This window comes from Cnephaeus nilssonii (assembly GCF_951640355.1).
Source record: "Cnephaeus nilssonii genome assembly, chromosome: 18".
Lineage (NCBI taxonomy): Eukaryota > Metazoa > Chordata > Mammalia > Chiroptera > Vespertilionidae > Cnephaeus > Cnephaeus nilssonii.
In genome coordinates, this window is record NC_137089.1 from 34220482 (window position 1) to 34364660 (window position 144179).

General features: G+C 39.4%; 1 protein-coding gene across 8 annotated transcripts; it reads left to right on the forward strand.

Moving 5' to 3' along the window:
* The first annotated feature begins 15189 nt into the window (after positions 1-15189).
* YTHDF3 (YTH N6-methyladenosine RNA binding protein F3) lies at positions 15190-52248 on the forward strand. Of its 8 annotated transcripts, none has more exons than XM_079795951.1 (7): positions 15190-15502; positions 15975-15999; positions 19456-19600; positions 21896-21981; positions 23604-23648; positions 33004-34602; positions 49159-52248. In XM_079795951.1, the coding sequence occupies exons 3-7, from the start codon at positions 19543-19545 to the stop codon at positions 49180-49182; spliced, it is 1812 nt and encodes a 603-aa protein (XP_079652077.1). In that variant the 5' UTR covers positions 15190-15502; positions 15975-15999; positions 19456-19542; the 3' UTR covers positions 49183-52248. The 8 variants fall into 8 exon arrangements, with proteins under 8 accessions (XP_079652077.1, XP_079652078.1, XP_079652080.1 ...); XM_079795952.1 differs by having other exon boundaries at positions 15190-15422; XM_079795954.1 differs by lacking the exon at positions 23604-23648.
* The last annotated feature ends 91931 nt before the right edge of the window (positions 52249-144179 follow it).

Consider the following 144179-nt stretch of genomic DNA (forward strand, 5'->3'; position numbering starts at 1 on the left):
ATTTCCGGACTCTCAATTCTATTCCATTGATCTCTGTGTCTAGTATCACACTGTCTTGACTATTGTAGCTCTGTAGTACATTTTAAAATTTGGAAGCATAAATTCTCCAACTTTGTCCTTCTTTTCCCAGATTGTTTTGACTATTCTGGATCCCTTACACTTCCATATGAATTTTAAGATTATTTTTTAATTTCTACAAAAAATGCTGTTAAGATTTTCATAAGGATTGTATTGACTCTGTAAACCAATTTAGAGAATATTGCCCTCTTTACAATGCTAAGTCTTTGGATCCATAATTATAGGATGTTTCTCCATTTACTTAGTTCCTTTCAAAGATGTTTTGTGGTTTTTAAAAAATCAACTTTATTGAATTATAATTGATAAAATTGTAAGATATTTAAAATGTATGTTGTGATGATTTGGTACACATATACGTTGTGAAAGGATTCCTCCCATCTAGTGAATTAACACATTCATCGTTATTTTATTCATGAAAAAAGGTATTTTGTTTATTTTCTCTTTTGTTTTTCTGTTTTATTAATATCTCCTCTAATCTTTATTATTTTCTTGTAATGCCCATTCTTGTATTGAGGTCTTGAACATATGAATTATGGTTATTTCCCTAGATACCTAGCATTACTGGGTCAAAAGTAAGAATATTTTTATTTTTAAACATTTTTAATTTTTATTTATTGATTTTAGAGAGAGGGAGAGAGAAAGGGGAGGGAAGGAGGGAGAGAGGGAGGGAGAGAGAGAGAGAGAGGTAATGTTCCACTTATTTTTGCACTGATTGGTTGATTCCTTTATGTTCCCTGACAGGTGATTGAACCCACAACCTTGGCATATTGGGATGATGCTCTAACCAACTGAGCTACCTGGCCAGGGCAAGTATGAACATTTATAAATATCTTGATACATGTTACTAAACCTTACTGCAGAAAAACTGAACAAGTTAAACCCACCAGAAGTAGCACATATTTTTCCAATGGATTACAATTTTTATATTACAATAAAATAGGTTAAAATTCCAAAATAGATGCAGCAATGAGCACTAGGTTGATAGGAATAGATAACTTAGCAAGAATCAGATATGGGACTATCTTAATTTTCTATTGCCATTGTAACAAATTGCCCCAAATTTAGTGGCATAAAACAAAACAAATTTATTCACTTACATTTGGAGGCCAGATGTTCCAAATCAGTTTTACTGGGCTAAAGTCAAAGTCAAAGGGCTGCTTCATTCTGGAGGCTCTTAAAGAGGATTCACTTCCTTGCATTTTTATCAGCTTTTAGCCCGTGTTCTTTGGTTTGTGACCTCTTCCTTAACTTCAAAGCACATCACTGTAATCTCAGCTTCCATCTACACACTGCCTTCTCCCCTGACTTTGACTCCTCCTGTGTCCCTCTTACAATCACTGTTGTTATTACCTCAAGCCTTTCCAGATAACCCAGCACAGTCTCCCCATGTCAAAGTCTCTAATTTAATCACACCTGCAAAGTCCCTTTTGCCATATTAGATAACATTCGCAGATTCCAGAGATTGGAACATTGATGTTCGAAGGTCATTATTCAGCCTACTGTCTCAAACTTTTATACACCCTACATAAATTTATTCACAGGTAATAAACTCTGACATGTTTTTTTTTTAGTTGCTTAATCTACCTCAAGGCACAAGTACAATTAATGGAATTAAAGTTCACGTCTACGTATTGACAACATTACCAGGAAAAATGCTGAAGGACATATATTAGAATGAGATAATTTTGTGATGTTGGAAGTCGTGAGCCAGAGAGGTGACTGGGGACAAATGTGTAGCAAAGGAGGAAACATACTGAGCCTCTTCGATAAAGGGTCACTGGGCAAGAACAGTGATGATTTTTACACAAGCTGCTCTAAAAATGTCATACATAATAACATGACTGAAATCACTAGGGTGCCATAATTTTGGATTACTGTAGCTGAATATCTGAATGTCGAGAATTTCTGATGATTGGAAAATTACTAAACCAATTTTTTTTTAAAGTACTATATGGTAAATCAGTGGTTCACAAAGTATGGTCCAGATACCTCCAGTTATCTCTAAGGATCTCATGGTTGTCAGGGCTGGATATATGTCTGTTTCATGTTTACAATAGATCATTGCTTATATTATCACTTAGCATAAATCAATTAATTTTCTATCAATTAATAGATGTCATCTTTTAAATAGTGCATTAAATCAGCACTAGAGTTGCAGTGAGGTAATTTGTTTTTGTTAGTTGGTAGTGACACAATGAAGAGATTGATTGGGGGGAAAGAATTACACCTTGAACTTGAAAACAGGATCAAAAGTTTGAGAATTAGCCCTAGCTGGTTTGGTTCAGTGGAGAGAGCATCAGCCTGTGGACTGAAGGGTCCCAGGTTCCATTCCAGTCAAGGACACATGCCCGGTTTGTGGGCTCCATCCCCAGTGTGGGGCGTGCAGGAGGCAACCAATCAATGATTCTCTCTCATCATTGATGTTTCTATCTCTCTCTCCCTCTCCCTTCCTCTGTGAAATCAATAAAAATATATATTAAAAAAAAGTTTGAGAATTAGTGGGTGTTAAAAAAAAGTGCAATTAATTAATTCCACTGTAACACCACCTAGTGGAACTTGAGAAAAAATTAGTTCGTTTTTTTTGGTCTTAAAAACAAGAAAATATGTAAAGTAAATCAGGATTCATTAAAAAGTAAGCTCAAGCCCTAGCAGGTTTTGCTCAGTGGATAGAGCATCGGCCCACAGACTGAAGGGTCCTGGGTTTGATTCCGGTCAGGGCCACATGCCTGGGTTGCGGGTTCCATCCCCGATGTGGGGCGTGTAGGAGGCAGCTGACTGATGATTCTCTCCATCATCAGTGTTTCTCTTTCTCTTTCCCTTCCTCTCTGAAATCAATAAAAATATATTTTGTAAAAAGTAAGCTCAATATAAATTGCATTTTCCAAAGTGATCAAGAAGACTGATATGCTCCATTTAAAAGTAAGAAGCAACTTTACATTTGTAAAAACAAAATTATTTTTTCCAGTTATATATTGAGACATACTCATTTTATGTATCTTACAAAATAATAAAAGGTATACTAGGATAAAAGTCATTCATAATGCTACCATTCAAGAATATATTTCATTTTAAACATTTTTTTTCTATGTTCATGTGCATACATTTATATTTTATAGTGTAGTTTATGTTGCAGTCCTGTTTTTGCTTAACATTTCTTTGGTAGTACCAAGCTATTACATATTTATATTTATAATTCTGGTCACCAATTCCAATGTGTGAGATTTCCCCCACACCAGTTGCGTGTCCCTACAATTCAACTCAATTCTGACTTCAACTACGGGGACATAGGATCAGGTGCCACAGGTTATGGGCTCAGTCAAACAAGACTGTCCCCAGTTCAGATGCTAATTGCAAGCCCAACAACGGTAAACAAAACTAAATACATATTTACTGTAAATCACAGCATCACAACCTATAACAATGCTTCATGAATGAATCCATTAAAACTACATGTAAATGGAACATATACTTTGCAAAATTAGCGAGAGCAAAAATATTGAACAAGGCAACCTCGAGTTTGAGTCTGAACAATTCCATGAACTAGTTATTCAACTTCATGCTAGTACTAAAATTTGAATATTTTTTTCTCAATAAATCGAGAATAAAGTTAACTTCATAAGGTTGATAGGAATAAATGACACATAGTGCAAATAAAATGACTAGTACAGAGAGATGATCGGTAAATAGTGACTATGTAACTGCAGAACCAGCTCAAAATGGTCCTATTCTGCTTAATAGGATACTGAGTCGCTTTTCAGTGACAACAGACCAAATCTGTAAGTCATGCAGCAAAAACATGCTCAGAGGAGAGAACTTTGACCTCCAGCTGCACCCAGAACCAAAGTCTCAACCCCTCATGGAACCAAAGGACTAGGACATAACCAGAACTGAAACAGCAAAATCCTTCCAGAAGCCAAAGTTTCCTTGTCCAGAAAGATTCAGTGTTGACATCCCTTTACCATAAATGGTCTAGTTCCAAAGTCCTCCAATTAAAACTATCCTCTAGGACTTCCGAATATTCTCCCCCCACAACCCTTTAAAAACCCTCACCTAGGCCAGTGAACAAGATGGTTTTGAGGCTCTATTATTAGGTCTCCCATTTTCTCAATCAATAAACCTTTCCTTACTCCAAACACTGATGTTATGAGTTTTTGCCTTGCAAAGCATCAGGCATACAAACTTGGGTTTGGTAACCATTATAACCTTGTCGATGCAAACTAAATAGATATAAAAATCATGGAGTTATGCTGGAAATTCATTTGATGGTTATTAGAATTAACTTGGCTATCACAGTTAAGCCTTAAAACTCTTTATTACAAATAACATGAGTAGAATGTTTAAAGTTTAAATTATATAAACTCAAATTGTTAAGTTTTATATTCATTTTGTTTGAATCTGCCTGAAATTGAATTTTAAAAAGTATATATAATTTTATGGCATTGTAGAATGATGTGGCTTCAACTTTTACCTCTATGCAAGTAATTACTATTGTTAAATACAAAACCACAGGCCCCAAATGGTGTCACTCATGCTGCAAGTCCATGATACCAAACCTAGACTTAATACCTGATCTAACTGCAGTTTCAACCTCTCCCAGAAATGTTATTCTTAATCAACCAGTCTGGAATCTTCTGGTCAAGCCCCAGTAAAGTAACCTATCACGTGGGTCCTCTCCATCCCCAAAGAGAGATAGGGCAACCTGCATGATGAAAACCCTTCCCAATCTCTTCTCCCCAAAGAAAATGTGTTCTGCCCCGCCCCCCGCAAATCCTCTTTTCTTTCACTAGTAGCTTCCTTGCCCCATCCTGCTTCCTATAAAACCTTCCTGAGAAGACTCCCTGAGGGCCTAAGGCAGTGATGGCGAACCTGTGACACGCGTAGCCATTTCTGATGACACGCGGCCGCATGCCGAGGATGAAACATTTGCTGCTCCTGAGGATGAAACATTTGCGACTAGAGTCTTGGAGTTAGTTTTTTCATCAAAGTGACACACTACCCGAGTTATGCTCAGTTTTTTGGCGAAGTTTGACACACCAAGCTCAAAAGGTTGCCCATCACTGGCCTAAGGGAAGGTGACCTGGTGAAATAATTCACTCTTTTAACTTCTTAGTCCCACCCTTTTTCTGCCTATAAAAACCTTCCATATGTACAACTCCTAGATTGGATGATGCCTGATTCATGAATTGCTTAATTAAAGCCAAGTAGATCTTCAAATTTACTCAGCTGAATTTTGTTTTTTAACACTACATAGTAGTCCCCCCTATCCACAATTTCCCTTTTTGCCGTTTCAATGACCTACAGTCAACCACCATCATAATGCAAACTAAATAGATATAAAAATCTATTTGTAAACTCTGAAAATATTGGAACATTCCAGGAATAAACAATCCTACATAATAAAATGGTAATATGTAAATTACCATCACTCCGCTACGCCCACGATTGGGCCAGCAGGAGGCGCAGGGGGCGGGACTCAGGGTGGCCGGGGTAGCTGATTGGGCCAGCAGGACGCTGAGCTCGCGGCGCTCAGCGTCTGTGTCATGGCTGCGCCGGAGGCTTTCGGAAGGCCTGGTGCACCGGCGGACAGACAGCCAGCGGGCTCCCCCCGCGATCAAAAGCCAAAGCGGGGGAGCTGTCTGTCTGTCTGCGCCGGCACAAGGCCTTTCGAAAGCCTCCGCCGCGCCGGAGGCTTTCGGAAGGCCTGGGGCACCAGCGGACAGACAGCCAGCTGGTGCACCAAGTGCATGATTAAATCATGCACTGGGCCTCTAGTTATCTATAAGTTCTTAATTGCTTGCCATTCTGAGTAGGGTGATGAAGTCCCCTCTATCCCGCTAGAAACGTGAATCCATACTGTACATGCTCCCCACCATTTTCCCATTTCCCCCTTAGTTCTTCTAAGGTTAACAAGGGAAAATCCAGTTTTAATATGTGTGCATGGGGAATTCAAATGAGCAAAGAATTCCAAAGACAGTAAGGCAAAATGAGGTATATGTTGTTTTTCAGAACTACGGAGGAGGAAGTAAAGGAAATCACATGAAAATTAAAAGACTTAATGTTTAGCCTGGCAGGCATGGCTCAGTTGTTGAACATTGAACTATGAACCAGGAGGTCACGGTTTGATTCTCGGTCAGGGCATATTCCTGGGTTGCGTTGAGGGCTTGATCCCCAGTGTGGGGCGTGCAGGAGGCAGCCAATCAATGCTTCTTTCTCATCATTGATGTTTCTATTTCTTTCTTTCTCTCCTTTCCTCTTTGAAATCAATAAAAACATTTTTTTAAATAAAAAGACTTAATGTTTAGTAAACAAATGTACATTGGACCACTTTGAAACAATGGGACACAGAGAGGACTTTGATCAAATGGGCTTTCCTAGGTTCCTCCCTGTCTATCACACTTAGTTCAGATTAAAGTATAGTCATCTATGATGATGTCCAATATTAACTTACCAAGAAAGCTACCTGTCTATGACCTAACTAGACCCAAGAATTGATTTGTCAATATCTAAAAGATTATTGTCAATATCTAAAGAATAGTTGGAGAATGTCTTAGTCCAGATTCCCCGAAATGGTAATCTGCATGCTGGAGGTTTATGAAGGATTGCACTAAGTAGCAGCACATCCAGGGGCGCTGGAGAAATAAAATTGGGCAGAAGTTGAACTGCAAAGCAGCTGTAGGAGAGACATCCATCACTCTCAGAGCCAGTTCTGGAGCTGAATCATAACTCAATGATTTTTAAATCTATTTAGTTTGCATCAAAATAAATTCCTCTGTCATTCCCACATGTTTTTCCCCCCACTGTCTTAACTAAATTCCTCTTCTCATTCCTCAATCTTAGTGATGTTTGTCATTCCTCAACTATTTTTCATACTGGTCTCCAGTTTGAAAAAAAAAACAGTTTTTATCTCAAATGATACCTGCATAACTTTGGGATTGACTTTAGGCAGGGGCTGTCTGAATATGAGCTTTCTGAATTCTAAAGAAAACTCAAGTTTTACATGGTTTTTAAAACATGTGACAAAAATATCAGTGATAGTATCTGTAAAAAAATGTAGAAGTACAGGCCAAAAAAAGATCTCTAGGCATTGAGTTACAAAATCAAAGAATTTTCAAGCAAGTTGAGATTACATAACCAAAACCATTCATTTAAAAGATGAGAATACAGGAATCCAGAAAGATTAAGTAATATGTTCAAGGATATATTTAATTATTATACATTTATATACTTATAAATTCTGTGTATTATAAAATATAGACAAGCATTTATATATAGAAAAAATAAATAATTAAAACAATATTTTATTTTATTAATGGTACAAAAATCCTTTTTGCTTTTACTATTAATAATACTTGGGATGAATGCTAAGTGAATATATATAATTATTTTTTAAAATCTAAGGTTATCACTTTTTGATACAGCAAACCAAAAGTTGAGTTTTAAGTTTAACTTATTTTGAAATTTGGTTAAAAACAACAACAAAGATATGTGGGTCCAATATTCATTTTTCAATTCCACCCACTTATTCAAAAGTTTTTGTTGAAAATTAGTTAGTAAATTTCCTCTTTTGTCTACTGTGGATTAACTGTTCTTGACAAGTGGAAGGTGCTATACCGGTACTTTCAAACTTTAAAAAAGTGATTGAATCCTACAGAAGTGCCTCATTTTAAAGGGATGACTTTAAAATAAGTTAGAAAAAATCTGTCTCTAAATGTGGAGATATGAATTTTTATAGATGACATACTTATATTCATTTCAAATATAAAATTAATTATTTACAAACTTTTATATATATTTATATATATATATGTCTTTTTAAAATGCTTTTGTATTTATTGTTAAAATATTCTATGAACTGACAGATTAAATGTGTGAGTGTTTGTAAGTATCCACTAGGTGGAGTAATTCTAATAGTCACATCAAAATAAAGGTCTGCATAGTTGGAACTTTTGTAAAAACTTTTATTAAAGATTAATATTTATACATTTTACAAATAATTCACTCCAAAAGGATAATATATCTAATTGTTAGAGCTAAAGCTATAAAACTTCTAAGAGAAAACATAGGAGAAAATATTTGTGACCTTGGTTTAGGTAAAGATTTCTTAGGACATAATAAGCATGAACCATAAAAGGCAAAATTAATAAATAAGACAATAAAAATTTGGAACTTCTGGTCTCTGAAAGATACTACGATGAAAAGTAAAAGCCACAGACTAGGAAAGAGTGTTTCCAAACCCCGTATCTGATAAAATCCTTGTATGCTGAATGCACAAAAGAACTCTAGTCAATAATAAGGAGGCAAACAATCTAAAGGGGAGAGGGGTGGACACACCACTAAAGGAGAAAGATGGATGGCAAATAAGCACATGTAAAGATGCTCACCACCTGTCCATACTGACATAAGGAATAGATAATCTGAAATTCATTGCCTTCTATGACATGTAAAGACAGGGAAAATCCTTCTGGTGGCACCATACAACAAGACCTGACCTGCTATTCCAAAGTGCAGGGATCTGAACGGTGCCACTCCAAGGACCAGTGTCTGCACTTCTACTTTGGGTAGCTCTGCTTGTGTCCTAAGGGAATCATAGGAGGCCTTACCTCTAACCACAGATGAGTGCCTCACCTATGCCAAGCAGATTTGTACACGGCTCCAAGCCAAGGAAAATTCCTCATTATCTACTCATCAAAGAGTAGTAGTATGCCTGGAAGTAAACAATTTTACATACCAACACCTTGTAAACTCAATGGGAAGATGCATATTTTAACTTCTTCTATGAAACAGCGCAGAGGCTTTGCAAAATTTTTGGATAATAGGTTAATAAAGACAAGAAACGTTTCTTTAAGACCAGTGGCCACCCCAGAAGAATCAATACAAGGGAAAACAGAAAAGAATTACTATATGCCATTTAACAAATATTTATTAAGTAACCATGTGCTGGGTAACATGTTAGACAATGGGGACAAAAAGTTGAATAAAATATTAGTCTCTGCCCTGAAGGAGCTTAAAAATCTATTTCTGAGGATGAGAACAATAACATCATACATTTGTACAATACTTTACAGTTTACAAAGTATTGTCACATGTTGCAAATTCACTGCTCTATTATTGAATATAGAGACAATTAACAAATACAAAGAGGTTTAAAAGGAAGGGGTTTCTTGTAGTTGGATGGTAAGGGTGGGATGAGAAGCAAAGACTTCATGGAGAAGGAAGCAAGCATTTCAAGTGAGCTTTGAAAGGTGGACATAGTTCAACAGACAATGCTTTGGAAGCATTTGTTATAATAACTTGTGCATAAAGTCAAGAGAGTGTTAGAAACATTTAGGGAAAATATGAGGAGCATAGTTTGGCTGCAAGAAAGCAGTAAAAGAAAATAAAGCTGGAAATAAAGTTTTAGGAATATATGCTTAATTTATTCAGATTTTGCACTAGCAAATTAAATGAACTGTACCTTAATCTGAGTTTAGCTTCTTCAAAAGAATTCCTATTGCCTTAGCTGGTTTTGCTCAGTGGATAGAGCGTTGGCCTAGAGACTGAAGAATCCCCGGTCCCAGGTTCAATTCCAGTCAAGGGCACACACCCAGGTTGCGGGCTTGATCCCCAGTGGGGGGTGTGCAGGAGGTAGTGGATCAATGATTCTCTTTCATCGTTGATGTTTCTATCTCTCTCTCCTTCTCCCTTCCTCTCTGAAATCAATAAAAATACATTAAAAAATAAAAAAGAATTCCTCATTTATTTCAAGTGATCCCTGTTAGGTTTCCATCAAATTCATTTGATCTTCTATGTCTTCCTCCAAAAATTTTATTAAGACTATCCTTTTCCTAATCACTCACTAGTCAATTCATATACATTTCTCCTCTCCCACACAGAAGTTGTCTCTAGAATGGTGAAACTTATTTCCTTCTTTGTGGTTCCTGGTTTTCTGTAATGAGAAGAAAGTGTTTAAATAATACAAACCTATTTGTGTAATAAAATCTTTATTGATACCTTAGATTAAATTTTCTAAGATTATTTTTATACTAGAGGCCCGGTGCATGAAATTCCTGCACAGGTAGGGTTCCTAGGCCTGGCGGGCAATCAGGGCCTATCAGGGCCTTCTGGCTGCTGGCAGGGGCCTTCCTTTGCTCTGCACTGCCCTCTGGTGGTCAGTGCATGTCATAGCGAGCGATTGAACTCTCAATGTCCTGGTTGAACTCCTGAGGGGACACTTTGCTTGTTATTAGCCTTTTATATACATAGATAAAGCTTATGTTATTTTTCTACAATCTAATATCATGCATATTCTTTTGCAATTTACCAATTATTGGACATATAGATTATACCAAATTTTTGAAATGATACATATTGAAGACCAGTTAAAATTAGATGAAAATATAACTCAGTTGGTTAGAGCATTGCCCCGAAACACCAAGGTTGCAGGTTTGATCCCCAGTCAGGGCGCATACAAGAATCAACCAATGAATGCATAAATGAGTGGAACAACAAATTGATGTTTCTCTTTCTCTCTCCTTCCTCTCTCTCTAAAATCAACTAAAGCTTAATCTATATTTTTTCAAAAAGTTAGATGAAAATAAATTAGTATAAAACAAGTATAATCCTGTCCCAGGGGTCAGGGGCGGGGGGTGGGGGGAGCGGGAGAGCAGTGCTGGGGATGGACAACAATTTTTAAAGATGCATAAAACATTACAAACCCACCCACATAACCAAAATGACATGTTGTCTGGCTTGCTGTCCACCAAACTACCTTTGGTCAAGTTATTTTCAGTTGAATAGTAATGTTACACTATGTGCTGAGTACTATGCTAGGCAATGATTGTCAGAAAAATGAAATACCTGATCCTTATCCTCAAGGAGCTAAGACTAGTAAAGGCCCTAGGCAACATAAATGGCACCCACTATCTGACCCTACCTGGGAGGAGCCAGGAAGGTATCCTTGAGGATAGTAATCTAAGTGAGCCCTGAAGGGTGAATGAGTTACTCAAAAGGAGGACTCAGGGGAATGGGAGTGTAAAAAGATTTCCAGGCAGAAGCAACAACCTGTGCAAAGATACAGAGTTAAGAATGAGTTTGGTATGTTGAGAAAATTCTAAGTGATACATTGCAGCTAGAAAGTAGGGGCATATGTGTATGGGATTTGGAGGGGAGAACATGAGAAGTTATAGAAGTCTACAAAGTGAGTGTGCTCAATACAGTACTCTAGAGTGTAAGAAAAATTGTAATTTTAGGTTTAGTTTATTTTATATTTTAATTTTTCTTATGATGTAATTTACAATGCAAACCATAAATTATAAAATATAAAATTTGCTGTAATGGGAATGATGCTCAAAATTGCTTTTCTGTTTCAGGGTATGAGTTGAATGACATTTGGAGACAACTGCTCTAGTTGAAGGGCAACTGAAGGGTTTTAAGGAGGGAAGTATGGCAACAAGATCTAACCAGTGGCAGCAGGGTGGAGGATGGTTGATGGGAGAGCATGCAAGCAGTTCAGGGGCAATAGTCAAGATGAGAAATGATGAGGCTGCATTAGGAAGTTGCCATGTCTTTGTAAATTTCTTGGACAAAACATGAGAATGAATGAAATGAGCTCCAAAGTGGGAGGCTGAAAAAAAAAAAAAAGAATGGGGGCATGTCAAAAGGACACAAAAAAAGCCTTTTCTCCTGATAGCCAAAGCTTGGAACAATTTAAACAACAAAATAATGACAATACTGGGTTATATAACCTAAATAATAATATAAATCTGGGAGAAAGTGTTACCGGAGAATCAAATTTCCCCATCACTCGTGAGAATGGGGTTCTTGGGGTTCTTATTTCTGAAATAAGTTTTCAGAAACCCCCACGGGAGAATGAGATGTGGAAAAAGGCTTTATTTGCATAAAGTTACATTCCTTGGGTTCCAAAGTGCCTTTCCAAAATCCATAAGCCCAGTCTAAGTTGTGAGAAAACGAAGTTTAATATTGATCTCTCATCATATTGTTCCAGTCTTCTTTAGTGGTAAACATTCTGATTTTTACCTGAGCACATGGCAACCTAGAACATACCAGGATATAATTTTCACGTTTCCTTCAACTAGGTATTTTCTTACGGCTGTGTTCTAGTTAGCAGGAGGTAGGCAGAAATAGGAAATGCGATTTCTATAAAATGTCCTTAAAGGGAAGTGATGTGCCTTTCTTCATCTTTCTTTTTTTAATATATTTTATTGATTTTTTTACAGATAGGAAAGGAGAAGGATAGAGTTAGAAATATCGATCAGCTGCCTCCTGCACACATCCTACTGGGGATGTGCCCGCAACCAAGGTACATGCCCTTGACTAGAATCGAACCTGGGACCTTTCAGTCCGCAGGCCGATGCTCTATCCATTGAGCCAAACCGGTTAGGGCTCTTCATCTTTCTTTTCCCAGGTAGGAATGTGATTATGAGGGCTGGAGATTGGGCAACCATCTTGTACTGGGGGAAATGTTATCATGAGGATGGCGGGGCAAGAGGCTGGAAGCCCAATACCTGATACTATGGCAGCAGCCCAAGCCTTGGACTGACGACCTGCAGTGAACCCAATTTGATCTGATACATGGAGTCATGCAGAAGCACAGGGCCACTGTGTAGAGGTGTACAGAAGGAAAACTCACTGGATAAAGGCACAAAGCGACTGAAGGGTAAACGCAGTCTGCTCTCTCCTTTCCAAGCTCGGAGCAGTGCTGTGTTCATCAGGGGGCTGATATACCAGTGGCCTGTGAAAGAGTGAAATTTTGTCTAATCTCTAGATCAGCCTTTTCCAAAATATCACCTGCATATTAGACCTAACATGAGAACAATGTGGTGGAGATGATGTTAGGTAGTTCCCAGATGTACTGTGAAAAAGTATTTAATATTAAATTAAATGGGTTTATATCTCATGGCAATCAGCGCTCCATTGTGCAAGTTGCAGAACTCACAAGAAGAAAGGACAAGAAAGGAGTTTGAGGGGCAAGAATGAAAGGGAACAGAAACTCACCAGAACATCATGCCATTAGGCAGCATTATGTGGTGGCTAGAGGGCAAGCTCTGAAGCCAAATTGCCTGTGTTCAAATCCTGGTTCTCACAGTGACTAGCTGTGCTATTTTGAGCATGTTCCTTAACCTCAATGTGTGTCAGTTTTCTATAATAGCACTTAACACACAAGGATGCTATGAGGACTTAATCTATATATATAAAAGGCTAATACGCAAAGTGTCAGGAGTTCGGCTGGCAGACAGGGAGTTCGATCGCTCGCTGTGATGTGCGCTGACCACCAGGGGGCGGTGCGGAATGAAGGAAGGCCCTGGCCAGCTAGGGACCCTACCCATGCACGAATTTCGTGCACTGGGCCTCTAGTTGATTATTATAGTGCCTAACATAATGAACACTGAATGAATGCAAGCTATACCACCATTCTGGAATTATTTAGCAATGGAGCCAGAAACTAGTCCTGTATAACTTCTACTGGTTGAAAGCTTACTCTATGCCAGAAATTATACATATCTGACCTTTGTTTTACTCATTGGCAAACTAAGGCTTAGAAAATTTCAATGCCTTTCCCAAGGTTTTATAATTAAGTCTAGCCCAGCCAGAATTCTGATTGGCTGGATTCCAAAGCCATGCTTTTTTAACTTAGATAATTAAGGATCAAAGATACGGCCTGAAAAATTTCACAAACTTCCTTTTATATGACATCAATTCCCCCCACTCATAACATGTCCTGTAGTAGCCAATTCTCTCAAACTAAACAGGTCTGTAGGGGCCCAGCCAGACTGGCTCAGTCCGTGGATTCCTCTAAGCATGTCCTCAGGTGAGGAAAACCAGTCCATCAACCAAAGGTCTGTATGGGAATGAAACAGGGTAGACTGGAAAGATTAAGATCAACAACTGGAAGGGTGGGGAAGTCTTGGGAAATGGCAAGAGCGCGCGGCCAGAATTGAAAATTAGTGAGTCCCTGGGACATGTGGCAAAATGGGACTGCATGGGAAGCTGACCAGACCTCAAAGTGCCTCTTGGTGACTGATATGAAATAGCTGATTCCCAAAGTTCCGGTATTATTATTATTCAGTGCTTCCAAAATCTTGTTGCGTTGTAAACCACAAAATTAATCCTATAACTCGGCAACTTTATACTTTCTAAACTACCGCCTATTTGATGGCTTTGGGAGAATTTAGTCATTTATATAGAGTCCACACCACGCCTGTTAGGCAAGGAACCTTTGCCTTGATTGCAAAGACGTTATTTTCAACAGATTTCAAAATGGTGCATATCGGTGCTTTGGTTTTTGCCAATTTCCAGAAAAGTAAACTTTACCCGTTACTTTAAACATATCTCCTTTTAGGGACGGAAAACAACGTCCGGCAACGATACTTATCTTTACCAAAGTTGACTTTTATTCATCAAAATCAACCTAACATCTCAGGAGGGGAACACAAGTCCATGAATTGGGTGGCAAAGTCTGCTCCGCAGATTCCGGGTGAATTGTGAGATATTCCTATCCTGTGGCTGGGGTTTGGCGAGCACGAACACCTGCCGGCTCACTCCTACCGGCTTTTAGCTGTCAAGAGCCCGGAGCTCCAACCCAGCCACTTCGCTGCACGTGCCGGCTCGTGCCCACGGCCCAGCAAGGGCGTCCTGAGGGCGGCTGACTCACCCGGCCCCGCACGTGGCTTCGGAGTCTCCGAAGGTTCCCGGGGAGGCCCGGCTACCGCTGTTCGCTCAGCCCGACGGGCGCCCCTGCGGCGCTCCAACCAGCCAAAGCTCCCTCCGCCGCCGGCCCGGCTCTACTACCGTCCCCGGCGGCCGCGCCTCCCGCCCGGGCCCGCTTCCTGCCAGAGACACCCGGCATCCGGCGGTGGCCCGGTGTCCCGCTGCCGCCGCCCCACGCGCAGCCCTGCACTCTCGGGGCAGCGCGGAAGGAAGCGATGGAAGCACCTAGGGAAGGGGGCGCACGCAGCCGCGCAGGCGCGCTCGCTCCGTGGCGCATGCGCGCGGGGGCCGGCGCGCGGCTCCGGTCTCCGGTGACGTGGCGTGCGGAGGCGGAGCCCAGGCCGGTGGCGGGAGGCGGGGGAGGAAGCGCGAGGTGAGCGCGGACGTCAGAGTGGAGAGCGGAAGGTCAGGGAGGATCGGAGCGGAAGTGAGACCAGGGAGCCTGTCCGCCATTGTGGCCCCGAGAAGCGGAGAGCGAGAGGGGAAGACGAGCGTGCAAGCGGAAGAGACGGGCCCCTGCCACCGACTCCCGAGCGCCAGGCCCTCGTTCCGGCTTTTCTGCGAGCGGCGGCGGCGGCAGCGGCAGCGGCGGCGGCGGCTGGCACGGTCCACTCGGCGGAGGGCGGCTTCCAACTGCTGTGAGTGCACGGGGAGAGGCCCAGGCGGCGGCGGCGGCTCGCGGGTGCGGTGAAGAATGTCAGCCACTAGCGTGGATCAGGTGAGGGAGCCGAGGCCGCAGGCTCGGCGAAGGCCCGAGCTCGGAGCTCCACCCTCGCGTGGGGCTTCGGCTCCTCCCCGTCGCCGCCGCTGCCGGCCCCATAACGGTGCCCCGGGCGCAAGTTGCTGCGGTGCTGCCGCCCGGGCCGGGCGTGCGCCCTCGCGCCGAGTCTGCGGTGGAGGCGGGCGGCCGCGGGCCGCGGGGCGGGGGAAGGACTGACTGCTCTCCGGGCCTTAGGACGCCTCCCGAGGGCGGCCGACGGGGCTGGGCCCGGCGAGCTCGGGAGAAGGACCCCGAGGGGCGGGAGTAGGTGGGGAAACCGGGGGCCTTGGAGGATAGGGTGGCTTCCACTCCTCCGCGGATTGTTGAAAATAACTTGTCTTTGATAGCGCCTTGGATTAAGACACTTTCCCTCTTTTTCTTTCTCCCCCCCCCCCCCCTTCACATTACGACACCTTTCGTCTTGCTACAGAGACCTAAAGGGCAAGGAAATAAAGGTGAGTTTGGATATTTCTTATCTTAACTCATCAATGTTGGTTCGATGTTATTTTTTTTTTAACGGCGTGAGGGTCTTTCTGTTTGTCCCCCCCTCCCCTTTTTTTTTGAAATGTAGGATTGGAGAAACCATGGCTAAGGCAGCCCAATGCTCTCCAAAACTTCTGTAGTTCCTTGCTTTGAGGCCAGTTTTATAGAAAGCAAAGTGGTATAAGAAACAGTGTTCTCCTTAGTGGTATATCAGTTCAGGTGGTAGTGTTTTGAACATAGTAACATTTAAAAATTTTTTTTTCAATTTGCCTGTATTGGGTAACTTCTTTATATATGTAGAGAAGTGGAGATTTTGTTTGTCATGTCTAGGTTACTTTGGAACATGCAACCCCATAGCATTCCATGTCACATTAGTGCAAATTGTACTGTTAATCATTGATTCTATTGAAGTCAGTTATGTTAGAGATCAAAGCTGAGCAGGCATGTTATCTCTCTGTGTCGTCCTGATTGCAAGGTGGGACTCAATTTGGCGTGTTAGAAAGGACTGACTGTGAAGGAGATATGTGATTATGTGATCTGCTATTTAGTTTTTAAAGAAGAAAGTACTACTGAAAGTAAAGCATTTTTAAAAATAAGTGTGTTCAGTCAGCTGACTGAAACATGACATTGATCATGTGACATGAGTGAGTATGGAACAGTAACTGCTTTCTTGGGACAGTGCCAATTAAATAACACTACAGTGAGTGACATATTTATTGACAGTTTGTAATAGGACTTGAAATTAGACTAAACATGATGATGCTTCCTGTTTTTTTATTTTAGAAGTATTACCTAGGAAATAAGATCTATGATAGCTTTTAGATGCACTTCAATCTCTTTATGATGCTCTTTAGATTCAGGTTATTTGCTATAGCAAATTTGAAAGGAATAGGTACTGTATACACAGCTTAGTTAATTTTCTTGATTTGTACAATTTATTTGAGAATTTATGCATTCCAGATAATATGGCACTGTATTAAGTAACAATTTATTGTTTTGTTTTGATTAAGATAAATTTTCTTGGAGTATATACACATTTAGAAATTTTAAATTCTAGAATTTAATTTTTAGAGTTCAATTTTTAATTTTAGAATTTTTTTATGTTGTGAGTATAAACCTCAGAATTTGATATAGTTGATTTATTTTAAGTGAGTTTTAAAAAACTTTTTGTAAATTTAAAAAGAATGATCTAATGTTTTGGCTAGTCTTCCCATTAGGAGGTATGTAGACTTGGAGATATGTGAAATTTGTTCCCATTATTGCCTAGAGTAAGCTATTTTATCCTAGATCTTTGGGGAGGTGGCACTTTGCAAGGCTATTTGAAATGCTAAGTGTTTTGTGTTAATCTGCTGTAAGGTAAGTATGCAAGTTCTATGAAGTACTTGTTTGACAAAACAAAATAGAAAATCTATTGAATAAGCCATTACTATAAACTTGATTTATAACATAGTCATTTCACTTAAGTATGTCCTAGTGACATTTTTTATATTATAGATATAAATTATATATAAGTAATATTGTATATTGATCATAAATATTTTTGTTATTAACATTGTTTTAATCTATTAGTATCACCTTTGTTAGGTGTATTTAGATACATGCACAAAATATTTATTTGGATAGTTCTTTATGCCAAGAAATTTTCTTTCTCCTTTATTGTTCAGTTCATAATCTCATTCATGATAGAAGGATGGACTGGGTTACCTAGGAGATCTGTGTTCTAATACTGCTTGTGGCCACTGACTTGCCAAGTGAGCTTGAACACAGTGCATCTTTTAACCAGAATTTCCCCTCTATAAAAAAGAATGAATAATTCCAGTCATAAAACCTATACTATATTAGGATTGTGTAATTAACAGTAGTCCACTACTCTAGCAGTTATATCTGCTGAGTTTCTTTTCACCTTCCTCACCTATTTTTTAAATGTGTTTTTTATTAATTTTAGAGAGGAAGGGAGGGAGGGAGGGAGGGAGGGAGGGAGAGAGAGAGAGAGAGAGAGAGAGAGAGAGAGAGAGAGAGAGAGAGAGAGAGAAAGAGAAATAACCTCCTATGATTTCTCCTCCTGTACACACCTGGACCTGGAATCCAACCGGCAACCCCGGTGCATGTGCACAGATGACAATCAGTTGAGCCACACTGGCCAGGGCCTCAATTCATTTTACTGATATTTTTAAGATGCAGGAAGACTATTGCCTAAGATATGGCAGGAGAGAAAAATGCTACTCTCCTAAAAGTATTGGTAGTCACTTAAGATGCCTTAAAATGGTAGATACTACAAGGGCAAAAATACACATATACATTACTTGTATTTTTATGCTTCTGCATAAAAATTACAAGGAGAAGGCACCCCCAAGTGAGCTTATACAAGTAGTATATGTGTGAGAAAAACTACTCTGCCTTAGCTACTTGGTTTTCAAGCTAGTGAAATTGTTTTACAGTTACTCTGTTTATTTTTATGAAGCAGAAAGCAAAGTTATTTTTCTTGAACTTAGAGCCTCAGTATTCAAAGAACATGAGTATTAAACTTGAATTTAGAACTTATGAAAAATACATGTCCTGAGGAGGTGTCAGAGTTTTGAAAGCAGGATCCTTTTCAGTTCATATGATTTCAGAGATGCTGTGTTTCTCCTCTGAATTATTGTTAGTCGACAGCGTTGGCTTTATACCTGGCCTTAGTGTCTTTGATTTTCTGCTAATTGATTTTCTATATATCTTTAATGACATAAATGCACTAAAGGAACTAAAATTAAAATTTTAAGGGAATTTTATAGCAATGTCTTTGTAAGGCAAAATGCTTTTGTTGTCTAAATTCTAGGTTTATTTGTTTATAAGTGAATCCTTTTAAATTCATCTATCGTATACTCTATGTTAAATATTAGAATTGTTTTTATTATTATTGGCCATGGTGAAGGGAAGTAGAAATTTAAAGATGATTATTTACCTATTGGTCCATAATTTAAAACTTACTTTAAATCGCTTTTATTTATTAACAAGAAGGATTTTGCTTGCTGGAATCAAAGTGTATTACTCCTTTTCCTGCAGGCACCACAGAGAAAGTGGCAGATCCCATGCTCCTAGTAGCCCTCAGACCTTACTGCTTGCTTCTTCCTATTCCTTAAGTTTATAAATAGATAGATAGATTGAAAGTAATTTGTCTTTTTACTTCTCTCTCTTCCCCTCCCAACATTGTTTGGTACAACTGCAATGTCAAATGTCAAAGACGTAGGTTAAATTGGGCTATTTTTTAGCGTTTCAGAAAAGTAGTTGAAAATGCCTTGTATTTTGGCAATATTCTTTTGTAACCTCTCCAATATCCCCTCTGGAAATGATTGCAAAGCACTTAACTGTCATTTTAGGCTTTATTATTAATCCTCAAAACATTCCTATAAGGAGATAGAGGGTATATGGTATTGTCACTGTTTTTGTAGGTGGGAAAACATGATGCACAGATCTGTTGACTTTCCTAACTTGATGTAGTCAGACCAGAGCAAAGAATCACCTGGCTCCTAAGGCCCATGTTCTATCTTGATTTGACTCTGCTTCATAGAGCAGAGGAAACAAGCGAAGAATCATGTAAGTCATCTGTTCTTTTTTCCCTGAAGAACTTGTACAGACTATGGAACTAGCTTAGATTTCATTACTATTTAATGGCTCTCAGTCTCCAAGACATTAAATTGTGATTAAGTAATGTTCAAAAACCAAAGTCTTTAAGAAAGTGGAATTTCTTAAATGTATGCTTATGAAACTCAAAGGCTCGCTTCTTATTCAGACTTTAATTGAATGTAAATTACTTGTCAGTATGCATAAAATACGTTTAATTAAACATTTCCTTTGACAAACTCCTTGAGTAGTCTTTTGAAATTTCTTAGACATTTATGCATCACTTATAAATGATTGTAGACTATTTGCTTATTGTGTATGAATGTTTTGTTCTTAGTCTCAGCCTCTTACAAGAAGAGAAAGGATAGAACAGAGGAAATAAGAATAGCAGTGTCTCAGCTTCTTGTACAAGAAGAGAAAGGATAGAACAGAGGAAATAAGAATAGCAGTGTAATATGTATTTAGATAAAGTTTAAGCAGGCACTTTTTACCACATTAGCAGTGTGGGTTAAATTTGTGAGAATCTTAACAAATACAAGAAATAGATGGTTGTGATTTGAAATGGGAGGCTGTTTCAAATAGTCCAAAAGTGTAGTTAAGAATTATTTTTCAAGAGGTAATGCATTATGCATAGCTATCTTTGATAAAGGAGTGGTAAAGACAAACAGGTATGTTAGAATCTCTTGGGCTGACATGATTAGCCCACCAGAAATAGCCTAAGGTACCCATCTCTTTATTTTCATTTCTAGTAGCTGTTAACCTGTTTAAAATCTGGGGAGCACATTTAGCTCATCCTTGGCTATTGTGCTATCTTTATTATATAGAGTTAAACCACCTCAGTGGATCAAGTTGACCATCAGGTTTCTCTTGTAGTCTTTAAGGGGCAATGTATGTTTACTTTGGAGGCTTCACAATATAGCATTGTTTCTTTGAGTTGTCATTGCTACTTAGTGGGAGGCAAAGAACCAAGGGATATCGCCTATTTTTGTTCCCATGTCATTGTCAATTTGCTATTACATTATAGGTGATTTAAACTCAAATTAAGAAAAATTAAAATGGTATGCTGTTATAAAGGAACACACCTTAAATCCATTGCCCCTGACATCAATTTATAATATTTTGTGACACTATTTTTAAGTAAAAAATACCCAGATATTGAGGGTGTTTTTGTTGTTTCTATAACAGATCAGTCAATATCCACCAGAAAGGTTCAACTGTTTATATCTAAGTAGTATAGAATAGTATATTTTCATAGACCACACAGCAGGTTTTAGCCTGGTAAACTTCTGTGGTCCTAAAGTAAATTGTAATCCTAACTGGATCTTGTAGTATTTTATGTAATATTGAAGATTATTGCATACTGTTATTGAATACTCTGAGGTGAGGTAGATAGGTACTATTAACATCCTCTTTGAACAGAGAAGTAGAGTTACAAAAACTAAGTCACTAACTAGAGATCGATCACCCAACTTCTCAGTGTTGGACTTAGGATTCAAACCCAGGATCTTCTTAACTCAAGTTTGCTCAAAAGCACTCTGAGACAGTGTCAAGAGAATAACTATAGAGCATTTATGGAAATGTTCTCTGGACAAATATGGCATTATAAATTCTTCTGATTGGTTTTCCTGTGTGTTGTAAGAGTAATCATGGCTGTCTTTAGTGTCTGAATTTTATTTGTATTTTCATGTGAAAGTCTTCGTAATTTTAATTTCGAATTTTTTCATAATTCATTCATTGTGATATTGCTTCAAGTTAATTTTAGTCACTTTTTTTTTTAACTGGAGACATTTAAGATATTTATTGTAACTTTAGTTATCAAAAAAGTTCTTTTCCTTTTTTGGACAAAGTAATAGATTTAATTTAACAAAGTTAGAGAACATTCAGAAATCTGCAACAGTATTTGAAGTGGTATTTTAGATTCAAATATAGCATTAGCGAACCCTTCCAACATTTTTTAATTTAACTGTTTGCTTACTACAGTGTTGAAATTGGGATATTTACTTTATGGTTTTGGTAATCGAAAGTGTATATATAATTTGTATTTCTCTAATCTTAGGCATATCAATATAAGATTTGTAACTTTTTGGTAGCACAAATATTTGTGTCCAAAATTAAATTAATCTTAAGAGAGTGTTTAGGTGAAAAAAAGAAAGAACTCAGGATAACTTTTTGTGACTTGATTTGAAAAATACTGAAAGTGTTAGTTAGGTTGTTCTGTGATTCTCATAATGATGATTACAACACATCTAATACAAATATATTTTTTAGTTTCAGTACAAAACGGTTCCATTCATCAAAAAGATGCTGTAAATGATGATGATTTTGAGCCATACTTAAGTAGCCAGACAAATCAGGTAAGTCTGATAGTTCCATATTTAGGGAATTAAACTTATATTACTATAAATTGATTTTTCAAATAGATATTTAGTTGAATGAGACTAACAATAACATGAATTAATCTAGTGTACCTGAATAGCAGTTGCAGGTTTATGACACAGAAGAGTTCTTTAAAAATTATAGACAGCTGAAACTAGATTATGAAATACAAAGATTTGAACATGGAACATTACTAGTATATGTTGTAGTGTGGTTTTTTTGAATGTTGAATGAATTTAATCTTTTAATGTCACTGTCATATCTTTGTAGCCAAAGCAAATTACAAGGTTTAATTAGCTAGAAATTTGTGGGAGAGGACTACTTTGTGCCTGAAATTTTTGGTTAAATGTAGTGTTTTCTTCTTTATAAGACATTCCTATTTGAATTTTACTGATAGTTAAAGTTTTAATTTAACCTGGTAATGGAGGGAATATATAAATATAAATAAATAAAATAATTAAGACTTTATAAACACTTGCTTCTATATTGTAGGCATGGAGAATTTCAACAAATCAAATAATTGTTGGCTTTTGAGATTCTTGTGTGTTTGAATTATTCACAAATGTGAATTTGTATATAGGAATAATTTAGATTTAAACATTAAAAATCTGGTATTCTTTGGTCTCTGTACCATTTCTGTCTGCATCCACTTGTTAATAAAAATATTGCTACTAGAAATAAATTTAAAAATTTTTCATTATTAATCATTTTCTTTAGGGAGAACATTCTGGAATGAAGTTGCTTTTGTTTTGCTTAAAAAGAAAGATATGTGAAAAAAATGTACCTTGAAATCTTAACCTCTAGTTTTTTAAAACTATGAAAGAACAAGGAACCAAATGTTATTACACAACTTTATAGTTTTAAAGCAAATTTGAACAAAAAGTAGTTCCCATTTTGTGGGATGTAGAATTGTTTTTAGGACTGTGGAGAGCCATGGTTATGTTTAACCTCTTAATAATTTCTTTAACCACTCTCTTCTGTCTGTTGATCTGCAGTCCTAGCATATGTTGGGAGAGAATAAATAAATGAGAAAGAAGAAAAATGGGTGATAAAATCTATGGAAGTTTGGCTACCCTTATGAATGAAAAATTTCATTTCATATTTATGTAATCTACTTTATAATCTCAATAAATTTACTTTCCACCTAAATGTTGTGAAAGAATATATAATTGGAGAACAGGGGAAGATCATTTATTGTACAATTGTAGTGCAAGTTTTAAAAGAAACATACAGTATTCTATTTGGGGCCATACAGTGGCCTCAATTAATATCCCTTATGGCAGTGTTTTCCAACCTTTTCGAGAAATTCTGATATGAGGTGTAGTAGATATTACCCCCTCAGTGTCTTTATGATCAGATAAGTTTGAGAAGTTTATTTGGTCTAAATAATTGAATTGTGGGTTTTTTGCTGCTTGATTTTATACTTGATTAAAATGTAAAATGAATTTCTAATATAAGGATATATTATGCAGATCCACTGTCTTCATTGTTCAAAGTCTGTTTTCAAGAAATTTTAATGGATTTTAAATGTTTGAAAATTGCTACCATAAGAATCCTCGCTTTACTTGGTAACAGATATTTTATAATTCATTTGTCACAGGGGCTTAGAAGATTGGTTATTTGGCATTCCACAGAGGTGCTTCAGGTCTGCCTAGGGGAGACTGGGGGAGGGTATCCTTGATCCCACCCTTGTGGCAACCAGAGCTCTGCTTTGCTTTTTATCTGTTCTTTTTATATTGGAATTTTGCATAAAATTTCACTTGTAAAAAATTTTAAAGTGTTGGAAAATTAATTTTTAAGACTATAAATGCATTTATCTTAATCCAATTTTTAAATTGTATCATAAAAGCTTCCTTGTTAATATTGGCAAAACATCTATAAAAGACTTGTTTTAATGTGATGTTTAAATGGAAGATCTTATGCTTTATAGTAATTAAATCATTTTAATTCATGATATTTGAATCACTATAGTCATGTGCTATTTCAAGAGAGGTTTTAAAGTTTAATACCAGTAAGGCTGTACTTTACTTCCCTCTTCTTGCCAGTATTAGTGAATACATTTTCAGCAGTTATCTTTCTGTAATACTAAATAATTATATGTAGTCAAGGTACATATTTACTTTTTTTCTTTTAATATGTTTTATTGATTTTATAGGGAGAAATGGAGAGGGAGATAGAAATATCATTGAAACATCAATCAGCTGCCTCCTGCACGCCCCCTACTGGGGATAGAGCCCAAAACCCAGGCATGTGCCCTGACCTGGAATCAAACCAGTGACCTTTGGTACCTGGGATGATATGCTCCAACAACAGAGCCATACTGTCCAAGGCCATATTTACCTTTTAAAGAGCACTATAATTATTGAATATTGAATACTGGGTCTATTGAAGAGAAAAATGGAAAATTATCTGAAATAAGTTGTAAGAATTTAACTTACTTATAATTACTTAACTGAAATTTTAAAAACTTAAAAAAATTGACCTTTTAGAACAGATTAGTGAATACTGGATTTATTGGTGAAATATGTCAGGTAATTATTTGCAGATTTAAAGTTCTGCAAGTATTTGTAGGTCCTTGTACTGACCTACCTGAAGTAATTATTTAATTTTTAAAATTTTCAATTATAAATATGCAATATGACTTTAAAATTAAATCCCATCATTTGATTTTAATGTTACAAATAAAATAAATGAATCATTCATCTGGAAAGGTATTTAATATTTTTGGTTAATTTAAATTGTTTTATATACTTAGATCTAATACACATCAAACCCAGGGATACTTTAAACCAGGCTGTTGGTCTTCTGTGGCAGCATATTTCTTCTATTTTCTAGTGTTCACTTTGCATAGGGAATAATTTTTATATTAATTTACAAGTGAATGAATGTCCTTCTGGTTTTAAAATTAGTTCTCTGTTATATGGATATATATTAGGTATAGTCAAATTGGAGGTTTCTGTTTGACAAGGAAGGTAGGGTTTTTTCAAAATGCAGGCTTTAACCAGTCGGTTGGGAGACAAGACCAACTGAAGCTTGATGAAATGTGTGTTTTCGTTGCTTCTGTTAATTCTGTTTTGTGTTTATTGTCTTATTTTTTAATGATTTAAAAAAATTTTATGCTTAAAAGTTTATTTTGCTTAATTATGAAGTGGATGTGCATGTAACATTTATGTAAAATAATTGCTGTGTAGAGTTTTTTTTTGTTTCTTCTCTTAAAAGATCACTATATTTAAGTAAAAATGAAGATCATCCAAAAAATAGTTCTCCATAATTCCTCAGAATAATTGGACAATTATGTTGGTCACAAAATTCATGTTTACTTGGTACTATTAAAGTACCAAGTATATTCTGCCATATACATTGGAAGAATAAGTTGGAAAAATGAAGTTTGAATTTGTCTGTTTGTATATATGAGGAAATAAATTCCTAGTCATGTTTATCAGGAAAGAGATAAAGAGAACTAAGAGAATAATACTTTGAATTTTGTTATTTTCTGTCCCTGCCCTTAGTTAAGGTTTTAATTATCTTTGCCTGTTTGAATGATTTCCTAACTGGTAATTCTGTATTGCCACTCAGGAGTCTTAAAGTTGAAGTTTGTGCCATTGACATATTAAAGAATTTACCTCAACTTCACAACACATCCCTCCTGCCTCATCTTTGGTCAGCTTTCTCTATCTAACTTACTCAGGGAAATAGGGCTTATTATTATTTTCAGAAAACATAAATATTTTCTTTCATAATCTTAATGTGTACTATTTGCACACACCCACACACAGAATCCTGTGTCTGTTGCTTCTGAAGTCTTTTCTGATTCCCCCAGTTATTTGCACCCTTCCTTCTCTTTGTGCTAGAGTGTTTGTTTTGCTTTGTTTGTACTTCCATTATAGTACTTACCAAATTGTAGGGTAAATATGTCTTCCCCCTAGACCTGTGAAGTCCTTTAGGTCAGAAACCATGTTTTTCATCTTGTCTCCAGTAACTGGCACTTTAATCTGTTACATAGTAGGCATTCATTAAATACTTAGTGAATGTGAATTAGGCTATCTTCTAGAATTAAGGAATGAAATATTATGGTTGAAATGTCAAGTTAATTGAGTATGACATAGAGTACATTTTCTTATGACATTTTTATTAATGTGCATAAATTATATATTAAAGTACAATAATATTTTTTAAATATTTGAGGAAAATACAGGTAAACATTAAAAGTAGACTAACCTTCACTTTTTGTTAATTCAGAAGTGAGTTCAGGAGATTGAAGTACCTCAGGTTCTTAAGGGAAAGCAGTTTTGTTTTTCTCTGTGCATATGTGCTGACATTGGAGCATAATGCCTCAAGTCTTTTTTATTGAACTTCTGAAACATTGTACAGTGTTCTCCCTTGGAAATTTGGGTGTTTATGAAGCAAAAATGGATATTAAGTTACCTTAACTAAAACAAAACACACACACACACACACAAAATAAAAGACTCAGTTATAATTGAGTTGTATTAAAATGTCTTCAGGTCAGAACAGTGATCATAAACTTTTTCTTACTGTTCAGATGTTCTTTGAGATAATAGAAAAACAATTGGCCTGCGGGCTAAGGGATAATAATTATAAATGATTTCAAAATTCTAATGAAGAATTTTTAATCTTCTATATTTTAGTTTTCAAATTTAAAAAGGTAAAGGCTTAATTTATATTTTAATACAGCACTTTGTAATTAAAGATTTAAAAAAATCTTTACAATTGATTAGAGCAGCAGGTATTATCCCCATTTTACCAATGAAGTAACAAGGTTAGAGAAATTAATGATCAATGAGATCACTGACATAGAAAGTGGAACTGTACAGAATTGACCCCCATCCTTGCCTACTACATCACATCTTGACTCTACCTTCTTTTGGTTTTTGGTTTTGTTTTTTTAAAATTCTTACCCGAGTATATGTTTTTATTGATGAGATAGGAGAGAGAAGAGAGAGAGAGAGAGAGAGAGAGGGAGAGAGAGAGAGGGAGAGAGAGAAAGAGAGAAAGAAACATCAGAGTGAGAGAGAAACATCAATCAGTTGTCTCCCAAGCACACCCAACCAGGGATTGAAACCGCAGCTCTGGGCATGTGCCTTGACTGGGAATCGAACCCACAACCTGTTGCTGTAATGGACCATGCTCCAACCAACTTAGCCACCTGGCGAGGGCTAGGACTTTATACTCTTAAGAACTGGACTAGCTTTGAAACTATACACAGGTGCTTGATGGTTAAATTACATTTTAGAGGCAGGTTGAGTTGTATTAATAAATGTAACTATTGACTACTTACTGTGTCGTAGGCACAGATCTTTATTTCCTTTGAATAGAAAAAAAATTCAGAGTTGTATTTTGGCTACTTTTACTTAGCTGATAAGTGCCTACGCTGGGATTAGAATTTGGTTGCCTTATGGTTTCACTTCAACCTTATATTAAACTAGAGGCCCAATGCATGGATTTGTGCACTGGTGAGGTCCCTCCGTGTGGACTGCAGGGATCAGGCCATGGCAGGCAGCCTGGGAGGAGCCCGAGCCTGGGCCGGGCGCTGCGCCACCACTTGGTTAGGTCACCAGCCATGAGGCTGGTGTCTGGCGCCCATTGGTCAGCTGAGTGGTGCTGCCGCTGTGGGAGCGCACTGACCACCAAGGGGCAGCCCCTGCGTGGAGCGTCTGCCCCCTGGTCAGTGTGCGTCATAGCTACCAGTCGACCGGTCCACAGCCGGTCGCTTAGGCTTTTTTTTTTAAATATATTTTCTTGATTTTTTTACAGAGAGGAAGGGAGAGGGATAGAGAGCTAGAAACATCGATGAGAGAGAAACATCAACCAGCTGCCTCTTGCACACCTCCTACTGGGGATGTGCCTGCAACCAATGTACATGCCCTTGACCAGAATCGAACCTGGGACCTTTCAGTCTGCAGACCGACGCTCTATCCACTGAGCCAAACCGGTTTCGGCCACTTAGGCTTTTATAGAGATAGATAGATGACTTCTCAGGGAGTGTTTCTAAGCTCATGCTGTGGGTAAAGGATTTATGCATCTGTTATCAATTATCTATTGGTAATTATATCACTTTTTATATGTACATATTATTATTTTCCCCTTTCAATTAGTTTTTTAAATATAAGGGAAATCTCAAAAGTTTTACATCACTTTATTTAAAGGTGGTAGATTTTAAAGAATGTGGTAGCTCAGGCCAGTGTGGCTCAGTTAGTTGAGTGTTGTCCCATGTACCAAAAGGTCCCTGGTCAGAGCATATGCCCAGGGTTGTGGACTTGATTCCCAGTAGGGGGCCTGCAGGAGGCAGCTGATTGATGTTTCTCTCTCCAGTTGATATTTCTCTCCTCTCTTAACCTCTCTCTAAAATCAATAAAAACATTAAAAAAAGAATAGTAAAATTTCACTATTGGTCACTTTCTGAAATACGAATAAACTTAAACTATTTTAAAGCTATTAGTTTACATAAACTGAAATTGATCATGTCTCATTATAATCACGTTTTAAGTAAAAGGTGAAAAAAGTAAGTGTTGAGTTATTTTCCATTATCAGGAAGTAGAAATTTTGTTTTCTCCACTACCAAGGTACATTCCTCTAATTGATATTCCACTTAGCTAGCAATTAGAAATTAATTTTAAATTTAGCAAAACATTAAAAAATATTTCCAATTATTATCAAAGCTCTAGTTACTCAAAATGTGTTGGCCATATCTTTTTTTTTCAGACTTTAGTTTCCTACAATTTTGTTTCTACTAGAATCCAAACTGAAGCCTTGCCTTTTGAAAGGAGATTGCTTAAGTTACTTTCATAGAGCTAGGAAAAAACATCTCATTCAACTAAAACTACTGAGAGAACTGGAAAATAAATGGTTAGCATTTGATAAACTGGAGAAAGCAAGCCATTTATCCAGTATTAAAGGCCCGGTGCACAAAAACCCCTCGGGGAGGTTGTCCCTGAGTCTGGCTTTCACCCTCTCGCAGTCTGGAACCCTTGGGGGATGTCCGACTGCCGGCTTAGGGCATCCCTTTCACAGTCTGGGACCCCTTGCTTCTTCTTACCGCCCACCTGCAGTGGAGGCGGGAGAGGCTACCGCCACCACCTCTGGGCTCGCCAGCCATGAGCCCGGCTTCTGGCTGAGCGGCGCTCCCCCTGTGGGAGTGCACTGACCACCAAGGGTAGCTCCTGCGTTGAGCGTCTGCCCCCTGGTGGTCAGTGCACGTCATAGCAACCGGTAGTTCCACCTTTTGGTCGATTTGCGTATTACAGTTTTATTATATAGGATTCTCAACAACTGTAGGTGATAGTAATAGCACTGCAGACAGCTTTCTCTGCTTATTTAGCCTGAGCTGTTTGTTTGATAGGCAGGTATGACTAATGGGACACATTTTAAAGTAATTTAAACTTGTTAGTTTGGCCAAATCACTAATTTAGGAAGTAGAAAAAAAATCATGATTTTAAAAATAATTGACAAGATATCTAATCAAAGCCTTCAAAGGGTTTGTGTCTATTCCAGCCCGAGAGGTAACAATTGGCAAACATTTGTTCCACATTAATTTAGTAATTGAGGTTGGAGACTTTTTTTTTTTAGGAATCTATACAGGTTACAGAATCATTTAAAACTGAGTTGACAAAAAACTGTGCCCAGGGACCAAATTCAGTCCATGCTGCTGCGTTGAGAAAGCCCTTGAGTTAGCAGCCTTTGTCAAAAGTTGAATATGTGGCATCAACCAGAGACTATTTGGCTTGCAAAGCTTAAAATACAAATTTGTTCTTTGACCTTTTGTTGGCTGACCCCTGAGTTATACTTTAGGTATAGGTAAATTAGGAACTTGATGTGTAACTGTTGTGCAAAATTCAGCATTTCTGAAGGTGAAATAAGAATATTCAAAATAAGTTATAAGTATAATTTTGCAAACATTTTATTATGAAAATAATAAAAACTTAAAAACTTTCTACCTGGTCTGCTTTTCCATTCCCACATCCAGATAAGAACTTACTAAATATTGGTTTCAGTGCCAACATTCTAAATTAAAACTTTGAAACTGATTACCTCCATATTTAGCCCAGCTCTCCTACTCTTCCCTCATGGGGAATTTATTCACTTCCCTGTGTTATGTGTCTTTAGCTGTAGGTTTTCTTTTACAATGAGTATCTTATATCACAGTTTAGGCATTTAATAAGTGTTTGGTTAAAATTAATCCTCCTATCTAATAAAGAGGGAATATGCTAATTGACCATCAAACCCTCACAAATATGGTGGAGCCCACAGCCAGTAAGGAGGGAATATGCCAATTGGCTGCCACGCCCTCAAAGATGGTGACGCCCACAGCCACAAGATGGCGGCGCCCAGTCCCCTCAGCTCCTTCAGGGTGGCAGGCATGCGGCATGGCTGGGCCCACCCCCAGGTGGTTCCAGCCGCTCCGCGTGCCTGCCTCCAGAGTCCTTCAGTCCCCTCAGTCCTGTCCATCCCCCCCCCCCCAACTGCCCAAGGCTGGCCCGAGGCACAGGCAAGCCTCGGATGGCGGCTGCCCAGCTGCCCAGGGCTGCCCAAGGCTCAGGTAACCAGGGCCAGCCGAGGCTTGCGCTGCCAGCAGTGGCAGCAGCAGAGGTGTGATGGGGGCGTCACCTTCCCGTGATCTCCGGGTCGCCTCCCGCCCCAAGGGCTCCCAGACTGTGAGAGGGGGCAGGCCGGGCTGAGGGACCCACCCCCCCCCCCAGTGCATGAATTTTCATGCATCGGGCCTCTAGTAATAAATAAATAACTGTAGTAACTTTAAATTTTAAAATATAATTTAAAAAAATCTTTTTTAAAATACATATACGTAAATATATTTTTATTGATTTCAGAGAGGAAGGAAGAGGGAGAGAGAGGAACATCAATGATGAGAGAGAATCATTGATCGGCTGCCTCCTGCACACCCCCTACTGGGGATCGAGCCGCAACCTGGGCATGTGCCCTTGACCGGAATCGAACCTGGGACCCTTCAGTCCGCAGGCCAATGCGCTCTATCCACTGATCCAAACCAGCTAGGGCTAAAAAATCTTTTATATAGATTATTCTGGCTGAACTTTTGATCATTTTTATTAAGCTTTTTAGAGTTTTATATCACAGTGGGTTCCTTGTCAGTATGAAACACGATTATTTTATTTTTAGCAAATAATTTAGTGATTGGTTGGGTATACTGTGTGTGTGTGTGTGTGTGTGTGTGTGTGTGTGTGTGTGTGAACTTCATTGGCTGGTAAAGTTTACTTAATAATTCAAGAATTTTTTCATTGAAAACCATTGTTAGTGATTTTGAACTTTTCCTCAAGAAGCTCTCATTTTTGTCTTTAAATATAGCAGTCAGTATTTCCACTGTTAATTTCGGTAACGATGGCACTACTGTGGTGGTTCCAAAGATGCTCTTCATTTCTTTTATATGCTAATATTGTGAACATTGTTGGAATATATTTTCAAATACAGTTAGTAACTAACCTATGTATAGTTAATGAATATGTTCAACTAAATTAGTAAATAGTAACACGTGTATTTCCAGTTATGAATACAGTAAAATGTACTTCATATCAAGTGTATGAAGTCATTTTTTTTCTTTAAATAGTATGAATTGAGAGTTGTTTTTTTAAGTGCAATCTTTACTGGAAATAGTAATATTATGTCATAATTATTATTTTAAATACAACCTTTATTTGAAACTTAATAGTAACAATAAAGCATCTCAGTTTTTAATGATTGGGCTTTACACAAATAATTTAAAGTGAATTCCAGGCAGTATGATGTTTGTTTCCCATTTATATTGATGTACTTTCTTGAGTGAAAAAGCAGCATTTTAGAATAGTCCCAAGAGACGAATGGCAAAAAAGGGGGGGAGGGGAGTTACATCCTTTGCTCTGGGAAACTTAGAATATTTGTAAAAATAAAGTGAGTAAGTAGCCTTCACAATTTGACCCTTGCAAAAGGAATACTAGTTCTTCTTACTGGATATTAGCTTAATTTTTTTCACCTTGCTTATTCTACAAATCCTCTAAATCTGTTCGAGGCTTTAAAATCACACCTACATCAAATTATGAAAATCTGTTATTAGGCCTGTTTGGGGCATAAGAAACACATATTCAAAAGAAATCCTTAAATATTTTATTTTTTACATTGTGTAATAACAAATTTGAGTTTTTAAAAATAGAATTTACTACCTTGGTTTTTGGCAAATCACTGATTGATTAGTTAATATTCAAAATAAAAGTTGATGTAATTGCAGTAATTCTGGGGGGAAATTGCAGGAACTCAATTTCTAAATGAAAATTCTGATCAGGAAGGTGATGTTTATTGTATAAAATTTGGAAAATCTAATACAAAGAAAAGAGGCCCCTGTTATCCTACCATTAAGAAACCATACAAAGGATTTGGTTTTGTTTCTTTTTAAATTGAGTTAGGCAAAACAAAAACAAATTTGGATCATGCTATAAGTATAATCTTGAATCTTTGCTTCTCAGAGTGTATTTCTCTTAATTTTTTCATAATGAAATTTCAAAATTTAACTGCTGAACTGGATTCCGTAATACAGATATGCTATAATTTCTCTATTATTGGCATAGTTTTCAGGCTTGTTTAATTCTTGATATACCTGTTTGTATACATCATTTGCTTAAAATAAAGCTGGCTATAAATGATCTATTTGTGTGGGCAAATTTAGAAATCAATCTTTTGTAGAAAGTACTGTATTTTTAAATTGTTGTAGAGGACCAGATTCTTTAAACAAAAGTAATTATCTCCCACTCCTAGCTCTGTAACAAAAAATTTGCAATTTTATAAACATTTTAAAGTAAAAATACTCATCAGCAAATTTTTCTGTTGATAAAATTAGGTTTGAAACTTTAATTTTGCTTATGTGGAACAGGTGGATTTGTTTTTCATTTACCTAAATTTATTTAATTTTCATCTTTCAGATTTCCCCCCCTACACTTCAGAGGAACTTTCGCTCTTGATTATGATCTTTTGTTTTCCAGAGTAACAGCTATCCACCAATGTCAGATCCATACATGCCTAGTTACTATGCTCCATCCATTGGATTTCCATATTCTCTTGGGGAAGCAGCATGGTCCACGGCTGGAGACCAACCTATGCCATATCTGACAACCTATGGACAAATGAGTAATGGAGAACATCATTATATACCAGATGGTGTGTTTAGTCAACCTGGGGCATTAGGAAATACCCCTCCATTTCTTGGTCAGCATGGATTTAACTTTTTTCCTGGTAATGCTGATTTCTCTACGTGGGGGACAAGTGGATCTCAGGGACAATCAACGCAAAGTTCTGCTTATAGTAGCAGTTATGGCTATCCACCTAGTTCTCTTGGGAGAGCTATTACTGATGGACAGGCTGGATTTGGCAATGATACTTTGAGTAAGGTGCCCGGCATTAGCAGTATTGAGCAAGGCATGACTGGACTGAAAATTGGTGGTGACCTGACAGCTGCAGTGACAAAAACTGTAGGTACAGCCTTGAGCAGCAGTGGTATGACTAGCATTGCAACCAATAGTGTGCCCCCAGTTAGCAGTGCAGCACCTAAACCAACCTCCTGGGCCGCCATTGCCAGAAAGCCTGCCAAACCTCAACCGAAACTTAAACCCAAGGGCAATGTAGGAATTGGGGGTTCTGCTGTGCCACCACCTCCTATAAAACACAATATGAATATTGGAACTTGGGATGAAAAGGGGTCCGTGGTAAAGGCACCACCAACCCAACCAGTTCTGCCTCCTCAAACTATAATCCAGCAGCCTCAGCCATTAATTCAACCACCACCATTGGTGCAAAGCCAACTGCCTCAACAGCAGCCTCAGCCACCACAACCACAGCAGCAACAAGGACCTCAGCCACAGGCTCAGCCTCACCAAGTGCAGCCCCAACAGCAACAGCTGCAGAACCGTTGGGTAGCTCCTCGGAATAGAGGAGGTGGCTTCAACCAGAACAATGGAGCGGGCGGTGAAAACTTTGGTTTAGGTGTTGTTCCTATCAGTGCTTCACCTTCTAGTGTAGAAGTGCATCCAGTGCTGGAAAAGCTAAAGGCCATAAACAACTATAATCCCAAAGACTTTGACTGGAACCTGAAAAATGGACGTGTGTTTATAATTAAAAGCTATTCTGAGGATGACATTCACCGTTCCATTAAGTACTCTATCTGGTGTAGTACTGAACATGGTAATAAGCGTTTGGATGCAGCTTACCGTTCCCTGAATGGGAAAGGCCCACTCTATTTACTCTTCAGTGTGAATGGCAGTGGACATTTTTGTGGAGTGGCTGAAATGAAGTCTGTTGTGGACTATAATGCATATGCTGGTGTCTGGTCTCAGGATAAGTGGAAGGGCAAATTTGAAGTTAAGTGGATCTTTGTCAAAGATGTTCCCAATAACCAATTACGGCATATTCGCTTAGAAAATAATGACAACAAACCGGTTACCAATTCAAGGGACACTCAAGAGGTACCCCTAGAAAAAGCTAAGCAAGTGCTTAAAATAATTGCTACCTTCAAGCATACCACCTCAATCTTTGATGACTTTGCACATTATGAAAAGCGTCAAGAAGAGGAGGAAGCCATGCGTAGGGTAAGAGTACAGTAATTTTTGTGTGTAGGGTCTTTTTATTGGGGTACTGTGCATGGATGGGTATTTAATGCCTTTTAATATTACATTTTGAGTTTAAGAACTTTACTCTGAAGGAAAACAATCACTTAGTTTTAAGAAACAACTTTACAAAGATCCTTGAAAACCTTTGATGCCATATTTGAAATATTTCCTTTTTCCTTTCCAAGGGTAACCCTTACTCAGAATTTGCTTCTTGCCTATTCATACTCCTCAGGTGATAAAGGTCATTGAGTCGTGTTTATCACAGCTCAGTGAATTCTGCATTTATAATTAATCAGGCTTGAGAACTAGCAAGAGACTCTAATCTTAAACATTATTTTTATGGGAATAACGCGTCTGGAGTTTGAAACAGTTTTTAAATAAATGTTTGAATATTATTTATTTTGTATTTATGAGAAATAAAATATTTTTCCCTAAAACTCCTGAAGCTTTTTTATAATTATGCAGTTAGAGCACTTGTACAAAATGTAGTAAGAATTTGACTTTAGGAAGGCAGCTAAGAGTTGGGACGACATGGGGCTTTAGATGCAGATTGCAGAATTTTATTTCTTCAGTTATTTACCTGCGTTGAGACGCTAAAGGAGGTTTCTCAAGAAGTTACTCACTGTTTATGTTGTATCATATTGGCCAGATTTGATCAGAGGGCACATAGCAAGATAGGCTGGGGAATGTTTTCTGTTTCAGACTACAAAAGAAAATTGGTGTGGGGGAGGGTGCTAATTTTAGGAGAAAAGGGATGGATGGAGTAAGAAAATAACAGATTTTCCCATAGACAGTACATTTAAAGTTATTTTCAAGTGAATCAGGGATAAAGTTAGAAGCTTCTCCAATAAATTTTGATGGTTGCTATGGAAAGCTTGCATGTAGAAATTAAGAATAAACAGGAACTAAAGTTGATTCCTATCTGTGTGTGAACATAAGCATCTTGTGGCTTCTTGATAATTTGCAAAAGAGGGAACTATTTCAGTTAACATTTCTTACTGGTAAAGCATGTGAAATGATCCTAGAGCAGTAGTTCCCATACATTTTAGGACACATAAATGTCAATTACAGTGCTTCTTGAAAATGCAGACTCTTGAGACCACCTCGGGCAATCTGATATATTTGATAAGGGACCTGGTAAGAGTACATTTTTAATCAAGCACCTCCATAATTTTGCTGCTAGTGATTCCTGAACTGAATTGTTAGAAACTTTGCTTCGGAATAGTACAAATGACTATTTAATACTTAAGGTCCTGCTTAACCTTTTGTAACTGCCCTTACAAATAATGGACCAGGAGAAATGATTTGGGGTATGAAAGGTGGGATGCAAGTGAAGATTTTGTTTTAGGATTTGCTGCTATTAAGATGCTTTTGAGAAATATAGACAGTGAAATCTCTTCGATTAGACAGTTAGATGTGGGAGTCACAGATTGGGACCTTCTTGTTCTTAAACAGATAATTCCACGGAATTGGGATGAGATTACTCTGGGAGAAAGATGCAAGGCAAGGAAAATAGTTACCAACTGTTCTGCTGCTAAGGAGAGGCCACCCTTTTATGTCTTTCCACAATTATTCTCTACCTGGTCTGAAAATTTAATTCTAGGGTGTTTTTTAATGATTATATAACTATCTCAGGAATTATGACCATTACATACTGTTTTGTAATTATACATTTAACAGTTATTTGAACTTTAAAATTTTACATTTTAATTGTTTTATTGTTTACAGCCAGTCTTTTTATGTCTAACTTACCTTTGGCATATTTGCTTTGGATCTTATTTAGCTTATTTTATTATTTTTTAGGAAGAGTAGTTGATAATATTTTTATTAAGCCCTTCTAAATGCAAGAAAATGCCTTACTTTGACCATAATAGATGAACAACAGTTTACATGGATATAGAATTTTTGGGTCACAGTCTTTTCTTTCAGGCTTTGTTTTATAGCTTTATATTTCTATTACATATAAAAGATGTCTGAGGCCAGCCTAAATTTTCTTTCTTTGGAAATAACTATTTCTGTGTGCATAAAAGTTTTTTTTTCTTTCAATATGGACCTCTATGTAGAATGTGTCCAATATGGGTCTCTATAATAATTTTTCTTAATTCTTTGTCCAGAAGCCAGGTTTTCATTTTCCTTTTTCTAATAATGTCAAAGAATGCTGAATCTTTCAACATTCTTTCAGTGCCATTGGTTCTTACCATTTTTTCCCCCCTGCATTTGGAGAATTTCTCAAATTTGAATTTCCATGACATTGATATGATATGCTCTGTGTTGATTTTGTGACTTGTGAGGTTCTGAATTCTTCAGTGACATGTTTGCTTATATTATCACATCTAGCTCCCATTTACTTCAGTTGATTAATTGCTTACCTGAATTTCTTGATGCCTAGTCGATTTAATTCACAATCTATCTTTGCTTCCTATAATGATTATTTTTAGGAACTTCTTCCTCTTCTATATCCTTTTTAACTTGTTTATTAAATTTACATACAGTAAAATTGTAAATTCCCCTTTGCTGCTGCTTTCTAGTCAAGCACTCTCCTTTACATTAACTCTGATTCACTAATTTTGTCTTTAGGAAGCATTTTCCATAATGTCAGAAATTACAGTGTGTAATCTTTTAAGACTGGCTTCTTTCACTCAGCATGCTATCTTTGCAGTTTGTTGTTTTGTATATCAATTCTTTGTTCTTTTTAATTATTACTAAGTACTATTTCATTGTATGAATTTACCAGTTTATCCAGCTGTTCTTTCTTTGAAGGACATCTGATTATTTCCAGTGTTTGAAGAATGTAAATAAAGCTTCTATAAATACTTGTATATAGCCCTAGCTGGTTTGGCTCAGTGGATAGAGCATTGGCCTGTTGACTGAAGGGTCCCGGGTTTGATTCTGGTCAAGGGCACATGCCTGGATTGCGGGTTCAATCCCCAGTAGTGGGTGTGAAGGAGGCAGCCAATCAATGACTCTGTCATCATTGATGTTTCTATCTCTCCCTCTTCCTCTCTGAAATCAATAAAAATATATTTTAAAAAAATTAATAAATACTTGTATACAAATCCTTTAAAAACATTTTTAAATCATACAGTAAAATTCACCTTTTTGGTGTGGACAGTTCTATAAATTTTAAATATATATATATATTTTTTTTTTTATTGATTTTTTTACAGAGAGGAAGAGAGAGGGATAGAGAGTTAGAAACATCGATCAACACATTTGTAGATTTGTGTAACCACCACAATCGGGATACAGAATAATTCCGTTATCCCTCCAAAACTATCTTGTACTATTATTCCTTTGTATTTATAGTCCCCCAAATCTAACCTCTGGCAGCCATTGCCTGGATTCATTATAGTTTTGTTAGTATCTTTTTTTGTGAGAAAATAGTTTGATTCTTTTTGGCTTTTTTTCCTGTCATCATTAAACAAGGAAGGGGATTGATCATCCAGGTCAGGTATTTGTCCCTAAATAGCATGGTTTTTGTTGTTATTGGTCTTGGTGTTTCTTTGTTTTGTACTTGAATGCTTGGTATTAGTTGCATATTTTCTTCCCATTGCTAATTGGAAATGGGAAAGGCATGGTGTAAGTTGACTTTACCAATTAAGCAATTCATCAGTCTGTGAAGAATAAGAAGGGAGAGCTACTACAGTGGATATGCAGGTGAAATTTTTGAAACCACCATGTCAAGAAAGTTTTTCCTGCATATTAACTGTTTAACACTTGGGGTATCCTGTGTCCTAACCCAGTTTTCTTCCTGGTGCTGTTAACTCTTGTCCAGGCAGAATTTGTAGATTTTTCATGTGTAGATTTTCTCTTAGATGTACTTGTACTTGCACTTTGGCTCTCCAGCAAAACTGCTTTCAAAATATTCTTGATATCCTAGTGATGAAGGAAGGATGCATATATATTCTAGGTCCTTCTTTGCTCTATCCAAAAAGACACATTAGTGGTGTTTTGGTAGGATTCTCTTTACTTGTTATGCTTTTTAAATTTTTAAATAAAAGTAGTTGCAAGTCATTAGTTAAACTTCTCCTTTAACATGACCCCCTCTGTCTTCTATTTAGCTGAAGTTCCTCAAAGCATCTGATAATGTGAAGATTACATTTTCCCAGGTGCATGTCCTTCCAACCATCGGTAAAGAAGGGTTTCTTAAGACACAAAACAGCACTAATTATAAAAGAAAATATTGATAAAATTTGACTATATTAAAATCTCATGAAAAGATGCTTTAAAGAAAGTAAAAAGACATATTAGGAGCTGGGTGAAATTTGAACATAACTGACCAAAGATTAGTATCAAGAATAAAGAACATGAATCAATTTAAGAAAAAGATAATCTAGTAGAAAAGTGCGCAAAATATGGATGGGTAGTCATTTCATGGGAGGAAACAGTAATGGTTAATAAGTACATAAAAAGATAATCAGCCCTAACTGGTTTGGCTCAGTGGATAGAGCATCGGCCTGCGGACTGAAAGGTCTCAGGTTCGATTCCTGTCAAGGGCATGTACCCTGGTTGCGGGCACATCCCCAGTGGGAGGTGTGCAGGAGGCGGCTGATCGATGTTTCTCTCTCATTGATGTTTCTAGCTCTCTATCCCTCTCCCTTCCTCTCTGTAAAAAATCAAAATATATTTTTTAAAAGATAATCGTAATAGGAAAATGATAATGAGAAAGTATTTTATATCCATTTATTTGGCAAATTAAGAAATTTAATAATATCAAGTATTGGAAGACTGCAGATCAACAAAATCTCATAAAATTACAGATGGGAACCTTAAGTTGATAAAGCCATGTGGAGAAGCAGTTTTGTATTGTATTATAAAGCTGAATATTCCATATACCTTATAGTTAGCAGTTTTCCTTCAGGATAGATACATAAGAGAAACTTCCCACATACCCCATAAAACATATAAGAATGTTCTTAGTGGAAACAAGTGATAACAGTAAAAACAAAACAAAAAGACCAAGGACTAATCCAAATGTCCATCAGCAAGAATATGGCCAAAACATGTTGGTGCAATAGTAATATGGTGGAATGATTGAACTATATATATAGCTACTTACAACAATATGAGGGAATCTCTTTTTTTCTTCATCTTTTTATTTGGAAATAATTTGTAATTTATTTGGAAATATAAGAATAGTATGTAGAACATTCAGGCCTGTTAACATTCTTTCCTGTTTGCTTTGTTGTTGTTTTTAACAATTTGAGAGTAAGTTCCATATATCGTGTTTCTTTCCCCCCAAAAAGTATAGTGTATATTTCCTAAGAATAATATTCTCTTATATAACTGCAATATTCTGTTAGTTGATCCATAGTATCCTTCAAGCCTTTTTGTGTGTTTTTTTCCTTTAGTGAAAGATCCAGGCTAAGATCAGGCAAAGGTCCTTTAGCCAAAACAATTTTGAGGAAGAACAATTTTAGAAGGCTTATATTAATCTGACTTCAAATCTTTGCATTCTCCAAATTCGTGATTTTTTTCTTTACTTTTTCATAGAAGTTTAGTGCTTTAAAATTACACAGTTATGTCTATAGTGACTGTAGCTTTCTCACATTTCTCTTCTTACTGTGTTCATGTTTTTCTTTAAATTCTTGAGTCTACTTGTGATAGACAAGGGCTTCCAAAAGCTAATTCTATCTTGTCATTGCTGGATCTTTGTTATTGTTTTCAAAACATGTTTATTCTGGTTATTTTGGCAATGGAGGAATTCCCCAGCTTGCCTTGCCAGGAAAGCACCCTATGGAGGAGCTGACCAGACATCCTGTCTTGTTATATAAAACTTGCAAGTCAGGCTATTTTAGAATGAGGGGTATTGGTGAAACTTAAAACAGTAGGAGAACTCCATACCAGTTACTGTAGTATTTGTATAGTTCTTCATTCTTAAATTTGAACACAGAATTTTGTTATGTTTGATAAAAGAAGATATCAAGCTTGTTGAAAGAACAACCACAACAAACCCATTAAAAGAAATATTTAATACAGAGAGCAAAAGGTAATTTAAAATATAAAACAAAATTTGATTTGTTATTAGGGAGGATTTATGTGTAAAAAGAAAAGAAAGCCAGAAAATGTTATTGGAAATAAGAAATGTGATTCTCATAATAAAAAAGCAGTGAGTAAGCAGATTAATAAAACGTTCATATTTTAGATCCAGTTGATGATCTGGAATTTCGAATCAAAGAAATTTCCAAATGTGGAGCAATAGAGGTGAAAAGTATAAAGTGTGAAAGATGTGGTGGAAAAGGGGGTTCACTATCTCAAAGAGAACAGGAAAAAACAATAGGAAGAATGATTAAAGAAAAGTTTCCAGACTCAAAGACATATGTTTTCAGAAGGATGGACTCGCTGAGTGAACAACAGGATAATTTAAAAAAAAAAAAAAAAGACAGGATAAAGATGTTTTAAAAGCTCTCCAAGCAAGAACAAATTACTAAGAAAAGAGATTATCATGGGAATTCTCATCTACAACTCTGGATTCTCACATGTAAAATCTATTTGGGAGTAGAGAGGAATGGTGTATATTGTTTTTAAAGATGAGTCTTGAATTCTGTCAGAGAAGGGGGAGTGCAAAATAAAGATTTCAGGTGTAAAAGAGCTTAGCCAAATGCTCTTTATGAGAAAGTTACTTGAGCTATTTCAGCAGAGTGAAAAAGGAATTCAAGAAAAATAATAAGACCTGATAGCTGGTTATACCAGAACAATATCTTTCTCTCAAAAGCAACTCTATAGGCATTTTGAATAAGACTGGTATTCATTGTATATAATGTGTATCAGGGCTATATGCATCTCTCCACTTTCTGTTAAATGGCACTATGGTCTTTGAAGCCCGACAAATGAAATGAGCCCTCCCTTGGAAACCACTGACCTTGATGATGGATGTGAAGGAAGTTAAAAAAAAAAAATCTAGCTAATGTTAGTTCTCATTGGACCATAAGCTAACTCCATGAGAGCAGAACTTGATTTGTTCTCTCCTGAAGCCCTACCACATAATAGTTGGCACATGGTATTTAGTAAACATTTGTTAAATGAGTAGATGCTTTAAAAAAATTTTTTTGAAAGTTTGAATGTCATAGAATTTTTCTTTTTATTGTTTTAATTACTGTACTTTTATTTGGGAACTAAGTACTTGATCATTCAAGTTCTGTAATGTTGCCTATTGATTTTTCCATTTGTAGAAATGGATAATAGTATATAAAAGATTTAATTATAGTTAGACAAAATGTTATGAGATGGATCAAGAAGAAAAGGTTTGAGGAAGATGCACTTTCTCATCTTTCTGAAGGTAAAATAATTGTTTATAGAGATGATTTATCACACAATTGTGCTTTAAGCGTGTTAAAGTTATAAGCACAATCATTAGAACTAAAAAATAGTGTGACTTCTAATGTAGAGAGGGGGAAGAGGAGAGGGTAGCATTCAACTATGGTAAGTTACCATATACATTGGGAATTGATAGTGTCTGAATGCTAAATTGAGAAAATTATGTACTAAAAGTTAGTGGCAACCCATCAGAGGAAATTAAAATATAAAGGACTAGAGGAGGGTAGAGGGGCTTTATTCAACTTCTAATGATAAAGCTGGTTAATTGGAAAATAGAAGAAGGAAAAACAAAAAACTGATATGTCATGCGTATATTTGTACAGTAGAAATTCAAGTAATCTACATAGCATTAGAGTCTACTTCTGACTAATAATCCTTTTATTGAAATTTTACTTTTTATTGTACTGAATGTGAGTTGTTTAAATACTACTATGTTCTTTGATTTTCATGAATCCTTATTAATCAGAAAACAAAATCTGAGGTGAGATTTTTAGCTCTTTATACTCCTATAGAAATAATTAGAGTTTTTAATTGCCTGTAACTTTGAGATGAACTTTCAAACTATGGCATTTACTTATTCCATCAGAAAGAGGAAGCCCTGCAATTTATACAGAAACAAGAAAGGCATAATTATAATAAAATCCCAATTAAATAGTTTTAAATCTAGAATCTTCTATGTATTTTAGTCATGTATGCTATTTTATATTGTTGGATATTTCCAAAGAGTAAATTTTAGTATCTGATAAAATTTTTTTCACATTTGTAATAACTTTGATTCTGAGATGAGATGATGTTAGGTCTTCCTCAAAGTAACCAAGCTTGTTTTGATATACAAGAAGTTACTTCAACAATAATTATATCTGTGACAACAGTAAGCATTTTTCTGACAGTTCTGTATGTACAGAAGCTCCTCAACTTACATTGGGGTTTCTCATCCCAGTAAACCTATTTATTGCAAGTTGAAAAAACCATGTTGCAAATGCATTTAATATAGCTAACCTACTGAACATCATAGCCTAGTCTAGCCTACCTTAAACATGCTCAGAAAACTTAACATCAGCCTAGGGTTAAGCAAAATCATCTAACACAAAGCCTATTTTATAATAAATACTTAGTGCAATTTAGTATGCATATTGTTTTTCACCATTCTAAAGTCAAAAATTTTAAGTCAAATCATTGTAACTTGGATACCATTTGTACTTTTTTTCAAGTAGAACTTGTGGTTTAATGTTTCCCTGTTAATCAAGTTACAGTTCTTAGGATTAAGAATAGGTTGAATTCTCTATTCAATTGCCTTTTGGTAAACTTTTCTATGACTGTAGTTCTCTATTAATGAATTGATCATTTTTTACAGAAATAAATTTAGTATATAAAGTCTTCCTTTTTCTTTCATCTTTACTGTAAACTTTGAAGAACATTTCTCTGAAAAATAGGTTTTGGCCCAGGGTGTATCACTCACACTTGATACCATAAACTGTTACATTACATTTAAGTGAGTAATTATTTGATGAAACATTGAGTGATATTTTGAATAGTCAAGATTATTCAGTTTTTTGCTGCAGTAATACTCTATTCTAACTTAGTAAATATTCTTGATGTGGGAAAAAGGAGGTGCTTCAGTTAACACTTTATATTGTTTTTTTTCTCATTGATTTTGTTGCCCTATATGAGAGGTAATGGTGTCTTGAGTTATGTTCCAATAGTGATAAAAAATTTTACGAGTTTTTAGTAATTGAACTACTGATAGTCTCTTGGGTTAATTATATATATTTGGGAGATACTTTTTTTCCATAACTATTATGAACAGTCATTATTAAAATGAAGGCATTTCAATTTCATTTATTTTTCTTCAGCAGCAAATATATGATTACTTCAGGAACATATTTAACTGTAAGTTTCAGGAAGTAACTTAAATTATTGAATTATCTTGCCTGTTTACTTATTAATTTTAGAAGTTTGACATGCAATTCTTTATCTAGGAATTTACTAAGTACAGTCAACAGAATAACAATGTTTTGGTCAACAGCTGGCCACATATATAATGGTGACATAATCTATATATATAAAAAGCCAGTGACCGGAATGCTGGAACGACTGGTCACTATGACGCCCACTGCGGCCAGCAAAGTGGCCCAATCTTGGGGTGGGGCCAGCTGGCCAACCTCCTGCACCCCTCCCCCCGCCCATCCCCACCCCAGATCAGCCCCACCACTCTGATTGGGGTCAGAGCCAGCCAGTCAATCACCTGTGGCCCCTCCCCCAAGCCAGCCCCGCCCATGATGGGCCCCCCACCACCCCGATCAGCCCACGGCTCCTCCCCCAACCAGTTCTGTCCCCAATGGGCCCCCACAACCCCAATCAGGGGCAGGCCCAGCCAACTGCTCACAGTCCCCCCAGCTGGTCCCATCCCCACTTGGCCCCACACACACCAATCGGGGTTGGGGCTGGCTAGCCAACCTCCCATGTATCCTATAACCCCTGGCCGCTGACCCCGATTAGCCCCCCACCCCACCCCAATTGGGGGCAGGGCCCACCGGGCCCCAATTAGGGCAGGCTGGCTGGCCAACCTTCCACCATCTCCTCCTCCTGACAGGCCCAGCCCTGATCCACCCAGATTGGGGCCGGGCCAGCTGGACCCCACCCGTGCACGAATTTGTGCACTGGGCCTCTAGTAGTAGTATAATGGAGCTGATTTTCCTGTAGGTAGTGTGGAGCCAGCCTGTCTTTGTACTTTAGAAGTATTTTTAAGTTGTAATGATAAAAAGCATATATAAGTTGTTGTTTTTCCCCATCCATTCAGTTCTAGAGAAACCTTTTGTGCCAGAAAGGGTCAATGGGACCAAAAACAAATTTCCAAAGTAAGAATATTGAAGTATCAGTTCTACACCTTCTCCATGTTAGAAATCCTCTTTTTTCTTCTTCTTTTTTTCTTTTTTTAATGAATAACACGAAGTTCCTTAATATGACCACTGCTCCAACATGCAATACCCAAAACCAAATTGCCATGGCAATCCCTGTGTTCCTTTAGCTTTCCATTTTGATTTCTTATTAATCCTCAGGCAAGCTTTCACTCCCTCCTGATGGTCACTATTATGGTGATGTATGCTTCAGCTGATTCCTTGATATTGCCCATCAGTCCAGTTCATATCCATGTTCACGGAGTAGCTTTGGCAGCTTCAATGTTTTATTTCTGACCCTGTCAGAAGGAAGCAGAGGCAAGGCTTATGGGACTGTGTTTATAGTGTCTACAGTAGTGTATAGTAATGTGCTAGGCCTTCACATTCAGTCACCACTCCCAGAGCAATTTTCTGTCCTGCAAGGTCCATTCATAGTAAGTGCCCTATACCATTTTTTATCTTTTATACCATATATTTACTGTATCTTTTTATGTTTAGATAAATACATGCCATCATGTAATAATTGCCTGCAGTATTCAGTACAGTAACATGCTGGACAGGTTTGTAGTGTATGAACAGTAGGCTATACCACATAGCTAGCCTATGTGTGTAGTAAGCTATACCATTTACGTTTGTGTTAATGCAGTCGTGATGACAAAATCATATTGTGTTAATGGCACATTTCTCAAAAAAACATTTCCATCATTAAGTGATGTGTGATTATATATTACACTCTTAATTTTGAGTGAAACAGACTTTGTCTCTTGGCAGAACACTTGAAAGGTGTTTTAATCTAGTGTCTTACACATTTGATTATCAATATTAATGGTGCTCTCTTTTGCGTTTGAAATAACATTAAGGAATCTATACTAATAAAAGGGTAATATGCTAATTAGACAGGAGACCTTCCAGACGTCCTTCCAGACAAAGCCATGGTGGTGGGGCCGAGGCAGAGGCGGTTAGGGGTGATCAGGCCAGGAGGGGAGGGCAGTTGGGGGTGATCAGGCCGGCAAGGGGGGGGTTGGCATTTGGGGGCGAGCAGGCCGGCGGGGGCCAGTTGGGGGTGAGCAGCCCGCAGGGGGGGCAGTTGGGGGCAATTAGGCCGGCAAGTGGGGGCAGTTGGGGGCGGTCAGGCTGGCAAGGGAGGCAGTTGGGGGTGAGCAGGCTGGCGGGAGGGAACAGTTGGGGGTGAGCAGGCCGGCAGGCAGAGTGGTTAGGGGCAATCAGGCAGGCTGGCAAGCAGAGCAGTTAGGAACCAGTGGTCCCAGATTGCGAGAGGGATGTCTGACTGCCGGTTTAGGCCCGATCCCTGTGGATTCCCAGATTGGAGAGGGTACAGTCCGGGCTGAGGGACACCCCCCCTCCCTCGTGCATGAATTTCATGCACCGGGCCACTAGTGCAATAATAAAAGAACTAGGCTATAAAAGGCTACTTGTTGGCAATTTCACTTGTGAACGACAATCTGGAAAGTAATCATTTTATCATGTTTATCTTACTGTAAAGCAGTGGTTTCCAACCTTTTTTTGGCCATGCCCCACCTAAGCATCTCTAAAATCCTGATGCCCCGCCCCCCCGTGACATATCATTTTTATTCAAAAAGTAAACTCCTATTCAGGTAGGGAAGCCTAAAAGGCCATTAACTTAGTCTAAACAAGCTTCAAAAGAACAGTTGAAGTACTGAGGAAGAAATCACTAAGAAATTGTTTGCCCCTAGAACCATAAGAAATGCAAAAAATTCACTGTTAATAACTCATTCTCGAATTGCCCTCCTTAAAAATCAAATTGCCCCCTTGGGGGGGGCGTGTGCCCCACATTGAGAACCACTGCTGTAAAGAGTCCAAAATCTGACTTTAAAATAGAATTGCATGTGAATTCCTTTGCTTTGGCTCTAAGTGCCTCTTTCACCGTGTCCCAGTTTAATTTTTTTCCCTGAGAATTCCAGCACATATCTAGTCAACCTTTATCTCCGTGTGTGTGTGTGTGTGTGTGTGTGTGTGTGTGTGTGTGTGTGTGTGTGTTTAATCGTTCCCTTATTCATTCAACAGATAAATACGAAAGGTTACCAGTAAGCCACTATAGCCCAGTCTTTTTTTTTTTAAGCCCGGCTGCCTGGAAAGGCAAATATAATTTCTCTGTTTTGTGATTTTCAGTGTTCAGGGCCATCATGTCTCTTGCTGAATTTATTGCTAAGTATTTTATATTTTTATTGTTATTGTAATTGCCTTTTCAGTTTTACTTCCCAGTTGGTTTATAGAAATGTCCTGTATCCTGTGATTTCACTCATTTCACCTATTAGTTCTAGTAGTCCTATATAACATCCTTAAGAATTTCTGCCTAACAATCATGTCAACTGTGAATAGAGACCATTTTACTTCTTTTTGATCTTTGTGCTTTTTCATTTTTCTTGAAATAATATTTTTAAGATAGTATTACTTAAATATGAAATTAAGTGAAAACTCTAAAACTAAAATAAGACTACACATAAAAATAATAACTTAGTGTGTTGGGTAATACTATTTTGTGGAAACTAAATCACAACTCAAAACATGAATTAGTCCTAAGTCTTAGAACTGCATTCTTACTCTCATTTGGACCATTTTGGACCATGACTGTTCACCATTTTTTACCATTTCAACTTTTTCCAACTCTCTCATTTTGTGGTACATTTTGAGGTTATTTGATCTTTAGTTGATACTATATATTAGACTGAATCTATTTTCTCAAACCTGAAATACTACTTTATTTTATAAATGCACACTTGGGCACTAGAGTCTTTTAAAGCAGTTCTTTATTATAGTGTGCTCATACGGAGGATCAAGAATGTGACAGTCTCAATTAAATGGAAGCATAAGTTTAAAGTTTGAAGAGTTGATTTCCAAAAACAGAACCTCCAAAGCATAGTTATTGATTGTCCTTTCCCCTGATGATATATATTTTTTTAATTTTACAGTGCAGAATCGGTCTGTTTTCTTTACATTTTTTGTCTTTTGCTCTCTTAATGCTAAAGGACCCATCATGTTGTTGGGACAGTGCATGTCAAACATGTCTCAGTATTATAGCACTTTAATGGCTCTGGACAAATGTATAGGCTTTTGAACAGCTGGGAGTTTTATCCATCTGTTACTGTCCTTGTTCTGCTCTCTAGCATGAATTTTTCCAGTCCTGTCAGCCAACCTATGCAGATTTCGTTTCTGGTAAGGCATCCTGAAGAATTGAATTTATTATATATTTTAAGTCCAATCATTTGTTCATCTATAAACTGTCTTTTCTTGAAATATGCACACCTTTTTCTTTTAAACTTGAATATGATAAATATGGGGGTTGTATTTTTCTATCTTTTTATTAATGGTTTTTTAAAACTTTATTAAATTATTTTGTTGCAAAAATAATGTAGCGAGTTTTTGTATGTTCTTTATTTAGTTTTAGATTATATTACATAATCATAGTACATTTATCCAAACTAAGAAATTAACATTGGTACAACAATGTTAAACTACAGACTAATTTTTAAAAATGTTTAAATTATAGTTGACATACATTTGTGTAACTTATGTAAATGTTCAAGATTTGTTAGAACTGCAAGCTCATGGGTTTGTTCACCTTCTGAGTTTGGGGACTCAGTACTGTTTCCACAAGCCATCCGGGTAATTCTGGTGTTGCTGAAGTTTGAGAATCTCTGAGTTGCACATTAAAATAAGTTGGTACAAACATACTGATGCATTTAATTGAAAGAAGTTTTATAGGTAAATATATTTGGTTAATAAACATGAAAACATCACATAGTTTAACTTTTGTTCAAGGGGATTCTGCTTTATTAGAAGAAATTAATAATCAGTATTAATGTTTCCTGATGTGGAAAGTTATACTGAACGTGAAAATATGATATGGAAGAAGTTTGTGATTCAAAGTATTTTTATTAACTGAAAATTTAATAGGACTCTTTTCCTTTTCTACTAACCCTACCTTTTCAAATAGTTTTGAAATTGCTACAGACTCCTTTTAGTCTCTTTGGTACCTCATTATCAAAAACTCTTTGAAAAGGCTAGAAAGACATTATTGTAATGTCTTCACCTTAACCAAAATGCTGTGGGAAATAGGGATGTGGAGAGGGCCTGAAATAAATGTTTGTAGTTTTTACTTAGAAATGTTTTGTGATGATCATCCCACTATGGTGTGTAGAGGTAATAGTAAAGCAGTTTTAACTAATTACTTGAATTAGTATTTGAAGAACTTTTTGTGAATATGGTTTACCTTATATTAATTTAAATCTTGTATAAATGATGGCATTTTTTACATTTTTTGGTGTTTTTTATTTTTCAGGAGAGAAATAGAAACAAACAATAACCATATGAAGATGTCCTCTTAGAATTACAACACTAATGATGTAGACTCTGGAAATGCCTAATAAGTCAAAGAAGACATTATTAAAGCTTTTTTTTTTCTGCATAAGGTGACATCTTTGAACTCTTTAACACAGAATTGACTCTTGTAATGGTTTTCATCAGCGCATTTGCCCTTATATTCTCACCAAACACACTTGAGAACTGTAACTTCGTCAAGCACTTTCTGTCCTGAAGCTTTTACCAGTATCTGCTGTCTTTTGTAATTATGCATCCTAGCTAAGGCACAGAAGACTGAATGAATGCAAGGATTCATTAACTCTTTGAATTTGTTAAATACTAACAGTTAACCATTAGAAGTGGTTCAATGATGTAAGAGTCACATCGCTTCAACATTTCTTTGTTGTAGTTTTTAAATTGTCGATTTTTAGCTATTTGACAGATTAAAAGCAAAATAATCATGCCATATTTAGTCCTGGAGTTCAAGTCTAAATGTTTATGTGAAGAATTATTGTAGTAAACTTTTAATATGGCAAAGCAATCTTAAGCTCTATTTTAGCCAAATGAAACATAATCTGAGATTATATTAGAACATTTTCCTTGTCTTTAAATTGTTTGGTGTAACAGAATATTGATATGCAGCTTGGTGGATTTCACCAGTTAATGCACATTCTTCTCTCCTCCTTCCCCCAATAATATGTAAACTGAAAAATGTGCATTTGTCTGAGGAATTATTTTGTTTGCTACCACTTAATGAATCTCAAAATTTTGAGTACATGTACCTCAGTCTAATCAGACTTTTTATGACCTTTATAACTACATTTAAAATCCTTAATTCCTATTTCTGGGTGTTTGCGAGCCTGATTGCTATCATGAAGTAAACATTTATTACTCTAGGTATTCACTAGCTAAATAAACATAGTTCTTGTTTAGCAAGCATATACTGTTCATCTCTTTTTCTCCAGCTTTTGCAGTGTCCTGGCATCCTTAAAATACTTTGAAAATATGGCCTTGATCCATGGATTAAATCAGTATCTAAGTGAATGTGTTGATGTTTTATTGATCAGATCTATATAAATGGGAATACAGCATATATCTGGGTATTCTTATAGTTATCTTTTTAACATCTTATTTTTTTCATTAATTACATATCAACATTAATTTTGTGTCTTGAAACAAATTGATTTTGTATAATTAAATGTGTCATCTGTATTAATTGATCTGATGGCATATGGTTATGAAGATAATGTACTGCCCCTTATGTTACTGTTCCAAAAGGAGAAAGCTATGTAGAAAGATATAAGGGTGAAAATAGCAATACAGTAGATTTGAATACCTTGGTGTTTTGCATTACTCCATTTATGTTTACATCATGTTTAGAAACCTTTTCATTTACATTTACACATTTGATCACTTCAGTTCAAAAATTTAGTGGCAGATATTTCTTTGATGTTTTCATTTATATAATTTTTTGTACAATGTTTTCTTAAAATGTGCAAATGCTGTATTCAAATGAAATAAAATACAGTATTTGTAGATAATCGTAGCTATTTCACAGGTCTTTGGTAGTCCCATTGTAGTTATATCAGTGTTTACTGAAGGGAACATTAAAATATTAATGGTATATTACAAAATAAAGACTTTCTTAAAGGAAAGTTGCACCTATTTTACCTTTTTAAGAGTAAGCCATGAAATCTTCTCTTGTGACATGTCTCTTAACTATTTATAATAAAAATTGGCATTTGGGTATAGTAACCACAGCAATGTTCTACATCCCTAAGATTATATAGGTAGGACATGTCAAAGATGACTGTTGTCACTCTGGAGGTCCTATTAGAGAAAACTATAAAGAGGGACCTCATAGAAAGGATCTGAGTCCTCACTCTGAGGTTCACTTTTTCTGGTGCTTTATTAGCAACTCTGAATATTTTTATAAAACTAGTTACATTATAAATGGATTGAAAGTTGTTTGATTTACATTTGGTTTTTATGTAAGAAGTGTCACAGAAACACGCAGCAAGTGGGCTGATTGCAACAGCAGACTCAGAAACGTCTAATGTAATTGAGTGGTCTGCTCATCGTGAGGTATACATCCCAGTGCCTTTAACCTGGATTTCTAATATCAAGTGAAATGGGTGCAGCATTCCTTTGGAAATAAAAACTATCTTTTCAATCAGTAATTATTTTTTCCATTTACGATTTCTTCAGAGCACCTACTTTCTCTTCCTCCTTGGTCTATCACTATATTGCAAAATGTTTTCCCTCTAAATGAAATGATCACAGGTTGTCTAAATAGCACAACTAACTGAATGTTTAACTGTAGCGACCAAAAAGGAGAGAACCTGGGCTATATAGCAGGAAACACATAATCAAATGTTTGAATAATCACAAATTAAGACATGATTGGGGCCCGGGAAATTTCTTGCTTAATATTTTTCCAAGATTTGGTTTGAATGTTTCTTATTAAAGTTATCTTATGTGGGTATTTTGGAAGGTATAATAGTTTGTATATTTAACAGTAAGGGGGAAAATGTAACCAAAATTAGTATTCTGTCTCTATACTTACTGGTACTTGAAGATTCTTTTCAAAAGAAACCCCAGCTTTTTCCTAATTTCAGTATTTAATTCCTCATTTTAACTTGTGATCTTTCTAATTCAAAAGCTGTGTTCTTTTTGAATACCATGCATGGAGGTTAAGCTGATGATAAAATGGTTTGCAATAAAAAAGAATCAGCTTAAGTCATTTAATCATTTCAAGTGCTTTCTGCATCCTATAAAAATAAGTTTGAGAAATTTAAAGAGAATTGTGTTTTCATTAAGTTTTGCATATCTTTTGTTATGCCATGTAAATTCCCTTTTTCGTATGATTACAGAAAGGTTATGATAAAATGATTATTAGTTCATTTACATTCACTTGTAGCAATTACATGAGAATTTGAATTTTGTCGTGTTTGGGTTTGTTCATTCCCGTGAATGATGGTACAGTTAGGTGAGCTTTTCTGTTATGGTACCCAAACTCACCATTTGGTCCTCTTTAATCTTTGAGGGTTTCAATAAAAATGTTCACTCATGTCTGTGTTCTTTCCTTTTATCTTTATAAATATGTACTGTCTGCTGGAAAACACAACATTGTTGTAGACACTGTTCTGGGTTTTCTGATCGACAGATCTTTCAAACACAGAGAGATTATAGCATTCATTTTAGCTGGACACTTAAGTGGGAGAATTAAAGAAAGGGAGGTTGACAGTTTATCCTAACCATTGCCCATTTAAGTGATTTTATTGAATACCATGACTAAACTTAGAGGAAAAGAGAAAGAGGCCTGTTTATTTTCATGTAATAGGAAGTCGTGTCACCAGCTGTCTAAGAACCTTGATCCCCCATTCTTGGTACCAAGGAATGCTTTTCTAATGATCTGTACATTATCCTTTGGATAGATAGAGCTTATGTCAGTAGGATTATGGTGACTCTGGATGATACATTTGTCATTTCAGGGTTATCTAAGGTACTTGTTCTGATGGGGGAAAACCAGAGTTTAGGTTTGTGATGTCAATACCTGCTGAATGCATACTACACTGTTGGCCTGTGACCAAGGCAGAGTTTTCTGGCACCACCCCAAGTATCCCACACTGCAGTATCAGAAGCCTCCTTTTTACTGGTCATCGAATGGGAGGGCTTGTATCTCATCAGTACACTTATATTTGTATTTGAGACCATACTTCTTACTGACTTGGCTTTCTCTTGATTAGGGGTACTAGATTTAGTACTTAACTGACCAATTCAAGCTTGTTTGCTTTCAAATCACCATACTTACCATTGCATAATCTTGATGTACATGTAGTCTTTCCCCAGTCCTCTTTGTGCAATGGAGAGAAGCAGAACTCGCCTATATATCACCTAGTAGTGACAGCTTAGTTTATAAATAGTGAAATAAATTCAATTAATCTACTCTACAATTTGTTAACCTGTACAACATTGGGACTAAATGTAAATTGTTTCTGTAAAACTTAGTATGCAAGGGAAATGTATGTAGAAAGTTTATAACACTGGTGGGTTCTGCATTTCTTCCTGCTACCCCACTTGCAAAGAATACATACAATACATTTAGATATTCAAGTGCCATTTTAAAATATTGGAGCCCTAGCTGGGTGGCTCAGTTAGTTGGAGCATCATCTCCTGCACCAAAGGGTTGCAGGTTCAATCCCTGTCGGGGCCAGTAAGGGAGGCAGCCCATCGATGTTTCTCTTTCACATTGATGTTTCTCTCATCCTCAGGTGAGGATTAAAAAAATACATATATTTTTTAAAAGGATATTTCTGACACATCATAGCCAGAGTGGAATTACTGTGTCGGAAAAGAGCTTAAATTCAGGAGTAGAAAGACCAGACTTTCATCTAACTGGTAGAATGATAGGGAACAGTCCATTTCTTTTGTTGTTAGTGCACTTAGTAAATTCCAGGACATTGATGTAGAATGCACCTAAGGTTCTTTGCCATTTTGAAAGGCTATGACTTACTCTAGCAATGGCAAATGGTACTTTTGAAAGTAAGTTTGGAAGTCAATATACTTTGTAATTTTCATCCTTTATTTTTAGAGTGTAGGTAATGAATACCTCAAATTGTATTTTATTCATTGAATCTGATCAAATATGACCACTACTTCCCTTAAGTGAATTTTGAAGTCTAGTGGTACAAAATCCTCTACCCTCAAGTTCTCTGGTTTCATTAATAATCAAACTAACACAAGACAGATTATCAAGAGAAAAATTAAATTTTGATAACATGCATACCTCCTGTAGATCTGGAAGAGACTCCGGAAAAGAGTAGTTCACCAAAGTGGTGGAAGCCATCACCTTAATATCCTTCAGCTAAAGATGGGGGTGGAGAGTCAATGATGGGAGGTTACCAAGTACAGTGAACAAGGCTCAAGGGAACTTCCATTTGTGAGAGTGTTTCCCTCTAGTCTTCATAGACTCCCCTGGTTTATTAATAATGAAATTGCCACCCATAAATGTCATATTTGTAATTATACATATAATATGACATGTAATATTAATCATCCCAAATTTATTAGGTTGGGTTGTGGTTCTTGAGCTTTTAAGTCTCAGGACCCAGTTCCACAGAAATTATGATGGAACCCAAAGAGCTTTTGTTCATGTGGGTTATGTCTATTGATATTTACCATCTTGGAAACTAAAACTGAACATTTTTAAAGCTCTTATTGTTTCATGAAACAGCACTTGGCTTTTCATGTTTCTCATTCAAATGGTTGCACTGTCACTTGGCATGTAATCCTCTCGAAAACTGGACTGTACACTCAAGAGAATGTGAATGCAGTCTTGGTGTGCCTTTGAATATAAATTTGGCTTTGCAGACTGCCTTAGGGAACCTCTCCTCTGGGACACACATTGTTAATGGACTTTCGGGTGTTCAGTCCTCTGTGTAAATGGCGATCCTTAAGATCTTTGAGCCACTTTTTGAGCAGTCAGTCCTGTTCGGCAACTCTCCACTATACACATGTGGCCCTTTTAGCTTCCTGAAGACCACAGCAGTCCTTTCATTCTTGATCTATTAACATAAAGTCAAGAGCACGTCTCAAGCAACATACTCATTACAAGGCATCTATTGATTCAGAGGCTTTTAGTTATCACTGAACTTTTTAAAAAAAACTTTATATCATTTCCTTACTTCACCTGGTGCTTTATTGCCTATAAAAATAAGAACATGAATGGCTAAACACTCAAAATTAGTTTTGATTTGTATTTGTGAGAGCTTTTTGTGCAGAAACTTTGCATGTGAAGGGAAATGTTTGCTTGTATCCTTGGTCTTCCTTACCTGTCCTAATCTGCACCCTCCCAATCAGCTTTCTCTCACTTCCTTTTTCTCTAGTATAGCCTCATTGAAGCTTTCTTTAGTATGACCTGCTGGAAGCTAATTCCAGCAGGGCATAATAAAATGCAAGAAGTCCTCAAAAGGTTGATGGGCTTCTATATTTAGCAGGGCTAAAGATACATACCATTGCCTGCTGGAATAGCCGAAAGCATTTCCCCAAACCTGAAAATCTGCATATATTATTGCCTGCTGCCAGACAGCTGAGGGCAGTTCCCCCAACCTAACAATGCCTACTGTATACCAAACTTTACCTTTTGATATGTATATCTGCTTTGCCTTAGAGCAATTTGTGTTAATAAAAAGCTAGGGGTCCAGAGATTCAGAGAACTTGGTTACTGGCTCCCCAAAATGCCTTCCAAATTTATATTTCTAGTCTCTCTATTAATTTACATGCAGCCCTTCCTCCAGATTCCTGAACCCTTCTAGATGCGAAACACCCCGGCAATGACCTTTTCTCCTTTTGATTCAAACTGGCCTCATCCAGCACCCTGACTCCTGCCTCCTCCCTTGCATGTCCACTCTCTTAATTATCAAGCCCTCAAGACAATGGTCTGCAATCAAATAATATTAGGGACAAAGCCTCAGGTCTGTTGACCACAGACAGAATTTCAGTCTAACTAGAGATAACACCTAGGCCTCAGTTCTGTTTCAACTCCAGGCCCAGAAAAGCAGCAAAACCAGACAAAGTGACACCATGCCATGGCTGACATCAGGACCAGATGCAGTGATCATCTGCCCTCTACCATAGCACTGACCAATCAGGAGAGACCACATGGGCGAATACAGGGAAATGCACCACCTGCAACAGGAGTTACTGGAAAACAGCAAGCCAAGAGGGCGAACTCCTTTGTCTAGGAGTTTAAATATTTAGGTTTTGAACACTTGCAGTGGCCATGCCCATTCTGGCCATTGACTCGCTCCCAGGTGTGACTGACAGGTAAGCATCTTCCCATGTCACTTAGACCTTTCTGGGCATGCATCCAAGCTGCCTTTGTCCAATCCCCTTCCCCCACTGATCATGGGGAGCAGACGTGGAGAGTGTTAAATTAGCTTCTAGCAAAGCTGTGTAAATGGCAGGCCTATATTATCTAGTCTTCCCTTTATTCCTTTCCTGTTAAATAATAACCAGATTATTACAACGGTATCAACACCACCTTCTTTCTGCCTTGCTGCACTTCAGCTACACTGGCCTTCCCGTCTTCCCACACTTCAGATTCCTTCCCTCCTCCAGGTTTTTCTGTCCTATCTGCCCGTATCAGATATTTGCTCTCCTCTGCTAAAATAGCTTTCTCAGAGAGTATGTTCCTGACCACCATATCTAAATACTACCACTCTTTCTCTTACCTTCTGTTTTCTTCATAGAACTTAGCTAAAATTATTTGTGTATGGCCTTGTCTTTGTAAAGTGTGAGATTCACGAGGTTAAGGAACTATGTCATCTTGATTGACATATACATTGCCTGGCATATAAAGTTCTCAGTGACTCCTGGTGGGATGAGTCATGGACTCCTAGAAACCCCTTCTTAAGTTGTGATGAATGGAGCCATTGCTATTGGTGCTGCAATGGTGGCCTCCTTGTTTAGAAACTAGAAACTAGTCTATGAACTGGTGATGCATAGAGGAGAAAAAAGTTGGTCCTGCTAATTGTTGCTTGAAAAAACAAAAGCTATTCATTTTCTTTACCAAGGGGCAAGCTGACTGCCTGGTAATATGTCTATGTCATCTTTCATATTCTATTTGGCTACATATTCTATTTCTCCCTTGTAACCTTCCGGTCCACCTTCCTTCTTCCCTCCCTCCATTCTTCCCTTCCATTTTTTTCTCCCAAAATTGCTGTTCATTTTCCTTTAAACTATATTTTTTTCTGAGTTGGATAAGGTGGGGCAATAGAGTGTGATTTACCCTGAGATTGTTTAGAGTGCTGGAGAGGATCTGGGAGGGAGGTCATTTAATCAAGTCTTCCAGTGTCAGATGAAGACACAGGCTGAGAGGCTATGATTTTCCCAAGTCCCAGTTAGTGACTGGATGAGAACTTCAAGCCCATATTTTCTAGGTCCCACTTCAAAGCCAAATGTTTCTAAATGAGTGCCCAAACCACTACTTAGTTGTTGACTGACCAAACAAATTACATGACAAAAATCTTCACTCAGAAATAGTTGGAGAATTAAGTGAAAATGCTGTTTGACATATTGAAGTCTTCAGTGTGTGTGAGCTATGCTTTCCCTCCCCCTTCTCTCCTGGCAGTGCATCCTCACTGTGAAAAACTCGTTTCCCTGGTTTGGCTCATGTTTATTTCCTTCTCTGCATTCAGTTGTGGGTGCCTTTCAAAGCTATTGGCTTTTAGCTCTACCATAACCAAAATTGTCTAGAAAGGGGAAAATTAAAAGCTTTCTTAAAAAAAAATTACTCTAATTTTTAAAGACTGATGTTTCCTTGTCATTGAAGCATGTGTATCACTTTTTACTTTAGAAATGTAATCACTTCTTTAAATTATAGCAATACCTCTACCACATAGAAAAAGTTTGACCATAAGATGGTCATTAGTTATGATACAGGAGTAATGTTTCCAATTTTAGATAAAGTGAGAAGGATTTAATCTACTGGCTTTTATACTATCCAGCTTTATGTGGTTCCTAATTAAATACAAAATAAAACAAACATAAATAAAAAAATTTTTTTAATTACACAAAGTGTCAGCAGAGGGAGCTATTGAAGTTTGAGTATACGTATTTTCCATTGTTCTGGTTGAGGTTTTTGCCTTTGTTTTTCTTTTAAATTGTAACATTTTGACTTAGACTTTCTCATCTCATTGATATTCAGGAAAAGTTTTATCAGATGCAAAAAGTGAGGCATTTTTATGTCTGCCTCCCTTCAATTCTCTTATCATCCCCAACATTCCTATAACAGTTGTTGGCATAAGAAAAGTAAGGACAACGTTGCAGTTGTAATTTAAGAAACAAGAGGATCCATTAGAGCAAATCTGGGTCATCAGGGTCAGCTGCTCTGGGGGACACTGCCTTCAATTGTGTACTTGTCAGGCTTCCTGGAGACCCCTGCACGGCTTCAATCACTGTGTGATCCCTATCACTCAATTATATGTGGTGGGATAGGAGAACTGAAAGGGTTAAAATGAATTGAGTTCTCCATTTGCCTTTATGTACAATTAAATGTAAACCATATTTTCACAGTTTTGAGTGTTTTGTGAATAGATGCACAGTACCATGTCAGGTTTGCAATTGTTCCTGAAAACTGGTGCTAGCTTCTGCACCCAGTGCCAGTTGGCCCCTGGGGTGCACATACTTGCGTAAATAGGAAAGTATCATAGTCAAAAGGTCAAGACAGTTGGATGAACACTCTTGATTGTGGCTGAATACCGAAGCCTGCTGACATGTCTCTAACAGGCTCTACTGACTTAGCTCAAGAGAGAACCTAGTGGTGACATCCAGCTGCCTTATTAGGAAGAGCACAGTTCCAGAACATTCTGAGTGAATATTTGGCCTTCTCAAATCAGCTCTGTAGGCAGTTTCTACCACTGATGGTGTGAGTTTGGTCTGGTCAGCGTGGAGCAGAGAAAAACAGCTAAGTTGTGCTGTTCCTTGGCTGTGGTCTTGTAATTTTAACAGTGTCAACCCCTCTTAGGAATTACCCCTTTTTAATAAGCTTTATTTTGAAATTGTAAGCAGCACTTGTCCTGGAGCAGAGTCTTGTCAATGCAAAATTTTGAATGAATTAATAATCTATAGCCCTGACTGGTTTGGCTCAGTGGATAGAGCGTCGGCCTACGGACTGAAAGGTCCCAGGTTCGATTCCGGTCAAGGGCATGTACCTTGGTTGCAGGCACATCCCCAGTGGGGGGTGTGCAGGAGGCAGCTGATCAGTGTTTCTCTCTCATCGGTGTTTCTAACTCTCTCTTCCTCTCTGTAAAAAATCAATAAAATATATTTAAAAAAATTATAATTTTTGCCCAAGTCGGATAGTATTCCCAAGCATCTAATTTTATGTCATTTTGTTTAATGAGGTATAACCAAACATTTCTTCTGCTTCTTAGCAGAAGCATTTAGATGGAAGAACCACTGATGAACTTGATTGTTTCATAAAGATATAAATGCTAGTGGCAGAGTTCACTTGTTTAGAAAATGCTTTTGGAATCTGGGACTGCATTAATATGGTAAAGTGATGCATCCAGGTGAGTGAAATACATGCCAGAAATAGATCCTATAAAAATTCAGTGCTGCCTGTCTCCTTTAGTTCTCTTCAGCAACAAGCTAGCAGTGTGCTTGGTTTTAGCTTTCTGTTTCTTTTGACACTTCACTTTTTATCAGTAACAACAACTGCGTTGTTTCATCTTCCGTTTTTGATCTCTGTTTTAAACCTTGCCCTCCTCCTTTTCCGCCCCCTGTGCCAGGAAGCTAATCTTGATAGCTAAGATTGTTATCCCAGGAAACGAGTCAGTGAAAATGTGTGTGCATAAAATAGCAGCAGTAGAATCTGTTCTTAATGAAATGCATTGTTCTAGCAAGGGCCCAGCACTAGCAAACAGCTCAGATGATTCTCCCAGATCACCACTGCCCAAATCTTTGCCAATCAAGTCCATGTGCCAAGTTATATACCTGGGAGGAAATGCTCCCTTAAGTACATCTCCAATACGTCTATTTGGAGTGGATAAAACATGGTCGATTGGGAGGTAGAGTTTACCTTCCCTTAGAATTGAGAGGTAGAGTTTCTCTTCCCCTAGAATTTCGAGGTAGAGTTCATTTTCCTCTAGAATCTGCCCTGCCCTGTGACTGCTTAACAACAGAAGGCCATGCAAGTGACATTTGCCTCAATGGGTCTAAGCCTAAGAACATCTGGAAGCTTCTGGTTTTACATTTGGGAGCCCTGAATAGTCGTATAGAAATCTGGCTACCCTGTTGGAGAGACCACCGGCCACCACATGGAGAGAAAGACCAACCCATCCCAGGAAAGCCTCTGAATGGCTTCAGTCTCATTCCCTCCTCATTACAACTTGGTAAGAGATCTGCCACGAAAACCTGTCACATGTGGGTCTGGCTTTGGGATGGGTAGAAGATGGAAGGGACTCAAGGCGATTGCAGGTGGGGCCAGGAAGGCCACCTGTGATGTTGTCTTTGGACAGCGTTTCCTGACTCCCCTGGGGAAGGTGAGGCAGTCAGCATGTCCACACTCCCTGAGCCTCCTGTTTCCGTCAGCTTCCCAGCTTCAGCCAGGGACCAGGATTTCCACAGAGTCAAGGTTTGTGACACACATTCTGTCCCAAGGGACAAGGTCAAGTACAGTTACTTTTTCCTACATAGGAATCAGTTTAAAATCATGCAGATTTTGGATTTGGGACTATCATTTTTTGTACAGTGATTTTCCTCCTTTGTTCCCCTCCCGTATCCACTAGCTATCTTTTTTCTTGGTGATGAATGAAGTTTATACCTGATTTACCCATATGCCTGAAATCTTCAAGATTGTAATAGCTTCATTTCATCAGTGGCGTGAAATTTGCTTTTTTGTTGTAATACAATACACTCATGTATTTAATAACTTGGCTTAAAAAACCAGTGTGGATGAAAAAGGGACCACATACTAAACCTGACAAGCTCAGGGGAGGCCTGCATGGTGGGCCTTACAAACTGAGACCGAAAGTAACCACATAGGATGATCTGAACATAAAAGTGAGTCATGGCAGGTAGTCACGTCCTAGGCCTGTGGCTTCCTTGACAAAGGTCATTCTTTACCATAAGTGAGCCTGTCTATTATCTTTTGGCATCTAAGATTACATACCTTTGAAATGTCACAGTAATCTTCTTGTTCAGAGCCTTCAAGGCGCCAGAACAGGAGACCACAGAACCCTTAACTGTTCTCTTGTTCCCTGCATACCATCTCTACGTTCCGTAAGTGTTAACAATCCTGTACCACACACGTAAAAGTGTGTCTCTCCAATTTTCTTTTTATTTGATCTCAGAGATTTCCCTGTTTTGCTTTTTCCCACCTTAATCTACCACCAATGGATTTCAGGTAACCCTCCTTACATGTACAAAATGTACAAAATAAGCTGTAAAAATGCCATTATCTGGAGCATTTTCTCAATCCATTGAGATTTTGCTTCCTCGTCAGTTTTCATCAGTTTGGCTCAAATAAACTCATCATAATTCTCTACAGATTTGGATGTTTTTTATGTCGACACCAGTATAACCGGTCCCCTCTGTACTCTACCCTGATCACATCCTTCCATCTGTTTCCAATAGGATACCACCATCCTAAATTTAATAGTTATCAATCTCATTATTAGTATTTTTTTGCATATTGGTAAACTTTACAGAAATATCATTATACTGCATTTTTCTCCTGTAGCTTGCTTTTTTTATGGTTCAACATTATATTTGTGAGATTCATTCATTTTGATACAGATAGCTGTATCCACTGATTTTTACTTTTACATAATATCCTGGCATAAGCCTACATTGCAATTTTTAAAATCCATTATCTTAATGGATATTTGGGTTATTTTATTTTGCTATTAGAGATAAGATTGCTTTGAACATTCTCATGCATGTCTCCTTGTAGATATAGAAGAGTTTTCTCTAGGGCACATATTTGGGAGTGGATTACTGGTTTTAGGGTATGAACTTTTTCAGTGCCACTAAATTTTGTCAAATTGTTTTTAGAGTTTGTTGTCATTGTTTATATTCATACCAGCAGTGTTTAAAAAGTCATGTTGTTATTGAATAATGGGTGGAGAAATTGATTAAACATTTTCCAAAAAAGACATACAAATTGCCAACAGGTACATGAAAAGGTGCTCAGCATCTCTAATCACCAGGGAAATGCAAATCAAAACCACAATGCAATATCGTCTCACACCTCTTAGAATGGCTGTCATCAAATAGACAACTGATAAGAAGTGTTGGCGAAAGATGTGAAGAAAAGGGAACCCTTGTGTAATGTTGGTGGGAATGTAAATTGGTGCAGCCACTATGGAAAACAGTACAGAAATTCCTCAAAAAATTAAAAATAAAAGGAGCATATGATACAGCAATTCTATTCTGGTTATATATCTGAAGAAAATGAAACCACTTTCTTGAAGATATATCTGTACTCCTATGTTCATTGCATCATTATGTAAAATAGCCAAGACATGGAAACAACATAGTTGTCCACTGATGGATAAATTAATAAAGAAGATGTGGCATATATATATATATATATATATATATATATATATATATGGTGTAATTTTATTCAGCCATAAAAAATAGGGAAAGCCTGCCATTGTGACAACATGGATGGACTTTGAGGGCATTATGGTAAGTGCAATATGTCAGACAGAGAAAGAAAAATACTGTATAATCTCACTTATATGTGGAATTTAAAAAAATGAAATCGTAGAAACAGAGAACAAGTTGGTAGTTGCCAGTGGCAGGGAGTTGGGGATGAAGGAACTGGGTGAAGGTACAAACTTCCTGTTATAAGTTCTGGGCATGTAATGGTGACTATAGTCAACAATATTGTATTGTATATTTGAAAGGTGCTGAGAGAGTAGATCTTAAAAGTTCTCAACACAGGGGAAAAATTGTAACTTTGTGAGGTGATGACTATTAACTAAACTTATTGTGGTAATGATATTGCAATATATACATATATCAAAACCATGTTGTACGTATAAAATGATTGCAATATTATGTCAGTTATATCTCAATAAAACTGGGGGAAAATCCCCATTGTTCCTCATTATTTGATAAGATTTTCACCATCTTAGAGTGTTGACTGAAGATAGAAATGTAAAAAAGTAAGATAGTAAAATAGAATAAGTTGCATATAGTTATAACCCAGACACAGATAATAGTGGCGTGAAGGCCTGAGGAAGGTACAGCTGTGGAGAGGGGCGTCAATGGGAATAAAGGGGTCATCTCCAAAAGAATAAGGCTCGGTTTGTGCAATGGAAAACAAAAGCAAGGTGACAGAAGTCCTCTGTATCCAGAAGCATTAAAAAGTGCAAGGAAAGACGGGGCAGTTGGGAGCATCTTCTCTTTGAAACAAGGCAGGTGAAATCCCATACGATTGAGCCACTAAGCTGAGGCCTGGCAGGTTCTTGGTGCTTCTTCCACATCTCATACAGAGTAAAAAGGACACTTTTCCCCTCACAAATTACCCATTGCCTGCCTACTTAGCAAAGGAATCACTTTCTCATAAGTCTTTCTTCACAACACTAAATAAATTCTACTAATCCCAATGACAACATTCTCTTCAGTGTCCTGGATCTCTGTTAACTATGGAATATTATGTAGAGAAAATATTTAAAAGTATATATTTGGAGTTATCAGGGACTTTTAACTTCTATCTATCTATCTATCTATCTATCTATCTATACACACATAAATATATATACTATATTATATCATACCATATATAAATATTTCTGGACAGTCAAATTATTTTTAACAATGAAGCCCTGACTTGTTACTGGAAGGTGGTGTGACCAAAGCAGAAATAAACCTAAGTTTTAATACTGTCCTAAATCCAAAGAAAAAAAATGTAAATCTTATAAACAGCAGAAGAAATGAATGTTTACTTTTGCTTATATGTAACAAGTAATTGTTTTCATCAGAAAATGTGGCATTAATATGTGTAACTGGAGTAGACTTAAGTTCTCATATTTGAGGGGAAAAGGTAAAGTAGAATAACTTAGATAGTAAATTAGCCTTTGAAGCATTTTTTTTTTCTTCCTGGCTAGGGTGTTTAGGAATGATTTTTCAAAGAAGCATGAAGAAACTTTTGTGATTGCTCTAATTAGAAATGTTATTGGCCCTAGACGGTTTTGCTCAGTGGATAGAGTGTCAGCCTGCAGACTGAAGAGCCCCAGGTTCGATTTCGGTCAAGGGCACATGCCAGGATTGTGGACTCAATCCCCAGTGGGGGGCAGGGGGCGTGCAGGGGGCAGCCGATCAATGATTCTCTCTCTTTATTGATGTTTCTATCTCTCTTTCCCTCTCCCTTCCTCTCTGAAATCAATAAAAATATATGTTAAAAAAAAGAAATGTTATTAGCAAATTTCTCTAAGGAGATAGAATGACTAACTGATTTTCCCATTGTGACAGGCCTCCTTAGTCCCTGGTTTGAAATGATCTTCCATTTTACATTGGTACATCTTTTTGTATTCCTGCAATGTTACATAATGGTGGCAATAATCTGCTTCATGGCCCCAACCCTGGAAAGTTGAATTTATATGAAATAGGAAAAATATTTAAAGTTTGCAACAACAGCAATAGTTCGGGGGCAATGATAAATAAAGTGAATTGAAACAAGCCACTGAGTTGTTCGGAGTATATGCCCATGTATAACCTTCCAAACAAATGATTCTAAAGATGCTCTTTCATATCTTCCAAATTTACACTAAATGAATTTAAATTTATCTGCAAAGATGCAAGTAGAGAAGTTTAAACAAGAGAAGTTTGACCCTTGATCAGCAGGATTTGAATTGCGCTGGTGCACTCATATGTGGATTTAAAAATTAAAATGGCCCTTTCTATCCTTGGGTTTTGCATCTGCTGGATTCAGTCAGCCAGGGATTGAAAACTATTTTTGCATTCCCAACCACAGATTCTCAACCATGGATGGAAAATACTGTTTCCCAACCATTTTTTGTTGAATCTGTCAAGAGTCAAAGTGTTATATTGTAAATCAGAAGACGCCTTAATAAGCCAAATTTATTTGGAGTCCTGTTCATTTTACTAGCACAAGTGGGCCCAGAGGAAATCTTGCTTCTCAAATTCTGGGGCCCAATATGGTGGAAGTCTTCCTTATTTATACATTTTTCAGCTCTTTGTTTTCCAAATTTGGAATGAGACTTCCGGACCTTCTGAGAAAAAGTCCTGTGTTCTAGGACAAGGCCGTGAGACCATATCTCAAGGCCTGGCCTGGCACCAGCACTGACAACTCTGTCTGGGGCACAGTCCACGGCCTCTCTGGAATGGGGAGTAGTCTTATTTTTCCTTATTATTTAAGCAAGCAAATGTTTACAGAAGCCAGAATAGCAAGGTTAAATTTTAAACAGCAGTTTTTACCCAAGATGGAGGTTACTATGCTTCAAAAGGTTATATGCAGATTTTCTACTGACCAGGGGTTGGCTCACCTCACCACCACCCCCCTCCCCCCACCCCCACCCCCCTGCCACACACACACACACACACACACACACTGTTCAAGAGTCAGCAGTATAACCAGAAAAATGAGGTAGGTCACCTGTCTAAATCTTTATCAGGCAAATCAGCTATGACAGCTGACTTCTAACCTCAATGAGGGGAAGGGCAATAGAAGAGGTGATGGAGAACATGGCAAATGGAAGCCTTATGGACTCGAGTTGTACAAGTCAGAGAGACAGAGAGAATGGGGAGGGAGATGGGACAGAGACAGACACATCAACATCTCCTGCCCTGGGATATCAGTGCTCCTGGTTCTCAGGCCCTCACACACAGGCTGGTATTTACACTCTCAATCCCCCACTGGTTCCCAAGCTTTTGGGTTGGACTGGGACTCCACCCCTGGCTTTTTCTGGGCCTCCAGTTTGCAGACAGCAGACTATGGAATTCCCCTCTATAATCCTGTGGCCACTCTCTCATATATCTTTCTACATATCTATATCTATCTATATCTATCTATACATCTATCTATATCTATATCTATATTTATATCTCTATATCTCTATATATCTATATATCTATATATCTATATTGATTCTGCTTCACTGAGGAACCTTGGCTAATACAATCTCCATTTACTATTTGCAAAAGCTCTATTGGATGCTCTGAGTTGTTCAAAGATTTAAGGCATTGTCATCAATTCAAGGTTTCCGTTCACTTCCCAATACTTCTCATACCAGGTGTCTACTATTGCCTTCACTTTCTTAGCCTTCATTTACTCTTCAGTCTACTCAGCTCTGACTTCCATCTATACCACGGCAGGAAAACTTCCTATGCTAGGTCATTGACAACCTCCTGCCTGCCGACTGTGAAGGACAGTTCTCAGGGTTTAGGTCAGCAGCGTTTGATATCGTTACCTTTTACTTAAAATGCCTCCTCCCCCCCCCCCCCCCTTCTGCATTTCCTGACTCTGCCCACCCAGTTTTCCACCCACCTGGTTTTCCTCTTGTTCAATTTCCTTTGCTAATTGCTCCTCCTCTTCCACTATCAATGTCTTTCAATGACTCAATACCTCAGGGCTTGCTCCTGGGCACTCTTGTCTTCTGTATCTACAATCTGTCCTCAGGTATCCCATCTGCTCTCATAGTTTGGAATACCACCTATTTGCTGATTACATTAGAACTGATATTTCCAGCCACATTTTCCCCCCTTGAGCTACAACCTTATAAATCTCACTGCTAACATCTCCACTTGATGAGTAAACACTGAACATTGAAAATAGCACTCCCCAACTCCACAAGCCACTGTTCTGCCAGAACTCCACTCTGTTCAGTCCCAGTAAATGCTCAGGCCCCAACCTGGAATCAGCCCCGACTCCTCCTTTTCCCTCACCACTCACCTCTAACCCCTCAGATACATTTTTGAAACCACTCACTTCCTCCCAGTTCCATTGCCACAAGTCTTGTCTGAGCTACTATCATATGGCACCGGTCCCCCTGCGACAGCTTCCTCTCTGGTCCTGCCACTTCAAACCCTGTCCATTTGCTACAAGGCAGCCAGGGAGATTTAAATAATATAAATAAGTTTATATCACTTCTCTACTTAAATCTAAAATCCTTTCTCTGGCCCATATGGCCCTGCATGGTAGGGCCTCTGCCTACCTCTTGGAGCTTATATTCTCCCCCACTTCACTATCATGCACCAGGCACAGCCTCTTCTTCCGTTTCTTAGTGACTGTAACCCTTAGCCACAGAGGAATATGTTGCCCTTGCTCTTTGGAAGTCTAATTCATTCTCATTTGGGTCAAATACCACCTTCTCAAAAAGGCCTTTCTCATGTCGTTGAGCATCCTTGTAAACATTATTCTGAACTCTATATCTCCTATATAAACTAACCTTTCTCTGTTCTATCATAATCATGTTGATTTCCTCCTTAGCACTCATCGCAATCTGTAATAATATTATTTATTCATGTACATACTTATTCTCTGGCTCTCTCACTGCAGAATAGGTCCTATTGGGGCGGGATTTTTTTTTTTTTTTGTCTTATATTCCCTGTGCTTTGTGGAGTTTCTGGCCTATGATAGGCATTTAACAAATATTTATTGAATTCACATTTGTATAATATATCATTTCAGGAATATTGGTCCTGGAAGAGTGCTGTGAGTAGATAAAAGATTCTGTTACTGCTACCACATCTGTGTTTGGTCGTATCAGGGTTAAATCATATGTGAACTGCTAAAATGTAAGACCACATGTGTATATGTACAGTGAGCATCACTGAATGCTTAACAAGTGCTCGTTCATCATGAAAATAGTGCTTTGTAATCAATTATACTGGGTAGCTATAAATACAGAATGGTAATCAATCTTTTGAGAAAGAATTGATAAGTGTGCATGACTGGGCAATATATATTATTAATTTAGGAATTAGGCTAGATTTACTTGACACATTTCATAATCTGTTTCAAATGGTTGAACTTGTCTACCTTGAAGGAGATTTTGTGATTGGTAGACAATGGGTCAACTGTAAAGCAGTTTTTGCTGTTGACTGTTTTTTTACAATTGGTTTTAGGTTTATGCTCCTCATGATAAAAGCTGTTTAAAATATGTTATCTAACCAGAATAACATATTTAGATTTCTAACAGGGATTTAAAAACAATGATAATTTCATATATTAATTTTAAATTCTTAAGGAAAAATCGTGAGAACTGAGAGGCAAAGGCAATGCAGCAGATAACTTCCGACAGGACCTCTAATGACCCCACCTGCTGGTATTCTTGTGGAGTGTCCTCCAAAATTAGGATATAGAAGACCGTGACTCCTGTCTTGTTTGCAGTCTCTTTGGCCCCTCTCATGTACTTGCTCTGATGAAACAGCTGTGGAGGCCTATGTAGGAAGGAACTGACAGCAGCCTCCTGCCAATGACCATGAAAGAGCTGAGGCCCTCCGTCCAACAGTTCTTGAGGAACTAAGCCCTGCCAACAACCGTCTCAGTGAGTTTGGAAGAAGACCTGACCCACATGGGGCCTTCAGATGAGACCGTGGCCCGAGACGGCACCTTGATTGAAGCCTTGTGAGACACTGACACACAGGACCCAATTAGACTGTGCCTGGATTCCTGAAGCACGGACACAATGAGACAAAAACATGTGCTGTTTTAAGCCACTAGGTTTTGGCATAATTTGATACACAGCAATAGACAACGAATATAGCAAACTTTTATAACAGTAAGGGAACTGAATAAAATATTGACAGTATATTTTTTTGCTACACCTTTACCTGCATTATCTCATTATTCTTTAGAGCGACTCTGTTGTTCACTTTTGACTGCCAATGTCGTGGACTTTACCACAATTAGCATAAACAGTTATTGCACCCTGAAACTGCTATTTGCGCTTTGTACCAGTAATCAATTTATTGCCTGTCAGCTTCAAATTCATCTTGCAATACCTATTCTGCCATAATGGACAGGCTAACGTTTAACATTTCTCCTTTACAGTGAGCATGGCATCCAGCTGTCTTATAGAGGGTGTGGGAAGGACATTGCAGGAGGAAGGAGGTTTAGGGCTGTTGCTGGCTGGTGGCTGCACTGTCAGCTGTGTGGGTGCCCTGCACTGGCCAGGAGTGGAGAATGCATGGGGCTTTGGTGACCTTGCAGCCTGGTCTGGACTGATGATCACAGACACTGCACTCTAGGCACCCTGCCCACACTGGCACCCGATTCCCTCTGCTCGCCTGCTCCCTCCATCCCAGGCTGTCTCCTGAAGCTCTCCCAATGCAGACATTGGGCGCCCCAGAACTCTTGCCAACAATGGTGCCCCCTCTTGCTCTGCACACCTGTGTCCCTGCCCATTGGTCACAGCTCACCTGCACCACAGAGGCTTGCTTCCTGCTTGCCCCCTGACTGTGGACCAGCAAACTTCTCTGCCATTCAGTGGCAACGATACCTTCTCCCTCGAGATCTGAACCCCAGCCATGGGGAGGGGACAGTCTTCTGTGTTTGTCTTTCCTTAGATCGAGGGTACCATGTCGAGTTTTTTTATGTATCAGATTTTCTCTTAACCCATTGTGTAGTGATTCTTGGTGTTATACCTTTTTTGTTTAAGTCACTGTATAGATTTTGTCTCCCGATTGGACACAGGCCGACCTAGGTCTCTTGAGAAGCACAGGCTGCTCTGTAGTATCTTGACATCAGCGTCATGTGACCCCCCTCCCCCCAGGGATTCAGAGAAGCAGCAAGATAGAGAGAAAGCACAGGGCAGGGAATCAGGGAACCGATGGACTGTAACAGCTCAGGCAGGCCCTTCCACTTCTTCAGGAGAATCTATTGTTCTTGCCATGGTGCTAACTGCAGGAATTTCTGTGAATAAGACAACGTCCTCATTCAACCTCAAAGAACTCAGTGCACAGGGGGGCGGGGAAGGCAGATACAGAACAGACTATTATAATATAGTGTGGATATTTCTACAACTGATATACAGTAAGTCCTCCCTTAACATCATTGATAGATTCTTGGAACTGTGGCAAAACCACATATAACGAAACCAATTCAGCACAGGCTAATTGATGTAAATAAGAATTAGGTTTCTATGGCATCTCATCAATGTCACAATGAAACTACATTGAACAAAATAGACATTGAGGACCTGCTATAGGTACAAAAGGAGCCCAAAGGAGGGGAAGGAAGCCAGTAGCCGTTCCTAGGTGAAGAAGGGAAGGCTTTACAGAGGAGGTGCTATTTGAGTCCTGAAGGATGAATAAGTTGGGAGGAGCCATTTCAAGTAGACAGGGCAGCATGTACCAAGGAGAAAAGGTGAGATAAGGAAATAAAAAATACTCCTAATAGCTAATAAACTTATAGAGAATTTACTATTTAGCATTCACTAGGCTAAAAGTTTTACATGGAATTTAAACCTCATTAATCAATTCTAATGAGTGAATTTTTACATAAACCTTATGAGGTTGGCTAGAAAGTTACTTATATCATGGAATCTTCAATAAAAATGTGTTGAAGGACCAAAAGTTGAATTATCGTTATTTTGAAAACGAGGACATGGACTGCAGAAACATTAAGCCATTTGTCCATTGCATTTAGCTGCTCTGCTCTGGGCTGTGTGCTATAATTGGGACAAGGACGATGGCAGGGGGGGCATGAGAGGAGGCTGGAAAGGAAGGCAGGGCCACATGATGAAGATCTTAGGTAATGTCACCTCTTTGAACCCAGTTTCCAGCTGCAAAGGGAAAGTGCTGGCCTAGAGGCTCCTAGCTCACAGAATCTCTGAGTGCGTCAGCCCACCCACGTCCTCAGGGATAAGATTCTGGAACCTTATTTTTAGTGACCCATTAGCCGTTAATAGTCTTCCCATGAGATTTCCTAAGTGTAGAAGGACAAAATGTATATATTTCCCAAGAAAAGAAGATATGGGTTTGAGTCATGACTAATTTTCCAAGGTCACTTGTCTAAGAGTCCTGGGAGTCTGGGATGGTAGCCGGTGGGAGTGGGGCGTGCATTGATTGGGGCAGGTGGCTGATTGGCCTCCCACTAGATCAATGTCTGAGGAAGATGAGCTGATGAGAGTGGGCAGCTGTGTCCTCTGATCCATCCCACAGATGTTGAATTAACAACACACAGTGGCCTAGTATGAAAAATAGCGGGTCAGTGACTCTAAGCTAGAATGGCTGTGGACATGGCATGTCTGTGTTAGGCTGCCTCTAGGACAGGTTTGACTTACCAAGAGACCCAAAGCAATGAAGCACAAAAAGCACAGGTTTTGAAGTTAGCCACAGCTCTGAGCCCCCCTCTGACATTTACCAGTGGTTTGACCTTGGTCATATTCATTGTAATTCTCCAAGCCTCAGTCTCCTCATCTTAAAATGGTGAAATAAATACCTGTTCTATAAAGTTGCAATTATGCTTAAATGAGGTAGGATATAAAGAGTGCTTCTTATGGAACAAGGGGCTCAACAACAGCAACAACAAAAGATGAGATTATTATTAATTGAGGTACTTCAAGGTCAGTCTTCTGTTCTTGCTAAACCAGAGAGAAGGTGAGGGAGGCAGGTTGAATGAATGACTAGATGAGGGTTAATATAACATTTTAAAGGACATAGATTATTTGAGTGATATTAACCTGGCTTCAAGTTTTATATTAATTTTACTCTGCAGACTTGATGTGGGTATTAAAACCTCTCTCCTGGTATTAGTATGCCTCATCCATTGTTCTCTCAATCGATAATATCGTCATTATTCTTAATTCCTTGGTGACATCTTATGCTAACACATAGCCTCAAAGTATGTCCATTGTAATTACTTTTCCAAGACATTTGCTGACAAGTTTGATCACATTATAAATTGTTGAATGGTTGCTAAAACCAATTCTATAACCTTGATCTTTTGAGAAATTGATATCCTTCTTTGTTTTCTGCTTGACTTCGTGGTGTTCCAACAATTACTGAGATTTATTAAGGTGTTTCAGAAATTGTTTCTTCTGTGTTGGAAACATAGCCCCCAGTCTTTCACTGTTTATAAGACATGGATGCATTTGTTGTTGTCTTGCAAAGGCCAACTTTTCTTGGACTTGGACAGATTTGCTTTTCGGAGAAGCTCTCACTGAATAGATTATCTGAGACTTCATACATGCTACAAAATGCTTAGAAAATCAGTCTGTAGACATAACGGTTTAATAGATTTCCATGCAGTCAGCTAAAATTCTGAGCCACAGAGGTGACATTCAACATGGGCAATACGTTGTTCCTGTTTCTAAAGGAAGAAGAGGTGGGAGGATAGCTAAAAAGAAAAGAAAAATTACAAAAACTAAAAATGCCCTTACATTTTGGACTAACCTTGTTCAAGGATCTGATATTGTTGAAAGCTGTCAAGGTTAAGTCTTAAGTCACTAGCAAGTGAAGTGGTTAGCTGATGTGATGTAATGGCATCAGGACTGCCAATGATTCTATCTCTATCTCCACGTCTCTCCCTCTCACTCTCTTCTCCTTTGTTCCTCTGTTTTTCTCTCCTCTCCCTCCTTTTCTTTCTCACTTTTTAATTTTAAAATTAAAAATTATATATATATATATATATATATATATATATATATATGCCATCATACATATATGTGCATATATATAGTTTTATATAAGTAGGATAATGTCATAATTTGTTTAGGGCTATAATTTCTCTTGTTTCCTTCCTTTTGTCCCTCCCCTGTTCTCCTCCCCAAGTCAGGAGAACTTACCCTTTATGAATGTGTTTGGCTTCATGCTCTATAATTATAAACAAACTATATACAGACATTCATATATGCACAAGTACACAAAGAGAAGGCAATTGTTCTTAAAATGGCATTATATTATTTGTACTTTTTTGCATTTTCTTGATCTCACTCAAGAAAACTTCAAGGAACTATCTCCAAGTTTGTCTATAATTCTAATTCATTCTTTTAAGTCAGGGGTGGGGAACATCCGGCCCAAGGGCCGTATAAGGCCCGAGAAATCATTTGGTCCAGCCCTGCCAAGGCATTGGGGGTGACTTAATTAAATGTTTGACCAAATATAGCAGGCTAATTTTTAAGTTGATAATTTTGTATGGCCCTCGAATGATGTTAGAAATATTCAAATGGCCCTTGGCAGAAGAAAGGCTCCCCACCCTTGTTTTAAGTGATGCAAAATATTTTATGATGTAAATTAATCTCAATACAGTCAACCACTGTCCAAATTAACAAATATCCACTGTGCCCATTTATGATACTTTAATCCTAATTAAAAAATCATATTGTCAAATCTATCTTCTTTCCCTCACTCCTTCCCTCTCTTCCTTTCTAATTTTGTTTCTTTCTTTCAGCTTTTGGTTTTTCTTATTTGGTTAATACATTTTTTTGTGTACCTAGATTATAGTATATGTAACCTCACATTTTCTTCTAACATTTTTATTTATTTTATTTATTTATACAGTTAGCTCTTGTAATCACCTGGAGATAGTTTTGTATATATTATAGAGACCCACCCAACTTTATTTTCTCCTTATGGAGCATTGGTTATGACATTATGCTTTTTAAAATAATCAAATTCATTGCTCATGAAATTAATGTATCCCACCATCCCATATGCACTTGGATCTATGTCTAGATTGTCTATTTTATTTTATTGATTTATTCATTTTAATCTATTTTCATGTCAATGCCATGCTGATTTTTATTACAGTGGCTTTATTGTACATCTCCCATTGTCATTAGATTTTTAAATAGTTTTCCTGGCTATTCTGGATATTTATTCTTTCATGTAAAATTCAAGATAATCCAATTGAGATAAAAGATTTTTGTGGGATACTAATTATAAATACATTGATCTACATATTACTTTTGGGAGATTTGACATTTTTATTATTGACTCCCCATCCAACAATATTGTATCTTTGCATTTCTCCAAATTTTGCTTTATGGTTTTTAGTAATATTTGTATTGTTCTTCACATATATGCTGTCTTGTTACTGTTCTATAGTTTTTGTCACTTCTGAGAATAGAATATTTTCCATTTGTATTTGTAAGTGCTATTATTACTGCAGGAAAAAAGCTATTAATTTGGAAATATTTATCTTGTACCCAGGAGACAGATTATTTCAGTAAGTATATTGATCATATTTATCATTCATTCAACAACCATAAACCTGTTTTCTTTTCTTATCACAGGTTTTCAGAGTGTAGATGCTCTAAGACAGATATTTATTTTTTATTTTTTTAAACAGAATTGCCAATTTTTATTTTGATATATATATAAAATTCATGCACTGGAGGGGTGGTCCCTCAGCCTGGCCTGACCCCTCTCACAGTCCGGGAGCCCTCAGGAGTGGGAGGCGACCCAGTGATCAGGGGAAGGTGATGCCCCATCACACCTCTGCTGCTGCCACTGCCGGCAGTGCAAGCCTTGGCCAGCCCTAGTTACCTGAGCCTCGGGAAGCCCTGGGAGGCTGGGCAGCCGACATCTGAGGCTTGCTTGTGCCTTGGGCCAGCCCTGGGGGGCTGGGGGGCTGAGGGGACTGGGGGACTCCGGAGGCAGGTGTGCAGAGCAGCCGCGCCTGTCTGAGGGCGGGCCCGGCCTTGCCGCACGCCTGCCGCCCCAGCAGGGCTGAGGGGACTGGGCACTGCCATCTTGTGGCTGTGGGTGACTCCATTCTTGTGAGGGTGTGACAGTCAATTAGCATATTCCCTCCTTATTGGCTGTGGGCACCACCATCTTTGAGGGTGGGGTAGTCAATTAGCATATTCCCTTCTTATTGGCTGTGGGCATATTAGCATATTCCCTCTTTATTATGTAGGATATATATATACATATATATATATGTGTGTGTGTGTGTGTGTGTATATATATATATATATATATATATATATATATATATTCAAATATATATATATTTAAATCCTCACCCAAGGATATTTTTCCATTGATTTTTAGGGAAAGTGGAAGAGAGAAGGAAAGACAGAGAGAAACATCAATGTGAGAGAAACACATAGATTGGTTGCCTCCTGCATGAGCCCAACTAGGGCCCAGGCCAGGGAGGAACCTGAAACCAAGGTACATGCCCTTGACCAGAATCAAACCTGGGGCCCTTTGGTCCGAAGGCCAATGTTCTATACACTGAGCCAAACTGGCTAGGGCTTTTCTATATATTTTTTATTGTTGATAGTATCACAGATAACTCCCATTTCCCCTCCCCCCTTTTCTTCCTTCCAGCCCCTACCTAGCCCCTACCCCCAGGCTTCACTACCCTATTGCCCATGTCCATGGGCTGTGCATATCCTATCTAATAAAAGAGTAATATGCAAATTAACTATCACTCCGCTACACCTACCAGCCACGCCCACCAGCCAATCAAAGTGAGTATGCAAATTAACCCCAACCAAGTTGGCTGCGGCCACGGAGTGAGCAGGAGGCTTGGGTTTCCCCAGCAATGGAGGAAGCCAAGCTTTCCACACACCCTGTCGGGCCCAGGCCTCCACTCAAAGCTACAAAGTTTCAATTATAGAAGATAAATAAATCCCAACAAAAATGGCGGCAGCCATGGAGCTGGAGTGGGCAGGAGGCTTGGGTTTCCCTGGCAATGGAGGAAGCCAAGCTTTCCGCACACCCTGGCCTGCCTTGGTCTCCACTCAAGGCTACAAAGTTTCAATTATAGAAGATAAATAAATCCCAGATACCAGGGCCTCCCCTTGGGTTGCTGGTGGGCATGGCCGGCCTGCAAACCACCACAGGCCCCTCGCCCAGACCACCCCATGCCCCAAGGGAACCCCCACCCTGATCCAGGACACCCTTCAGGGCAAACCAGCTGACCCCCACCCGTGCACCAGGCCTCTATCCTATCTAATAAAAGAGTAATATGCAAATTGACTGTCACTCAAACACACAAGATGGCTGCCCCTATGTGGTCAAAGGTCCTGCCTCCATGTGGACACAAGATGGCCACCACAAGATGGCCAGCAGGGGAGGGCAGTTGGGAGGGACCAGGCCTTCAAGGGAGGGCAGTTAGGGGTGACCAGGCCGGCAGAGGAAGGAAGTTGGGGGCGACCGGGCCTGCAGGGAAGGGCAGTTGGGGGGGACCCAGGCCTGCAGGGGAGGGCAGTTAGGGGCAAACAGGCTGGCAGGGGAGCAGTTAGGCATCAATCAGGCTGGCAGGGGAGTGGTTAGGGGGTGATCAGGCTGGTAGGCAGAAGCAGTTAGGAGCAATCAGGAAGGCAGGCAGGCAAGCAGTTGGGAGCCAGCAGTCCTGGATTGTGAGAGAGATGTCCAACTGCCCGTTTAGGCCCAATCCTGGTAGGTAAGATATGCCCTCACTTACCATTGCCCAGTAGGATCGGGCCTAAATGGGCAATAGGACATCCCTCGAGGGATCCCAGATTGGAGAGGGTGCAGGCTGGGCTGAGGGACACACACCCCCCATGCACGAATTTCGTGCATCGGGCCTCTAGTAAATATATAAGTTTATTGGTCTATGAGACAGATATTTTAGTTTGTGAAGGTGGGATGCATCAAAAATCTCTGTGTTGCCATTTGGAATTCTGGAAGAAAGGCGATAGGCACCAGTACTGTTACTTCTCTAACTTTTTCTAGAAACCAATTAGTTAATTACTGTGTCACTTTCAGTTCCTTGATTCACACATCTATAGACTTTCATGAATTTTTATAGCAAAACAGTGTCGAGTGCTCTGTTAAGATATAAATAGATAATCATTACCTTGGAACTCCTATGTATTCATTCAATTATGCCAGAAGATATGGTGTGGTCTGATGTAGTTCAGGCTCTTATAAATGTGTACTGATAACTTGCCTACATCTCCTTCTTTCCACGATAGACAAAATAAATTTCTTTGTTGTGTTTTCAAATAATTTTTGAGATACCAGGGTACACATCATTTTGGTGATTAAGCATAGACCCTGTCTCTTCTGGACTTTGACTCATATCATTTTGTATAGCTCTGGAATAATTTCTTTGATGACTATAATAAATCAAAGATATCTTTTCCAATAATTTGCTGCCTCATAATCCTGATAAGACTGTTAATCTTTATTATTGCCTGTCTAGACTCTTGCATCTAGTGGTTGATTATGACAAACCTGAATTGTACATTAATCTCTCTCTAGTTTGTTTTCAATCTTATTACCTGAAATTTATAAACCAATTTCTATTTATATGACCCTAGAACAAGAATATTCTGATGGATTTTTTTTTCAGAGGCTCTACATACATAGTAATTGGTGATTAATAAAATATTCTCTAAGTGATGTAGCTATTAAACTTTTGGGGTGGGCCAAATATAGACTGTGGATGAGCTTCATGACAGACAGATATATTCCGAGTGCCTGATGATTATGCTGATTGTGGGTGAGAGATACTCAAGATGAGAATCATGTCAGGGTACTCTGTTCTCTTCCTTCTCCACGTTGCAAAGCACAATGCATTATATTAATGCAATTTCTTAGTGTTTCCCTTGTTACCATTCAGTTCTCCCAGATAGACATTACGTTCCTTGAAAGTAGGGATAATGTTTTTATTTATTCATTTTTGGCCAATATTTATCACCTAGCATAGTATTCCACACAAGACACTTAGTGAGTGTTATTGATTTGCAGGTTTGGAGGGTTAAGTCTGACCTGGCTGTCCTGGGCGGGGTGATGCAGTCACTGGTGCCACATCCATAAGATAAAACCTCTCATGCTGTTTTCCTGCTCCCGCCACATCTTATACAGAGATAAAGAGTGTTAAGGCTCAACTCCTGCATCGAGTCCTCAGGGAAACCAGAGTATATGAAACAATTTCTGATGAGTCAATGTTAGCTCCTGGGTAGCAAATTACCTCTGTTAGGGCATAGCAGGGGGTAGCAGCTGGCGGTCCAGATGACACCCCCTTCTGTTTAGGAGTGCTCAGACAGGTGGCGAATTCGCAGAATCAGAATGCGCTGTTACCTGGGTCACTGGGAGGAACACCTGTGGGCTGAGAACCTTGCCCTTTAAATTTGTAGTTTAAAGGTGTAGGTTGAACTCAGTGGATGTTTCCCATTTTCCCCATGTTTGAGTGTGGATTCCTTATATTCTTGGCTCTCTGGAAAATACCAAGAAATATTTTGCCTTTCAAGAGGCAAAACTCCTATAGGAAGAGTAGTTATAAAGTAACACCTCCTGAGTATTTATGTGAGAAGGTTAGAAAGTGGGTGATTGATTTGTACTTTAGGGTCATGGCGACTGAAAGTTCAGGGTTAGCATCCAAACAAGAACTGTGTGTTCTCCTTGAGTCAGTCAATGTTGTGGTTCAGGACAGAAATACTAGTAATTGCTACATTAATTATATGCTCACAATGTATCAGACATTTTACATATATTCATAGTTAATCCCCACAACAAATCCAAGAGGTAAGTGTAATTATCCCCATTTTGAAGATGAGGAATGAAGTATAAAACACATAGAGCAGTTAGATTATTTACCAAGTCACTTGGCCAACAAGTAGTAGCACTTAATGTGGGTTATGGCAATAAGAACTCCAAACACATGAACTGATTAGCTCTCTATTATACTAACAAAGTGACACAAAATTGGCTTAGCAAAGACTATTCCTTATTATTCTGGGGTTGTAGTCATTAGGCAGGGACCTTACCCTACACAGTAATTAATAACCTGCTACAGAACATGTTGAGTAAAGACTTTCTTTAAGCAAATTACTAATATAAGTGTGAATTTTACAGGTTATTATATAATTCTCTACTTGCACTTATTTTAGGGTAATACATTTAAATTTTCAAAAACATGCACATATTGTTTCATATTATTATACATCTTTACAGTTTTAATTTTAAAATTGGAGAACCACAATTGACCACCAGATGGCAGCAATGTAGGATTTTGAAAGCCTCTCAAATAAAATCTCTTTCCAGAGACTTAAATTTCATTAATTCACCTTGTGTCCTATTGAAATATACCTTTACATTATCTGGGAAGAAAGGCTTATTTCATTTTGGCATAGGGAAATGAGCTTAAATGCTGAATTATTGGAAACCGAAGTTAATGAGGTTTTAATATACAGACATGTTTAAATAATCAACAGGATAAAGTCTTTGTAAGGATCTAGCACATTAATTATAGCATGTAGATATATAATTTTAAGTAAAAATATTTCTTATCTTGAAGTAGAACAGAAAAAAACCTGTACTTGGTTGCACTCTGTTAGGTGTAGGTTTAAATTAGACTTTGGACTTCTCTATGATAACACTACTTTTCATATTTTTAAAATTATTTTGATCCTCACCTGATGATATTTTATTAATTTTTAGGCAGAAAGGAAGGGAGAGAGAGAAACATCTATGTGAGAGAGAAACATCCATCAGTTGCCTCCATACGAGCCCCTATAGGGAATCAAACCCACAATGTACGTATGTGCCCTGACCAGAAATCGAACCTGCAATCTTTTGGTGTACAGGATAACGTTCCAATCACTGAGCCACTCAGCCAGGGCGATAACACTACCTTTTAATATTACAGTGTATGATTTAGACTGTTTTCTCCCGTTAGTCTGAATGAGTGTTTATTTTATTACATATTTCAACACCAAGTTCAGCTACAGTACTGGTAGGAGTAGTAGTAATAATAATAATTACAATAATATGTACTATTAAAGGAATTTTGAAGAGTTGACCACCATATTCTATCTCATTTTGTGACTGACAGCTGGTAGATGGATTTATACATAAATTCAGTAAGATATTAGAATATTAGTTTAGGAAATACTTCCCTAACTTTTTCTTACTTTCCTAGATAATTATTTGGGGTGAAATATCATTGCATTCAATTAAGAAGTTGATGATTTATAAAGGACAGCATTTTATTTTATTTTTAAAAATATTTTTTATTGATTTCAAAGAGGAAGAGGGAGAGAGAGAAAGAAACATCTCTGATGAGAGGGAACCATTGATTGGCTGCCTCCTGCACGACCCCCCACTGGAGATCAAGCCCATAACCCAGGCATGTGCCCTTGATGAGAATCAAACCTGGGACCATTCAGTCCGCAGGCTGATGCTCTATCCATTGAGCCAAACCGGCTAGGGCAGGACAGCATTTTATTACTACTTCTTTTGACAGGACAACCTATAAGATGATAGATTGCGATAATTGTCTCAAGGGGGCCCTTAAATCCCAGAACTGTCCAGTGATGACACAGAATGGGTCCTACACCAAGATCCACAGGGCCCGAATTTTCATTCTGGATTTGTTACTTGACTAGTTGTTGGACTGCGACTCGCTTATTTCTTTGCCCTTTAAACAAAAGTATTGGACTAGGTGAACTTCCTGTCTACCTCCCCAAACCTTATGACCTTGCAATATGGCCCCAAAGGCAAACATAAGCGGCTCAGTTTGAAATACATGCAGGAAAATAGATGCATAATGTTCTGGAAGGTCACCTTTGTCCCAAACTCTTAGATGATGGATTCCAGAGGGAATCCCTTTGGTAGGCGTTAGTATGTCCCTCATGTGCAACCATTAGTGAGGTTTTGTCAAATGACAGACAGCATTCTTGAATTATATTCAATTTGAAATCACAATTTAAAAAATATTAAAAATCACTTAACTCCACATCTAATGTCAAACCCAGGACTTAACAGGTTTCCAACACATCTGAGAATTCATTAGCGTTCCTTTCCCTTTGTTCTTTGACTTCTCTGACTCCTCGCTGGGTGTACTGATTCTCCCCCAGCCAGGCAAGGAGATCTCAAAGTGTCTGCCTACAATACTTACTTTTTAAATGCAGAACAATTCCTCTCCCAGGGCTAGTATTAATTATACTGTCAGGATGCGGTGGTAGAGTTAGCTCAGTTAAAAAGAAAGAAGGAGAGAGAGAAAAGCTCCCGATAACTGGAGGCAGAGTTCTGAGGTTGAGAAGACCGCAGAAACACTTGGTGGACAGGGACTTAAATTTCCCTATGACCCTCTCTATGGATGTGTGCTGACACATGATGGATGATGACTTAGTGAGTGAAGGATAATAAGTAACCCCCCTTTTTTTTTTTGTTTGGCTCCGTATCTAAGGCTGTTCAACCGATTTCTACCTCCGAAGGAAAGTCCTTGTCTGTCCTTAGAGCATAGATAGGGTAGGCTCTCCCTCTACTCCTTGTTTGGGGGTCCTATGCACGGTGCCTTATGACCTAACCATCAATTGCACTAAAATCCAGGCACTCATCAGGGTCCTCTGTTTTGTCTCCACTGCTGTGGGGGCTCCACACCACCTCCAGCCAGGCTCTCTGAACCTTAGTTTCATCATCAATAACATGGAGGTGTTAATACCTACCTATGATAATTATGCAAATGTATGCAGGGAGCCCTCACAGAGTGCCTGGGATGTTTCTAAACCTCTTGGCTCTTTTCTGTTCTTTTTTAAAATTGAAATTATTGGGGTGACATTGGTTAATAAAATAGATAGGTTTCAGGTCTATAATTCTACAATATACAGAGAATGTATATTGTATTGTGTGTTTACCATCCTAAGTCAAGTCTCCTTCCTTCACCATTTATCCCCTCTTTACCCTCTTTCTGTTCTTTTTAACTCTCCTCAAATTCTCCCAAGAGTGACAGCAGTCAACAGTTTGCAGGGCTATAGTCCCCAAATCATCTTCTTCTTGCTTTGTGTTTTCTCTGCATATACAAGATATTATTGAGGTAGATAACATTATATTAGATTCAGATGTGCATATGGTCTTAATATGATTCCCAGATTTTTGGATTTAGTGAACTTGTAAAATTTAAAGAAAGTTTTGAGGGCTGATACACTGTTGCAGACATTTTATTTAGCCAAGTATGTTAAAAGCATCTACCATTTGTCATCATTATTTCATAGAGGATATGATATTTTAACACCTAAAAGGCAGGGAGGATGTGATGTTGAAATAAAGGACAGTCTTTAAATGTAATCCATCTAGTGTGACAGGAATAAAACCACAGGTGCTGCCCGCTTCAGTGAGGAAGGAAGCTGTGTCATGGTGACAGGTAAAGTGTCCCTTTCCCAACACACACACACACACACACACACACACACACACACACACACACACTCACACACACACTCACACACCAGACTGGAGAAGGTCAAGAGGCTGTGGGTAGGTATATTTGAGAGGTTAGCGAGCCACTGGCAAGAAAGAAATACAGAAAGGGTAAAGAAGCAAAATAGATTAGGAAGCAGGTTGAGTTTAAGAGGAGGAATCTTTAAAAAAAGAGTTTATTGATTTTTAGAGAGAGAGGAAGGGAGAGGGAGAGAAAAAAGGAGAGGGTGGGAAGAAAGAGAGAGAGAGAGAGAGTGAGAGAGAGAGAAACATCCATGTGAGAGCGAGAGCACAAAACGATAGGCTGCCTCCTGCACACCCCCTTCTGGGGACTCAGCCCACCACCTGGGCATGTGCCCTGACCCATAATCAAGCTCGACCTTTCAGTGCACAGGACAATGCTCATCCGTCTGAGACCCGCCAGGGCAAGAGGAGGAATCTTGAGGAGTGAAGCTGTGGGAGAGAAGAATGAGAGATGGGGAAAGAGGACCTTCAAAAGTTTTAGTGGCCCTGACCAGTTTGGCTCAGTGGATAGAGCATCGGCCTGCGGACTGAAGGGTCCCAGGTTTGATTCCGGTCAAGGGCATGTACCTTGGTTGTGGGCACATCCCCAGTAGGGGGTGTGCAGGAGGCAGCCGATCGATGTTTCTCTCTCATCTATGTTTCTAACTCTCCCTTCCTCTCTGTAAAAAATCAATAAAATATATATAAAAAAAAGTTTTAGTGTTTTTTGCCCACCCCCCCCCACCCCGAAACTATATTTTCTAAATGTTTGGGGACAGAGTAGAAGCTACCTCATCCATAACTCCTGTTTGCCTCCATTTCCTTTTCATTCGAGATAAACTTCTCAGTATTGGTAACCTAGTTGGGGTTTCCTAGGAAATAGATTCTGAGATGGAGATTTGGGTGCAGAAAATTTCCTGGGGAGGACCTGCAGGATCAGTCCCTGGGGGGAGCCAGGTGCTGAGCCCAGGCTCCCCCTAATCTGAGGGCTCCCGGGCACAGGGATGGCCCTTTGGCCTTGATAATCACACGGGCCAGTCTGGGATGCAGCCAGCCCCAAGAAGAGTGTGACCTTGGCCACATGATTCTCTCTGACTGAGGGCAATTCCTGAGTGGGCAGGAGCTGAGTGCCACCTGCCCCAAAGCTCTCAGCAGTGGGCTGTCAGAGTTTCAGGGCTGAGGAGGGCATCTGGGTGGGGGCACACACCACAGTGCCCACTACAGCAGGAAACGACCTCCTCCTTCCTTTTAGAGGCTTAAGGATTTGCGGTGCAGGATGACTTAAGTTCCCAGGACTGACCACAGATCCCAAAGTCCTTGTCACCATTCTGTGTGTAAAGGCAGTCTAGAAGGACTTAATGCAAAGGGGCTTTAGGAAGTCTCAGGGAAGTTCCTGAGAGGTGTTTGGTTGGGTTTACTATCCCTATCAGTCATCTTAATACTTATGGAGACCTCTGTGAAGGGTGTGGAGTGCCTGTAGCTTCAATTATATCCTCTCTCTTCTGTTTTTATAGGTAAGGAGGCTGAGGCCCAGTAAGGTTAAACAACTTGCCAAAAGTTGCATAACTAGTGTTAGAATCAAAATAATTACTCTGAGACCTGATTTCACTCTCCTGCTCAGTTTCTTCACCATCTACCCACCGGTGTGGCTCATGAACCAGAAGATCACAGTTTGATTCCCAGTCAGGGCACATGCCCAGGTTGCAGGCTCGATCCTAAGTAGGGGACGTGTAGCAGGCAGGTGATCCATGATTCTCTCTCATCATTGATGTTTCTATCTCTCTCCCTCTCCTTCCTCTCTCTAAAATTAAAAAAAAAAAACATATTAAAAAAAGAGAAACTGATAGAGTCTTATTTTGGCAAATCCACAGGACAGTTTTCAGTTCTGTTCTTACTTGATTTCTCTGCAGTATTTAACCATTGACCACTTCCTTTCAAAGTATTTTCTTCCTTTGCTTCTGTGAAACTACACTCCTGGTTTTCTCCTTTTCTGGATTATTTTTCTCTGTCCGTCCATTAAGTATTTCTGTTCCCCGATGTTTGATTTTATGCCATCTTACCTTTGTCTTCTCTCCAGGTGATCTTATTTACTCTCATGAAGTAGTTACCTTTTAGGCTATTGACTCCTGAGCTGACATCTCTATCCCAGATTCCACTTTTGAAGCTTGTCTCCAGCCAGCTGCTGTTTGTCAAGTGCTCCAAGCTGTCCTTGGTGCATTTGTACATAATGTCCCCTTTGCCAGAGATGCACTTCCTGTTGACCCCCTCTTCACCTGGACATCTCCTATTCCACCTTCATGTCTCAGTGTCGATGGTACTTCTTTTGGGAAGTCTTCCCTTGGCCCTCGATGACTCAGTCAAGAAGCCCTCTATGGGCTCCCACAGAACTTCGTACTTAATCCTACTGTTACACCTACTACCAGTTCCATGGACTATAAGCTCCTTGCATGACATAGACTCACGTAAATCTGATTGAGTGTGTCATAGACCTGGCGCTTAGTGCCTGGGAAGCTGAACCTGACACTGTGGGTGAGAGTAGGGTACCGTCAGAGTAAGGGCTCATGCACAGGCCTTATCACCCTGGTGTGCCTCAGTGTCCCCATGTATCAGTGGCAATGAAGATGAGTGTTTATGGTGCAGATCTCCCAATCCATATTGTGACTGATTCCCCTAATAGGACTCCTACGGAAACTAGATAAAGATAAGTGATAATTGTTGCAAAGGTTTATTTTTTTCTTAAATGGCTATAGCGTCGTTGTCTCTGATGATGGTCCAAGCCTTTTTATAGCCAGCCTTTAGTTTTTCCAAAATACTGCCTCCTCCTCCTCCTCATCACCACTAATAACTCCACATTGCAAATCTGTATCATTTCCCTTTCACTGAAAGTAAGTCCCTGTAAAGGCATCCATTTCATGGACAATTATTATTATTATGCCGATGCAGAGCACATCGAATGACAAGAAATAAAAACGATTGACTGCTACTGCAGACTTGTCACGTTTGATAGTCTCAATTTTATTTCCCTGTTGTGTAGAGAAGACAGTGCGCTGTCTGAAATGTGAGCCCACATTCATTACCTATCCAATTCTTCCCTCCATTTGCTTCCCCCATTGATTTTTGAGGCGACATCAAGGTACAGAAGAGGTATCTCCAGAAACAAAAACAACCCACAACTATTTATTTTTACTCTGGTCATGGGAACAACAAATCCTCTATTTGTAACAGAAAACGAGGAAACATATATTGAATGCTCGTGCCTATTTATCTCATCCCCTTCTGTATAATTGAAAGGAGATAACACGCTGTCACTTTTCTGCTCATGGCTTCCTGTAGCCCAAGGAGGCTGAGGAGGGGGCGGAGCTTTTATCTCATTGGAAAACAGTCACTGCCCAGCCCGTGTGGCTCAGTGGTTGAGCGATGACCTATGAACCAGGAAGGAGGTCACTGTTCAATTCCTGGTCAGGGCATATGCCTGGGGTTTCGAGCTCCATCCCCAGTGAGGGACATGCAGGAGGCAGCTAATCAATGATTCTCTCCCATCATTGATGTTGCTATCTCTCTCCCTCTCCCTTCCTCTCTGAAATCAATAAAAAATACGTTAAAAAGTTTTTTTTAAAGAAAATAGTAGCTTTTGTCTTGTCCAGGGAGGCATGCTAGTACTTGCTAAGGTTATCTCTGGCGCTTTTCTGTCCTGGTATCAGTCACAAGTGCTGGCCCAGATTTTCATAACAGAGAAGAAGCAGCTCTAGCTGGGGGTGTGGCCAGTGGCCAGGCAGGTGTACCTTCAGCTGCCTCCTGAGGGACAGTGTGGTGTAGTGGAAAGACCACAGGTGTTAGAGCCTGCCAGACCTGGCCTTACATTGCAGCTCTCATACTTCCTTGCTGTTACTAGAAATTTCCAAGACTCAGTTTCCTCACCTGTAAAATGGGCTGGATAATTTCTACCTTGAAGCTTTATTGTGAGGAGTAAATAATAAAAAAAATGGATTTTGCTGTGGGCCAGACTCTGTGCTGTGTCTTTTATGAACACGTGATAGACACAAATGAGCTAGCAGTTCATCCTCCCGACAAGCTGGGAAGTTGTTTGCTACTATTTCCATGTTATAAGTGAAGAAACAGGTTTGGAGGCTTGAATAACTTAGTTTACTTCAAACTGCTAGTAAGAGCCAGAGCCTGGGGGAACCCAGGCTGAAATGTCCCAAAGTTGCAACCATAAGATTGACATAAGTTTTTCTCAAGCTTAAGGGGGTAGGGTGTGGAGAGAGGATTCTTGGATCCCTAAGATGGATGTACATTATTTTGTGAAATGTTGCTAAATTTGCATAAGCTGAAAATTAAGTGTATGTTTGATAATATACGAGAGATGTTGTTGCTTTACGCATGACCATGGGACCATGGTGCTGACTGCTAAAGGAATAAGAGCTTTTGAGATCAGCATCACTCTTCACGTGTGCCCTGTGACAGTCCAATTCTCCTGCCACTTTTCTCTGTAGGAACTGCAGTCAAGCTTTTGTCTCGCAGCTCTGATGTCATTTGGCTGAAAGACAGGATTTCCATCTTAAGTTCACTTCTGTTGATTTTACATTCATCTTTGAGGCAGAGCAACTTGGTGCCAACACATTTATAAAAACAAATGCTCTGGCAGGCAGTTTCCCAATGCTCTCACATGTTAGTAATGGACAGACCCTTTTAAAAGAAATCAGTGTTTCATCAAAAGGAAAGCATGATATGAATAAGGTTATTATTCATGTGATTGAAAATATGCTTTTATTATTTTAAAAAGGTTATTAGTTGAATGCAGACACAATTTAGATATTCTGTTGGGAATCCCCATGCTAACAAAAGTATAGCTGAGCAAGGATGTGGAGAAAAGGGAACCCTTGTGCACTGTTGTGGGAATATGAACGGGTCCAGCTACTATGGAAAACAGTGTGGAGGTTCCTCAAAAAATTGAAAATAGAATTACCAACATTATCCAGCAATCTCATTATCTCATTTCTGGATATATATATGAAATCATTATCTTGAAGAGGTATCTGCATCCACATGTGGATGGTGGCAGTATTCACAACAGCCAAGGAATAGTTAAGGAATAGTTAAGCTAAGTGTCAGTCAATGAATGGATGGATTAAGAATATGATATATATATATTATAATAATATTCAGCTATGAAAAAGAAGAAAATCCTGGCATTTGTGACAACATGAATGCAACTTGGTGGACTTATGCTAAGTGAAAAAATAGTAATTATTATACAAATTATAATTATAAATCATATGTAAATTACATATAATGTATAAATTATAAAAATAATTAAAATGTTTTGAAATTAGAAAGATATTATAAAATCATGTCAGACAAATAATGACAAATACTGTATGAGCTCACTTATATGTGGAATATACAAAACCTCAAACTCATAGAAACAGAGTAGAATGGTGGTTGCCAGGGGTTGGGAGATGTTGAGCAAAGGGTACAAATGTCCAGTTATAAGACGAATAAACTGGGGGTATAATGTACGGAATTAGTGGTGATAGTTAACAATACTGTGTCATGTATTTGCAAGTTGCTAGGGAAGTAGATCTGAAATATTCTCATCGCACAAAGAAAATGATAACCTTGAGGTGAGGAGTGAATTAACTAAGCGTATTGGGGTAACCATCTCACAATATGTACATACATCAAATTCGTCACATGGTCCATCCTAAACTTACACATGCTATATGTCAATTATATTTCAGTAAAGCTGGAAGGGAGAGAAAGAATACAGCTGAGGACTCCCAGGGGTTCATGGGCTCCATATTGGGAACCACTGATCTTCATAACATTGCCTCCCACAGTGAAGGTGCACAGCAGGTGGTTGGCTCCAGCAAGTGTAGGGCAAGTGCCGTGAAATAATTATTTGTTCCATTACATTTTTTAACTAAAATTTCTGAATAGACAATATATGGTCCACAATTTTAAAAGTATAACAAGGAGATTCGATGTTTAAATGAATGCATGTATACACCATGCAAGGAATTGGTTACTAATCTTAACGTTTTTCAACTCTCTGCCAATCAAAAATGTGAATGATCTTAACAAGGTATGTAAAGCACACAGATGACATTGTGTGTGTGTGTGTGTGTGTGTGTGTGTGTGTGTGTGTGTGTTTCTGGTCACAGTTGACTTCAAATGCCAGGGAGGCAAATTTTTAGAAGCATGGTTAAATAACTTTCGTGTAATAGACACCTATGCATACCTACCTGGATTCTCCCTTGATAGCAGAAACTGAGTTTTGGATAGAAGACTCCCAATATTGATGAGAAAACACACAATGTGTTGGATCGAACGGGTCGTCAGTCAGTCAGAGGACTGTTGCTTGCTGCATGGCATAGCCTTTCAAGACACTGAATCCAGGAATTAGGTTTGTGCTACGGGGAAGGCTCTGAGAGAACAGATGTGAAATGCTAAGCCAAATGAGCGTGTGAGTTTTTCACATCTGTCCCTTTAATTCCCTGTATTTTTGCTTCATTATCTGTGTCGTTGGAATGCTGTATCTGTCATATGCCAACAGATGGCAATATTATAAGATCATTTTTTCAAGCTGGTTAAAATGAACGACGTTCCCTGCTGCTCCCAGATTAGTCAGATAGAAGAAACAGGATCTTTATTGGTTGTCTCCTTGGTGTTACAAAAATCGTGATTTTCCCCAAAAATTTTCATAAAACATTAGCAAAGTTTTCTTTACCTCCTGCTGCCCCTTCTTGACTAGTTTTCTTTTTTCCTGTTGCTTAATATCTAAATTCTCCTTTGCTATATTCTTTGTGCAAATTTTGAGATATTTGCTAATAATGAAAGCAAAGTGTATACCTATTGGTAGGATTATTATTAATTAAGTAGTACAAGGTATATAAAATATTTAAATCAAGTGAAATTTACTTGTCTTTTTTGAGAACAAAATATAAACAAAGCATACTTATATTGTCCCTCCTTTTTTTTTTTTAAACCAATTTTTAGATTGTCCGAAGTGTTTTTTATTTTAGAACCATGGGTTTGTTTAAAATTTGTAAACACCTTAAGAAAGTAAATGTTGTATTGTGGATACTAAGCTTCTTTTCTCACTAGTGCAGAAAAGGAAAAGTTAAGAATCCTGTCAAATCTGACCCTATAATAGAACTTTTAAAGACATTTAAGGATCTCTGAGTTCTGGGTGTTGGCGTAAGCTTTGAGCAACATGGTTAAGGTGGCAGAAAAATGATTCTGCTTAAATGAAATTTTGAAATAGGCAAAGCCAATCTATGGTAATGCAAGATAGAATAATGGTTATCTCCAGGGTGGGCGTGGGAGAGGTTGGAGGTACAGGTACAGACTGGGAAGGTGCCTGCAAGAAAGTTATGGGACTGGTAATGTCATACGTGTTGTCATACACATCTGTCCCCAGAGGATGACTATGTGACCTGAGAGTATCCTGCCTTACAGTTAGAGATCAGAGAATAGAGGAGGTGAATGGTCATGCCTTTTCTTTTGTGTTTACTGGGCATGAAATAGTCTTAAAAAGTTTTTTAAATAAGAGGTGGAGTTAAGAATGTTCTGTTTGTCTAATACAAGTTGTTGGGTAAATGATAATAAAGTAGTGTGTTTTGAATTACTCTGGCTCATCCAAATGTCATTTAACAATACAATGTACAGCTTTAGGCCATAAACCTGTCTCTTAGAAATTGTGTGTAAGATTCAGCTACCAAATACATTAAGAAATAAAGAGAAGAAACACCTACCATTTTTTTATTTACATTTTTTAAAATTTCTTTATTGATTAAGGTATCACATATTTGTCCTCATCCCCCCATTCCCATCCCACACCCCTCCCCACGCATGCCCCCACCCCCCTGTTGTCCTTAACCACTGGTTAGGCTAAAGTGCTTTGCATCATGGAAAACTTCCAAGCATTCTTCCATGTGTGACTTTGCTCATTTATTTGACATATATTTATTGAACATCAACTATATGCTAGGCTCTGTGCTAGGTGCAATGAACAAGGAAGCCAAGGATGAGGCTCACAAGCTAATAGGATACCGCCAGCAGAAAGGGGTCTGGTGACCCTGCAATGCAGTGGCCGAGGTGGAAAAGGTCATGTGAGAGGCTGGAGAGAGCCCAGGACGGAGCCTTGTGGGCTGTAGTAGAGTCTGAATCTCAGCATAAGACCCATGAAAGGAAAAGTCATTGAAATGCGGGAAGTAGGAAAGAGACAGGATTCAATTTATAACTTTCAGTTCTTTCAGATGAATATTCTTTACGTCTCTCATAAAATGTTTGTTTTTAGGTTTGTTTTTTATTTCTTCTTTTCATGTTATATTTAGTTAGCTAGGTTATAGCTACCACAGCGAAGAGCAGTTGCTACATGTAAGAATATAAATATCCACCCATTTACTCTTTCTACTCCCAAGCATAATTAGCAAAAGAATCCTTGAGTAAGAGATAGGTCTGAGTTTGAATGCATACTTTACCACTGATTGTGAACATTTGAAAAAAAAAAAAAAGTACCTTCTCTTTATCTGTTTCTTCATCTATAAGCTAAAAAAAAAACACAAAAAACAATCTACAACATATCTTTCAATTTGCAAGTTTGCAGTCTTTCTCCAGGAGGTATTGGCATACACTAAACACATTCTTAACAAATATATGGATGTCTGCTTAAGGTGACACCCGTTTTTACCTTGTAGTCTGTACTGTTGGGTCAGTCTCCTCAGTGGATTTACTGACGCACCTGTGCACTCTTGACTTTTCCCCCTACCTCCAAAATGCCAAGTATTCCTGCACCCGTCTATGCCATTAGAAGCATAAACGATTGAGAAGATGTAATGGAGCTGTGCCATTCTATTATATGATGAAGCTTCATGATATCAATAGAACTGGCTGTTGGCCAAGCCTCCTAACTAATTGGCTTGCTGGTAATTAGGAGGAATATAACAACTTGTGTTATTAAATGGTGTCACCTTGGGTTTAATGGCTGTGAGAGTGGGGTTACCTCTAACATCAATCCTCGAATCTTTAACACTCCCAGTGGTTACAGGGGTCTGACTTGAGGAAAGCCTGGCCCCTGGTACCCTGGCTTTGCATGGCTGTCCAAGGGAAAGAACATCTACTATTTCTCCTCGGCATGAGGTCCTTCAGGTATTTTGAGGTCTGACATGCTGCCTGCTTGTTCTGCCTTTCTCCCCCCAAACAGATGATGGGATCCAATTCAGCTTGGTCATAAATCCATTTCCCTTTACAATTTTTTTTTTTTGCAACAGGTTCTTATGCATAGTTAAAGCTGAAAATTGGCACTTGGGTACAGCAGGGGACACATTTGCTGCTTTGAATTTAGGTTTTCATTTTACCAAGTAACACACTCCCCCTCTCTCCTCCATAGCAGCTTGGAGGATGTTCCCCAGAGTCTGTATTTATTGCAAAAATATAGAGCCTTGGGCCAGATTTCAATTCTGTTAACTTTCCTATGCCCTGGATGCTCAAAAGAGAAATGTTGATGAAGTTTATATATAAAAGCTAGAAATTTAGAGGCAAATATTTTCTGAGATGTAACTGCTGCTCTCCTGCCCTTTCTCCGGGGCTCTAACGATTAATTGAGATCTGGGGCCCACTTTGTACTCTCCATTTGCCCAGGTGGTTTGTTTATAAGCAGTTTGTTTATGGCAGCTAAATGCCTTGTTTTTAAATAAGATTGTGATATTATTACCGCTCGTGGCAATCTCCAGCCTAATTTAATAATTCGCCTGATACAGTTTCTCTAATTGAATCGTGTGAGTTATAGACAGTGATGAGGGACTCAAAGCTACCTGTTGTCCCAGAGCTCTGCTCACTCCCTCTGAACAGAAAGGCGAAGTTTACCGAGGAATCGCTTGGTAAACAAGAATTTAAACAAACCCACGAGGAGACCAATGGGGACTATTCAGAGCCTGGATAATGCAGTAATGTCACACCCATAGCGCTGGGTGTACAAACTGCAGATTTATGCAAGTAATTAATAGTGTCTTGCCAAGAGAGTCTGTAGGCTTTTCAAAAGGAATCTTTCTTTGTGTCTTTTGATATTTAAAGAGCTGTAATTACAATGGCAGAGCTTTGAGTTCTTTTTTCCCCCCATCCTCTTATACACATTAATTTATGGACCAATCCAGTATTACAGACAAGCTAATGAAAGAACCACACACTCCCTTTATAATTTTTTTTTTTTACAGTTTCACTGTGTGGATGAATGTAAAGTAGTTAATGCTATAAATAAGTATAATGATGTATCTCTTCTCTCAGTTGCCAGTTGTTGATGCTGTAGTCTCACACAATAGAAGAAAAGAATTGAATTTAAATCTCTACCCATCTCGTTTTCTTTTTCTCTCTTGTGTTCCAGTTAAGAAATTCAAATGTCTGCCGTTATGAGGTGTTTAAAAATGACTCAAACTGGATTTCCCCCTTCTCTTTATTTTTAGAGTTATGGAAGACGCAGTAAATAAATTATATAAGTTCTGCAGTCAGCTTAGGCTTTGCCAGGCTCAAGGTTTAGCTCCTCGGTAATAATACCCACACTCTTTTTTTTACCCTGCTATTATTGAAGTGTAATTGATAAATAAAAATTGCATACATTTAAGGTGTACAGTGTGATGGTTTGCTATATGTATCCAGTATAAAATCATTACCATCATCAAGTTAATTAATACATCCATCAATAACCTAACATAGTCACCTGTGTGTGTGTGTGTGTGTGTGTGTGTGTGTGTGTGTGTGCATGCGTGCGTGGTGAGAACTCAAGATCTACTCTCAGCAAATTTCAAGTATACATCTGGAGAGTATTATGCTAAGCGAAATAAGGCAGTCAGAGAAAGACAAGTATCACATGATCTCACTCATATGTGGAATCTAATGAACAACATAAACTGATGAACAAAATAGATCCAGAGACATAGAAGCATGGAACAGACTGCGGAGTCTCTGAGGGAGGGTGGGTGGGTGGGAGGTAATCAACCAAAGAACTTGTATGCATATATGCATAACCCATGGACACAGACAATAGGGTAATGAAGGCCCGGGGTAGGGGTTTGGGGTGGGCTAGAAGAGGTTAATGGGGGGAAGGAGGGGATATATGTAATACTTTCAACAATAAAGATTTAATTTAAAAATTTTCAAATATACAGTTCAGTATTATTAATTATAGTCACCATGCCCTACATGAAATCTCCAGATCTTGTTCATCTCATAAGTGAAAGTTTGTGCCCTTTGAGCAAGATCTCCCCATTTCCCTCACTCCTAACCCCTGGCAACTACCCATCTACCGTCTGGTTCTATGAGTTTGACTTTTTTAGATTCCACATGTAAGTGAGCTCACGTAGCATTTGTCATGCGGTGTCAGGCTCGTTTCACTTAGCATAATGCCCTCTTTCCGTCCGGTCAGGGTTGGGGCCAAGGCCCCTGTGATGAGAGCATGCAGACCCCTGGCCTTCAGCATGCCATTCTGTGTGGGATACACTAACGGCGAACCTTCAGATGTTCACAAAAGCACTTCAGCTTCTTGTGAGGGGACTTTGAGCAGGAGCCATGGTTGTATGTAATCTCTCAGATTTTTGAGTGCTCCTTTTAAGAGTTTGAAATGATGTTTGCCTGTCCTATCATTAAGCCATTTTTGTATACAACTAAACTAAAGGCAGACAGCTTATTAGGATTTTACCTAAAGAGCCTTTGGAAAACAAGGCCAAGGCCAGGTTCCTGGCATTCAAATAACCGGGGCCCAAAATATGAGCCACAATCTTATTATTTTTATAGAAGTGCGGGAGCCGAGACACTCTGACCCTTTCTCCATGCAGCGATTCAGTCAGATTTTCCAAATGAAAATCTGGGGGGCTGCACCTACTTCCTGGGACTTAATGACACGTTCCATAATGTCCGCATGGTGGATGCTAAGTCTCTTCTATTTATTGTGTGCATTTCCTCCACGAACTTAGACCTTGAAGGGATGTCTCTACCATGCAATCCACATTTTGTTTATTTCTCAGAAGAGAAAACTGAGAGCCAGAAAAAGGAAGTGGCGTGCTGGGGTCCAACACATAGTTGATGGCAAGAGCCAGCACTGAGGTCTCCATTATTCACAGACAGCACGTCCTGCTGTAGTCTAACCCTTCCTTTTAATGACACCTGTCAGTTCCAAGGGGTCAGAGTGGAATGATCACTTTGCTGATTCCGCAGTTTGTTGCCCCTTTTAAACGGTAATTTCCTGGAGGGCAAAGGCTGTGTGTGTTTACTGCGCTCCTTAAGGTACCTGGGAGAACTTTATAAAAAATCATGAGTGTAGAATGTGCACTGCCCTCCAGCAGCAACACAACATAATATTTTGAAATCAACTTTGGGTACCAAAATTCAGACACGGCCTATGTTTTTGGTAAATCATCTGGTTCAGTGTAATGGTTCCAGAAGGTAGTCATTAAATGAGAACCATGTTAAGGACAGTGAGAAGACTTCGTGAGAAAAATAGAACCCACACAGTTGATACCATTTAGATAAAGGGCCTGGTCCAGGAGGAGCACTATCGCCAGAGATATCTACACAAAACATGGGGCTGGGTTTGGTGGGGGCAAAGACCAAAGTCTTCTCTGTGTCCCATTGTCTCTGCATCGGTTGGCAAACATTTGTTTACCAAGTATTTGTGTTTCTATCTCCATGTGAATTGCCTTTCTCCCCTTTGAAGACCCAGACTCCCACCCCTTTCCCTTCAGCCACAATTTCCTGACCAACTGTGGACCCCCATATTCTTATGGAGCCCCCATATGTATGAAATTAAATTTGATTTTTCCTATCAGTCCATATCATATCGATTTAATTCTTAAACCAGGCAGAAAAACTTAGAAGAGCAGAGGAGAAATATTTCCTCCCCAACAAAATCAAGCATTTTTCCTTTAAGAAGGGAATGAGATATTATCTCTTTTTCTTTATTATTCTTTGGGAGAAATGTCAGAGTAAACTCACATTAGTTTGTGTTTTTAACATGATGGACTATATGGTGTAGCTTGAAACAGTTTGGGGAAAACAGAGCTTATATAATAATAAATACTGAATTTTTTTTTTTTACTTGGGTCACAACACAGTATTTAAAGTTAAATAATTGACCAAGAGTGTGTGTGTGTGTGTGTATATATATATATATATATATATATATATATATATATATATATATATATATTTGATGAAAATACAAGTGCTTTTTTTCCATCTCCATGCTAGAGGTAGAGGATGCTTGCTGTTTTTCCATATCCAATCAAGCACTTTTGGTTCTCCGAGGTTATTTTTTTGTGTGCCTTGCTTTACATTTAGAAAAAGAATTACTCATTTGCAAGCGTGTGAAACTCATGAAGCAAATGGAACATTGTATAAGATGATCGCTAGAGTCTCACCCAGTTCAAAGATTCTAAGCAGAATGCTTTTACCCGTGGTCTGTATTAAGCCAAGTTGGATGGGAGTTGGGAGTTAGCAGCCCTTCAAATAAGCTGGATTAACCCCACTCCCATTTCTCTTTGGGAAAAGGCAGCTCAGCTTTTTAGAACATATAGGCCATCAGTAAAAGATAGATTATAAAAGTCTTCGAGTCACAATCATTCCGTAGAGTGATAGAATTGAATGTGATTTAGGCTTAAGAGTGAGGGAAATGAATTTTTAGTTAAGAGCCATGAAAATCAGCACTATTTTATATCATTTAAATAGACTGCTATTCTTGGTTCAATATAGGCATCCATTCAGTTCAGTTTCCTTGAGTTCAGAGGTAATAAAAAGGTACACATTTTTCTTCAAATTCAATCAATTTTGGAAGGGCCTATAATTTCTAAAGCTATTTTTTTGTTTAAATTGCATAACTGCTAATTTTTCATTGCCAGTTTCAAAGAGAGATAATATCATCCAATCCTTTCATATCTGTTTAAAGATTCCATAGGGAAAAGCTGAGGTGACAGGATGCCAGAGATCTTTTTGCTTCTCAATTGTTGTCTGATGTTTCAAAGACATTTTAAAATTGGGCAGAATCTCTGAGAATTTTAGCTCAGAACTTTCTTCCTCAACAACGACTTCTTTGATATTAGTATATTGTAAATGGCCACCTTTTGGCGGGGGGGGGGGGGGGGAGGAGGAATGTTCTGGAAACTTGCCCCATTAAAGGAATTTCTTCTCAGTTGAATCTAGTAATGGATTAAGTGTATCATGATTATCTTAGAATCAAAGCTGATTTTACAGTTAAAATGGTGTAAATTTGAAGTAATCACTGCTGGAGTCGGGTGGGAACTTGACAAAGTGGATACTTGAGACAGAGATGAGCACAACCAGATCAGTTACCATCTGTTTCCGGAAGGAAATCCACAGGCTTATTTTCCACCTTCGTTTCTGGAAGCAAGATATTTGGTCTGCACATGACAAGATGAACACCAGGTGTGATACCTGTTTAATAAGACACAAATTTATCTGGGTGTGTGAATGAGCAGCAAGAGTTGAGCTGAAATGTTCCCTAAGCATATGTGTCTCTGAAATGCTGCAGCTGTTTCAGCCCTCAGCCTACGCCCTCTTTTTGTCCAGTTTCATAACTCTTTTAAGTTAGTCATGAAACTATCTTGTATTCGAGTTTTGGCTTATTGTGTTGTTAAATATTCACATATTTGGTTTTGGGGCCGGGGGTTCTTTCTGGGGAGCCCAGCCTGGGGGGACCTGGATGGCTGGAGCTGAGGAGGTAGCAGAGGTGTTTGGTCTGAGTCTGGAAGCCAACAGCTGCTTTGATTGAGCAGCCAGAGGTTGGGCACATGTTCTGTGTGGGCTGCGTTTTCAGTGGCCTCACCATGGTGTCCTTATGGGCTGGCTGCCCTGCAGCATATTTGACAAGTGACGAGGTGGGAGTGAGCCTCTCCTGACCCTCCATCCAGGTACCAGGTGCATCTGTGTGGAGGTTGAATCCCTTGGAGGTCATCAGTTTGCCATAGGTCAGGGTGGGACTCTGGGAAGGGGTCTAGGTCCAGAGGCTGATGGGAGGCCAAACACAGTAGTTGGTGGGCCACACACACACACACACACACACACACACACACACACAAAACACTGAGTCATGGGGCCGGGTCCTTGGGCCCTGTGAGGGTCTCCACTCCTCCAGAGAGTGTCCCATGCCCTAGTGAGCAAATAATAAACACCACGATGGGGAAAGACAGGTCGTGTATTGCAGTACCTTTAGTAATCCTCTTTCTGCTTTGCGAATAAGGGGCCCTGTTTTCATTGTGCGCTTGGCTTTGCATGCTCTGTAGCTGGCTTTGATTGCAACCAGGTTAAGTTCATGGTTACCAACATCAGCTGCTTTCCAACACAGCCAGCAGCCAGCCAGCCTTCCCAGAACTGAGTCTTTCCCTCCCGCTCTCTAGCGTTAGTGCTGGAAGCATTGTCTGGAGACATTACCTGGGACTGGATTCCAGCTTTGTCACTTAGTACTTGTGTGACCTTGGACGAATCTCTTAACTTCCCATGCCTCAGTTTCCCTATCTGAAAATTGGGATAATACTAATACTTATTTAACTTTGTTGTTATAAAGATTAAATAAGTTAATAGTGGTAAAGTGATTAGAAGAGTGTTGGCACACATTCGGTGCTGTAGAAATGCTCATTTAATAAAATCAAAGAAAAAAGTTGTCTCCTTCCTCTTCACACTTTTCTCTGCTTGATTCCTTTGAACATACTCAGTTCTCCCCCAACTTAAAAATGACTCTTTTTTGACTCCCAAATTCCTTCCAGCTATATCTCCATTTCTCTCCTCCATCCATCGCTAAATTTTCTTGGTGTTATCTATACACAGTCTCCACTTCCTAATTGCCCACCCACTCCTCATATATATTAATCTTACTTAAACTATTCTATGCACTTGTGATTATTTTGGGCCACTTCTTTTTTAAAAAAAATATTTTTATTGATTTCAGAGAGGAAGGAAGAGGGAGAGAGAGATAGAAACACCAATGATGAAAGATAATCATTGATCGGCTGCCTCCTGCACGGGGATCGAGCCTGCAACCCGGGCATGTGCCCTTGACTGGAATCAATCCCAGGACCCTTCAGTCCACAGGCCGACGCTCTATTCACTGAGCCAAACCAGCTAGGGCTTGGGCCACTTTTTGACTCTTTCTTTTCTCTTGTTTCCCCATGAGGATGCCTTCTCGTATTTCCTTCTTTTCTAAAAGCTCCTTTTAAATCTCCTTTGTGGGGTCCTCTTTCTCTGATCATTACTTAAGTGCAGGCTTTTCCCTCAAGACTCTTTCCCACTTTCTTCCACTTGACACACTCCTTGAATGAGTGTATCTACCCCATGGCTTCAATGACCATTTATAGGCTGATGACACACACATACATATTGGCAACCCAGATTTCTCTCCTGAGAACCAGATTAATGTATCCACATTGTCACTTGTATGTCCCGGATTTATCTCAAAGTCAGCGTGGCTAACATTGAATTTATTTTTTTTCCCCATCTACTCCAACTTGCTCAACATTTAGGGTTCTGTTTAATTATTTCTCTTGCCTGAAGCAAAACTCCATTTTATTTTATATCTTCCATGTTCAGGCTGTTGGCTGCCTCTGATCTCTTAGTATCCTCTCCTATCTAGTCCCATATTGACCTCTGGACCACAGTCAAAATGAACTGATTGTGCTGCTCTGAATACATAAAGCTCATGCTCCCATGCTCTGTTCCCAGAGTCTCTTCCCTTCCTGGCCTCAAGGTGAATACCTAGCTATCCGTAGATGCTCTTCCACAAACTCAGAGGAACAAGTCTTGTCACTTACTTTTTCTTCTATATCATAAGCCAATTTCTATCTCCATGCTCCTATTTTATGCCACTAGAAAAAATTTAATCACAGCCCTTGGAGTTCCCTTCATCCTCTACAGTTAACTCACATTTGGGATCGGACCTAATTATCACCGGTGGCTGACAAGCACCTGTCTTCCTTTCCACAGAGCCCAGCATCTCCAGCAGCTGGCTGATACTTCTCTGCCACACGTGGGGCATAGAGGTTTTGGTCGGGTTCTCATAACCAATCATTCCTCTATGGGGGGCTTCTGGCATCTCTTTAGCAGTATGGCCATGCAGGTGAGTGCATTCCCGCTGCTCTCAGATCTGCAGATTGCTCTGTTCTTCTATTCTCAGGAGGTGACACCTCTTTCTAGGTGGGGCACAGATAGGGTGAGAAGTCCTAGTCTTGCTCATATTTATCTTCACTCTAGAATCTTCTTTTCCTAGTTACCTCCTTCAGAAATCCTCTCAGATATTCTAAGGCATGGGTTGAAAACTCAAATGCTTATTGGGTAAGGTAAGTAATGTAAAAGAATGAAGCAGGTATGTGTAAGAGATAATAAGGAGTGGTGGGAATTGAGCCCATTTAAAGGGGCAGCTACTACTCAGCTCCAGCTCACTGATGTCAGGAATTATATGGACCTAAAGTTTGCAGAAGTTCCAAACTTTCAAGAGAAGCTGGAAACTTAAAGTCTTATATGAAAGTGCCAATTTTTAATGTTGGCAACTAATTATAAATGTGTAGAAATATTGTTTGACCCAAACAAATTGTGTCTGTAGGCTATATACACCCAATAGATTGCTGACCTTGGCCCTAAAGGTTTAGGCTGTTCAACAACACAAAGCATAAATAACGATCGAGATTCAGGGCACTGATTTGAAAGATGTTAGACAAATTCATATCAATGTCACTGATGAGATATGAGGGAGGAGGTGGAGAGAATGAGGGGGACAAGTCAGAATAAATGTTGAGGGGGAAGGAAAGGAAATTAAAGGGCTTAATGCTGTATGGCTTCAGGTTTCCACATAACTGGATGAGGTCATTTGCTGTGAGCTGGTGGCACAGGAATGGGTTTGGGGCTAGAGGACCACCCAAATCATTGAGATAGTCACAATGCTTAGGAGCCTGGAAGTGGGAACTGAGGAAGTAAACTACTGGGTGATCTGGGTTTTTTAGGGAGGAGAGTAAATCCCCAAAGCAACTGGTAGATCAAAGGATTAAGAAATAGTCAAGTGGCCAGAGCAGGTTGCTCCTATCATTCAAGTTCAAGTCTGTATCTCCAGATAAATAGTAACGCCATTACTATTTAAAAAGGGAATGAATGACTCAGACCTCACCAGAGGTAAACAGATAGAAAGCTAAGAGAAGTATAGAATTTAAGATCTTGTATCCAATGCTAGACCTTTGCTTTCTCTCATTTGCATACTTCATGTAGGACTGCAGATGGCTTCATGTTATTACAGCTGCTGAATCAACTTACATTGGCTGCAGAATTCTACTGCCCTTGCCATAGAAAATGACCTTGAAATATTGAAGAATTTCTTTGGGCTTATTTCAGAAGACAATGGCAAACATGGGATTGATTCAAATGATGATTCTGTATTTTAAGTTCCTTGAGATAATCCCAAGGGCAACTAGAAATCTTTTTTAAAGTCTGAATTTAGATCTATAAGCTGTACAGATCCCTTATTCTCACTTCCATGTTGTTAATTTATGTTTAAGCATTACCAGCTTCTTTTCTATTTTTGATTATGTTGCTTAACATTTTTTTGGTCTCTCTTCTTTCCTCCTCTGCTTTACACTTCCATTTTTAATAAAGGGAGATAAAAGCAAGAGTGCCTTTTCTACCCATTTAGAGAATTTTACCTTTGCATCAGCATGTTTCTTACTTTTCACAGTTTGTGAAAATGTAATTATTATAACAGAAGTGCACAGCAGCATGCCGGGAAGTCTGTCTCAAATCACAGAAACCCTCTTCATATTGAGGAGCTCCCCAAAGACCAATGAAAAGTGCTGAATGAATCAAACAAGAATTTATGCTAAAAAGCTAAATGGATTGGGATTATTCATTCTGTGTAATGAGAGAATTTGCTAAAAATAATATTAATTCATCTCAGATAATGTGATCTGTTAAATGGAGAAACTATAACATCTTTAAAAACCTCCTTCTCTGTGAATCTTAAAAAGACATACCTAAGCTGAGTGGAGGGAAGTTCTCTTGGAGGTGTCTGATTGTAGGGCTACCTCAGGGTCCAACCAAGAGAGGGACACTATACAGAAGTTTGAATAGGGGGAGTTTAGTGTAAAGAATGATCAATTATGCCCAGCCGGTGTGGCTCAGTATTTGAGCATCGACCTATGAGCCAGGAGGTCACCGTTTGATTCCTGGTCAGGGCACGATGCCCGGGTTTCGGGCTTGATCCCCAGTAGAGGTTGTGCAGGAGGCAGCCAATCAATGATTCTCTCTCATCATTGATGTTTCTACCTCTCTCTCTCCCCTCCCTTCCTCTCTGAAATCATTAAAAATATATTTTAAAAAGAATTATCAATTAGAACAAGGAATTGGAGTTACAAAGGATTGACTAGTAAAAAGTAAGAGAACAAAGAATGCAGGAATAGCAGGTGTGGAGAGCAGCCATTACGTCTAGGGCTGAGGTAGGGTGCCCAAGGAAGAGGCCTCTCCCTGACCCCCAGGTGGAGAAGGCGTGACTGAGGTTCAGTGATTGGCAGAGAAGTCACCTTGTGTTGCTCTGGTAGAAAGAAGTTGCTGGAAACGGACCCTCTGGAACTTGGAAATTCTCCCTTTAGGATACCAGGGAACCCTGTTGACAGGGAGGTACCTCACTGGAGGCACTGTGCCACAGAACCTCCTGGAAAGGGGTGCCAAGGGGAGCTGCTGGCTGCCGGGTATCACAGGTGCTGGGCCCTGGAAAAGCTGGGATGCGGCATGAGCTGGAATAGGCGCTGTAGGGTCCTGGAGAAGTCACCCGAGCTTTAGGAGCCTGCCCAGAAAGCACCTGGGAACTAGAGAAAAAAACCCCTTTCTCCGGTAATATCTCTCTAGTGCCCTCTACTGGCGAAGCTTAATATCATGCCACTTGGCAAAGCAAAACTAAAGGATCAATTTTTGCTGAGCAGGCAATGAAGAGTGATTTTTGCAGATGAGGCAGGCAATCAATTTGTAACTGGGGATGTGTTTGAGACAGTGACAGGCAAATCGTCTGGTGGGCTTAGGAAAGAATTCTGGCTTTGGTTGTAGCTGTGTGGACTCTCAGGAGGTTGGACTATATAATCTAGATCCCATCCAGTTCCTAACAGTCTGTCTCTGCTCCATCTGTGGTTGTCTATCGAGCTTATGTTGCCTTTGCAATAGCTTATTAGCCTCTTGGGACTAGGTTTTTTTTTTAGTTTTGAGTAGTGTTGAAGAAGTCTTTTTTATCATTCTTATTGTTGCCAATCTGAGAAAAAATACTTCTTGTTGTAGGTTAACTTAGATTTTTGTAATTAAACCACTTCTGGATCTTTCCTTGGTAGCTAATGTATAGTAAAAGAAGTCTTTGGTTGTTGGGGGGGGGGGGGAGGGCACCTTTGGAGGTTGGGCACCTACATTTAAAAATACTGCTTACATAGTAAGCCACAGCTGGGGAATAAAACATTTTTTTCTCCCCAAACTTATTTGCGCCAAAAAGTTATTTTCGTTATCTTCATAAGTAAAAGAGTAATAGACCTTGTAGAGTCACTCAAGAAGTCTTGTCAATGCTTTTTGGTGTAAATCCCAGAAACGGCGAATAAGGATGATTGGGTAAAAAGCCTATTGCAAGACAGATGGTTTTTGATTCTTTGCTTTCTACAGAATTGGAGATGCTCAGTAGTTTTTAGTTGATGGGTCATTAAGAATAAAATAACTTTAAATAATATTATCACTTCATGATATTTTTGGAGAATAATTTAGAAGGAGTTTATTTTTTATTTTTTTTAGAAGGAGTTTAAAGAATTTGTTCACATTGCTATAACAAAAGTGCTTCCATTATCTTTCACTTATTTATATGGGTAGAGTTTCTCAGCACTTGCATATTAGAAAATGAAAAAAAGGCATCTAGTTTTTTGTTGAACATATCTCCGTCTTCTGGCTAGTCATCCACAAGCACAGGGACTAATTTAAAGAACCAGCTTCATGGATCTCAGTAGATATTTTTCTAATGAGAAGATACTGTTGTAGGCAGAATTCTTAAGATGTGCCCCCAAGATTCCTGACCTTGGTTCATTGATCAAGCGCTAATGTAGGTACTGCTGTGAAGGGACTTTGCAGAATTAAAATGACTAATCAGTTGGCCTTAAAGCAGGGGACGTTATTCTGGATTATGTGCTGGAGCCAATGCAATCACATGAAACCTTAAAAGCGGAAGCGGCCGGTAGGAGCATCAGTCGGAGAGATGCAGCAGAGAGAGAGGCAGAAGAGGTGGAGAGTGGGAATGACACGCTGCGCAGCTGCTGATTCTGAGATGTGGGGGACTACCTGCGAGGACCCAAGAGGCACCTCTCGGAGCAAAGGAAGTAGGACCTCAGCTCTGTGTGCCCCAGGGAGTGTACAGACTTTGTTTTAACTATACAACAACCCAACGAGGTAGTTCTGATTACTTCTCTCTTTTCCCAACTCAGAGATAGTGAATAGGTCGCCTGAGCCGGGAAGTGGGTGGACCAGGACTCAGAGCAGCAGGAACCTGAGTGCAGGCCTCAGTCAGGGGACTGCCATCTTTTGGATCAAATGGATCTTCAGTTTACACCACAGTCCTGCTCCACATTTGTGATGGGGGAGGGAGGGCACTTAAGCTCTTCCACAAAGAGGATAATACCTGTTAGCAGTATTCTTGTGGAAAATAGCAACAATATTGAAAAGAAACTGCCAAGTCCTTAATAAATAAAGCCCAGCTTCTCCAAGCCTTACATTGGGGAGAGGTGCCTAGACATAAGATCCTAGATTCCTCTCCTATAATCCAACTCCTGTCCCCAGGATCCTCTCACTTTGGGAGCCCCTTGCAGGCCTCCAGCAGGGGGCACCACTCTCCAGATTTTTACACTAAGGCTCAAGCATCTACTACTGATTTTCCCTTTAATACCCCATAATACAGTTAGGCTGCAAAACTTCACTGACGGCTGGGAAACAATGAAAATAAAATTAACATGAAGAGTAACATGAAACCAGGACATTTGGGCTGAGAAATACGGATTGCTTGAAGTTACTTGGACATGGTCCAGGACAGTTAACTGGTGTGTGATCTTGGCTGGCTTCTGAGGGTTGGGCTACTCATTGGTAGACTTAGAAACAATGATATCTATTTGGTAGAACTATTGTGAGAATTAAATTTGTTCATTTAGCGTGCGTTTATTGAGCCTCAAGCTAGGTCTTCAATGATAACTAATATTTAAGCAGCTTTTGCTTAGTGACACACACTCTTCAAAGTGTTAAGTACATTAGCTCACTGACTCCTCCCATTTTACATAAGGCAAGAAGAGGGAGGCCCAAAGATGTGAAGAAACTTACACAGGTCACCCAGCCGGTGACAGACCCACCTGGAACGGGAACCCAGGCAGCCTGCTTCTGGGGAGTGGAGAGTCATCATCATGGAGCTTACAATTCAGTGCCGCACACCCGCAAGGGAACGAAGAAGCGCATAATTCAAATGAAAATGAATGCTCTGAGGGACATGAATAGGGTGTGAGGCAGAGGACCCTGGGGAAGGGTGTTGGAGATCCTTCGGAGGGTGGTCAGGGAGGTTTTCTTTGAGGAAAGTGACATTTATTGGGCTAAATGAGATCATGTGTTTGTTAAAGGGAAGTCTGGGCGCCCTGCCAATAAATGTTTTCCCTCATTTCTTTTATTTACGGAAATAAACTTTTGCCAAAATGTTCTTGACCCTGCATGACCTCTCACTGCTTTGGGCCCCCCCAAGAGGCCGCCTTCAGGGAGGGGGCACGGCCCTTCTTAAACAGGGGCCTCGCCTTCCTTGTTCAGATGAATACTATGGGAAGTAACCAGGACTCCAATGCTTGAACAATTGGCATATAGGTGCTTAAACATTACCTTGTTTGCACATGAACGCTTTTATTAGATAATTGAGAAAACCTAGCTGTTTACAGGTGTTGTCACTTTCATGCCTTTAGCAATTTGTTCGATTTCAAAAGCATCAACTTAGTTCTGTTGTTCACAATGGCTTTGAAAAGGTGTTAAGACGTCTGGAAATTCATTGAGGGTTAGCAGTATCTTTGCCTATGCTTTTTATTTCGAAATAATAGCTGATTTCTTTGGCAAAGCCATCATTTCTCATTTAATGGGTAGTACTTCAGTAATTGAACTAGCTTTTTGAAAGCTACAGTGGCAGCTAAAGAAATCATAATAGAGGACTAAAATGAGATAAATGGGAAAAAGGACACATTGCCTCTTTTTGCACATCTGGTTGTTATTATTGTTAATAATAGTAAAATTCAAGAAGTTGACATAACTGTCTTTTTTATCATCATTTAAAATATCCTTGGGAATGTCACATGAAATAGCAGTCGTAGCAGTGCAATGTGAATTATAGTAGAGTAAAAAAATGGCAATGGTGGGTTCTGCCTGACAATTGCTGCCTGATATTTTGAAAGCAAAATAGTCACTTAATATTTTTAGGGCATTTTATGAAAAAGGAAACAGAAAGGATCTCATTCGTTTAGGTGGGCTTTCCCCTTTGTCCTCCTCCTTTGACGGTGATATATGGGGGTTGGCAAAAGTAGTTTACACTTGTTTGTATGGGGAAATATATAATACACAAATAAATAATAATATAAGAGTAGCCAGGCCAGTGTGGCTCAGTGGTTGAGCATACACCCAGGAACCAAGAGGTCACTGGTTTGATTCCTGGTCAGGGCACATGCCTGGGTTGCAGGTTCGCTCCCCAGTAGGGGGCGTGCAGGAGGCAGCCAACTGATGATTCTCTCTCATCGGTATTTCTCTCACTCTATCCCTTTCCCTTCCTCTCTTTCTAAAATAAATAAAAACATATTTAAAAAAATAATAATACAAGAATAAATTCTGTGTTTCGAGTACTGACAACTGTAAACTTACTTTTGCCCATCCCTGTATTTTTATGTTCACTTCTTTCTATCTTCTTAGACTCCACTGAGTCCTTCTTTTCTACCAGGAGAGACCTTCCTGGGAGAACGAGGAAGTGACCATGACAGGACAGAATGTTGCTCCTGAGGCCTCTCAAGTCAACCTTAGACAGCCAGGGGCAAAGAACTCCATGCCCTGGATTACAGTAAATTATTATTATTATTATTATTATTATTATTATTATTATTATTTTGGCGCCAGGATACACAAGGATAAATGTGATGAGATTATATTTTTGAAATATTAATGTCCTCACTTTTCCCACTATAAATCTAGATCATTTCAAGTTTGTTGTCTCAGGGATATCAAAAGAAAGTCAGGAGGAATCAGAAGGAAAAATAAGAGGAATCAGAAGGAAAAATAGTTTTTGAGCATTAAGAGCTAAACCTGTCCTTGCCCTGGCCAGTGTGCCTCAGGGTTTAGAGCATCGGCCCATCCACCAGAGGGTCTCAGATTGGGTTTCTGGTCAAGGGCATGTACCTGGTTTGCAGGTTTGGTCCCTGGCCCTGGTTGGGAGTACATGCAGGAGGCAACCAGCCAATGTGTCTCTCTCACATTGATGTTTCACTCTCTCTCTCTCTCTTCCCCTCCCTCTCTTCCTTTCACTCTCTCTAAAAATCAATGGCAAAAATATCCTCTGGTGAAGATTAACTAAAAAAAAAGAAAGCTAAACCTGTCCTGTCTAATATGTTAGCCCCTAGTCCATAGGCATGTACCTATTAAAATTAAAGTTAATTAAAATTAAATACAATTAAAAAGCCAGTTCCTCATTTGCACACTCTGGCTAGTTCAGAATTAGGTATCATTTCTACCATGGCTAAAATTAGATTAACTCTGAGCTAGATCATAACTCATAATGAGCAAAAGTGAAGCTTTTAGCTCTGGGACTTGAACAGATTTTTCTGGCTGGTTTGGGAGGGAAAGGGATTGAGGAGCATTAGAAAGGAAAGAGGATGCGGGGTCATGTCATAGGGGTGGGGTTCATGTCTATAGGCACTCAGTGTCCAGTGGGGAATGCTGTCCACTGCAGGCATCTGGGAGCTTTGTGGGAGCTGAGTCAGTGTCCAAAGACCATCTGGTCTCCATTTAAGATTTCGCCGTACACAGCCTGCCTTGAGGAGTGTGTCAGGTGTTTATCCCTGTGGCATGAGTCACAGGAGGATTGTTGGTCCATGTCTGGCTTCCAGGCACTGACAAGATTCATTTGAAGTGTGATGCTGTGGGTATTACAAATGATACAGAGGATAACAGTGTAAATTAAGAGGGTGAAATTTGCTTAGAGCTGTTGTTTTTTTTTTTCTCCCCCAAAAAGCATTGAAGAAAGCCATGGTCAACTCTAGAAGATTCAGTAAGGTCACCATTAGGAATTCTCCTTCAGATGTTCCCAGAGGGTCTCTTTCAGTTGGTTAACCATTATTGTAGCTGAGGGTTGTGGGAATAGAAGGTAAAGATGGCAAGTGGTGGATAGATGTAATGCTGGGAGAGTGTCATTCTGAAGCTCTGTCTCAAGTCAGTTCTCTTGAGTTGGAAAGCTCCTGGGTTGCAATGTGGGGATCAAATTTGATCTCCAGTTATTCCTGGAGACTTCTGCTCTCCCTACCTCACATTTACCTGTCCCCCTCTCCCTGTGTTCTAATAGGTCACAAGATAATCCTCCCATTAAAATGCATTTTCATACTCCCTTATGAATTAGCTTTAATACATGTTAGATTATAATCTCCATGAAGCCAGGGACTGCTGTGTGTCCTACTGCCATTTAGCTCAGTGCCTACATCGTGTCTAGTGGATGAGAAGGCAGGTGCAGAAAGGATGTAGATGGGAAAGAGCTAAAGATCAGCTTGGGCCAGTTCATGAAGGACAGGACAAGGAAACAAGCAATAAACTAAGAACCCTTTGCAGATGAATGGAGCGGTTGAATGTAATAGTTTTGAAATCATTGTGGCCCATGGCTTCTTATTCACCTTTGTGAGGACTGACCCCAAATTGCTTTTGAGATGAATTTGACCTTTGGCTATGGTCCTTTTTTGCATGACATCATTTTGAAAGTAATGATCTTTTATTTAGGAACTTGTCTCCTTTAAGCTCCTCAACTTTGACACCAGGATGTCACTGCAGTGATTGTGAAAGAGCAAGGTCTGGGCATTAATCAGCAACACAGAATTTCTTTTCTTTTCTTTTTTTATTTTATTTTTATTTTTTATTTTATTTATTTTTAAAAATTTCTTTATTGATTAAGGTATCACATATTTGTCCTCATCCCCCCATTCCCATCCCACACCCCTCCCCACGCATGCCCCCACCCCCCTGTTGTCCTTAACCACTGGTTAGGCTCATATACATGCACACAAGTCCTTTGGTTGATCTCTCCCCCCTACCCCCACCCTCCCGTACCCTCCCTCTGAGGCCCGACAGTGTGATCCATGCCTCCTTGTTTCTGGGTCTGTTCTTGTTCATCCGTCTATGTTGTTCATTATTTCCCCTAGATGAGTGAGATCATGTGCTATTAGAAATACACTTATAAGAACCGAAAATGAGAAAAGCAATAATGGTTATGCTGACAGGCTAATGAATCAGTCTGTAGTGAGTTTCTTTCTGGGAGCAACACAGAATTTCTGCATTCAAATGTATGGCAGCACCATGAGGGTCAAAACCTCATTAGAGGAAATTAGTATTTTTATAGACTATCTGAAGGCTATGAGCCATCTAGTCCTCTTCCGTGTATAGACTAAAAAGTCTATCCTAAATGTTTAATTAACCTCTTTTTAGTTGCAAGCAAGAGAAAACCACTTTGGCTAACAATGAAAAGCAGAACTTATTTAAATAATATCGGGGGAACTCATACAATTAGAGATGCAACTTAAAAACCAAGCTTCAGGAAGGGCAGGACCAGGGAGGCTCATGGGACTTCAGCAGCAGAAACTGTAGGGATTTCTCTCTGGGTGCTTCTACATATGATTCAGTCCTGTACGCTGAAGACTCTATGTTTTTGTTCAAGATTGAAACCCAGGGAGGATCATTTTTTGGTGTGCTGAGTCAACTATCTCTATCGTTGGGTCAGTCCACCATGGCCAGTGAACAAGGAGAGGTGTGTGTAGATGGGCATGTCCATGGCGGAATGTGGGCCACCACCTAACCGGTGTCTGATACACTGACACCAATGAGCTGGTTATTCTCTCTCTGCTCCTCTAGATCAATTTTTCACCCTTTCCTTCTCGCTCTGTGTCACAGGGAACCCGCCAGCACAGACTCTATCACCTACTCATCTTCCTCGACTCTTCTAGCACAAGCCAGAAAATAGGAGGCTGGGAGAAGAGAGCCGTCAGGATATTCCCTCCACCCCCCACACCACCCTCATACACATTCTCCTTCTTTTAGGGCTGCTTCCTAGGAGCAGGTGCTTTCCCCAAACTATAGCTTTTGCTGGGAGGGGGGGGGGGGGGGGGAGGGAGGGGTGTTTCAACTCCACAGCTCTACTGGCAAAATCATGGACCTTAAGATCAAGGAGTTTTGATAGCTTCCTGATGCTGCTATATTCTGGGTGCCTCAATACCTCTTGTACATATCTGTACCCATGCTCATATCTTTATAAGTAACTGATTTTTTAAATTAAAAATTTTAATTTTTAAATTATAAATGACATTCCATATTATTTTATTTTAGTTTCAGGTGTATTAGCATGATGGTTAGACATTGATATAATTTATGAAATGATTCCCCTGATAAGTCTACTACCCACCTGGCAATATTATTGACTATATTCTCTGAGCTATACTTTACATCCCCATGACTATTTTGCAACTACTAATTTGTACTTCTCAATCCCTTCACCTTTTCACCCAATCCCTCACCACTCCGCCCCTCTGGCAACCATCAGTTTGTTCTCTGTATCTATGAGTCTGTTTCTGTGTTGCTTCTTCATTTATTTTGTTCTTTAGATTCCACATATAATTGAAGTCACCACCTGCATGAATTCCAGTGTATTCCAGAAACCTGACCTAGACAACCCAACTAAGCCCTACCAAAAGGGAGGATATGCCTGTCTGACCCTCTGTTGACCTTGATAGAATTATAGAGGTTTAGTGTGAGAACATTAACCCCATTAAGGGAAGTGTATAAGAAACAACCTTATTAAATAAATACTTAACTGTTTTTCTAGAAGTATGTTGTTGGGATGTGTAGGGAACATGCTTTTGCCTGGTCAGAATTCCTTCAGGGAGCCACCTATCACTGATTCCATCCCAACCCCAGTAGACGTAGGCACCTCACCTTGATCACATGATTTGTTCAGAGATAGGCATGTGACCAAAGCTGGGACAAACAAATCAGTCCTAGGTATCAATTGGGCAAAGGAGCTCTACTCCCCTTGGAGTTGTTAATCCGATTGAATAGAAATCTGGTGGCCGTTGTTGCTTTTAAGTGGGCAGAGTCTTTCTGAAAATAAAACCACACCAACGAGGGTAGGTCTGAGATCTGGGAAGTGAGTCCTCAGAGAGTTACTTGAGTACCTGACTCTGGCAATACCTGAAACCATGGATTAACCCCTTGGATTTTTAGTTACACTAGTCAGTAAATTCTTTTTTCTACTTTAGCCAGTTTGAGTTCGGCTTTCAATCATTTGCGATGGAAAGAATTCTGACCAATTAAAAATATTAATAATTATTGCCTCTTTTTTGAGAGTTTTCAAGAGAAATTTTTTTGGGGACTTGGATCCAGGAATGGCTTTTTCCCTTCTGAGTAAGTGTTTTGTTTGATGAACACTGTGTATTATGTAAGCAATTTTGCTTCAGGCAAAAAGATCAGAACAAGATTTTGGGTTCAGTTCCAGCCAGTGGATAGGACTTTATCACATTCTCTTAAGTACACCAACATTATTCATGACCTTACCTTATTTTTTCTACTTTTATTATTCTTTTGCTCAGATTTCATCACCTATTTTTACTTTATTTTATCTAGTTTTATTTTATTTCTGTAAATGTGTCTAATTTATTTTTTTTTAACAAAGGCAGCATAGAAATAAATAAATAGGTCAAATGAGGAGAAAATTCTGTAAGGTTCTGCTTGCATTTCTATTGTCAACCAACAACATCTGTTACTCTTGAGAAGATATCTCCTTGGTGTATTACAAACATCACTGCCTGCCTGTAAGAGATAATGTGTATAATCTTGCATTTCTTAGTAGGCTTGTGACTTTACTTAATCTCTTTTGCCAAAAATTATTGTTTTGAGGGGAGAGCACCGGGTGTTATTTAGGTGCTTATATAATTCCTCCTCACAACAAAAATGTAAACAGGACACGAATGCATGGACTCTGTAGAAGTGGGATACCGTGGCGGGGACGTCAGCCTGCATTACTGGTTTTGGCATTCATTCTGTAACAATTTAAAGTGGTTTTATATGTTGTTTCAGAAATATAAGATTCTGTGGTCATTCTTTCTTCGTAAGGCTTCTCTAACATTGCCTGAGTCTAGTCCCTTCTCCTCTTGATCCTCAGTGCCTGTAAGGCCCACTGAATTGGCCACTGTTGCTCAACTCTGCCTTCTGCAGGGTGCTCTACACATTGCCACCAGCGCAACCTGCTTAAGCACTTGGACAGGAATGCTATGGCCTGTTCAGGTCCCTACTGTGGTGCTCTAACTGACAATGATTTCCAGAATCACCTCCAAAGGGATCACATGATCTGTCTGCCCACTCCCACTATTCCCACTCCCCAGTCTCCTTCTCAGTCATACCGGCCTCCTCACTGTGGTCAGAATAGAATTTTGCTCATGCTTTTCGCCCACCTCAAATGTCATCTCTACAAAATCTTCCTTCTTTCTCTCTTCAGTTTTCAAGTTTAATCTCAGTAAAATTCTTCCCAAATGTTACACTCTGCACAATGCTTTCTTGTCTGCAAACCTTCCTGGAGTATGTTCTGACTCTAGCATGATATTGTATGTGCAATGGCACAAATTTCTCTAAACAGTAATGACATATATGTGTTTCTTTTATATAAATATTTTGTTTCTTAAGAATAAATGCAAGCTCATTGATGGGAAGTATTAGGCCTATATTTCTTTCTTATTTCCAAAATACTTAGCAGAATACCACATGCATAGTATGTATTTAATAAAAGTGAGCTACATGAACTATGAATTAGGAGACCTAGTTTGGTTGCAAGGTTGTTGTTTTTTTGTTAGTATCTGACTTTGGTCTATTCAAGACTTCACCTTTTTGAGTCCTCTAATTCCTTACTAAAAATAGGAAGAAGAAGAAGAAAAAAGAATGTCAAGGACTCTCTCAAAAGAAGAATCGCATACAGGCATCCCAAGGAACGTGTGTGAACAAATAAGGGTATCTTAGTAATGATTCTAAGGAAGCTTGTGCTAGATTGGATGAGTAATCCCCAAAACCCACGTTCTACTTCTGGGCACACACCTATATTAAAACTTTCAGGCTCCCTTCCAGTTAAATGTGGCCACGAAACCGAGTTCTGACCAATGGGATGCGAGCGGGTCATGTGTCTCACTGCCAGCCGCGCTGAGAAAGTTCGCATTCTTTCCTTGCCCTCATTCCCTGTGTTCTGGTGGAGAGGAGAGACCTTTGTGGACTGGTGTGGGTGGGGAGAGGTGGGAGCCACTCTCCTACCCTTGAGCACACAGCTGGGCTATGTTTCCTAGAGTTCTGGACAATGGAGTGCGAAAAGAAGTCACGGGCCCAAATTCCAGGCCTGGTCTGTCAAATCCTCCCACTCTCTTTACTCACTGAATGGATAAAAACTCGGAGGAGCTGGAGGAGGGTGGAGCCTGGATGGAAGCAGCCTGGAGTACAAGATGGAAATAGCCTGGATCCCAGGAGCATCATGGGACGGGCCACCCACCTCCCCTGACTGTGAGGTAAAGTGGGAACTGAGATTCCAGGGTGTATTTACTTGTTATGAGAGCCAGCACTATTTGTGCTGAGCAATACATGTTTTACGGACAAAGTGAAATGTCCAGTGACCAGGAGCAGGTGTGAGTTTCCCTGGTTCACTTTGTATCTGTGTCCAGTCGTATATACTCAGGGACTAAGAACTGTTTTAAAGACTTTATCATGACAAACTGGGAATTCTACCTTTGTTGACTCAAAGTGGGAAATATTAATGTAAATGGGAGCTATTTTTTAATGTTAAATGATTTTACAAATAATAGCACACAGAACTGAAATAGGAATCCATGCTATTACTTGGTCTCCTTGGAATAAAGTAGTACGTAATGGCAAGATACAGTCACACACACACACACACACACACACACACACACACACACACACAAACTGTATCCATTTCTTCTTTCACTGTTGGAAAATCCATGCTCTGTGGTGGACAGGAATAAGCAAAGAGCCATTCCTCAGTGGGAAAGGGAGGCTTTGGGCCACCTTCACAGTAATTTAATTTTGTAAAATCTCCAGCTGGGGCTTGGTCACTAAATAGGATTTTGATTTTTAAGAAACTGCATGACCCTCATTTTATCCATCCAAGATTGAACTTGCAGTGCAGTTAGTCGAGATGTTTCACACCTGATTCTTGGATTCACTATGCTATGTTTCTAGTGGTTTCCATGGAAATAACAATGGCATCTTTATGCTATGTTAGAGTTGCCAGCTAAGCTCTGAGAAGAGATGCTTTGCCCCATTGATACCCAGAGCCAGTGATTAGCATGGGAAGAATTGCAAGGTGCCACAACCCCACAGCTACTCAGATGACTGAGGAAATCTGGTATTTTGGCTAGCAGGTATGATAATTAATTGAAAAACTTTTACAGAAACTAATTTACTTAAATTGGATATCTTCTTTGGATTCTAGTTAATTAGATCGAATATTAATACTTCAATTTAATTTAGACCCATATATCTGTTATAGTAGTTGATGCATGCCTTTTATAAACAGGAATTTGAGAGATTTTAAAACATTCTTCACTCTTTTATTTAGGGAAAAAAGAAAACGTGAATATTGTGTATCTTAAGAGTATTCAATGGGAAATATGTTCTCAAGTATTTCATGATAAATTAGAGATATGTGTGTTTTTATTAAATTTTGTAACCATGTCTACATTCTGTTAACAACTTGCAGGAATAATGAGCCAAGCTACCCATCTCCTGTTGCTTTTGTTTCCCATTTTGTTATACAAGCTTTCAATGAAATGGGGGTAATGAAGACTGAGATCTACTGAAATGGTTATAAAGTTTTTACATTAAAAATGGGAGAGATTGACCCAGCTGGTGTGGCTCAATGGTTGAGTGTTGACCTATGAACCAGGAGGTCATGGTTTGATTCCCAGTCAGGCACATACCTGGGTTTTGGGCTTGATCTCCAGTAGGGGGCATACAGGAGGCAGCTGATCAATGATTCTCTCTCATCATTGATGTTTCTATCTCTCTCCCTCTCTCTTCCTCTCTGAAATAAATATATACATATTTTAAAAAATGGGATAGATTGGATGGTCACCTCTCCTAACTCTTTAAAATTATTATTTTAATTTAATTTTAAAAATTATTATTTGACAATTTTATCTTTACCACAAAAACAGAGTTCAGAAAAATTATTCTAGTTATTTTATTGTCCTACTGGTTTAGATTTAAATAGAAATTAATGAAATATAAAAAATGAATATGATTATATATAGCTAAATCTGACTAGTGAGAAAAAGACTCTAAAGACTAACCTGTGTGCTTGGAGGAAAAACACCTGATCTGACCTAATGGTTAAAAGTTGAAGGTGGGGTGGGTGGGAAGAGATCAACAAAGAACTTGTTTACATATATGCATAACCCATGGGCACAGACAATAGGGTGGTGAAGGCCTAGGGCAGGGGGTGGGGCAGGCTAGAGTGGGTCAAAGGCGGGAGTAGGGGGCATAAGTAATACTTTCAACAATAGAGATCTAAAAAATAAACAAATAAAATAAAATGTGTGTATATGAATGAGAACTGGAAAACATGTAGTCTACATTCACAAAGGAGTACACTTGTATGTTAATTAAAACTGGGGAAATCACTAAGGGCAGAAGATGGTCACATTGGCATCTTTAAAAACAGGAAATAAGGTATTTTGAGTAGATTTAAGGTTTATTATAGGATATAAAAATTCAGATGAGGAACAGAGTCAAGTTCATTGATATTTCCCATGCCATTTGACTATCTTACCCTTCATGTGATGCCAGTTTGCTTTTTTTCATTCCTGTGTTAGCAATTATTTTTTATATTCAAGTCACAGTACTTAGGATATTACAGCTTTTGATATTTGAATTTAATATCCTTATAGGACAACTGCTGAATCCATTAGTTAGCCATCTGGTTGAGGGTAGCTTGCCTGCTATTTCTTTAGGCTTTCAAATTCTTGAAATGTTTTGTACTTACGATCATTTGCATTTTAAATGTGTGCATGCATGTTCATGTATATACTGACATCCTGCTATAATATTTCACTCTTTTAGAACTGAATGAAATGAAAGAATGACTTCCAAGAAGAGTTAGTAATTGAAATGCCAAAGGGATCTCATTACAAAGTTTTGTCCCCAAATGTACCAGTTTTTTAGGGCTGCTGTAGCAAACTGCCAGAAACTCGGTTGCTTATGCTTCTGGAGGTCAGAAGTTTGAAATCAGTTTCCTGGGACTTAACTCAGGATGTTGGCAGGGCCATGCTCCCTCTGGAGGAGGCTCTAGAAGATACTTTTTCCCTTGCCCTTTCTAGTTGTGTTCTTCGAATTATTTGGCTGGTGGCCCCTTCCTCTCTCTCCAAAGCCAGCACCTTAGCATCTTGCTTCAGTCTTCGTATTGCCCTCTGTCTCACTATAGTTAAACCTGTCTCTGCCTCTGTTCTGGCCTTCTAAGGACCCTGTAGCTACATTTAGGATAATCAAGGATATTTAGGATATCAGGGATATTCACTCCATCTCAAGATTAACTTAATTATATCTTCAACATCCCTTTTGCCATGTGGGATAACATCCACAGGTTGCAGGGATTAGAACCTGGATATATTTTTGAGGTGGGGGGTGGGTTGGTGAGGGGGACATTATTCATCTCTTCAAGAAAGGGTTAACTCAGCAGGCCCGAGTTGCTCAAATCCTGCTATTCCCAAGGTCTTCCATGGTCCTTGGCTTGGCCTTTGAGAGATGAACTCTGAGTCTTTGGAGTATCCTACTTGCTAATTTTCTTTGTATACCTGAGGTCTCAGGCCATGTGAGATAGTTCGTGCTAGCAATATGATTTATAGGGAACATCTGTTTCTGTATGCCCGAGGCTTTGAGCCACATTATGAGCTTGGGCTCTTGGAGGAGGGGGCTGGAGACTGAGCAGCTAAGGTCAGCCACACAGGTGCTGCATACCTATGTGACTGAGCCCTAATGAAATCCCTGGACATGGAGACCCAGGTGAGATGATCTTGTTGACAACACTCAGAAGTGTTTCACTTGGGAACATGAGTGAAAGACTGGTAGAAAGGCAGAAGCAGAAAAATGGTGGTATCTTTTTTCTTCTTACCCATCATACTCTTAACAATTTTATTTTTTCGCACAGCTCTACAGATTCTCACTTTCTCTCATATGGTCCCTCCAGACTTCTTAACACAGAACACTTGCAAGACTAAATTTTTTTTTTATCTAAACCATGCATTAAAATTTTTTTCTACAGGTAAGAATAAAAGCATTCTCATTAATTTTAATGAGTATTTAATATATCATAGTTTTAGGGAGTTTTTTTTAAACAAAGACTCTGAATAATGGTTAAATGTCAGACTTGTTATTTTCTCTGTGTTACTCAGTTTCTTAGAACTGTTTCAGAGAGGGAGAGAAACGAAACATGTTTTTTTTAAATTTTATTTTCTAAAAATAGGATGACCAACTGATCAAGTAGAAAGGAAATCAAAATAGGAAATAATCTGTGAATACTCATGCTAAAAAGAAACCCACCAAAACAAATAACACACACACACACACACCACACACACACACAAACCCCAAGAAAACAAATCTTTTAACAAATTTTGCACCAAAAAAAAAAAAAAAAAAAAAAAAAGAAGAAGAAGGAAGGAAAAGAAATAAAGAAGAGTAAAGGACTCTTAGCCTGTATGAAATTATTCACTCTGTTAAAACAGCGTCACTGAGCTCACTACCTGGCTTTCTCTTTGTTCTAGAGACTGTTTTTAAAGGCAGTAGAAATAGCTTGAAGAGATAGGGCAGTTCAGTTTTAGCTGGGGTCACAAATTCAAACCAAAGGGCCACTATTTGTAATGGTGGCCATAACTGATGGTAAAGAACTCTCTCTCTCTCTCTCTCTCTCTCTATATATATATATATATATATATATATATATATATATGAAGGATTCATTATACTCTTCTTTCTATTTCTCTGTATTTTGATATATATATATCAAAATACAGAGAAATAGAAAGAAGAGTATAATGAATCCTTCATATATAATTCAGATTTATAGTTTATTAATACTTATGAATATTTTACTATATTTATTATGTTTTATATTTATATAACTTTATTATTCCTAGGTTTTAAGATTTTCATTTTTCATTGAGGTATAATTTACATACAGTAAAATTCTTCCTGTTAGGTGAATAATTGTATGAGATTTGACAAATGTGTACAATCATGTGACAACCACCAGAATCATGATATAGAGCATTCCATCACCCTAAAATTTTCTTATGTCCATTTGCAGTCAATTCCTTTTCTCCACCATAGCGATTTTCAACCTTTTTCATCTCATGGCACACATCTATACTAATAAAAGGGTAATATGCTAATTAGACCAGGAGACCTTCCGGGAGACCTTTCGGATGTCCTTCCAAACAAAGCCATGGTGGCAGGGCTGAGGCAGAGGCGGTTAGGGGCGATCAGGCTGGCAGGGGGGGCAGTTGGGGGTGATCAGGCCAGCAAGGGGGGGCAGTTGGGGGAGAGCAGTCCGGCAGGCAGAGTGGTTAGGGGTGATCAGGCAGGCAGGCAGGTGAGTGGTTAGGAGCCAGAGGTCCTGGATTGCGAGAAGGATGTCCGACTGTCGGTTTAGGCCCAAACTAAACCAGCAGTCGGACATCCCCCGAGGGGTCCCAGATTAGAGAGGGTGCAGATGGTGCAGGCTGGGCTGACAGTGCTCCCCCCCATGCACGAATTTCGTGCACCGGGCCACTAGTAAACTAATGAAATTCTGTGGCATACCAAAAAAATATACTGTATTTTTTGCTGATCTGACAAAAAATATAGGTATAATTTTGATCATTTATACTGGACAGCTATTGTGTTGGCTGTTGTCATTTTTTAAAATTTGACAATCTAAGGGAAAAGAGGTCAGTATCCCTGACTCAATAGGCAGGTATTGATGTTTTAAAGATTCTTGCGGCTTGAAAATGTGGTTGAAAATTGCTGCCCTAGTAACCACTCTGTAGTTTTGTCTTTTCTAGAATTTCTTATAAATGAAATCATAAGGTAGGTAGTATTGTGTGTCTGGCTTCTTTCAACTCACATAGTGCTTTTGAGATTCAACAATGTTGCTGAACATACCAGTATTTTTCCTTTTTATTTCTGATTACTGTATCATTGTATGGATATGCTAAACTTTTCCATTCTGTAGCTGATTGACATTTTGGTTGTGTCCAATTTTTTTGTCTATTCTGCGTAAAGATGTTCTGAAAATGTGGATACATGTCTTTGTGTGGAATTTTTTTTTCCATTTATCTTGGCTAACTACCTAGTAGTGGGATTTTGGGTCATAAGTTAAGTATTTAATTACTTTTATAGAAAATAGCAAAACTATACCAATTTGACTGTATCATTTTGCTTTCCCAACAGTTGTGAGAATACCAGTCACTCCACATCCTCACTCAGACTTTCTCCCAGTCTGTGGCTTGTATTTTCAGTTTCTTCACTATGGATTTTGAAGAGCAGAAGTTTTAAATTATGATGGATTCCAAATTATCAATTTATTTTTATTAAAGTCTGATGCTTTCTGGTAGTAAAGAAATTTTGGCTAAGCCAAGATCAGCAAGATTTTTCTCCTATGTGTTCTTTAATAACACCCTCTTTATAGTTTTCCATTTCAAGTTAAGTTATGTATATGATATTAGGTGAAGATCCAAAATATTTTCAAATTTGCATATATTATCAAATTGTTTTAGCAATATTTGTTGAAAAAAACCCTACTATTTTCTCCATAAAATTATTTTGGTATCTTTGTCAAAATCAATTCACTATCTATATGTGTGACTATTATGGACTCTCTATTGTGTTCCATTGACCTCTATGACTAACCTTCATGTCAATACTACAACTGTTATGATTACTGTAGTCCTATAGCAAGTCTTAAAATAATGTAGTCCTCCATGTTGTTTTTCCTCTTAAAAAAATTACTTGGCTAATCTAAGTCCTTTGCATTTTCATATTAATTTTTAGATTTAGCTTGTCGATTTCTACAAAAAAAGCCACATGGAATTTTGATTAGTATTGTTTTGATCAATTTTGATAAATTTGACATTTTAACAATATTTAGTCTTGAGATTATTCATGAACAGAGTATTTCTCTGCCTTTATTTAGGGCTTCCTTAATCTTCTAGGCAATGTTTTGTAATGTTCAGTGGACAGGTATAGCATATATTTGCTAAATTTATCTTTAAATATTCCATAATTTTTTATGCAGTGTAAATCATACTATTTTTACTTCAATTTCCAATTTTTCATAGGATACAGAAGCACAATTAATACTTATATAGTAATTGTTGCAATATCACTAAATGCACTTATCAGTTCTATTGGTAGATTACTTAGGACTTTTTAAAATATAGATCATTATGTAATCTGTGAACAAAGAATTTAATTTCTTTAATAAATATAAACTTTCAAGTTATATACTTTTTCTTGAGAGCCTTGATAATTTATTTTCAATAAATATATCCATTTAATCTATTTTTTAATATATTGGCATAAAGTTGTTCTTTTAATGTCTGTAGGATCTGAAGTGATAGTTCCCCTCCTTATTGGTAATTTGTATCTTCTCTTTTTTATTTATTAGTTTAGCCAGAAATTTATCAACTTTATTGATCTTTAAAAAGAACCAGTTTTGGCTTCATTGATGTTTATTGTTTTTAATGTATTCCATTTCATTGATTTATACTTACTGGTGCCTGGGATCAAACCTGCAACTGGTAGATGCTTTGACCGGAACTCGAACCCATGACTCTTTTGTGCAGGGGCCCACACTCTAACCACTGGGAACACTGGTCAGAGTGGCAATCTCTGCCTTTTGATTGGAGTACCTGGTCTATTTACATTTAATATAATTATTGATTTGGTGGCTTTATGTCTGCCATTTTTGCTATTTGTTTTATAATGGTCTTTTATTTTGTTCTCCATTCTTTCTTTTCTGATTTCTTTTGTGATAATCACTTATTTTTAGTATTTCCTTTTAGTTTTTTTGGTTAGCTGTTTTCCATATCTTTTTGTATTATTTTAAAAATATATTTTTTAATTGATTTCAGAGAGAAAAGGAGAGGTAGAGATAGAAACATCAATGTGAGAGAGAATCATTGATTAATTGCCTCCTGCACACATCTAAATTGAAATAAATTTTCTCAATCAGTTATTTAAGGTGTATATCCATACACTGCCAAGTATCCTTGGCTATCCACATATCTATCTCTTCTGTAGTTACGCTTTGTAAGTCTCTGGCTTCTAAAAAAGTAGTCATTGTCATGCTGATAATTTACAATTTATTTTTTATTTGATTAGTATGAAAAGCTACAGTAAAAAAATTCAAGACAATTAAAAATTCCCATTTAGGACTAGAGTTACTGATTTTGATTCTGTTTACCTATTCATTGTATTCAATTCTTGAATCACAGAAAACATCTTTTTTTTTTTTATATTATGCAGCTCAAGTCAGTTCTTATATATTAGATTATATCAACCTGATTAAATTTTCTTTTATGTATCTCAACTGGCAGTCATTTCCATGGGGAAAATAACGACCTTTGAATTATCTTCTTATTTGATTAGGACATGCTGTATTTTTTTAACCTCTTTCTCTCTCTTTCCTAAATCAAGATTTAGTCATGTTAATTAGAACTGGTAGACCCTACAGCCAAATTTTAAATCAAGCCAATGGTCTCATCTTTTGAAATAGCAGTGGACATTTGTATGGGAAATCTTCCTTTATTACCATTCACTATGGTGGAAGGAAGCAGAGCAATTACTATTGCAGAGTAATTTAATACTGTTTTATTAACACGGTCTTTCATCTCTGGAAGGACTTCTGGGATTCATGAGGATGTCCATTTTCTGTGAAATACTATCCTATTTAAATAGATTAATTCATGATCTATAGTTATAAAAACATAAAAGAAAAAAGGTGAACTAAAATCTGAATGGAGAATAAAATGTAAGAATCAATTAACTTGCATCCTTTAAAAATTATACATACTATTACCTTTAATATTTAGATATACTTTTTTTATTTCTTATTTGAGTTATTGTTCTTTTTTATGTCAGATACTTGACATGTTAGTAAAGAAGAGGAATTAAAACTTGATTAATGGTCCCACATAATTTAGAATTTAAATCATTCAGATAATATAAATTGTATAAATGGATGCTTGTTTTTAAGTAGTCGATGGCTCTTTTAGCAGACTTTGGTTTTAAAATTACAGTTTACTTTTTCTGCCCAGTTTCCTGGTGTAATAGTGTTGTGGATATTTTAGAGAACTTATATGAAAGAAAATTTTTATGTAATGCTTTCTGAGTAAAAGAGCCATAAACTTTTCTCATAGTTCTTCTTTCTTTTAATAACAACTATTATTTTTCCCAAAGGGAAGTGAAAATTAAATCACCGAGAAATGAAAGGATTGTCTTTTAAAACCAGGTAGTGTTTAATTCAATTGAATATTCATTTTGTTCATACATGAATAGTCCTTTATTTTGCCAGATCAGAGAATTTATGTTGTTTTCTATATGTATATTGCATGTATTTGTATGCCTATATTTTCACATATATGAAATACATTTGCTCCATAGCATTTAAAACATTTTTTTAAAAGGCTTCATTTATTTAAAAAATTTATTTTCCAAATAAAATTAGGTTCAGGCCCCATTTATTATAATGTTTTTTTAAAAATATATTTTATGGATTTTTTACAGAGAGGAAGGGAGAGACATAGAGAGTTAGAAACATCGATGAGAGAGAAACATCGAGCAGCTGCCTCCTGTACACCTCCTACTGGGGATGTGCCTGCAAGCAAGGTACATGCCCTTGACCGGAATCAAACCTGGGACTTTTCAGTCCGCAGGCCGACGCTCTATCCACTGAGCCAAACCAGTTAGGGCTATTATAATGTTTTTAACCCTAAGAATTATGTTCTTCTCCCCAGCCTCTGCATTCCCCACATTAGAAGAGGCAAATCTCAGCTTCAATCTGAGAGTCCCACGTTAATACTTTCCTGGCTACCTGCAGTGGATTATTAGGCTGCAGAGTAGAGCGGTGGCTTTTCGGTCAATGGCCAGTTCCACCATGACCTGCTGTCCATTACCACATGGGCATTTAGGCTTGTTTCCTACACCTAGGAATCCTGGCTGTCAGTGATAATAATGGAGATGGGTAGCAGGAAACCTCTTTTTGTTGGACCAGGAAAGCCCCTTTTCCAGAGTCTTCTTGTATTGTCAAGATCCCTAAATTATACTTTAGATTTCACATCACCCGTGGAAGGTTATTTTCACAGGTACTATGATTTTGTGACTTATAATAAGAAATATATATTGGGTTCCCATTTCTGGAACAGCACTTAGGAAAGTCCTAAAATCCTTGGACTTTCCTAAGTGCTGAGAGCATCAGAGGTCTTTCGTTATGTTAATGAGGTGCGTTTTGGACTGCACCTAAGGATGGGGCTGGTTGCTGGGAGAGCTAACCCTGTGATTAGAGGGTTGGAACCTTCAGTGGCACCCCACCAAACTCCGTGGAGGGCTGGACATTAAGTGCAGTACCAATGGCCAATGATTCAATCAATCATGCCTACATAATAAAACCTTTAGAAAACCCCCAAAGGATGGACTTGGAGAGTTTCCCGGTTGGGGAACAAGCGGAGATTTGGGGAGAGGGGTGATCCTGGAGAGCACAGGGAGCTTCCTGGCCCTTTCTTCAGACCTTGCCCTATGCGGCCCTTCATATGGCTCTTTCTGGGTTGAATCCTTTTATAATAGACGGGTGACGTGCGGAGTAAATGGGGTTCCTGAGTTCTGTGATCCACTCTAGCAAGTTAATGGAATCCAAAGAGAGGTTTTGGGGAACCTCTGATTTACAGCCAAGTAGGTCAGAAGTGTAGGTAATAGCCTAAACCTGCAATTGGCATCCTGAGTTGGAGGGGGCCTTTGGAACCTCCAATTTGTAGCTACTTGGTCAAAAGCACAACTCCTAAAGTGGGACCTTGATTGACATCTAAAGTGGATGGTGGTCTGTGGGGCTGAGCCCTTTACTTGTGCAATCTGATACTATCTCTGGGTAGATAAGTGTCAGAATTGAGTTAAGTTTTAGGATACCCAGCCAGCGTCCTGGAAAATTGCTTGGTAGTATATGGGGAAGCCACACTTCCCATACTTTGGAATTTGGTCTAGAAGCCCTTTAGGTACGGTGAAATGTCTGCCAAGACATGTCCATCTTTCTCACAAGCAAAGCAAAAGGGAGCCCTTCCTCCTTAGAGGCTGGCTGATGTCTGCAAAACACTCCTGCTGTACCGAGCGAAGCTACAGATTTAAATCCATGCTGCCTGGTCATGGCTTCTGCACGCTGCTGGCCAGCCCAAGGAGCAAACCCAAGTGGTCCCGTCCTTCCGCTCAGCAGCCAGTTCTGAGGATTCCCCAAAGGTGCAGAACACATGTGATTGTTTTCTCAAAATCATTTCACTCCAACTTCAGAAGCTACAATACATGTTGGGGAGGATTATGCTTAGAAAGATTCTTAGCAATCTGGAAAGAGATTCCCGTTGTGCAATATCATGCATTTTCTCCTGTCGACGAAATAATGTCCAGCCTAAGACAAAGTCTCATAAGAGTTTACTTGAGCCAAGCTGACAATGGTTGCCAGGAAACAAAATCTCAATTGACTGAGAAAATGCTCCAGGGAATAGCAGTTTTGCAGCTTATTTTATATATTAGAATAAAAGGAGGAGACGTAAGGAGGGTTACATGAAATTCACTGGTGATAGACTAGGGTGGCCAGAGAAAGCAAAGTGGAGAAATCTCTGAGACTGGATAAAAAGTAAAATGGAGAGACACATCCTTCTTTTACATTGGTGGGTACAGGATAGTCAATGCTTACAGCACGTAGAGATGGTATGTGGGCAACAAGGCAACTATGTGGTCTGTGCACTGGTGCCAGGACTTGCCCTTCAAGACGTCTGGACGAGAAAATTACTCTGACATTTCAGAAGTGTGTTATCTTAGATGCACAAAAACAAGAGACAATTTCAAAGGAAAGACTGACCTTGGTCAGATGTGATTACCCACCATGCCCTGCGTTGCTAGGAATTGTTATAGTCAGACCACACTGTGTGGTTGCTGTTGTTCTCTGAGTTTGAAAAGCCCACCATGCAGGCTTCCCCTGAGCTTATCAGGTTTAGTATGTGGTCCCTTTTTCGTCCACACTTCAAATACGTTACACCTTTATTTAAAAAATAAAACCCAAACAAATCTGGCTTACTGCTTACTCATCAGGGTTGTCATCAACTTCAATGTCGGTCATTTGGTGTGCACTTTTCCCTGTTCCCTCAGGATGATACAGGATCCACACACTGTACTTAGTCTAGACCATGGGTTCTCAGTCTTGACCTTGTTGACACGTTGTATCAGACCATTCTTTGTTGTGAGGGACTGCCCTGTGTAATGTAGAGCATATAGCAGCACCCTCAGTCTCTACCCACCAGATGCCAGAAGCTCATCTGGGTGCTTCTCTGGGAGAAGTAGAACCATTCCTCCTCTCCCCTCTCCTAACCCCTTCAACGGGGACAACCAAAAAGTCTCCAGGCCTTGCCAAGGATCCTGCTGAGGGCTAATCAGCTTGGCTGAGAATCAGGGTCTAGAGCAATTGGGAAGGGGCCTAGTTTCACTCCTAGATTTTTTTTATAGCTGCTACGTGTCTTTGTCTCTGACAATGCCTGCCTGTCGTTGTCTGAAGGCTTGTGCCTCTGCTTCCCTTTGCCCGAGTCCTGAGGATCTTTGCCAAGGCCCCAAGCTGCAGCACTCACTGCCTAGACTCTTTAGGGTCACAGGCAGTGAGTCTGCTTAGAGTTGTTGTAAGCCCCGGAGGTGCTGTGTGCACACGGCCGAGTCCTTGGGTGACACTGTCCTCCACTGTTTGGGGATCCAGCTGTTTCTGAGTTCAGATCTTTTCTCTTTCCTTCATTTTATAGGTCTTTCTCTTCTTAGAGAATTGTGTTCAAGGCTGTTATTAAGTTAGTTTTGAGGACAGTTCTTAATTGTGAGGGCGAAGTAGAACCACACTTCCAGGACACACAGCCCTGCTTTTCTTGTCAATACCCAGCACAGAGAAAATGTAATTCACCCACCTCCCTTTCTTGCTTATATTTTATTGATTTTCCTATTCTCTAGTACCTCTCCCTTCCTGTATTCTCTTTCATGTTCTTCTCAATTCCTTTTATTCTTCTGTCTTCCTTTCCCGTCTCTTCTCCAAAGAAAGCAATGATGGGCACAGCAGACCTAGATCTATGAGAAGGAAAGGGGACCTTAGCTATCCTGCACCTCTCTTGATTCAGGGGTGGCAGAGATTGGGAGTTATGCCCCCATTTTCCCCAGGAGGAAAGAAGTTGTATGTGTTTGTATTGGACAAAAAAAAAAGCACTTATTGTAAAATACAATATATAATGACAACATTTACAATGCCAATATAATGGTCTGCATTTTCCTTTTCCCCCCTCAGATTTATTTTGTTTCTATTCTTCGGCTTGTAGCAAACATTGCCGGAACCTTGGAGTGCGAAGCTTTGACTTATCTCCGTAGGGAGGGAGCAGGCTGGGAAGAGCCACACATACCTTAGTGGAAATATTTTGCAGTGGAGGGTTGGCTACTATCATTTCTGAGAACATTAAAAAAAAACCAAACCATTTTCAATCAAAGTGAAGGCTGGGGCAGGATTGAGATTCATTCATAAATTGGGATGGAAAAATTCCTGGCTGAGTTTCCAAGGCTGAAAAGTCAGTAATTTTCCTTTTCCTTATCCACAAAAAGTCAGGAGCTTTTTTAGTCCCTGGGTGATATAGTGACCATATTCTCAGACACTTCCCAAATCTAGCTTTCTGTACTGGTCTCCAACTCCCGCACCCCCTTGCCTAGGCCTGGGGAAGGTGCTGATGAGGCTACACAGACCTGCCTTCTGCCTACCTCTCCTCTCCATAGTCAATGAGGGGCTCCTGTTTGCTGTAAGTGTGGATTGTTCAGGACCAATTTTCCCAAAAGCATGCCCTGAGGATGAAATCAGTTCTCCAGGCTGGGTGAAAAGTTTTGGTTCTGAGCCAGGCTGTACCCCCCAGGCTGGCAGTGGTCGGCTTTGGGGTGTGATGCTTCATAGCTCAGCTTCCATAGTTCTTGCTTTTTGTCCAGTTCTTGGAATCCCTGTTAGGTAGTAACCTGGCACACGTCACAGCAGAGTCCTAGGTATTTTTACCCTACTGTGACATCTGCTCTGAATTGTAGGTGTCCAGATATTTGAATCTGGCTTAATTGAAGTCTAACCTTGCCACCCTGATCAGTCCTAGAAGGTAACTGAAGGACAGTTTGATTTCTATCTCCAAGTACCAGATGATGTTGCCACATGTAATATTTTAAAAAGTAGACTTTATTTTTAGAGTACTTTCAGGTTCACAGCAAAATTGAGTGGAAGGTATGGAGATTTCCCATATACTCCCTGGCCCCACACATGCATAGATTCTCCCATTATCAGTGTTCCCCCACCAGAGTGGTACATGTAGGACAAATTGATGAACCTACATTGATACATCATTATCACCCAGAGTTCATAGTTTACATTAGGCTATAATAGCATGCTAAGTTAACTCACATTACACTTACATGTGCAAAGAAAATATAGCTACCTAACAATTTTTTAGCAAAATATCGCAGATATATTGGAATAAAGGTATCAATTGATCATATGATAAACATTAGCAAACCTAAGAAACTAAAGCTCCCCTTCTCCCTGGCCCATGTACTTGGCCCCATTCCACGGCTCTCACTGCCCTCAGAGGTAAACACTTATTTTCACTTTATCATTCCATGTGATTCTCTGTGCTTTTACTTCATATACATAGAACGCGAGAGGCCGTCAAGCATAGGAGTTAACAGCACAGACTCTAGAAATCGAACTGCTTGGATTTGAATCCTGGGGCCCATATTTGCTAGCTAAGCAGCCTGAAAAGTTATTTTAACATCATTACATATACACCTCAGCTTTCCTACCTGTAAAATGGGGGTAGTAATAGTACCAATCTCCTAAGGCTGTGAAGAGTAACTCATTTAGTATATGTAAAATCTTAGAACAATACCTGGTGCATAGGAAGCTCCATATTAAATTGTTATGATTATTATGATCTTAGAACAATGATTTTACATGTTTTTAAACTTTATATAAATGATATACTGTGTCATATGTATATGTATCTTTTTACAACTTTCATTATCTGCTTAATATTATGTTTGTGACCTAATGGTCATCCATGTTGGTATACACAACTTTCTTTTATGGTATATCATTACGTGATTTTATCCCAATTTATTTCTTCTTCTGTTGAAGGACATTCGAGTCATTCTCACTTTCTATGAATATTTTTGTATGTATCTCCTTATACTCAGGAGTAAAATTTTCTTTAAGGTTTATATACAACAATAGAATTTCTGGGTCTTAAGTTTCTTTCCCTAGTAATTAGTTGAATAAATTTCTTCACAATTCAGCCTTCTAATTCCCACCCTTCCCAAGAAACACATTGATCCCTCTCTATAGTAGAGAAACATCAGCTTTCTGATTAAGGATAACCCAGTCCCTTTGGTTTAAATGGACTATTTTGGATGGCATATCTTAGGGTAGGTGCTAAATTTTTCTATTGTACACCCCTTCCCCTGTTCCTTGGTGAGATGGTCTCTGGGTTTATAAGATGGGTGGGGCTAATGATCTTGTGGCAGGGAAGGGAGGTGAGGGGGACCAGGCTCTTCCCTTTCCTAACGAACCTTGCCGACTGCCTGGCCTGCTCTCTGGCCTGCCATTCACTACAGACCATTGTGGTCCTGATGGCTTTTATGGGTCTTCAAATCACCACATTCTAACACCCCCCCCCCCCAAGTCATTTCAAAATGTATTTATTACTTATTATATTTTTAATTTTTAAAATGTTTTCAATTACAGTTTACATTCAATATTATTTTGTACTAGAAGCCCGGTGCACGAAATTCGTGCATGGCGGGGGGTTGTCCCTCAGCCCAGCCTGTACCCTCTCCAATCTGGGACTCCTGGAGGAATGTCCGACTGCCCGTTTAGGCCCGATCCCAGTGGGATCGGGTCTAAACGGGCAGTCGGACTTCCCTCTCACAATCCAGGACTGCTGGCTCCCAACTGCTTGCCTGCCTGCCTTCCTGATTGCCCCTAACCGCTTCTGCCTGCCAGCCTGATCACCCCCTAACCACTCCGCTGCCAGCCTGGTTGATGCTTAACTGCTCCCCTGCCAGCCTGTTTGCCCCCAACTTCCCTCCTCTGCCAGCCTGGTCACCCCTAACTGCCCTCTCCTGCAGGGTTGGTCACCTCCAACTGCCCTCCCTTGCAGGCCTGGTCCCTCACAACTGCCCTCCCTTGCAGGCCGGGTGCCTCCCAACTGCCCTCTCCTGCTGGCCATCTTGTAGTGGCCATCTTGTGTCCACATGGGGGCAGCTATATTGTGTGTTGCAGTGATGATCAATCTGTATATTACTGTTTTATTAGATAGGATAGAGGCCTGGTGCACGGGTGGGGGCCAGCTGGTTTGCCCTGAAGGGTGTCACAGATAAGGGTGGGGGTTCCCTTGGGGTGTGGGGCGGCCTGAGCGAGGGGCCTGTGGTGGTTTGCAGGCCGGCCACGCCCCCTGGCAACCCAAGGGGAGGCCTGGTATCTGGAATTTATTTTCCTTCTACAATTGAAACTTTGTAGCCTGGGGCGGCAGCCATTTCTGTGGCAGTTAATTCACCTTCTACAATTGAAACTTTGTAGCCTTACGCGGGTGAGCCCGGCCAGGGTGTGCAGAAACCTTTGCTTCCCCTGTTGCCGCCGGCAACCCTGGCCTGCTCTCTCAAGCTCCATTCTGCCGCCATTTGTTTGAATTTGTTTACCTTCTATAATTGAAACTTTGTAGCTTGAGTGGAGGCTTAGGCCTGCAACGGCTATGGAAAGCTTGGCTTCCTCTGTTAGCTAGGAAACCTTGCTCTCTGTGGCTGTAGCCATCTTGGATTGGGGTTAATTTGCATACTCGCCCTGATTGGCTGGTGGGCGTGGCTTGGCTGGTGGGCATGGCTTATGTAGCGGAGTGATGGTTAATTTGCATATTACCATTTTATTAGAGAGGATTAGTTTGAGATGTACAGTACAGTGGTTAGACAATCATATACTTTACAAAGCGTTCCCTCTGGTATTTCCAGCGTCCACCTGGCACCATACATAGCTATAGCAATATTACTGACTATATTTCCCAGGCTGTACTCTACACCCCCCTGACTATTTTGTAACTACCAATCTATGTCGAAGCTATTTTATCTTAATCCTAGGCCTCTGGTGTTTCCCCAGCACTTCCGGTAACTCTGCAGTCCCTCCCCCCCCCCCCCCCCCCCCGCCCCTTTTAAGACCAATGGAGACTTTCGGGCTTTTGCAGGAGCTGGACAGGCTGTGTGGGCCAGAAGAGCTGTCTCCAGGTCATATAAACAACACGTCTCCTTCCACGTGGTCACACTGCTTCTGCATGGGGCTGGTGCTGGCCGCATACATAGAGTCTCCTGGGCTCCTCTCCCTGCAACACACTAGACCCAGGTCAGTGTCCCTATTCCTCATAACGATCTGGGTGCTTCTACTATGCCTCCATTTGGGGTTCTATCTCCAGAGGAGAAAAAGTTTCAAGGCTCCTATTTGATTTCTGAACTTTCTCTCTTTCTCTCATTTAAGACATTCAAGTGGGCGAGAAAGGCCGTGTTTCCCACGCCTTTCCCCTTCGGACAGGGCTTCCGGTACAGCCTGTCTTCGGGGGTGCATTTGCCCCGCCTCTTCCCTTGGGCCCAAATGGCTGGCTGGGTGCAGGGAGGGAGAAACCCGTTTAAGGTTAAATGCACAAAAAGGAGGTAGTAGTCACGACATTGCACCTGCTACCCAAATGCCGGAACACACCTTTAACAAGGGGCCGGTACTGCTGACAACAGCAGCACGGAGTTAAACCTGGATTCTGATGGAACCTCGGAAGGTGCGCTGGTGTGCTTCTTATTCTTTGTGAGAAAGACAGAAGCTGCATTGGGAAAAGAACTTGCAGGGCCAGAAATCTGGTGTGTGGAGTGATCCTGGGTGCGACCCTGCAGTGTCAGGGCTTACCTGAGGGCAAGGGAAGAGTGGCCTCGCCAACTTCAGGTGGCAGGTAACGGAAACAGGTGCAGGGCAGAGGGCACGGGCCTGTCATCCGTGTGGCCCGCAGACTCGGCAGGTGGACGGCCGAAGCTGATCCAGCCAGAACTCTGTACAAATGATTAGGTGCCTCTTGAAGAAGATATTTCATGTCTTTTGCGTCATAATATAATCTTAAGGAATTGAGGGGCAGGGGAGAAGTCAAGGTGACCCCAGAGGGTCATTATGAAGCTCATAAAAGAAGCCTATAAACTTGCCAATATTACTGCAGGCTAGTCGTTTAAGCCATTGCTGCATTTCAGGGGTGCCCGGGGTGAAGGGCTCCATGTCCTCTCTTTCAAACCCTTGCACGGCTGCTCTCACAGAGCAACGATGACTGAATGCAGGTGTGAGAAGGACAAAATATTCCACGGCAGAAGCAATTTCGCTGAAAGAGATCAGAGAGCTTATTTAGGAAGCTCTTTGTGTTTTGTGGAAATCCTCTCTTTAGATATTAGTTATGGGAAGAGGAGTTAGAATCTAACGTCCAGGAATGAAAGAGTCTAGTTGCTTGCAGAAAAGGCACATGCTAATTAAATATTCAACATCGTCCCCCCTGAGTGCAGGATACTGTTAGCTAACCAGGGGCAATTTCATAGACTGGGCTTCATGATTTGATGATGAGCTATCTTGGGGTTTTACCAGCTATGAGATGACAGAAGAGGGGAAATAAAGTTAGTTGGAAAGGAAGAAAACAAATGGAAGACATTTTAACTCATTCTTGCTCTCTTATAAGATGACGTGAATTTCTGGAATTGGCAGATGCTGGAGAGAGTCGAAAGTCTTATGAAAAGTTTATATAAGTATACATGTGTGATACAAAGAGATATAGCTAAAAACACATATTCAAATAATTTAAAAAGGGCAGGAAGAGGGGAAAAAAGAGAAAAATATGATCAAGGACAAAATAAAAATAACAGTAGGTCTAAATCCAAACCACACACACACACACACACACACACACACACACTCACACACGGGCATGCACGCACATGCACACATGGTGTGGCTTCCTGTGTTAATTTTGCAAGTAGTTTTGGCCCTGTCTCTTAACCTGATGGTGTTCCATTTCCATATCTGCAAAGCCAAGTTCCTATTGCTGGCTCTTTATGAACTGAGGGGCTAGGTAGTTAATGCATTCTTACATTGGTCCTGAACATCCACCTTCCAAAGTGCAGACCCAAACTCCATTTTCCACATCAGACCACGAAAAACTGCTCAGTGAAGACTGGGCAAGGCACACTGCCTTTTCCTTCTCCGGCACTCACGCCTCCCCCATGACATTCAGCTCCGATCCTTAGCCTTCGCTCTCTTCTGATTTCTAAGAACGAAATTGGACTTTGGACTGGGACTGAGGTATATTCCATTAGTTGGTGTTGACAGATCGTCATTTATATTGAGACCAGAGAATTCAGCAGCAAGCCTGGGAGAGTGCAGGCCAGAAAGAGCAAGAAGAATGTGCTGGAGTCTAAGACAGTAGAGGCTTCCCTGGAATACACAATGTGCAGGAGCAGGGGATCCAGGAGCAAGATTGTACAGAATAACACAGTTCTCCGGCGAGAAAGCCAAACCCAAATTAGCATCAGTAGGAGGAAGAAAAATGGCCTTTAAAAAAAGAGAGGTTGCTTGTCATTTCCCATTGTTTGGCTATGAGTTCCCTGCTGGCCCTTTATCAGTTGTTTTCGTGGGTCTAGGGATGGTTGTTTGGGGGCGGACATCTCTCCTCCCCGCAGTGGCACTAAAGGGTTACAGTTATTAGCAGCAGACTCTTTCTGGGGAAGAGCTACAGAATTTTCAAGAGGACCTGAGATAATTTAGTTCAGCAAAATACCATTATGATCTGCCGGCTCAAAAAGGGCCGCTGAGCTGGCAATAATTCATCTGCCTCCTTTAACAGCTACCATTTAAATTGCATTTGGGCATTGAAAACAAATATACTTTCATCACAAGTCTAAACCCTTTAATACGGCTTCAGAGTTCCAGAGGAAAATGCCGCACTGCAGCAATCTGGGTATTGCAGACACTCTCTGCTGGCCTGTGGCGGGCAGAGGAGGAGCCCGCAAAGGCAGCCTGTTTTCAGCTCAACTCCGCAGCTCCCGGAGCTCCAGGATATAATGAGGAAGTGTCCTCAGCTGGGGGGGGGGGGGACAGAGAGACGGGGGAGGGAAGGCTAGGTACACAGGCACTAATGAGATCAGGTGTGCTTGTCCTCATTTGTTCGTTTAAATATTACTGGGCGCTTCCCAGGCAATACATTTTCCTCAGATCGTCAGACATATTTTGGTTTTCTGGAGAACTTATGAAACAGATCCAAGATGCCATTCCCACAGGCTCTGCGTAACCACAGCAGATGGGCATTCATGTCTTGGCCATTCGCAGACTGGCCGGAGAAAGGCTCACTGCAAGGCAAGCAAAAGTTGGGGAAGCATTTAAGAGACAATGATGTTCACGCACGCATTCTCCACGCGCTTATTGGCTATCCCTGCCATATTCTAGACCCTGGGAATGCAGATAAGCAAGACCCGAATTGCCCACTGTCACGGTTGCTTCTCAGTCCTCACCAAATTGCAGTCCTCTGGGTGTCTGCAAGTCCCCACAACTCTCTTCCCTCTGCTCCCCAGGGCCCCGGGCCGGCTCCAGTGCAGTGAGTGTTGTAGCCCGGCCGGTGCTGTTCCATGCCACTCTCTGTAATTTTGGCTGCTGAATTCCATTTGTTGAGGAATGGAGCACACACAAGACGCACACATCTCTCTTGCTTAAATGGACTGTGATTTAGATACTGTTATTATCCTCTTTTTGCAAATGGGGACAAGGTAAGAAGGCCATTTGGCTGGTGAAATTCCAACTCAGGCCTGTGGATTCCCACCAGAGTTCCTAACCACTGTGATCCTGTCCTCTGGGAGTCCAACGATAAGCTTGCTTTGGTTTGCGGACAGCGGAACTGAACCAGCAGCTCTGAGGTCTACATCAGAGGTCCGGTAGGGATGGCTTATTTTACATTTCGACGTTTCTTATGAAAAAAACAAAACAAAAAACCCTTCAGTCTTTCCAAGGCAGTTCTTTAGGCTCACAGGCTGTGTGTCTCTGCTAACAAACTAGTCTGCCCCAAATTTGCTTTCTTTTTCTCTTTCTTCCCTTCAGTGACTAGTGATCTCTGATGCCCTTACTAGGAGGTTGCCTACTTAAAGCAGTTATGATGGCTTCCTCCTGAAATCCAGCCATTAGGAGTTCTGCTTTAGCAACCCAGTGCATTTCCCTTTAAATTCTACAAAAAAAAAAAAAAAAAAAAAAAAAAAAAAAAAAATCTGCAAGAGACTTGTGATTTCTCAAAACACACATCTTCTGAAAATCATGCCTTGAGTTTACACAGAGAAACCTTGGCTATTTACTCCAAAAGCAGGTTTGTCTGGGGGGGAAATGTTTTGCAGCTGAACGCCGTTGGAAAGAGACTTTCGGTGAGCTTTTGTTCTCCCCTGTTTAACAGCTTCAGGTTTAGGGAAGCCGATGGAGTTCACCTTTTGCATTTGAGTCCAGAACTGAATTCATTAAAGCTCTCTCTTGAGCCCACTGTGAATTTCAGTGCTCCTAGGAGGATGCTCCAGGCTCACTTAACTGGTTTGAAATCGCATGGCCTCAGGCTCTACCGTCTTTATTTGGAGGAGGATGGGAGTCGGGGGAATTGTTCAAAAGCTGCAACCACTTTTTCCCTTTCCTCTCTAATTTCTGTTGTTCAGCGTTGGTTCCACACTATTGGCAATAATTTAAGAACCATTCCAGAGGGCCCAGGTCATTGCAGTTAGAGTGAATATCACTCCATCACCTTTTCTATTCTTTTTCATGCTTGTACCTATGTAATCCATATGTATGTGGTTTGGGCCTTGGGGGTGAAATTTGGGGGTGAAGAAATACTACAGACTGGCTCTCCAGCCCCAGATGGAATTTGTTTTATTTGCTTGTGTCTGTGGTTGTGTGTGTGTGTGTGTGTGTGTGTGTGTGTGTGTGTTGGGGTGGGAGGAGGAGCGAGGGAGAGAGGATATGGAGAACAGAGCAGAAAGGACTTTGATCTCTGACAGCCAGGCATGGAGAGGATGTGTGCATTCTCTGCAGGAGGGGGTTCAGGAGGTAATAAACAGGATGCCTCATGGAAGGATGATGTCTATAGTTTCCTATTTGCTCCGAAAGTATGTTTACCCCCAAATGAAATCACAGGCTGTGTATTTACGCCTGCCCCGCGAAGCAGAGCTGGACCACCTGAGCTTAACTCTGCTCTGAGCGGGTTTAGAGAGGGGCTGCTCACACTGACGCCTGTTATTGTCTTTTTATGTGAAACAAGGAGTAGTCAGTTCAGCTAAACTGGTCACCAGGAGCAAGAGCAGATAGAGGGAGGTGGCCTAGGAAGTCACTGACACTAGTCATGGGCTGAAGTATGGGACACTGGGAGCAGGTCCAAGGGCAGGTGGCTGGAGAGCTGGCTGTCCTGACTGTGCCTGCAGAACATTATCCAGAAAACAGTCTGGGCTCCAATCCCAATTCCATACTGTGGATAAAGGGGTGACTTTGATTACTTAACTCCTCAGCCTCGGAATCCTTATTTACTAGATAGTAGTAGTAATAATAATAAGACAGTTCTTAGGCTTTTACCAAGGATTAGTGAAGTAATACATTTAAAGTACTTGGCACAGTGACTGGTAGAGTATACTATATAATAAAAGGCTAATATGCAAATTGACCAAATGGTGGGATGATCGGTCACTATGACTCGAACTGACCACCGGGGCCAGACGCTCAATGCAGGAACTGCCCCCTGGTGGTCAGTGCACTCCAACAGGAGGAGTGCTGCTCAGCCAGAAGCTGGGCTCACGGCTGGTGAGTGTAGCAGTGGTGGGAACCTCTCCGGCCTCCACGGCAGCGCTAAGGATGTCTGACTGATGGCTTAGGCCCACTCCCCCAAGGCTCCTGGACTGTGAGAGGGCATAGGTCAGGCTGAGGGACCTTTCCCCCTTACCCCCCAGTGCACAAATTTTGTGCACCAGGCCTCTAGTGTAATCAATAAATGTTGAATAAAGTTTGGATTATTATTACTCTTTAGTGACCAGGTGTGCCAGAGACTTCCCTCCTGGACACATAGCTACTGCATGTCCCAGCCCCCATTATGTTAGCTGAGGCCACTTACTGGGCTACGGGAAATGGCTTGTGGGCAGAAGCAAGTACACTCCTTCCAGATCTGGCCCAAGAATGCCTCATGTGCCACCTGCATGTTCTCTCTCTTCCTCCATCTGCCTTTGTCTGCTGGATGCCAAGACACTGCAGTGAGCCCCCAAGCATCAAGGGGGAGTGGAGCAGCCTGTGGGAAGGAGCCTGAGTACCTGATGACTGTCTGGGGATAAGCATCCCTTCCTTTCTCCCTCTGCCACCAGCAGGACTTGAGTTAGAAATAAATTTGACTGGCCCGGGCAGTGTGGCTCAGTGGTTGAGCGTCGGCCTATGAACCAGGAGGTCACAGTTTGATTCTCAATCAGGGCATATGCTGGGTTGTGGGCTTGATCCCCATTGTGGGGCCTGCAGGAGGCAACCGATCAATGATTCTTTCTCATCATTGATTTCTAGCTCTCTCTCCCTCTCCCTTCTACTCTGAATAAATAAATAAATAAATAAATAAATAAATAAATAAATAAATAAATAAGAAAGAAATTTGACTGTGTGAAACCACTGAGATTTCCGAGTTAGCATGTTCAGTGACTAGTGAGTGTCACCTTATGACACAATTCATCGCAGTTGGAATTAATACCACACACACAGGACCTCATGTGTAAGTCAGAACACGTGGTATAATCTGGAAATCCATGTATGAGAAAGTTCTTACTTTAATTTTGAGACAAAGCTGGTTATGAATGAGTAAATCAATCACCCCATGGTAAAGTGGATGGAAGAAAAATGATGTAATATCAGATGGAAATCATCAGAACCAGGATTAATTGAGGACTAGGACAGAGACACTTACATAAGCCACATTAGGAGCTTTAAGAGAGATTGGTCCTTCAGTGAGTCACGCTGGTTCGTGTTGTTGGGACAAGAGTGTGTTACGCAGCTAATGCTCTAAGGGGCCATTCCTCCTCCTGGAGGGCAAGTCAGTCTTACTAGCATCAAAGGCAAAAGTGAAAAATATCAGCCCTTTTAAAAATGATTTCTTGATTTGATTTCTCTTATGAACTAGGTCCAACAAAACAAAAAGCAAGTTCCTCTCCCCTTCCCCCACAACATCTTCACAGCAGCGGGGCTAATATTTTGCCTGATTAGCCCAAGACTGGGCATAATATTTTAAAACCATATGAAAGGATTATCAGAAAAAGTATCAAGAAAGAAATAAAGAAGAAGCTAAATTAGCATCTTGGCCTCTGGGAGCCTTTGATTAACATGCTTGTGTCCATGGTTAAAGCAATTATTCTGCCACGTCTCCTTGGCCTTCAGGGCTTGGTGCGCGTGGTAAAACGCAAGGCAGAACACCAGCATTTCCTGGCAAGAAATGGGGCAGACAAGGGTTTGAAAGTAGAAAGAGAGAAGAAATCTAATCCCTCAAGCAGAGCTTGAACCTGTGAAGAGTGAAAGGGGTTCTGGGGAAAAGAGCAGCTTGTCCCTCTCCATCTCCAGAGAGTCTGAGCGCTGGCTGGGGGTCTGAACAGGCACTCGGAGGCTTCTCCCCCCAGCACTCTCAGGTCACTTATGTAACTCGAGAGTTTTCAGATTCCAAAGTGCCTAATTTCTATATTGTTGCCAGCATGACTCAAGCTCTTCACTGACTTTAATGGGCATTTTAAGCACCTTAATTTATTTCCAACCATCAAAATTGTTTTCAAACCTCTTGTGTTGTTCAGAGATTACTCCCCCACTTCAAATTTGCTTCAGACTGAAGGACAGAGAAGTAACATTGGTTGACTTGAGTCTGATGCTCCGAGGGAGTGAGTCTGTGATGTGGTTGTGAAGCATCTGTTTGCGGCTGTGATGGAAATACTTTGGTTTATTTGTCTGGAAGTTGGAAAGGCAGAGAGGGCTCAAACAAAAGTTTGTGGTCAAACTTAGCAATTACTTCTGAAATCAAGTAAATGGAGCCTTGTACTTGCAAATTAGACCCCATGCACACAGTTCAGCTTTAATGGGGTGATTTTTTCAGCTGATTCTGCTGAGCCCTGTAAGTTAACTCTAATTTCTATACTTAGGTTTCTCTCATATTTTTTTTGCCTACATTTCTTGACTGCTTCGTTTCTTTATTCACTCACTCATCCACCCATCCACCCATCCATCCATCCATCCATCAATCATCCATCCATCCATCGATCATCCATCCATCTAGTTACTTAGTGACTTTATTGAGCTCCTATTTTGAACCAGGCATTGCCTAAGGGCTGGGTGTATTGGGTATGCTGGCATGGAGCCGGCAGATTCTTGCAGCCATCTCCAGTTTGTGCTTCCTCTCTCCTTTTCTTTCACGTACCCGCCCCTTTCTTGGCTTACTTCTGTACCGTTCCCGGTAAGACTTGTTTCCTAGTATCAGGTTAACAATCCCTTTCTAGTTCCCACAATCACCTGGACATTTATAATTGCTACATCCCAATCCACCAAGCGCCATTTTTATTTTAAGAGTGGTGACAGGATAGAGCTCACTAGTGGAGACAGGTGTGGGGACGTTGGGAAAGTAGCAGGTGACAGAACATAGTTTCATATTGGAGATGGGTACTAGGAGTCCTGCAGATGATGGATGATTTATCTTCATAAGATCTCATGGACTATCACCAGCTGGAAAGAGCCTAACAGGTTATCTCATCCAGTTTCCGGGGAGTCAGAAATCTTCTCTACTACATCTGTATCAGATCAAGATCCAGCCTCCTTTTTAATGTTTCCAGAGACAGAAAGTCATTCAACAACACACTTATGAGTTCCTCTAACTATGATCAAGTGCTCCCATGTATTCTCACTGATATCTGTTTTTTTTTATAACCTCAACACATTGGTCCTTGTTTTATCTCCCTAATGAAACAGGGAGAATGTCCAATTTCTTTTCCATGTATTACTGTGGATATTTTCATTTGTAAAAAAACCCCAACCAAAACTTAACTAGCCTAAGAAAACAATTGAATGAGAAGGATGCAGAGTTTTCCTATGGGACCCAAGGACAGAAATGCACAAATGCATCAGGCTTCAGGAATGATCTGGAGTAAGAGACTCAAGAACATCACGCTCCATGTCTCTCATATGTGCTTTAACCTGTGCTCCTCTCTTTCTCTGTCCCATAATTCCTGGGGAGTACAGTGACTGCTCTAGTTGGATCGAGTCCCACCCCTGAACAAATATCTGTTTGCTGGTTGTGTCATGTGGGAATATGGCCATTCCTGCTGCAACCATATGGAAAAAGGGGAGAAAGAAGGCCAATTTCTAGAAAGACAGCATGGGATAGGTAATTCTGTGTATTCTACAAACACCATATAAATAGCCTAATGCAGAAATATTAGCAAATATTTCTCCTAAATCTTATCACCAGGCTATAGACCTCCAGTTTCTCCATCCTTTTCTCAGATGACTCAGTTTCTATGAAGACACTTATTTATTTAATTTTCTTTACTCTTAGAAATTTTATCCTGAAAATGTGGCTTTTAGAACTAATTACAACAGATCAATACAGAGCCAAGGAGCTCATCAAAAGTGGAGTCCTCCTGGGAGATCCCTTCTTAGAACTTACCATTTCACCTGACATGGAAGTTTCCATTATTGGTAAGAGTTCTGAGTCCAAAGAAAATTTTTTTGTATGGAGAATTCAAGATGAAAGACTGAATAATGACATTGGCCAAGGACAATCTGAATCCAAAGCAAAGTGAAATTCTATTAATAATATATCTGGAAAAGTTTGCCCTGGGAACATTGGTCTATTACTTATATTGCAAGCTTTTAGAGACAAATTGTATCCTTTAGTAGTTAAAATTCATGAGCTACAAATGGCAAATGCATACAGCAAATATTTTATATTTATATACTATTTATTTCATATGTAGTAATATTTAAATGGTACTTTAAAAATTAGGTTTTGTGGTCAGCTTAAGTTTCATTATTTCCTTAAATAACAAAATCATCTTCATCATTACATTATTTAATTTAGTTTCATAAATTATTGATTAAGAACCAACTAAAGGCAAGTAGAAAAGATATTGTGCTAGCCTCTGCGGTTGTGGAAGTGAATATAGGCTACTACAAAAAACAGAAAACAACAAATACAAATAAAGGGCAATATGGAGGCATGGTGAGCTGTTTTGGGGTTAGATAGACTTTCTCTTCAATCCAGTCTCTGCCAATTATCTTCTATGTTATTTTAATAGGCTAAATATACTCTTTAAGTCTTACTTTTTTTCCTTTCTCGATTAGGAAGAATAATATTTACCTGACAGGTTTATCTGAGAATTCAATATCATAAAGGTATACAAAATACTTTCATTTTTTTGAAATCCCACAAATGTTTAGAAGCTTTTAATGTGTCAGAGGATTCAGAGAAAGGAGCCCTCAGTCATCATGCAATGTCATAATGTTGCAACAAAAGACTAGATTTAAGAGTTTTGACTTTTTTTTAAAAAATAGAAGCCATGGACAAGTTTCAAGTAATATCCTACACTTTCAAATGTCCATTTTTTGAGAAATAACTGGCCATAATATAATAAATGGATTCAAGGAGACAGACCCCAGGACAAGAGACTTGTTTGTAGCTATTGCAGAAGTCATAGGCAAGGGGGGAGGAACAAAGACAGCAAAGCAGGAGTAAAGAGGAGGGTCTAAGTTAAGGGTTTATTAAGCAGGTGACTTCTTGTTGGACTGGATGTAGAAAAGGGGGAAGGAAGAGAGGTGACCAGCATGACTCTGAGACTTAGGAGTCAAGGGACACAAGAAAATAAGTAGGTTTTGGGTCAAGGATAATGCATTATTTTTCTGGACATGCTGAATTTTAGGTGCCTCTGGGCATCTAGGTGGAGATTTTCAAATACTTACTTGGATCTTGAAGAGAAGAGCTAAAAAGAGAAGGCTAAGCCAGAGACACGGCTTTAGGCTACGTGAATTGAGTAAGCGATCCTCTCCATTGCAGTGCATCAGGATCCACTCCCAGGGGCTGCAGTGAGCAGAAGGCAGGCAGATGGAACACTGGACACCTGTAACCAGGACCATGAGGTGGCAGGTACTGCCTTTTACTAGTATGGATATAACCAGAAGTTTTCTTATTTACCAGAAAACCCCTCAACCAACCATTGCTATCTAGGACTAAACAATTGGCAGCAGATTGTGCTGAGGTGATAGACATGGAGACCAATTAGCCAAAAAAGTGGTCACATTGGGTCCGATTGATATCAGCAGTTGGGGAAAATGTCTCTGCTCCAAAAAAATGTCAGAGAGACACCACAACATGAACAAAATTGTGGTTTAAAAATTTATTGTTGAGAGACATAGAAATTTCATTAAAAAAATTCCAGGAAAGCAAAAGCTTCTGAGAATGGGTGAGTCACAGGAAGGAATACTTCATCTTCTGGCCAAAGGTTGACTAATGATGAAAGTCATCTTTGCCTCCTCTCTACTGGTCTCTCACATCCAGTCAGCTGCCAAGTGTTAGTATTTGACCTCATAGATGACTTTCATCTCTCTGTCTTCCTCTTAATTCCTTGCTCTGGCATGAATTATCTTAATTTGGGCTTTCACACTAGCTTCTTTTCTCCCTGCCAAACCATTCTGCACAGCGTGCCACATTTATCTTCTTAAATCACTGGATGCGGTCCAGGTTGGCATTTGAGTTCCTCAACAGTACCCCCCTAATGTGGCTTTCCTACTTTGTCCATTCAACAAACATTACAAGTACAATTGAGAAGCTAGGACTTTTCTAAACACATCTTTATTCTCTTCTTTCTGCAGTTTTGCTCTTACTGTTTCTTCTGACATGTCCTTTCTCCATCTTCTGCCTTATCCACCCACCTCCCCCATTGAGCTCTTAACTATCTTCAACAGCCAGCTTAAATACCTTTTTTCATAGAATGCATAACCATATCACATTAGTTGAAAAATCATCTTTTTAAAATAAACGAATGTTACCCAAATCTATACATATAAAAGCCAAGCGACCAGAATGACCAAACGCCAGAATGACTGGAACGGTGGAACAACTGGAATGACCGGTCGCTATGACTGTGGTGGCCAACTGGCCCGATCGGGGCCCCGATCAGCACCCCACAATCTCCCACCGCCCTGTCCCCCTGCCGGCCCCACCCCTAGTCACCCCCATCCCATCAGGGTGGGCCGGCCAGACCCCACCCATGCACAAATTTGTGCACTGGGCCTCTAGTACATTTAATAAAAAAATTTTTTTATGGTTCACAAGGCTTTGTCTCGCCTCTTTTTTAAATTGTTGACTCTATTACAAATGTCCCCCTTCCACCTTCCCCATTTCCCTCCCTCCATCCTGCCCTCACCCCTCCTAGGCCTTCATTGCACTATTGTCTATATCCATGGGCTATGCATATATGCATATATATTTTTTTCCGGTCTCCCCATCTTGCCCCACTCTGAGATCTGTCAGTCTGTTCCATTTATCCATGCATCTGGTCCACCCTTTTAAAAAGAAACCAATTCCACCCCAATACATTTAATAAAAAATTTAAAAAAGAGGCATAAAAGAAAATTAATGCCTAATAAATAGGTATTTTAATATGTAAAAAATAAAGAAACATTATTATACAGACTTTACCATATGCTATCTTTAGTGATTTATGTAAAGTATTTTCTCTACTCAAATATAAGTTCTTTTAGAATGGGCAAATGTTATTTTGTTTTATTTTTGTATCCTTTATAGTGCTTTCCACACAGTAGGCACTTATTAAATGACTGTTGAGTAAATAACTGAGGCTATAGGTCATGAACCTTCCTTGCTTTAAATTTACCCATTTTAGCTTTCCTCAGAGCCATTCCATCTTCTCCCAGAAACAGTTATAGTTTGGCCAGGGGATTATTCTGACAAATATTCTGTTACAGATGAGTCTGAACCGTTGTTTAAGTAACTTATTGAGAGGTTATTAAGCCTGAGACACTGTGACAAGCTGTGAGGCCACAGACCTAAACAAGAAGTGGTGGTCCTCGCCTCTGAGCAGTTCTGGATTAAAAGTGCTATGATTAAGGCATGTTTGGAATGCCATGGGAGTCCTGAGGAGGGAGCGCTGATCTTGCCTGGGGAGGGTGGGAAAGCACCAGTACATCACTTTGCATAACATTTCATTCATTTGTCCACGCAGCTGTTCCCTTGCCATTCGGTCAACAGAATGTATTGAGTATCCAACCCCGTGTTTGCACACTCTGCCAGTAGCTGAAATACATTACTTTTACACAGTTAATAAACATTTCCACGTGATTCAAGAATCCGGAGCTTATTGTGTCAGGCATTATTCTAAGCACTTTATAGACAATATCTCATGTAATCCTCATGACAACTTTATGGAATTAGTAGTATTTTATGTCCATTTAACAGGTTGAAAATACCATCCTCAGCTCAAGGTGCATAAGTTAAGCTTGCAACTGAGGTACATGACCTTGACAGGAATCAAACCTGGAACCCTTTCAGTCCACAGGCTGACACTAGATCCATTGAGCCAAACCGGCTATGGCAGTTAATTGCTTATACTGGCAGGACTGGAACTTAACTGTTATTCTGATTCCATAACTCATTTTCTTGCCCCTCATATTACATATTCAAAATAATTTTAGAAGCTGATAAATTTGGAAAAAAATTATGGAAAAATCATACCGATAGTTTGAATTTAAATGTTTTAAAATTGATTAAAGCAAGCCTAAATAGATAGCTACTCTTTTTAAAAAAATAGCTTCAATGTAGTAAAAAATAAAAAAGCATTTCAGGTACTATTTAAAATACAAAACAATCAGTAAACTAAACCCTCTCTACAGAACTGTAGGTTTGTGCCAATAAGATTTGTATAAACATGGGAGGAGAGAAGCATCTTCTATTGTCACTCTGAAAAGGGTCACCATTTATTGTATGTAAATAGCTCTCCTCCCAAGGTGAGATTTTGGTAGGAAGGAGGCCTTCAGTTACTAACACCAAGTCTCTCTGATTTGAGTTCCTGCGCTCAGAATCCCTCTTTTGTCCTCTGAGGATCAATTTCCCAAACTGGGGCTTGGTTCTCAACACTGTGGATTTTTGAAAATTTGAATGTATTATTTTATCAGATGTGGGTTCATCAGGTCATGCTATTTGTTACTCTGTTGTTCTTTAAGGTTTTTATTTTTATCAGTTCCCTCTGGGGAGATCCAGAGCTTGAATTTTCTGTATCTCTTAAATCACAATGTAAATGTGTTTATTTACACCAAGAAAGAGAGCTATAAGTGGTCCAAAATATCCATATTGGCTTTCATTGTTTTGTCTTCATAAGAGGTAAGCTCGCTTTACAAATAAACTTAGAAATCAGCAAGTTAATTTGGTAAGTTACTGAACCGTGTATGGTAAAAAGAACTATATATTTAGATAAGTTTAGAAAGTCAGTCTGCAAGGTGTATACCAAATTGTTAACAGTGGTTACAGCTGCAGGCAGGGGTATAAGTAAGAGGACTTCCACTCTCCCTATGTTGGATTTTTTAAAAGATCCGATATAATCAGAAAAACAGAAACAAAAACTATTTCAATACAGATCCTTCCATTTTGAAAAAAAAAAAAAATCCCTGTTGAG

Excerpts from the sequence above, each read along its gene's own strand:
- YTHDF3 (XM_079795951.1), top strand. The coding sequence starts at position 19,543 with ATGTTCTATCTTGATTTGACTCTGCTTCATAGAGCAGAGGAAACAAGC. Across the intron at positions 19,601-21,895 it reads GGAAACAAGCGAAGAATCAT|TTTCAGTACAAAACGGTTCC; the intron begins GTAAGTCATCTG and ends TATATTTTTTAG. Across the intron at positions 21,982-23,603 it reads TAAGTAGCCAGACAAATCAG|GGGCTTAGAAGATTGGTTAT; the intron begins GTAAGTCTGATA and ends CATTTGTCACAG.